This window comes from Oncorhynchus clarkii, chromosome 12 (assembly GCF_045791955.1).
Source record: "Oncorhynchus clarkii lewisi isolate Uvic-CL-2024 chromosome 12, UVic_Ocla_1.0, whole genome shotgun sequence".
Lineage (NCBI taxonomy): Eukaryota > Metazoa > Chordata > Actinopteri > Salmoniformes > Salmonidae > Oncorhynchus > Oncorhynchus clarkii.
Window position 1 is genome coordinate 83,056,270 of NC_092158.1, and position 144,179 is coordinate 83,200,448.

The 144,179-nt window shown below is 45.7% G+C and overlaps 1 protein-coding gene across 1 annotated transcript; it reads left to right on the forward strand.

Moving 5' to 3' along the window:
* The first annotated feature begins 5,891 nt into the window (after positions 1–5,891).
* Positions 5,892–86,432, forward strand: LOC139422319 (speckle-type POZ protein). The gene is made up of 11 exons (XM_071173513.1): positions 5,892–5,962; positions 25,274–25,431; positions 50,888–51,157; positions 51,570–51,691; positions 51,914–52,065; positions 58,716–58,843; positions 72,835–73,012; positions 76,732–76,787; positions 78,857–78,979; positions 81,325–81,467; positions 85,523–86,432. The coding sequence occupies exons 3-11, from the start codon at positions 51,080–51,082 to the stop codon at positions 85,665–85,667; spliced, it is 1,125 nt and encodes a 374-aa protein (XP_071029614.1). The 5' UTR covers positions 5,892–5,962; positions 25,274–25,431; positions 50,888–51,079; the 3' UTR covers positions 85,668–86,432.
* The last annotated feature ends 57,747 nt before the right edge of the window (positions 86,433–144,179 follow it).

Here is a 144,179-nt window from a genome sequence, read left to right on the forward strand (position 1 = left end):
GAGAGAGAGAGAGAGAGAGAGAGAGAGAGAGAGAGAGAGAGAGAGAGAGAGAGAGAGAGAGAGAGAGAGAGAGAGAGAGAGAGAGAGAGAGAGAGAGAGAGAGAGAGAGAGAGAGAGAGAGAGAGAGAGAGAGAGAGAGAGAGAGAGAGAGAGAGAGAGAGAGAGAGAGAGAGAGAGAGAGAGAGAGAGAGAGAGAGATCTAATCTGATACCATTCTAATTATTATTATGCAAAGCATGTGGAAAATGGACATATCATTGTAGGCCTATTACTTTCTAAATTAGTACAGGAGGCTAATATGCTTCAAGTCATTCCTCTGTGTCTGTTCACACATTTTGTGTAGGGATATATCAAATATATATATTTTATAATTAATTATGATATATTGTGATATAAGTTTGACTGAAGAATTTTAAACAGATTTTTGCCACTGTATTGCCTCTGTTCAAGTTATCCCTTTGAAATGTTTTAATCTGAGTCTGTCTTGATTGTGTAAACAACACAAACAGTAATTAAGCAGTAAAAGCCTGCCATAATGACCTGTAACAATTAATTATTCATATTATCTCGCTTTGGCTTTTAAAGTGCAGCCAAGCAATCAAATTCGTTTATTTTTCCTTTTTGCCATTGCCTTGTTTACTCTATAAGCACGTCCTTCAACGATCTCGTTTTCAGAACTGAGGAGCTAATCCGAAGAAAGGCAAGCTGTCGTTTATCGCTGCCTAACAGACAAATCCACTCTAAATGGCCGGAGATATTCACTCATTGGCTCAATAAATCCATTTGTGAATTTACCCAGGGACTCCGGCGCATTGTTGTGGTTGATGTTGTTGTTTACTCTCCTTTTTTACTGACTCCTCGGTCTAGACTCTTCAACTTCAAGGATAATTATGTAAATAAACAGCACATAAATGGAAAATGGGGAGATAAACACTTCAACAGACAAAAAGTCATCACTGTTGGACTGAGTGGTTGGTATCCACTTGCTTTTAATAAAACGTACAGAAGTGCACTGGGAATGTATTCAACCTTCCTCTCTGCTCAATGTTTCATAATTCTCTTAATTTCTTAGGGTCTTCCTTTTGCCTACCCCATCTATTATTTATTCTGACTCTCCTCACATGTCCTCAGGGCAGTCCACTAAATGACCTAAACTGCACCTCAGCCCCTCATCCTGTCATATCCAACCTTCCTCATTTCCTCCTGTACCTTCCCTCTCCCAACCCTAACCCTCCCGTTCCCCCTCCCTCTGTCCCTCCTCCCATGGTGTGGTTGGTGTAGTAATTGAGTGAGAGCGGTGAACCTGGAGTGCTACGTGTAATCCACACTCTATAAGCACTCTAATTAAAGTGCGAATTCAATACTCCCTCATCAACATTTTACTGGCTGCACATTTGCTCGCCTGACACCCCTCAGGTAATTACAGGGAGACTGGTAGTTCAATCATTCACCAGAAAAAAACATGAGCAAAAAACATGAGCAAAAAACATGAGCAAAAAACATGAGCAAAAAACATGTGCAAAAAAAAGACATTGTGCTGCCTTTTTATGGTGTGGGGATAGGAGTGCACAACTGAAGCACACTGACTGTACCACCACTTGAGCTGCCTCCCGGAAATCTTGCCTTCACTTTTTTCCACATTCAGGTAATCTAATTCCTTTCTTTCTAATGATAATGATTACATTATCAAAACCAATGAAGTGATAAGTGTGGCCACATGAGTGGATATTCTCCAGATGCTACACATAATGAAAGCTCATCCATGAGCACACACATGCACACACAACGATTTTTCCCCAGTATGTGCTTGTTTGTGTGTTTCACCATGTGTGTGTGTGTGTGTGTGTGTGTGTGTGTGTGTGTGTGTGTGTGTGTGTGTGTGTGTGTGTGTGTGTGTGTGTGTGTGTGTGAGAGTAGGAGTATGGTTTTGCAGCTTTAATTAAACTTCCACTATTTTCTCTCAGCTTGTCCCCAACGGGCCCCGTCTTCTTCCCCACCACATGCTTATTTATTTATAATTGCATTAAAGTCCTTCAGAGTGGAGCTACTGGAGAACATGGTGCCAACCCTGCAGACTGAGCAGACACTGTCACCGGGTAATACACTACTATGTGGTGACTGCATTCTATTGGCTTGGAATAACAAGGATTTTGCATAACTCATGAACATGTGTGTTATGTTTGGTAGTAAAAATCACAAATTAAATATGTAATTGTATTCCTGTCAGGCTGTTCCCCTTGCTATGAGTGGGAAAGTGCAAACACATCCACTGTTTTGGGAACATCACGAATGTTCAAGCCAACATCCAGATGCCGGTGCCAATGCATTTTTTTATTTTAGTAAGAGTTCAATAAACGCTTAAAGTTATCTTTTTTCTTCTTGACAAATATTTTACATTTCTTTACTATATTTCTATAAACGTCTTCTGCCTTCAAAACCATATGTTCCGGTAGACAACTGCTTGGAAGAAGATCACAGAAATAGAATCTAAGAACTTCAGTTCAAGATGAATAATCTATGAAAGATTAAAGTCCACAAAATAATATGCAATCTGTCTGTGAAAATCACATCTTTCATTTCAACGCTGTGACATTGTCACTTTCTGCTTCAACAGTTTTCACCAGGGCCACGTACAGGAGGACACAACGTTTTGGAACGTTCAGATAGAATAAACAAGCCTCTATGACATCTAGAATAAGGAATCACATCAGCTCTATTTGTGGTATTTCTAGCTACAACATTTTCGTAATGAACATGGCCCTGGAATGAGATCAAATGGCGGCGAGTAGTGCGGACAAAGTGGAGGAAATGGAGAAAAGGTTGGGGAAGCAACAGCTGTGCTGGAATGCGATCTTTATGGGTGACAGTTCTGATGATATGGAGTGGAAAGATGAGGGTCAAGGATCTGAATGGTCTGTAGTGGAAAGACATAGGAAGAAGAGAGATCATGATACTGAAAGCAGTGGAGTGTCTAGTATGGAAAGCATAAAGACACCATAAGGTAGGAAGTAAGAGTAAAAATGTCTCGGAGTGGAAAGTTGTGATGGTGTTTGATTGACCTTATTTACTCCCTATCTGATTAAGAGAGAGGCTAGAAAGGCTCAGAGATATAGAATCAGTCATGATGTATCATATGCAGATTGGTGGAACTACAGTGCGGACTCCTGTAGTAAGTGGACTTCCTTTCGGGGCTGGTGCTTCTGCTGGTCCTGGCATGGTTTCAAGACATGTTCAGAAATCTTGCGCTCTTGAATGTGCTTTGTCAAAGGACACTTTGATAATGAATAAAGTTGACTTCATAGCTTTCATTGGTAAGGTTATCAACACGGCTTTGGTTGTGGAAAGCAGAAATGCCAGGTTGAAGGTTATTGTGGAAATGGTAAAATAGTTATTGGAGGTAACAAATGTTACTGTGGAAAAGGTTGCTGACATGCTGAATAATCCTAAAGGTGGATTGTTTCAGAATGATATAGATTAAGTTGAATGGGATTGGGGGGCCTGGGAGGGATTTTGGGGGGAGCATGTGCTAGAAGTTAGTAGGGATTTATTTGATAATTTTATTTTATACCTAACAAAAATATAAACGCAACATGTAAAGTGTTGGTCCCATGTTTCATGAGCTAAAATAAAAGATCCCAGAAATCTTCCATATGCATAAAAAGCTTATTTCTCTCAAATGTGGTGCACATGTTTGTTGACATCCCTGTTAGTGAGCATTTCTTCTTTGCCAAGATAATCCATTGATTGGTGTGGCATATCAAGAAGCTGATTAAACAGCATGGTCATTACACAGGTGCACCTTGTGCTTGGGACAATTAAAGACCACTCTAAAATGTGCAGTTTTGTCACAAGACACAATGCCACAGATGTCTCAAATTTTGAGGGAGTGTGGAATTGGTATGCTAATTGTGGGAATGTCCACCAGAGCTGCTGCCAGAGAATTTAATGTTCATTTCTGTACCATAAGCTGCCTCCAAAGTCAATTTGACAGTATGTCCAACCGGCCTCACAACCGTAGACCACGTGTAAGTGTATTCACTAACATTTTCAATCTCTCCCTGACCGACTCTGTAATACCTACATGTTTCAAGCAGACCACCATAGTCCCTGTGCCCAAGAATGCGAAGGTAACCAGACAAAATGACTACCGCCCCATAGCACTCACATCGGTAGCCACGAAGTGCTTTGAAAAGCTGGTCATGGCTCACATCAACACCATCATCCCGGAAACCCTAGACCCACTCCAATTCGCATACAGCCCCAACAGATCCACAGAAGACGCAATCTCAATCGAACTCAACACTGCCCTTTCCCACCTGGACAAAAGGAACACCTATGTGAGAATGGTGTTCATTGACTACAGCTCATCGTTCAAGGTCATAATGCCCAAAAGCTCATCACTAAGCTAAGGACCCTGGGACTAAATACCTCCCTTTGCAACTGGATCCTGGACTTCCTGACTGGCCGCTTCCAGGTGGTAAATGGTAGGCAACAACACATCTGCCCCACTGATCCTCCATACGGGGGCCCCTCAGGGGTGCGTGCTTAGTCCACTCCTGTACTCCATGTTCACCCGTGACTGCGTGGCTAAGCACGACTCCAACACCATCATTAAGTTTGCTGATGACACAACAGTGGTGGGCCTGATCACCGACAACGATGAGACAGCCTATAGGGAGGAGGTCAGATACCTGGCAGTGTGGTGCCAGGACAACAACCTCTCCCTCAATGTGAGCAAGACAAAGGAGATGATCGTGGACTACAGGAAAAGGACGGCTGAACAGGCCCCCATTAACATTGATGGCGCTGTAGTGGAGCAGGTCGAGAATTTCAAGTTCCTTGGTGTCCACATCACCAACAAACTCTCATGGTCCAAACACACCCAGACATTCGTGAAGAGGGCACGACAACACCTTTTCTCCCCTCGGAGACTGAAAAGATTTGGCATTTGTCCCCAGATCCTCAAAAAGTTCTACAGCTGCACCATCGAGAGAATCCGGACCGGTTGTATCACCTCTTGATATGGCAACTGCTCGGAATCTGACCGTAAGGTGCTACAGAGGGCCGTGCATATGGCCCAATACATCACTGGGTCCAAGATTCCTGCCATCCAGGACCTATATACTTGGCGGTGTCAGAGGAAGGACCAAAAAATTGTCAGACTCCAGTCACCCAAGTCATAGACTGTTCTCTCTGCTATCGCATAACAAGCGGTACTGAAGCGCCAAGTCTAGGTCCAATAGGCTCCTTAACAGCTTCTACCTCAAGCCATAAGACTGCTGAACAATTAATAAAATGGCTCTCCGAACTATTTACACTGTTGCTACTTCACTGTTTATTATCTATGCATAGTCACTTTACCCCTACCTACATGTACAAATGACCTCGATTAACCTGTATCCCAGCATATTGACTCGGGACGGTACCCCCTGTATATAGCCTCGTTATTGTTATGTAATTTTATTGAAAAAGAAGGAGAAGAGGAAGAAGAAGACTTTATCATCAGGTTTTTTCACATACTGACTGTCCTATCACAGCATGGCAATTATATTTTTAATGTATACTTTATTGTAAACCAATTCAAAATATATAGAAATACAATGAGTTTACAACAGAGTATACAAGCATTGCAAACGACAGTGAGGGGAATACAGACAATACATTATAAAAATAACTTGTCTTGATTGGGTTTTTTTTGCTCTGAGAAGAATGAATTGTGTTTATTTAATGTTCAATTTAATTATCAAAAATAATAAACAGACGTTTTTGACTTTTATATTTACATGAATAAATCTATTAATAAGACATGTACATTCATGAATAAAGTATTTAGCTAAAATAACAAAGCATGGCAATGTTTTGGCATGGGCGTGCATGCTTTCGTCACAGGCATAACCCGGATGTAGAGTGCCAGTGCTGACAAAAAAAAATCCTATCCTGTCGTGGAACAGACTGAAAAAAGGTGAGTTTTAAAACAAAAGGAAACTTTGTTTGTACTCGCTTTCATTCTGAGACTAAACACCAGTGAACATGTGAGTTTGGTATCTAACAGGAATACGGAAGGCACGTAGCCAACTTGTATCTATCTATTTTACCTTCTCAACAATCTCGACTGTTGATGTTCGAGATAGCAAGCTACACTTAGCTAGCGAACGTTCGCTCGCTAGCTAGTTCACTAACCAGCAGACTGGTAGCTAGCTCGTCGGAAGCTAGCCCTGACAAATCGTCTACCAAACATTAGCTAATCGTGCTAAAATGTAACAAAACACTTGTTGTAGTTTCCTACTTAGCCAGCTTGCTAGCTAGTTGGTTAGCCAGCTGAGCTAGTTAGCTAGCCAATCTAAGCTGCCTCGCGCTTGTCTGACAGCTGGTTTTAGCTTGACCATTTGTGAAGGAAATATTCATTTTATGCAGTTGGTGTGCGGGAAAGAGGTGGGTTATTTCTAGAAATGAATACATGAGTAATTCTCACACGGGCCCTGTGCGTAAGTAAAAGCATTTTTTTTGCCACATTATGAACCCACAATTTCCTCTGAAGCCACCATCCCACAACTGCCTGTATCCTGCCAGATAGTGACCATCACTTGTCTCCCGTATTTGTTTGCATGAGTTGTGCAGCACAGTGTCCTTTGCCAGAAACGGAGCTCCATAGAGAATGTGAAGAGCCAGGCTGAGGGGTTGCTGCATTGCAGAATAAGGTCCTGCCTAAAGATGAGAAACTGTGAAATTGTCAGTATGGTTAACCACGCACAGACAGAGCGAATTACGGTGGCAGATGTTTTTTAAGTGGGCGTTTTGGGGCACAGCTGGTATTTCACCAAATAAAATGTTGACGCAAGATTAGTTTTAGTACATGAAGTGCTGTGGGAATTTTCAATCATTCTTGTGTGGTCCTTCTGCATTTTTCCAGATTGTAAACACACGCAGGTTGAAACTGAGGGAGCTTTGTTGGAGTTAAGTTGAGCATCTGAGTGGTTTATTGAGGTATGCTCTGAGACAGCATAGATAACAACTACTGGGACACCCACTACAGTCCCAGTCCTAAAAGCTGCCCTCAAGGAGCTGCACTAGAAGTAGTCATTCACCTGGTACACACCTGCTCCAACAGACACCTCAAAACTGATAGGCCTACACTATTTCAGTGTAAGTGAGAGTTTTGGCTCTATTGATGAGGAAAATGGGGCCTGTGAAAGTCTGAAGACAGACATGTGTTTAGTTGTGGCTTGAGTACAGAGACTTCATCTTGGCAGCTGTTTTAACTGGGAAAGTCATTTTGGTGTGAGTGGAGTACTTGTCTGACTGGAGTACTTACCTTGATTTGACATGCTGGCCTCATCAGTCAGTGTGGCTGTTCTGAGAGACAGCCATCTCATAACGGTAAGGAAAACCCTGTGGTTGTCAACAGGAATGTGCTTCTCTGTATGAAGACAAATTTTGTACGTCCTTCCAGACTGCGTTGACAGGAAAGGATCCTCAGAGCAGGCACAGGGTTCCATTGTTCCGTAGTTAAAGTCAGGCTGTAGTCAGTGATTAGGCCAAAATGGTAAAATACATTTCCGTTGCACAACACCTTCATGACCATGACTGGCGATGGAACACTTCAAAAGTTACTGGTACTGCAATGCCTACCTAGTCGTTTCACTGCACACAAACCCCTAGCCAGCCACCACTTCCCAGCCAACTCCATCCATTCTATGTTATATGTTAAATAGGACAGCACTCGATTTAGCGGAGATGCACTCTACACACCATCCATAGGACAGAACACTTTGTTTTATTTACGCAAGGTGCTTCTGTAACTGCTAGGAATAACAGCCAATCGAAGTGCATGGCGAAGGGCAAGCTAATGTAATCTGACAGCAATGGAGTGGTAGAGGCCGCTCAGGCATCGTAAAGCTGTCGCTGTTTAAGCTCCTAAATTTGTCGCTAATACTCACCAGCCTCCGCTTCCACATGGCCACAGAGCCATGAGGAGAAGAGCACCAGAGTGTGCATCCAGGCAGTTTAGTTGTGTGACTGTGTCTTTCCACCTGTGTTAAATATATATATATGTGTGTGTGTGTGGATAATGGTGGTAATAGGTCTGTGTGCAGCTCCAGTAAATGTGTGTGAGTCAGTGTGACACTACAGGTACAGCTTTAGAAGAAGCCCATTTCTCACAATGCTGATTACTTGTGAGGGAATGCAACAAGTATTGAATTACTTTGCTGAGAGGTTGGAAATTGAAATATGGATTGGGGTCGCAAATGCCTGCCTGTGCTATTGGCTGTTTCGGATGTGTGGGATGAAATGTATTTTTTGTGCGTGTGACTGATGCAGACAGTGGCGGTATCTAATTGTTTTCCACTGCTCATTCCTGCACTCCAATAACAGGGTGGGAGCAGGACTGACGCAGACGAAGTGGATGTTTTTTGTTACCTTAAAGAGACGCCAGGCCATTTTTCAGCCAGACTAAAACCAAGCCTGCTGCTCTTCCATTACATTATGGCATCCATTTTAAAGTGAAACACAAACCTAGGGCCGGTTTCCCAAAAGCATCATAAGGCTCAGTTCATCGTTAGAGCCTTCGTAGGAGCATTGTTAAATCCAACGTTGCACTTGAAAATGCTTGGAATTTAATGCTGGCCTCAGACTGCTTGTAGAACAGCTAAGTCCGCCGTTAGATGCCCCTCCACGTCATTTTAAACACAGAAGATCTCTGCTAAACAGAATCAAATGGTTTATCGGTCTCTCTGTGACTGCCGATAACTACAAATACAGAGTTGTCAATGTCTTTGCAATTAATTCCAAGCTATGTTTAAAAATATTATTCAAATGAAAACTGAGAACTGCATTCAAATATTAACAATAAGCTATAGGCCTATTTCAATCATATAGAAATATATTTCATGTTCTATTTGGCAAATTTCTCTAATTTGCCTCAATATATTTCATGATGTGTAGCCTAATATGCGCAATGATGTGCCAATTGGTGACTTAGTGCATTTTTATTGGGTAAGCATTAGAATAAGACGCCTCAATATTTGCAGCCTTAGGTGGTAACTTCATTCTAAGTTCTGATCCGTCGTCAGTATTGTGAAATCATTATAATGTTAAGGTAATGGAGAAAGCTAATCCGAGAGCAGCACTGCCTTTTCTTTCCGGCCTAACAGTATCGACACATGCTCCTACAATGCACTTAGCGACCATTCTCTCTGCGTGGTGTTTTGGGAAACGCGTATTACATCTTTGGCCGTTATTGGAAAGATGCATTGTTGAAACACTCGTAAGTGTAAATTCCATCGGTATCGGGAAACCGGGCACAGCTCATTCCATCTGCCATTTAGATGTATTTAAATGTGCTGCCTTGCTGTGCTGGTGGCGGTTTAGCTTAGTGAGCGTCTGGCTGGCTGGGTGTGGAGAGTGTGGGCTGGAGGCCTGCCTGGTCTGGGGGCTTGAGGCCTACTTCTCCCTGGCCGAGTAGCCTTGCCGCTGACCCCGAGAAGCTATCTGAATATCAATGACAATGCAGTGATTTAGAAGCGGCTGTGGCCCCAAAGTCAGATCTAATCGTGCTGGTATTTACTGCCATTTGAGCTTGGAAAGCAGCAGTAGAGCATCTTGCTGTTGTGATGCGAGGCCAATTGAATTCAAAGGTAATTTCCCTATGGCTGTTTGGTATTTGGGGAATGAATCACCCATCTAGGGGTAGTATCTCTGAGGGTTGGGTGAGACAGGGTTTAAGAGCTGTGCAAATTCAAGGTCAAAGGTGAAATGATACAAAGAGATGCCCAGACAGGGATGGAGGGAGAAAGATAAGTGAGACTTTACAGAGGGAGATACTAAACTATCGTCTAGGTAATTGGGAGTGAGAGCAACGGGTTTAATGCAGGTGGAGTGAGGAGTGTTATGTGCAAAGATGGAGGTACAAAGATGAACAAATCTAGATAAGATGGAACGAGAAAAGGAGTTATATAGTAGGTGAGGTGGAGGTATAGAGAGAGCGAGTGAGATGGGGGGAGAGAGGTGATGTTGGGGGTGGAAGAGGATTGCGGTAGTGAAATCGATAGTTCATACCATTCTGAAATTGAGTTTTTTTCTTTTCTTTTTTTTTGTTGTCAGAGAAACAGGTATGGAGGGTATAATATGAAATGGCTCTGGCTGAGGACCGTTACTTGAGCAGCAGTATCGATTCCTGGGCCGTGTTCCAATTATAGTTGGGTGTTTTTGTCCGAGACCCTCGCTACGCAGCCCTTAAAGAGCTGGGGACAAGGCCGGACAAAGTTTTTGGGTGACGACTGACTTTGTCTTATCGCTTCCCCAAAGCGGCCCACTTTTTCAGTCATCAGAGGTTAGCTGAGAAATATCGTGTGCTGTCTCACTGGGTCTCTGAGGACATCACTAGAGAATGGAGATTTCCCCCATGGCCGTCCCTCTTAAGAGATTCACTGGCATTACAGCATAAAGAGAAAATAATCTTGTTTGTGTGTAGGTTTGTCAGTGTGTGTCTGTGGCTAAGTGGATTTGAGTATGTCTCTGTTGTGGGAGTGGGTTTGCATAACCTAGGTGCAGGAAACATACATTCTTTGTACACTTGTGTGATTGAGTGTGTGTATTTGTGGGGGCAGGTTGGAAAAACAACACCAAGTAGCAGACTCTCTTCTCTTCTCTGGCTGAATGGCAGTAGAATGACAGCAGATTGCTCTGGCTTCCTCCACGCTGCACTTAGCTGTTCATTGTGTGTGGAGCCAGACATGAGCAGAGAAATTGCAGCTGTTTGTCGCCTTTGTTCCTGGAGGATTTCCAAGGTAAAATGGCATGTAATTCCCAGCCTGATGTCCTTGCCTTTGCTTCTGCTTTTATAGAGCCTTATCTGGGTTTGGAAGGGGGCTGCTGGATCGTGGAATAATGTAGGACAACTTTCTGGTACTCTTGAGGTTCAGTAAAGAGTTATTGTGTTGTCTGTCTCTACTAGTGGACTCTCCTCTTTCTCTAGCGTCTGTCCCATCTGTATTTTATTCCTTCTCTCCAAATAATGTCAGGCTCATGCAATATGTTGTTTCCCCACTTGTGTGTTAATGAAGTGGATGAATATTCATGAGGCAGAGCTGACATCGCTGAGGAGATCTTGTCAAGGGAATATGGAGTGGCAGGGCTAGACATAAACTTTTTGCTTGTCATGCCACGAACACCATTTGCACGTCATTGTATGATCAAGGACCCATGCATTACCATCTTTTTTTTACCATAGAGAATCAGACCACAATATTTGCTACACTCTTTGCATAGTCAAGCCTATCTCAAAATACAATGTTACAATTACAACAAAATACTTTTCCCTACAGGGCTCGATATTAAGGGAGTCCCGTTGTCCCTGTGATGATGATAAATGTCTGTTAAACAAACTGTTTTAATGTCTGATAAACAGACTGTTTTAAAGTTCATCTAACCACTGCACATATGTATATATATTTTTTAAACCAATGATGCAACAGATCAGACCGCTTTAGCTTAAAATGTTGATAGTTTTATTTCTTTATATTTTCAGCTCAACAATGCGATCATGGCTGTAGGCTATGCGCGAATGTTCCAAAATACAATTAGCAGGAAAACATCTCAGCAGCGCACTGCATGCACCAGTGGTTTCATGTAAAAATTAAGGGGAGATCTAAAGATGCATTAACTAGCATGGTTTACTAATATGAGGATTAGGATTATGCTGAAAACCAGTAGAACATGGGAATCATGCTGTTTTCAATGGTGTATTAAGTGTTAAAATAATTCCCTCAACATTTCTATGGTTGTATTTTGGCTATGCTAGGCTACTTTGAAACAAGGTTCATAAAATTACATTACATTTCCAGGTTTTAAACAATTATGTTTATGGCTAAATATGTCAGCATCGGTTTGGACATGAAGCTGTAGCCAACTTTTTTAACCTTTATTTATTTAAGAACAAATTCTTATTTTCAATGACGGTCTAGGGGCAGAACGACAGATTTTATTTTTTTACCAGCTCGGGATTCGAACTTGCAACCTCTCGGTTACTAGTCCAACGCTCAAACCACTAGGCTACCTTCCGCTCCACTATGTACCAATATACATATCACCTACATTTTGACATGTAGGAATTTTTTCTGTCTGTACATTAATTAAACTAAGGGTGTGAACATTTCAATGAAGTTGGGATCCTTAAAGTTAAGAGAAATCCCTAACCGAACCCCCACCCCACATATTAAAGTCACAGTGCAGTTATCATTATTTTTTAAATCCCTTTGTTATAGCCCAACTAGACTGGCTATAAAGGCCTACAGAAGGTAGTGTAATTTAAATCAACTCAGAGAGGAAGAAGTGAACTTTAGGCTACTTTGGTGAATTTGCGAGGCATGGAAGACAATTAAGACATTGCGAGATGCAGATTACCAAGACGAGTACGGTTCTGCCTGCCCCTCCTCTCTCTCCCTCATGCTGGCCTGCCTGCTCTTTCTCTTTGCTAATGACCCAAGTGTGTGTTCAGTCTGGTCTGTTGCATGTAGAATATCCTCGCTTAGGCTATTCATGGCACTGGTGTTGGCGGTATACAGTATCTTCGGGCCAGTCTTGCACTGGGTAGGCTTCTCTTAGTTGCTTAGTGGGTAGGGGTGTTTCATAAGAAATTACAGTAGGCTACTGGTGTAGCCTGTATTGATGACCATTTTCAGATATAATGATGTGTCCCCTTGAAAGCGCCTCGGTTACGACATGCTTGTTTGACTGTTAGGGTAGGCTAAATGCCGACAAGAAACCTTCTCTGGAGACATGAACGCCATTTTACTTGTCTGTAAATGAATGCCGAAGAGGGACTACCTTCCATCACTAGGCGACCAGAACTTTCAATCCTAGCATGCCTGCTGCTTGTGCTCTGACTAAAAAACAGTACTTTAAAGTATGTTAGTTATTGCGACTTACGAAGACATTTAGTAGAAAGAAAGCACTTCTAGCTACCCTACCATAAAAAAAACTGCATAAATGACACAGCAGCACATCAATCAGCAATGTTTGTTGTCAGGGAAACAATTGAAAGTTCTATGCTGGAGCAGAATTTAAATTGTCAAAATGATAAATTATGGACATGTTACTGTACTGCATTCTGTGTGTGTAAAGGGTCGCGGTAGATCATTTCATTGCCCGGCCCTAACGGTAATACATCTGTAATAGGACCATTTTAATTTGCATTATGAATAAATGTGGATAGTTTTTCTTTCTTATCGGTTTAAACGGACCCCCCCCCCCCCCCCCAAAACATGACAGTTTAAACGTTAAGAAAAAATGTCCATTTGGCACATCCCTAAATAAAACATTACTCTGTTGGCCTCTGATCCAATTCTGATCAGAGAAATTGTTTGATATTGTGATTTTTGTGTGCGGCATTTTGTCTTCAACTCAAATCTACATTCTTCTGCCCATTTCAGAATTAAAAGCTCAATGTATATGATGTATGCTGTGCTTACTTCTCTCACACATTGCCAATGTATTTCTCATCTTCTTTAATTATGTCTGCTTACTATTGCTTTTCAGTGTACAGATACTCTACCTCTTTTTACTTGGCAGCCTTTCATTTGGATTCCTGCTCTCTCATTCTTTTTCCCTCTTCATTTCTCTCACTCCTCCATTGCTCCCTCTCCTCCATTGCTCCATACCTTTGTCTCCATGGCAGGGGATGTCAGACCCCTGCAGTCCACCGCTAAAGCATCTCATGCGATCTGTAAAATCTTTGATCTCACGGCATCCATGCACTGAGCCACGACAGCAAAGTGTGTGGATGTTGCGGCACAATAATGAAACGTGTGTGTGTGTGTGTGTGTGTACTCAAAAACCTTTAATTTGGCAGTGTGAGGTTGTCAGCATTTGTGGGAGAAACTCTTAATAAGAGGGAAGAGCTTGTCCTCTCTCTGCTTGTCCTTCTCTCTGCTTGTTCCTGTTGGGCTTTTTCCTAGTGTGTCCTTTCCTTTCTTCTCTGTCGTTCGATAGAGCAGTAGTTTAATCAGTTGATATTTAACCCTGCAGCTCCAGACAGTTTGACAGATCTCCAGTCTCATTCTCCCAGACATGCTCCCTATGGTCAGGAAAGGGTGGAGTCTGGTCAATTCATCAACACTCTATTACAGGACCCCTCCATCTTCATAAATCCACTCACCAGCTATCTATAGGCTATGCACAACCCACTGCTATAGGCTTTATACAACCCACTGTCACTTTACCTGTCTCATCACTCACTAAAACTGCTGCTGGGATCACTAGCAAGAACATGTGTTGTTGCTCAAGTTGATGATATTGAAGGCCATGGAATGGGGTTACATTCCCCCCTAACTTTGGGGGTAGCACCCTGACTTTTGGGGTAGCAGCCTAACTTAAGCAGTTACAGTGTAATTACAGTGTAATTGATCCAAGCTTCTTGGGGGCAGCTATGGAGGTAGAAACCCCTTTGAATATGCCCCACTGTCATCTCCTTGGACACCTCAGGGTCCTGATGACAGGGAAGGACACTCATCTTGTCTGTCTTTCTGTCCCTCACTCCTCTGACGGTGTGTGCTGTGTCCTCGCCCCCCATGTCCGTTTGCTCTCCTCGCCCCTCGACTGATCAAAGCCCCTTTGAGGTTCCTGAGTGGTTCTGAGCTAATAGCCGGTAGTGATCTGATGTGTGTGTGCGCATGTGTGCGTCTTCTCAGTGATTAGACACCCAATGACAGGCTGAGCCAGCCCTGCCTACTGTTTTTATCCTTTAAATGGGCAATCTGCAGTTGCGGCATCCATTTTTTAAATCTATGAATGATAAGTACCCATTTGATTCTTGAATAATATAACTTAGAAATGCCCCATGAGCTTAGTTCTACTGTCATACCCCATCAAAACCCAAAATATAACCTTGTTTTACTCCACTGTTTGTAAACTAAGTGTAAACAAATACTATATAGCCTCAAAAAATAGTTCAAACTTACATTTTGTCAGTCCTTGCATTCATAGCTCTGCCTATGAATTTCATAGTGGTTACATTTCTCCTGCCCCATCCCTTAACTGCAGATTGCCCCTTTTAATGTTGCACCTTCCCCAGCAGCCGACTCAATTATCAGTGATTAAGTTAGTGTCAGTCTTTAGCGCTGAGCCGTACCTCTCCTCCCCGCCATGTGGCACAGAGGCCCCGAACAGAGCTACTGATCCCAAGTCAGTGCTGTGGATGGACGTACAGTATGTAGACAGCTCTAAGTATAACCCCTGTCCTCAACTCTGATCCCCAGACAACAAGGTGACAGCGTACTGAAAGTTGGCAACACCCCCAAAGTCTTAACCTCAGTGAGGAGGAAGAGGCGTTGCATTACATTATAGGATAAATGTATAAAGCCTTAACCTCAGTGAGGAGGAAGAGGCGTTGCATTACATTATAGGATAAATGTATAAAGTCTTAACCTCAGTGAGGAGGAAGAGGCATTGCATTACATTATAGGATAAAGGTATAAAGCATTAACCTCAGTGAGGAGGAAGAGGCATTGCATTACATTATAGGATAAATGTATAAATCTATCCTGGTGCTTAGGTTCTTATCCAAGCTGAGATGACCCTGTTTTCAGAAGGAGAAACAAGGACAGGGCCTTACATTGCAGAATGATATTAGTGATTCTTATTATTCCAGTTAGATTTTGAACTTGCAGGGGGTTACCGAAGATAGCATGGAGATATATAAGATCTGAGCCCTTGTCGTTCAGTCCTCACCCCCTCCTCTCCCCCCTCTCCACCAGCCTCTCTCTAGAGTAGAGGACTGGCCTTGGTGGTGGCACAGGCGTGGGTGTGTGGATTATTGTGAGGTGTCTCGTAAAAAAACAACAACTCTTGGCTGCAAGGTCACGTCTCTTCTCTGCCTCATCCCCCTAATCCTGGCCTGTAAATAAATATCTAACACCCCCCACACTAACACCATAATACCTCCCCTTAGCTACACACACCCCTCTCTGTTCTGCCCAGAAGTCTCCGGAAGGCACACCTCGCATGTCTTTCTTTGCCTGTAGCGTTTTGACAAGTGAATAAACATCAACTGCTTCATTGCACCCCTGCCTCCCAGCCTCTACCTAACGCATAATGCTCCCCTCTCTTCCACCTCTATCTTATCTGCCCCTCACTTGTCCTACACTCTCCCTCTAACTCTACCGTATCTCACAGGCTGTAAGTGGAAGCCGACCCTTGTAGGCTGGTTATGGATCCCCACAATCACTGGGCTATTACCTCTACCCTGTCATTACATATAGACTAAAGACTAGAAGTGGGTCTTATCTATCTATAGAAAACCTAGCTAAATGCTCTCTCCTTAGGCTCTGAGTCCTCTCAGGGGACAGACAGACAGACGGGTGTGGGTTGGACAGGTAGGAAGTTCTCAGTTTGGATTTAAATGTATACACCTCTGAATTAGGATGCAAATACCTTTTGCAGATTTGGTGGGCGTAGCTCTCTCCTGGTTTGGGGCTCCAACCACGATCTCCCTCCCTGTGCCTCCCTCCCTGTGTTGTCCAGTGAGCAGCAGCAGTGATCAGTAAGGAGAGCTGGTAATCTGCCGTAGCCTTAGCGCTCTCTGGCTCTGCTCTCCTTGAAGAAGATTGATGGCCCTCCTGGAAAGGCTGCTATTGTGGATGGGCAGAGAAAAAGAGGGGAGGGAGGACATGGATTAAGAATGGTAAATTTGAAGGAGAGTGATAGTGGGAAAAGGAGATAAAAAGAGATGGTGCTTGAGAGGTTAGGAGATGGAGTTGTTGAAATTATGTGAAGGGGTCAGGGGGGCTGTATTTATCTGAATGTGTGTTTGTGTAAACATGACCAGAGATTAGGCTTGGACTCATCAGTCCTCACCCATTATCTGACTCCCACACACGCAGTACTCGCGCGCACACACAATTGTCTGTCGGTTTAATCCATTTGAATTCAATACATTTTTGACGGCATCCCTTTTGATTTAAGCAAAACTTTCCATTGATGTTTGCTCATGGAAGAAAGGGCCAGAAAGTGACTTTTTGGACCTAATTGCCAAAACATTCAGTAGATAAAGGTGCTCAAAGTTTATCCACTGTATACCATACCATGAGACATCCATGTCTTCATCACTGGGAAAATATAAACTGTTGAGTTGAAATGATATCTAAAGCTCACAAGCAGGGTTGTCAAACTATTTGATAATTTCTTCCCAAAAAATTTTATAATAAAAAAACGTTTTTACTAATTAGCATAAATGAGGAAACTCAGATTTTTGTTGTTGATGGGTGTATATTGTAGCTTCGACCCAACTTCACATCTTCTGCGTGTTTTGTGTTGTGCCCGCTATCTGTTGAGACACAACATGCTCTTGAATGGTGGATGTCATTTCAAGCGTAGAACAATTATTCATAGAATGGACCTATCCCTCCTTCAGACGGCCACTGTAAGACCACTGTAGTTTAGCTGCTACACCATTGAAATGTAAATTCAATTAAAATTGTAACTTCTAATTACTACCACAGAGATGGCTGCCGGTCCACCCACCATCAGATGTCAACTTAAATGGTCATATTTATATTGTCTACATTTCTATGATTTCAATAGGTTTCCTATGGAGTATAAACAGTATAATTAAAACAAACAGATGTTCCCATTCAAGGCAACATTCTCCCTCACACCATCTTTGTGGTACAATTTGAAAGTGGAAATGTCAATTTTATTCCCATTTCAGTACATTTAGTTACCAAAACATGACACCGATGGTGAGCACAACACAAGGCTCTAAGCTACAACATATGTACATCGAATTAAACAGTAGTTTACGTGTTTTTAGAAAAATAACGTTTAAGGTAAAAAATGAAATAAAAATTACAAATTGAGGAGTTTTTGATATCAATCTCAACCGTTTCTCTTTTGCAGTGATGAAGACAAGGATTTCTGGTACCTTTTTAACTTCATGAATCTTTTGGCATTCGGGCCCAAAAATTAACTTTTTGAGCACTTCTACAATGGGCAAATATGTATGTAAAGTTTGCTTCAAATCAAAAGGGGTGCTTTCAAAAAGGGGCTAAAATTGATTTACCCTCTTAGTTCAAGTTTTCACGAATAAACAGATTTGTATTACAGTTCCTGTCAAGATGCGTATTTGCATACACAAATGAGCTATGCATAAGAACCATATGTAACCATAATGTGTGTCTAGGTCTGTGAGCACATACTGTTCATTCTATGTTTTCCATTCTAGTCATTTAGCAGAAGCTCTTATCCAGAGCGACTTACAATTAGTGCATTCATCTTAAGATGGTTAGGTGTGAGAATACATCATAATTGTATCGAGTACATTTCCCTCAACACATTTCTTCCAGATGTTTTTGAAAGATGGGCAGGGACTCCGCTGCCCTGACTTTAGGGGGAAGCTTGTTCCACCAAGTTGCAGGAGTTTGATGGCAGAAGCTGGTAGCCAACCCAAAAGAGTTGCAGTAGTCTAGACGTGCCTGGATTAGGACCTGCGCCGCTTCCTGTGTGCAGAAAGGTTGTACTCTGAAGAGAGTGAACCTGCAGGAGCGAGTCACTGCTTTGATGTTTGCAGAGAATGACAGCGTTGTCCAGGGTCACGTCAAGGTTCTTTGCACTCTGGGAGGGGGGCACCTTTTAGTTGTCAACTGTGATGGAGCAGTCTTGGAGCGGGCAGGCCTTCCCTGGGAGGAAGAGCAGCTGTGTTTTGTTGAGCTTGAGGTGGTGGGTCGACATCCAAGCTGAGATATGCCAGGCACGCAGAGATGCGTGTCTCCACCTGACTGTCAGAAGGGGGGGAAAGAGAAAAAGTGGAGTGTCATTTGCATAGCAATGATAGGAAGACCATGAAAGGATATGACAGAGCAGAATAACTTAGTGTAAAGAGGAGCAGGCCTAGAACTGAGCTCTGGGGGACACCAGTAGTGAGTGTACGTGGTGCAGACACCGAGTCAGCTTTGGCAGAGTGGAGAGCAGTCTCGGATGAGTGACACGACTCGAAGCCTAACTGGTTAGGATCAACAAGATTGTTCTGATAGTGATAACGAGAGAGTTACAGCACGCTCGTGTTTTGGATAGAAAAGAAGGGATACTGGTCTGTAGTTGTTGACGTCAGAGGAAGGAAGTGTTGGTTTCTTAAGGAGAGGCAAACTTGAAGTCAGAGGGGACGCAGCCAGTGGTCAGGGATGAGTTTGAGGCAAGTTAGGAATGGGAGAAGGTCTGTAGAGATGGTCTGGAGGAGGTGATGGGGTCAAGTGGACAGGTTGTTGGGTAGCCAGCCTTCATTAGTCGCAGGCTTTCATCTAGAGAGAGAGGGGAGTAAGAGGTCAAGTAGTTAGTTCTGTGGGAGTTGTGTCCCTCGAAACATGACCTGCCACACTGCTCTGCTTCGCTGCTTCTTAACACACTGCTCACTTAACCCAGAAGCTAGCTGCACCAATGTGTGCCTATGTGTTGGAGGAAAGACCGTCCAACTGACAACTGAGGTCAGCTTGCAGGTGCCCGGTCGGCCACAAGGAGTCGCTAGAGCATGACGAACCAAGGAAATCCCCCGGCCAAACCCTCCCCTAACCCGGACGACGCTGGGCCAATTATGCGCCCACCCCATGGGACTCCCGGTCACGGCCGGCTGTGACACAACCTGGGATAGAACTGGAGGCTGTAGTGGCACCTTAGACCAATGCGTCACTCAGGAGGCCATATTGTATTGTTTTGACAATATCGCAATGTTAATTTTGCGCTAATTGGCTGTACCTGCACCAAAACTCGAGTATTTTTCCTTCATATATTATTGTTCTCCAACTTCTTTTTAAATAGCTTGATTAAAATGCATTTTCTCATGGCTCTCTGTTGTGCCTCTGCAGCAGACCATATGGTGAGCAATATGCTTGGAACATCGAGTTGTAATACATACAGAATCGTAACACGTATTGTATTGGCACCTAAGTATTGTGATAATATCGTATTGTGAGATTCCTGGCAATTCCCAGCCCTAGTATTAAGTAGCCACCGGATTGGCTGATGGTGTACACCCCCAGGACAGGATGATAGTCTATCGTAGGCGACCTTTGAATTACCCTAGGCATGTTACTCCTTTATGGCCCTGTGTGTGTGTGAATAACCCAGATCCTCCACTGTGTGTGCGCAGCAGCAGCACAGGGTTGAATGGCCCAGTTGTGCTCATAATTATGACAGTTATTCACTCTTAGTGGCTCTTTTTAAACATAGTCAAGCGCTTGATGTGACCCCCCTAACCAGCTGCCGCTCTCAAAATGTTCCTTTTTTTTCAAGTCTTAGGGGGTTTCAGCAGCGGTGAACCTGTGAGGAACAGTCCTTTTTTTCTCTCTTTTTCCCCGTATCATGGCTGACGTCTTTTAATGTCTATCCCCATCTCTCCCCGTCCCTTTCCGCCCTCTGCTTAATTTGTCTTCAATCCTTTCTAGTTTTGTTTTTATCCTCTCCTTGTCTAGTCTGCTGCCCCCCTTCTCTCTTTTTCATCAGCCTGTAGTACATTAACCCATCTTTCATCCTGTCTCATCTCTCATTCTTCCTCACTTTGCTTTTTCTGATTTCCATTTGTTTTCTTCTTACACTTTTGTTTCCCCCCGCTACTCTCCTGTCCTCTTCCCCTCCCTCCCTCTCCCTCATTCCCCTCCTCACCATCCAATCCCTGCTCTCTCAAGCTGTGGAGATGTAGGTTTGCTCTGCCATTGAGTCTTGACAGGATGGATGGCAGCGGGTGTCTGTGTTGTCATCTCATCTCCCCTCCCCTCTCCAACCTGACTAAACGATCAGGCTCACTGGTGGACAGACAGACAGGCCGGGGCAGGGAGTGCAGAGGCAAGGAGGGTGGCAGGGCGAGGCCCCAGCGTTTACCCAACCTGATTACAGGATCACACACTGCAGGTCAACCCTCATTTCCTGGAGTTCCAACTCATTACCACACCGCTGACCAACGCCTATCAGTCAGGGAGGGAGGGAGGGAAGGGAAGAGAAGGAGGAAGGTGGAGACTGATGCATAGAGAATGAGTACAGGTCAGAGAAAGGAGAAGAGGGGGTGAAGGAGGGATGGCCAGAAGCGATTGAGATGAGAGAAAGCAGAGTAAATGGTCATAGGTCATAGACAGGGCGAGGAGGATAGCTGTTGCAGTGAGTCAAGGGGATTTTAGTCTCCGATTCAGACAGTAGAGGTAGTAGATCTAAGTAGCTGTTCCGCTGTTATTTAGGTCTGAAGGCTGGTTTAGCCAGATGACTTTCACTGTACAGACCAACCAGGAAGGCTCTGCCCACCACAGGACCACGGAGACACAGCCTCTTCACCTCACACAGTTGACTCATTATTTTGTACGTAGTCTGACACAATCACAGCATATTGTCAGACCTAAGTTTCTCTTAATCCCCATTTTGCCTGTTAAAATGGTGTTTGAACCAGGAGGCATTAGTGATTTTGGAGCCCAAAAATATCGACTGGACTCGTGCTTCTGTTGTCAGGTTTTGAATACACATCTGCTTGTCCAGTCAATAAGAACACTCACATATTCATTGCAGGTGAGCTATTGATCAAGCCTCTGTCCCCCTGAGACACACACCTCTGAGAGTAGCACTGCCTCTCACATTCCGTGCTTGCATTTTGCCCCTATATTTTGCATCTGATTGACATTTTTGACTGGCTTGTGTAAACCTGAGGGTGTTAAGATGATTCCATTCATTCCTTCAGTCCAGCTCTCTTCTCTCTGACTTTCTGACCCAGGGGCTATGGCAGGGTCTGGATTAAAGAGAGGGGGAAGAGTGTTCTTTATTCAGAGCATGTCACAGAGAGACATTGTTAGTCAGAATGGTATTGCACTTGGCTTCGCGTTGTGATTCAGGTTGGATTGGCTTTCTTCATGGTCTCAAGTTGGGTCTATTTGTTTTAGATTACTGCTCTGAAACAGTACTTTGCTTTACAAACCAGAAGAGCTTGAAGTGTCTCACATCTCAGCTATTGTCTTTGTACATGTCTGTAAATTATAAAATGAAGCCTAATACTACTATGTATTTTAAAGGGACCATACAACCTGATGAAGTTTCTCTTGTTCAGTTATGTGGGAGTCTCTGTCCCCCTGAAGTGCTAGTGTTTATTACTAAACATTAGGGATGCACCGATATGACATTGTTGGCCGATACTGATATCCAATATTTTCATTGTCAAAAAAAAATCTATACTGATAACACATTTTGGGGAATATTCAGAGGTGGCAACTTTCCATGGGAGTTGATATTAATGCCATTTAAATGTAGATGTTTTTTTGCATTGGATATGTTTACCATAAACATAAACCTTTTATCTTATCATAAGTAGACATAATTGCAAATTATTAAATCCTTCCAATAGAAATAAAAAAAACAATTTAGTTATAAATTGAACTTTAATTAAATGAGTTGACTCTTCACATGGGATAATTTCACTGAACAACAAAAGTGAATATTGAATGATCCCCAATGATCCATCACTTCTCCCAAAAACATTTTCAACATACATCTGTAAAATGATAGTCTAGAAACTAAAGCTTTGGTTGTCTTCCTCTTAGGCGTCCATGTCTTCTCCCTGGACCTTCTCAATGTCCACCTCTTGAACATCATAATCTGAGGCCTCATCTTCACTGTCACTTTCCAACCTCGTTGAGGATGGCTTATTGTCAGGCTCAAAAAGCCTCAAATTTGCCCAGATGGCCACCAATTTTTCACCCCTTGTATTGGTCAGCCTGTGTTCCCTGTGTTCCCAAACAAGGACCAGTTGCCCTCTGAGGCGGTTGATGTTGGTGGGATTTGGAGGACGATGGAGGCAACAGGGGTAAGAGCCTCAGATCCACTAAGTCCCTTCCACGAGGTGGCTGATGAGATATGTTGGCACGACTGCCATATTGCGTCTCCATCTCAAAGCCCTTGCTTGGAAGTGTACTTCGCCAGACTGTCTAGAACCTTGCCCCCACCCAGGCCAAGGTGGCGAGACACAATAGTGATGACACCATGGCCTTGTTGATCTCTGCACCAGACAGGATACTCTTGCCAGCATACTTGGGGTCCAACATGTACGCTGCGGTGTGTATGGGCTTCAGGCAGTCTTCACGCTTTTTGATGTATTTCAGAACTACAGTTTCCTCTGCTTGGAGCAACAGTGAAGTGGGAAGGGCAGTATGGATATCTTCTCTTACATCTGCAAGCAGAGTCTGAACATAAAACGGAATGGCACCGTCTCCCTCAACCCGTGCAATGGCTACTGCTATAGATTTCAGGAGTTTCAGGCTGCTTACCACTCTCTCCCAAAATACATCATCCAGGAGGATCCTCTTGATGGGGCTGTCCATATCAGAAGGCTGTGATATGGCCATTTCTTGGAGAGACTCCTTCCCCTCCAGGAGACTGTCAAACATGATGACAACACCACCCCAATGGGTGTTGCTGGGCGGCTTCAATGTGGTGCTCTTATTCTTCTCACTTTGCTTGGTGAGGTAGATTGCTGCTATAACTTGATGACCCTTCACATACCTAACCATTTCCTTGGCTCTCTTGTAGAGTGTATCCATTGTTTTCAGTGCCATGATGTCCTCGAGGAGCAGATTCAATGCATGAGCAGCAGAGCCAATGGGTGTGATGTGAGGCTAGGACTCTTCCAATTTAAACCAAGCTGCCTTCATGTTTGCAGCATTGTCTGTCACCAGCGCAAATACCTTCTGTGGTCCAAGGTCATTGATGACTGCCTTCAGCTCATCTGCAATGTAGAGACCGGTGAGTCATGTTGAAAAGGTTTTTGGGAGATGTGATTTCTCATTGGGGATCAACCAGGATTTCATCATGCATGTCAAGCAGTTAAGTTTCTGATCTGTCTGTCCGATGCCTCGCTTCCTCGGTGCACACAGTCACTGTGTCTGTTTCCATCTTGTCCATCTGTGTATGTAACATTTCACGTAAACCCTGTTCCTTGTCTGCATCGAAGTAGCGGTCCTTGTACCTATCATCGAGTTTGATGGCAACACAGTAGAGGCTCAGAGAATGCCACCGAATTGCTTGTTCACAGCCTCGAGGACTTTTGTAAGTTTTAACCCCCCGGTCTGTCGGCAGTTTTGTTGAGCAGGCGTTTCAATGCCATGACAGAGGGTATCACGTCTGCTGCAGACGCTGTTGATGAGCTTATTTCTCCAGTTAGTTGTTCGAATGGCGCTAGGAGTGTGTTCATGTTTCAAACATGTTCTCTAATGCTATTGAAATGGCTGCAGCGGTATGAGAACCAGCACATTCAGCATGCAATACGATTTTCCTCAGTACGGAATCCTTGTCGACCCACTGTGCTGTCAGACTCAGCATGCTAATGGGGCTGACATCACTGGTCCAAATGTCAGTCGGGAAGCTAATAGCAGTGAGATCATAGATGTACGTTTCAACAATACTGTGTAACTCTGGTAGGGCAACTTCTGAAAAATAGTGCCTACTTGGTAGTGTGTACCGGGGCTCAACCAGTCGGTGAAAGCCAACATCATCCACAACAGAGAAGGGTTGATTGTCAAGGGCAATTAATTCCTTTATCTTGGCGTTAATGGATTTTGCCTTTGAATTGTCTCGCTGAAATGTTCTTACTCTTTCAAATGACTGCTGGACTTGTTTGGTTGTTGGAAGTGTGCACTTAGTATTTTAATGCTTTTGTTCTGTGTAGCGCTGTATTTTTCGTGGCGTCATTACGTTATCTACCTACGTTATATAGGTATGCACGTCAGCTTTAACATCGGTTTTGCATATTGGCGCAAGACATCGTGCCGATGTTGGCATTTTTTTACTAATATAGGCCTTTTCCGAAATGCTCACCGATTTATTGTGCATCCCTACTAGACATAATGAAGTGTTTTAATAATTCTGTTTGGCATCGGTCCATGGGGGAGACAGAGCGACATAAGCCATGTAGACAGGGAAGGAGATGGACAGGCTTCTCCTCCACCATAGACTGGAACTGTTCAGCCAGGGAGAGAGGCCAGACAGACAGCACTGTTATTGGAGTCTCACTGAGGTGGCCTTCTGATTGAACTACTGGGGCCCTACCTTGTACTGTCTGGCTGCACTTTCCTTACTAAACCTACACTACACATTCCCAAAGTATTATTGTGTGCGTACACTGAGGTACCTGAGTCCGTTCAGATACAAACAAACCGCTGACTATGTGTCTTGCGTCAAGGTTTTTTGTAATGGTTGTTTTTCACAATGAACTCACACACTCACACTCCTCTCAATCTCTTGTTTGTGTTCTCCTTCTCTGCAGCCGGACAGGAGGCCCAGGCAAACAGAGGGACACAGCCAGAGACGCAGACAGACAGACTTACAGATAGAGGACTGCTCCCAGACTGACAGACAGAGGGCCCAGCTGGCCCAGCCATGGCATCAGCCAGCAGCACAGATGTTTGAGGGACTTTGATCTGGGTGAGTACCAACTGGGTTGGAGATAAAGGGGGGGAGGGTGTACCAACACAGGGAAGATGGGTGATTTTGGGTGGGGCAGTGACTGGTGGCTGGTTTGAAGAGACTGAGGGCAATGTTGAGAGAGAAAAAAATAACTAGGAGTGGGAGAATTTTGTTGACAGAGAGGAAGAAGGTTACGTATAGATGGGAGAAGGTGTGAGATTTAGGGTTTGAATAAATGAATGACGCAAAGAAATGAAAGAGGACAAAGATAGACAAACGAGAGGAAAGAGGACAAAGATAGACAAACGAGAGGAAAGAGGACAAAGATAGACAAACGAGAGGAAAGAGGACAAAGATAGACAAACGAGAGGAAAGAGGACAAAGATAGACAAACGAGAGGAAAGAGGACAAAGATAGACAAACGAGAGGAAAGAGGACAAAGATAGACAAACGAGAGGAAAGAGGACAAAGATAGACAAACGAGAGGAAAGAGGACAAAGATAGACAAACGAGAGGAAAGAGGACAAAGATAGACAAACGAGAGGAAAGAGGACAAAGATAGACAAACGAGAGGAAAGAGGACAAAGATAGACAAACGAGAGGAAAGAGGACAAAGATAGACAAACGAGAGGAAAGAGGACAAAGATAGACAAACGAGAGGAAAGAGGACAAAGATAGACAAACGAGAGGAAAGAGGACAAAGATAGACAAACGAGAGGAAAGAGGACAAAGATAGACAAACGAGAGGAAAGAGGACAAAGATAGACAAACGAGAGGAAAGAGGACAAAGATAGACAAACGAGAGGAAAGAGGACAAAGATAGACAAACGAGAGGAAAGAGGACAAAGATAGACAAACGAGAGGAAAGAGGACAAAGATAGACAAACGAGAGGAAAGAGGACAAAGATAGACAAACGAGAGGAAAGAGGACAAAGATAGACAAACGAGAGGAAAGAGGACAAAGATAGACAAACGAGAGGAAAGAGGACAAAGATAGACAAACGAGAGGAAAGAGGACAAAGATAGACAAACGAGAGGAAAGAGGACAAAGATAGACAAACGAGAGGAAAGAGGACAAAGATAGACAAACGAGAGGAAAGAGGACAAAGATAGACAAACGAGAGGAAAGAGGACAAAGATAGACAAACGAGAGGAAAGAGGACAAAGATAGACAAACGAGAGGAAAGAGGACAAAGATAGACAAACGAGAGGAAAGAGGACAAAGATAGACAAACGAGAGGAAAGAGGACAAAGATAGACAAACGAGAGGAAAGAGGACAAAGATAGACAAACGAGAGGAAAGAGGACAAAGATAGACAAACGAGAGGAAAGAGGACAAAGATAGACAAACGAGAGGAAAGAGGACAAAGATAGACAAACGAGAGGAAAGAGGACAAAGATAGACAAACGAGAGGAAAGAGGACAAAGATAGACAAACGAGAGGAAAGAGGACAAAGATAGACAAACGAGAGGAAAGAGGACAAAGATAGACAAACGAGAGGAAAGAGGACAAAGATAGACAAACGAGAGGAAAGAGGACAAAGATAGACAAACGAGAGGAAAGAGGACAAACGAGAGGAAAGAGGACAAAGATAGACAAACGAGAGGAAAGAGGACAAACGAGAGGAAAGAGGACAAAGATAGACAAACGAGAGGAAAGAGGGTGGATGCAAAGACAGCACAATTAGATGTAGGTGGCAGCATTGAATCATTCAATATATGATTCAGATGTCTGTCTTCAAAAAGCTAAAGTAACACTTCATTTCTAATAAAGGACTTTCAGGTGTGAAATGGGAATAATTATCAGTGTTGGTGTGAGAGATGAGGGTGGGGAGGATATTGTAACTGTAAATGACCGGTGACAGAACTGTAAACTGGAGAGAACGGAGGATTTTTATGAAATAAAGTGTTTGTAGTTCTAGTAAACCTAACAAATCGTTAGCGGAGAGAACCTAACAAATCGTTAACAAATCGTGAAATATGATCTGAAACAACCGTCTAGATGGAACAAAAGGTGAACAGAATCCGTTATGTAGAAATTGACCATCGCCCACACAGTGTTTCTCAGATTAAATTACAAGTATGTATGTTAAAATAGTTCTGTGTGCTTATTGTGTGTGAAGGCCCTCGTGCATGCTGGTGTATGTGCGAGGCTGACCCTGCAGTGAGAGCCCTTAGCAGTGATCAGAGACCAGTGTCTCTTTATGGAGAGTTCAGGGCTTTAGAGGACCTGTCACTGGGTTTCTCTCATCCCCCAGCCCCCTTCCACCTCGCCTCATCCACTCCTCGGTCAGTGGCTCCATCCCCTGTCCCCCTCCCTCACGGCTGCTCCAGGTAATTGACGCCACTTAAGATCATTGAGTGTGTTGTTACATTTTTGTATTTTCTTTGTATTTTTTATATTCAGTGGATTTGCTATGCTCTGCTCAATGCTTGCTGGTTTCACCACGCGCTCAGTGTCGCTCACCTGACCTGTCACTCACCCTTGGCTGGCCTGCCAGCCGGCTGCCAGGCTCAACGAGCTCTTAACGCTCTGTCTCTCCCGTTCAGCACAGCAGGAGTGGACCTGGAGGACCTGGCCTGGCAGTGGATCGGTCCACTCACAATTAGTTAAGACACTGCATTACAGACACTTTAATGAGAACAACTATTGTGATCTATGTGAGAGAAACAACTCATGCAAGACTAAAAATCTATGGTGGATGAAACCTCAAATCGCTTCATATAGACTTTATCCAAGCTGTTATTGATTGGTATACTTTATTTAAGCAATAAGGCCAGAGGGGGTGTGGTATATGACCAATATGCTTAACCACGACGCAAAGCGGAGTGCCTGGACACTGCCCTTAGCCGTGGTATATTGGCCATATACCACAAACCCCAGAGGTGTCTTATTGATATTATAAACTGGTTACCAACGTAATTAGAGCAGTAAAAACAAATGTTTTTATGAACTGGGTGGTTTGATTGGTTGAAAGCCATGTTATGTCAGACTGTATACCACGGGTATGACAAAACATTTAGTTTTACTGCTCTAATAATGTTGGTGAAGTGTTTATAATAGCAAAAAGGCTTCTCTGGGGTTTGGTAAATGGCCAATATACCACGGCTAAGGGCAGTGTCCAGGCACTCCAAGTTGCGTCGTTTTTAATCACAGCCCGTAGCCGTGCTATATTGGCCATATACCACACCGCATCGGGCCTTATTGCTTAATTATACCATGGCATTGTTAAATACTTGTTTCTGATTGGCTTGAAGGGCTTTCTAGAGTTCATTATTTCTCTAAAACGCATGGTATGTTTGCACGGTAGAATTCAATATAGGTAATTCTTACATGTTCTATGTTTGAGCTGCTTTTGAAAGCAAAGGTCAAATTGAAAACATTATTAGCATTGTTCTATTGGATTTTTCATAATAGCATGCTAGAACTGATGGTTTGGTTCGCTAAACAAGCAAGTATGTTTGTTTTGGTTACCAAGGCAACTACTGTAGCTATCTAGTAAACTTTCTAGCTACTTCAGTGGATGTTGAATGCATTTCTAGTCATGTTAAATTATAGCCATGGTATTAAAGGGATAATCAACTAGGGGCTCTATGCGTTCTCTGGAAAATAATGCAACTCTGTGGAAGGTCAGTTCCACTCTGCTAGTGTGTCGTGGAACACAATTTCCATGTCTGTATTTATTAAAAATGTTTAGCCCTATTTCTCCCCAATTTCTTGGTATTCAATTGGTAGTTAAAGTCTTGTCTCATCGCTGTAACTCCCGTACGGACTCGGGAGAGACGAAGGTCGAGAGCCGTGAGTCCTCTGAAACACGACCCAACCAAGCCGTACTGCTTCTTGACACAATGCCCACTTAATCCTGAAGTCAGCCGCACCAATGTGTCAGAGGAAACACCCGGCCCGCCACAGGAGTCGCTAATGAGCGATGGGACAAGGACATCCCTGCCGGCCAAACCCTCCCCTAACCCGGACGACGCTGGGCCAATTGTGCGCCTCCCCATGGGTCACCCGCTCGGCTGCGACAGAGCCTGGACTCGATCCCAGAATCTCTAGTGGCACAGTTAGCGCTGCGATGCAGTGCCTTAGACCAATGCGCCACTCGGGAGGCCTTTTTTCTGATTCTCGATAGAACGCGTAGTCCCTCATTAATTATCCCTTACATGATTTGATCCTTTGAGACCACGCAACAACCTATCAGTGCTGGGAAAGGAATCCTTAGGACTTGTCTGATATACATATCTAACCCAGTCATTACTCCAACCATATTGCAATTACTCACTAACACATATGCTAACAGACGTATGTGGCAGCTCAACGGCCATATGTGACAGTGCAGGTTTACATCTTAAAGGTCTTTTTACAGTAATTATTTTTGGACGTATTACCGCCCAGCGGCCAACTTCGATCAACTGTGCTCTACATTCACTGACTGGCATCGCCTGTCGCTTGGCAACCTGGAAAGGTGTTTGATTCCTCTCCCTTTCTTTCACTCTTCTGGTTTCTGTCTCACATTCGGCCTCCTGGTTCTAATTCCAGTTGCTGCGGCAACCCTGCAGCTGTTCTGCGGGTGGCTCCCCCAGTCTCAAGCGGGCTGCTTGTGTGGAGTTGCTTAATGATTAGGTTTTATTTCTATTTCTCCTCCTGAAGGGCCACAATCCAACTGTGATCAGCTCCTCTACCACCCTGTCTATCCCTCTTTCCTTCTTTCCTTTCCTCACTTCTGCCTATTTTCCCAGCCACACCTTCCCTTATGCATCTACAGGTACTTGCTCTGTGATTGCCGTTGTTTACGTCTACCGGTTTGTGAATTGCCCCCTTTGAGTGGGGACTTTCTCCATCACTCTCTCCGTCATTGTCTGGTGTTGTCACCATGAGTCTGCGGGAACTGAATCAGTCTCGGTGGTGAGTTTGACTGGCCGGTTGGAGATTGGAATGTGCCACACTCTAATGACCATTAGAGTGTGTTAATCTGTGAGAGGTGTGGCTGGGGGAAAGTTAACTCCGGCACAGACTGACAGGATGGACTGGAAGATTAAAGGGTCTGGCTGCTGAGAGTGATGACTGGAGGATTATGTTGAGGATAAGCTACAGTGAGGAGAATGGGTAATGTTAAACTAAACTGGTGTGCTCTGAGAAGCAGTGAGCAGAATGGATAATGTTAAACTAAACTGGTGTGCTCTGAGAAGCGGTGAGGACTTTTAAAATGTCACCCGGCACTGTGCGTGCGGGCGCGCATCTGTGCACGCCTAACACCAGAGCAGCCTTATCTGCCTGGCATTTCCAACCTCAGAGAATACTGCTGCAGCCGGCGCTATCTGATGACTCACCAAAAGGCCTCCCTGAGAGAACGTATTGAGAGGCAGCGAGCACAGGTACACTTAACCTGAACTTGAATTAGGAAAGGTCAGACGGGGGGGGGGGGGGGGGGGGTGAGGTACGAGGTGGGGACAGCCACTTACAGCACTGTTATTGTTTGGATCTTATCTTAATAGACTCTGGCTGGGTGGATGTGATGCCTGTTGCCTGCCAGGCAGCTTTGCACAGCGCTCGGTGGCCAGGTAATACACTGATCCTGGATCAGATCAGACTGGATGTTAAGTCGACAACATTCCTCACTGAGAGGGCCAAATGGTCTGGAATCAGGTTGCAAATATTTACAATTTTGTATATTTTTCAAGAGTCAAGACAGTGTTGGGTCTGAGTACTGACTAAACGCAGTGGCATTTAGAGGCCAGCCACCACCACACACGCACACCAAGGTGTCTAGAGTCGAGATGTACTCAATACTCAGCGTAATCTCAACACTTTATCACAACCGCAGGGCTTTAAAAATAGACAGTTTTGCCCCTTAACCTTTGTAACCTTCTGCCTGGTGTGTTTAACTTGTCTAAAGTATGGTGTCTTTAAAGCTATTTTTTTTTCTTTGTATTTTTTCTCTTCTAGTTGAGTATATTATTTATATTGCTTTGTGTTGTCTTGTCTGTGTGTGTGTGTGTGTAAAACTTAATAAACAGAGTAAAAAATAAATAAAATAAACGGTTTGGCCACAGCTACAGGTGGTGGCATCTGTTAGTCTTCATGCACTGCTTCTACACCTTCCACAGAGAGGAGATGCTCATTCTCAGCATCCACTGTATAACTAACTCACTGTTTAATTCATGTATGGATAATATACATGTAGAAAGGTGAGATGGAAGTACGTAAAGCATTTAAATTAGCGCTGCAGAAATGTAAACGAGGGAAGGAGTGTGTGCGTGCGTGCGGTATGAGGTGCAGTGTGTAAATGTGGTAATTGGGAAGCAGAGTGACATCGGGGCACCAGAAGAGTAGCCCCTGTCGCATGGCGAGCAGCAGACGGATAGAGCTGAACTTATTAGTGCTGCTGCCTTCCCCTCCTTTCCCCAAGCTGAAAAGAGCAACACGAGAAGACGGAAAGAGGGAGAACACAGCTTTTCCTTCTTTACCTCCATCTCCAACCCCTCCCTCTATTTTCTCTCACTCCTTCCTTTCTGCTTATCTACTGTGTTGAGTGTTCGTCCAAAAAAGGCTGTTGTCCATGTTACTTGTTGTATTGTCTTTGTCCATGTATTGCCATTCACTTGGACCCTCCATCATCTGACTAGCCCTTCTATCTCCATTACTAGACACAGCTCTGGTGATGGTGTACTACAGTGGGCTGACATGCCTATTCCACAGGGGGTTTGTGCTGTTGAATGGTCCTGCTTAGTCTCATTGTGGGGGGAGCACAGGTTCTCCTGGAAGGGGCAGGAAGGGAGGCTGTGTTCTCTCTGTTAGAAATGAGGGAGAATCTTCAGAGGTGGGGTGAGGACGAGGGCTGTACTCCGTTATCTCCCTATGGCAGGCGTTTGCCCTTGATTGCAGTGTCTCAGCACACCAGCATGACAACTTAAGAGAGGGGTTGATCTTAATTGGCTCTGCTGAAGTATGTGTTTTTGAAGCTGATGTGTTGGTGGCGATTGCAGCTATAGGTGTTCACATTCTTCCATGACTGTATATTGCTCCTAAAGTAGTTTAGTCTCTCTCTGTGAGATGCCTTGTGGAGAGGCAGGTGGGCAGTGGGTGGTCTGGGCCTTGGTGTCTGACCCTCACTGTCAGCCGTGTCTGTGTGTGTTAGGGAGTACATTTAGAAATGACAGGTTTCCATTTTTAATTAGAAGAAAAAAGCCTGTCCTCAGCTCAAAATGTTCGCCCCCTTGTCTTTCTGTTTCTCTATGCATCGGTGGACCTGAGTAGACCCACACACTCTCTGGTGTCTTTCTCGTGGCTCTTTTTCTCTCTCTCTCTCTCGCTCTCGCTCTCGCTCTCTCGCCGCGCCCTCTCTCTCTCTCGCCGCGCCCTCTCTCTCTCTCGCCGCGCCCTCTCTCTCTCTCGCCGCGCCCTCTCTCTCTCTCGCCGCGCCCTCTCTCTCTCTCGCCGCGCCCTCTCTCTCTCTCGCCGCGCCCTCTCTCTCTCTCTCGCCGCGCCCTCTCTCTCTCTCTCTCTCTCTCTCTCTCTCTCTCTCTCTCTCTCGCCGCGCCCTCTCTCTCTCTCTCTCCACCTCTCTCTCTCTCTCTCTCTCTCGCCGCGCCCTCTCTCTCTCTCGCCGCGCCCTCTCTCTCTCTCGCCGCGCCCTCTCTCTCTCTCGCCGCGCCCTCTCTCTCTCTCGCCGCGCCCTCTCTCTCTCTCGCCGCGCCCTCTCTCTCTCTCGCCGCGCCCTCTCTCTCTCTCGCCGCACCCCCTCTCTCTCTCGCCGCGCCCCCTCTCTCTCTCTCCGCGCCCCCTCTCTCTCTCTCTCCGCGCCCCCTCTCTCTCTCTCCGCGCCCCCTCTCTCTCTCTCCGCGCCCCCTCTCTCTCTCCGCGTCCTCTCTCTCTCTCCGCGTCCTCTCTTTCTATCCGCGCCCTCTCTCTTTTTCTCAGCGCCCTCTCTTTCTCTCCGCGCCCTCTCTCTCTTTCCCTCTCTCTCTCTCTCTCTCTCTCTCTCTCTCTCTCTCTCTCTCTCTCTCTCTTCTCTCTTCTCTCTCTCTCTCTCTCTCGCCGCGCCCTCTCTCTCTCGCCGCGCCCTCTCTCTCTCTCTCTCTCGCCGCGCCCTCTCTCTCTCTCTCTCTCTCTCTCGCCGCGCCCTCTCTCTCTCTCTCTCTCTCGCCGCGCCCTCTCTCTCTCTCTCTCTCTCTCTCTCGCCGCGCCCTCTCTCTCTCTCGCCGCGCCCTCTCTCTCTCTCTCTCTCTCGCCTCTCTCTCTCTCGCCTCTCTCTCTCTCTCTCGCCGCGCCCTCTCTCTCTCTCTCTCTCTCTCTCGCCGCGCCCTCTCTCTCTCTCGCCGCGCCCCCTCTCTCTCTCTCTCTCTCTCGCCGCGCCCCCTCTCTCTCTCTCTCTCTCTCGCCGCGCCCCCTCTCTCTCTCTCTCTCTCTCGCCGCGCCCCCTCTCTCTCTCTCTCTCTCTCGCCGCGCCCTCTCTCTCTCTCTCTCTCGCCGCGCCCTCTCTCTCTCTCTCCGCGCCCTCTCTCTCTCTCTCCGCGCCCTCTCTTTCTCTCCGCGTCCTCTCTTTCTATCCGCGCGTCCTCTCTTTCTATCCGCGCGTCCTCTCTTTCTATCCGCGCGTCCTCTCTTTCTATCCGCGCGTCCTCTCTTTCTCTCCGCGCCCTCTCTCTTTCTCTCCGCGCCCTCTCTCTTTCTCTCCGCGCCCTCTCTCTTTCTCTCCGCGCCCCCTCTCTTTCTTTCCGCGCCCTCTCTTTCTCTCCGCGCCCTCTCTTTCTCTCCGCGCCCTCTCTTTCTCTCCGCGCCCTCTCTTTCTCTCCGCGCCCTCTCTTTCTCTCCGCGCCCTCTCTTTCTCTCCGCGCCCTCTCTTTCTCTCCGCGCCCTCTCTCTTTCTCTCCGCGCCCTCTCTCTTTTTCTCCGCGCCCTCTCTCTTTTTCTCCGCGCCCTCTCTTTCTCTCCGCGCCCTCTCTCTCTTTCTCTCTCTCCCTCTCGCCGCGCCCTCTCTCTCTCTCTCTCCCTCTCGCCGCGCCCTCTCTCTCTCTCTCTCTCTCTCTCTCTCTCTCTCGCCGCGCCCTCTCTCTCTCGCCGCGCCCTCTCTCTCTCTCTCTCTCTCGCCGCTCTCTCTCGCCGCGCCCTCTCTCTCTCTCTCTCCCTCTCGCCGCGCCCTCTCTCTTTCTCTCCGCGCCCTCTCTCTTTCTCTCCGCGCCCTCTCTCTTTCTCTCCGCGCCCTCTCTCTTTCTCTCCGCGCCCTCTCTCTTTCTCTCCGCACCCTCTCTCTCTTTCTCTCTCTCGCCGCGCCCTCTTTCTCTTTCTTTCTCTCTCTCTCCGCGCCCTCTCTCTTTCTCTTTCTCTCTCCGCGCCCTCTCTCTTTCTCTTTCTCTCTCCGCGCCCTCTCTCTTTCTCTTTCTCTCTCGCCGCGCCCTCTCTTTTTCTCTCTCTCTCTCTCTCTCTCTCGCCGCACCCTCTCGCCTCTCTCTCTCTCTCGCCGCGCCCTCTCGCCTCTCTCTCTCTCTCTCGCCTCTCTCTCTCTCTCTCTCCCTCTCGCCGCGCCCTCTCTCTCTCCCTCTCGCCGCGCCCTCTCTCTCTCCCTCTCGCCGCGCCCTCTCTCTCTCCCTCTCGCCGCGCCCTCTCTCTCCCTCTCGCCGCGCCCTCTCTCTCTCCCTCTCGCCGCGCCCTCTCTCTCTCCCTCTCGCCGCGCCCTCTCTCTCTCCCTCTCGCCGCGCCCTCTCTCTCTCTCTCTCGCCGCACCCTCTCTCTCTCGCTGCGCTCTCTCTCCGCGCCCTCTCTCTCTCTCTCCGCGCCCCCTCTCTCTCTCTCCGCGCCCTCTCTCTCTCTCTCCGCGCCCTCTCTCTTTCTCTCCGCGCCCTCTCTCTCTCTCTCTCTCGCCGCTCTCTCTCGCTGCGCCCTCTCTCTCTCTCTCTCTCCCTCTCGCCGCGCCCTCTCTCTCTCTCTCCGCGCCCTCTCTCTTTCTCTCCGCGCCCTCTCTCTCTCTCTCGCCGCTCTCTCTCGCTGCGCCCTCTCTCTCTCTCTCTCTCCCTCTCGCCGCGCCCTCTCTCTTTCTCGCCGCGCCCTCTCTCTTTCTCTCCGCGCCCTCTCTCTTTCTCTCCGCGCCCTCTCTCTTTCTCTCCGCGCCCTCTCTCTTTCTCTCCGCGCCCTCTCTCTTTCTCTCCGCGCCCTCTCTCTTTCTCTCCGCGCCCTCTCTCTTTCTCTCCGCGCCCTCTCTCTTTCTCTCCGCGCCCTCTCTCTTTCTCTCCGCGCCCTCTCTCTCTCTCTCCGCGCCCTCTCTCTTTCTCTCCGCGCCCTCTCTCTCTCTCTTTCTCTCTCTCGCCGCGCCCTCTTTCTCTTTCTCTCTCTCGCCGCGCCCTCTCTCTTTCTCTCTCTCTTTCTCTTTCTCTCTCTCGCCGCGTCCTCGCTCTCTTTCTCTCTTTCTCTTTCTCTTTCTCTCTCTCGCCGCGCCCTCGCTCTCTTTCTCTCTTTCTCTTTCTCTTTCTCTCTCTCTCCGCCCTCTCTCTCTCTCCGCCCTCTCTCTCTCTCCGCCCTCTCTCTCTCGCCGCACCCTCTCTCTCTCTCGCGCCGCGCCCCCCCTCTCTCTCTCGCGCCGCGCCCCCTCTCTCTCTCGCGCCGCGCCCCCTCTCTCTCTCGCGCCGCGCCCCCTCTCTCTCTCTCGCGCCGCGCCCTCTCTCTCTCTCTCTCTCTCTCTGTCTGGAGTATGTCCGATAACCACATTGGTGCGACGTTCCTGTGCTAGAGCGTACTGAAATTGATTTAAACCCCATTAAAATGGAAAACAATGCATGGAGGATTGAAGGATACATGGCAGCTGGAGTTTGGGGTGGTTTTGGCCTCATGAATATCATGCATATCATGACTATGAAAAGCAAATATATTTTGTATTAACTGGACTGAGAGGCTGCTGAGATTAGTGAAGTACAGTGGGGCAAAAAAGTATTTAGTCAGCCACCAATTGTGAAAGTTCTCCCACTTAAAAAGATGGGAGGCCTGTAATTTTCATCATAGGTACACTTTAACTATGATAGACAAAATGAGAAAAAAAATCCAGAAAATCATATTGTAGGATTTTTAATGAATTTATTTGCAAATTCTGGTGGAAAATAAGTATTTGGTCACCTACAAACAAGCAAGATTTCTGGCTCTCACAGACCTGTAACTTCTTCTTTCTGAACAGTTGCAACCTTGGATCTGCAAGAACCCCGGCCCTGCTGATTATTCAGTACTACACAAATTGGTTTAACCTCTTGAAGCTAGGGGGCACTATTTTTATGTTTGGAAAAATAACTTTCCCAAAGTAACCGGCCTATTTCTCAGGACCAGATGTTAGAATATGCATGTAATTGCCAGATTAAGATAAACACTCAAGTTTCCAAAACTGTAAAAATATTGTGTGTGACTATAACAGAACTGATATTGCAGGCAAAAGCCTGAGAAGAATCCAATCAGGAAGTGACTCTTATTTTGAAACCTCTGTGTTCCTATGCATCCCTATTGACCATTGAAAGGGATATCAACCATATTCCTTTTTCTATGGCTTCCCTAAGGTGTTTACAGCCTTTAGATATAGTTTCAGGCCTTTATTTTGAAGAATGAGCGTTAACGACCACATTACGTAAGTGGTCAGGTGGGGGCTCTCAGAGGGATTTTTGCGCAAAAGAGAGAGGCGGCCATTGTTCCTCCCGGTCCTAGTGAAAAGCCAACTGTCCCGGTTGATATACACCGCTCCAAAAAATAAAGGGAACACTAAAATAACACATCCTAGATCTGAATTAAATATTTTTATTAAATACTTATTTCTTTACATATTTGAATGTGCTGAAAACAAAATCACACAATTATCAATGGAAATCAAATTTATCAACCCATGGAGGTCTGGATTTGGAGTCACACTCAAAATTAAAGTGGAAAACCACACTACAGGCTGATCCAACTTTGATGTAATGTCCTTAAAACAAGTCAAAATGAGGCTCAGTAGTGTGTGTGGCCTCCACGTGCCTGTATGACCTCGCTACAACGCCTGGGCATGCTCCTGATGAGGTAGTGGATAGTCTCCTGAGGGATCTCCTCCCAGACCTGGACTAAAGCATCTGCAAACTTCTGGACAGTCTGTGGTGCAAGACATGATGTCCCAGATGTGCTCAATTGGATTCTGGTCTGGGGAACGGGCGGGCCAGTCCATAGCATCAATGCCTTCCTCTTGCAGGAACTGCTGACACACTCCAGCCACATGAGGTCTAGCATTGTCTTGCATTAGGAGGAACCCAGGGGGCTGTGCGGCCCCCCAAAGAAATGCCACCCCACACCATGACTGACCCACCTCCAAACCGGTCATGCTGGAGGATGTTGCAGGCAGCAGAACCTTCTCCACGGCGTCTCCAGACTGTCACGTCTGTCACATATGCTCAGTGTGAACCTGCTTTCATCTGTGAAGAGCACAGGGCGCCAGTGTTGAATTTGCCAATCTTGGTGTTCTCTGGCAAATGCCAAACGTCCTGCACGGTGTTGAGCTGTAAGCACAACCCCCACCTGTGGATGTCGGGCCCTCATACCACCCTCATGGAGTCTGTTTCTGACCGTTTGAGCAGACACATGCACATTTGTGGCCTGCTGGAGGTCATTTTGCAGGGCTCTGGCAGTGCTCCGCCTTTGTGCAAGGAGGAGCAGGAGGAGGTAGCGGTCCTGCTGCTGGGTTGTTGCCCTCCTACGGCCTCCTCCACGTCTCCTGATGTACTGGCCTGTCTCCTGGTAGTGCCTCCATGCTCTGGACACTACGCTGACAGACACAGCAAACCTTCTTGCCACAGCTCGCATTGATGTTCCATCCTGGATGAGCTGCATTACCTGAGCCACTTGTGGGTTGTAGACTCCGTCTCATGCTACCACTAGAGTGAAAGCACCGCCAGCATTCAAAAGTGACCAAAACATCAGCCAGGAAGCATAGGAACTGAGAAGTGGTCTGTGGTCACCACCTGCAGAACCAGTCCTTTATTGGGGGTGTCTTGTAATATGATCACATGTTTTGGTTCTAGTCAAGATTCTAGCAGCTGTGTTTAGCACTAACTGAAGTTTTATTTAGTGCTTTATCCGGGTAGCTGGAAAGTAGAGCATTGCAGTAGTCTAACCTAGAAGTGACAAAAGCATGGATGGATACAAAATGCATACATTTTTCTGCATTTTTGGACAACGTTTCTGATTTTTGCAATGTTACGTAGATGGAAAAAATGCTGTTCTTGAAACAGTCTTGATATGTTTGTCAAAAGAGAGATCAGGGCCCAGAGTGATGCCGAGGTCCTTCAGTTTTATTTGAGACTATACAACCATCAAGATTAATTGTCAGATTCAACAGAATATATCTTTGTTTCTTGAGACCGAGAACTAGCATCTCTGTTTTGTCCGAGTTTAAAAGTAGAACATTTTCCGACATCCACTTAGCTTCGGCTGGACGAACCACGTCCAGATAAGGCGCCCGGGGAGAAAAGTTGAATGAAAAAGTTGAGCGAGGGGGAAAAAAATAAAATATAAAACAGTAATAAAAAAGTAAAAACTGTTTAGTTGGCAGGTAGCAAAGTAAGTTTAGCAACAAACCGCGCAGCAGCATGTAAACAAGTCTACAGGTTCCTAGTTGGCTGACAATATGACGGCTTGTTACAACATAACATTAGAGGGGAGAGGGAAAGACACTTATCGTATATTTGGAAACTATGCTCACAGTAACCTTTCACTTTGCACACAAACCACCGCCCATGTCTGAATGCTCTGATTGTCCACCAGAGGTCACAATGTTCTTCTTAGTTGTCCGGTCTCCAATGGGCTGTTTCTTAAGAGCAGCTACTTAGCTGTACTAGTGATTATCTGAGAGGATTTTCTAGTTTCTTCCTCTGGTGGATAGTCAAAGTTCCTAACTCACTTTACATGCGCAGCTTCAGATTGCCGGTGTCCTGTAAGTTCATTTTCCTCACCTCGTGTTGAGTTTCTAACCATTTCAACATGTGGACGACGCAAGGTGACTTTATTTCTTCACCTCGTGTCGGTTCAATATTTCAACCATTTCCCACATGTAGCTAACGCTCCATGCTTTTTTGGTCTATGTTAATTCTTAACTCGTCCTTTATATACTCTGGTAAAAAGGGGCGTTCCATTATCCTGACACAATCTATGAGCTCCCTCGGGGTGTGGCTAATCACATTCCTATCTTAACAAAAATAGTTTAATCATTATTCATTATGTTCACATCACTATGTCAGTAAACTTGACATAGTTGACAAAGTTGCAATATTTTCATTATAACATTTTTAATTACATAAAATATACATTAGTTTTCCACATCTACACTTTGACCATTTATCACATTTGTTCCACTGTTCACTGTTTTGACGTTAGCGGTTTTGGCTGGCAAAAGACTTTTGAACACAGACATTCCGATCCCAATACTAGAGACCCAGAGAGAGTTCTCTCCTGCTTGATTTACGACCGGGTGTGATGTGTCAAAAGTCTCCCCCCTCAGCCATTGCCAAGCTGATCTGACCCATTGTGATCCTCATGTGTAGTCATGACAGAACTGACGTTTGTGGAGCGAGACTAGATTAGACCTTGTGTTAGGCCTCTGTCAGTAAACAGCATTTATAGTAGACATTTTATGTAATATAGCCTTCTATACGAGACCATAAATCTAATATAGATCTAAATCTAATAAGTCTGTCTTAGCTCTCATATCTGTCAAGTTGTCAGGGGCAGCAAGAACTGTCACAACAATGTTGTATTTCGAGAACAGAAAATAGGCCGAATGCTGACCAAAGCTGCCAGGAATATGTTAAAAATAAAACATTTAGGCACATTGATTGTTTCCAGGCAACATAATTTGTGAGAGGAAAGGAATCAGAAGAGACAACTGGAGGGTATGGAGAAATGGAGCTTAAGACAGGCTTAGTTTTTGGTCCCTTTATGAGCAAGGACTGCTAATTACCAAGCTCTCTGGTCCTCAAATGTGTTTTGAAATACACTTGATGTGGGAAATGGAGGCGAAAGCGTGTTACCTGGTAAAGTCAAACTGAAGGACGTCTACTTCAAAAACATGATCTAATTCTCTTTTTGTTTGCTTTTTCTCTCATGCTCTCCTTTGAATTATAACACCCAAATTATAGAGCATTTTAGAGTATCTCTCTGGGTTGTTGCAGTTTTAAGTTAAAAGGAGATTTGGGTCCACATTGAGATTCTTTTTTTGCTTCAGATAACGAAAAAACGTAAGGGTCGAAGGAGGCGTGTTGGGGATCCCCACTGTCTGTCTGAAAGCACTCTTCTTACCTTACTGATTCCTTGGAGCTTATTATGGAAGTCAAGCGTCTCTTCACATTTACAGATAGTTACATCTATGTTTACAGCTCATGTCCTCTGCTAGGTGTAATGATTGCTTTCACAGATATGAACACGGGCCTCCAGACGATAGGAGTGGGGGTTGTAGAGACTTTGTTGAGGGAAGTGCACAGGTCAATGAGAGAATACAGTCAATCGGCTGTGGTGATTTCTCCTGATGGTATGAGCCTTATGGTCTTACTTTTTAATTGGGCTCATCCCATTTATGTAATCTGATTTTTTTTTGTGTGTTTGCTGCGTGAGGGAATACGTGTGTGAGGTTTTCTGTTTATCTGGATATTTTTTGTGTTGGCAGTTTCTTTGTTCACATTTTGCACCATGTTTCTCTCTTGGCCAATCTCTAACAATGGAGTACCAGATACCAAGAAGATCACTGTGAGGGAAAGGAAATGGGTCACCAGAGTTGTTTCCATAACCACCAATAGCAAGTAGCACCATCCATCTAAAATGTGGTTACTGCCGTGTTATGGCAATCAGCAGCCTTTCATGCTCCTCTGTTGGAGACTAATGGAACAATGGAGAAAAAATGAAAACATTTAAACGAGGCGAAGAGAGACTCCCTCTCACTTAATTTGCATTTTAATTATAAATCGCATAATTACAACGAGTAAGGTATCACACCAGTCTCTCTCTCTCCCTCCCTCTTCCTACCAGCTTCGCTTCATAGGTTCGAAGAACTCTAACTCCAAGTATTTATTTCGGGTAGATAAATAAATAGGAGGAGTGGGAAAACTGCGGCAAGGCAAAGGTTAAAGCAGCATTACTATTAGCTCTGAAGTGTGTTGGTTTATACACAATCCCTTCTGGCAACTTGATGTGCAGGAGATGGATATATAGCTACGGTCTACTGTTATGTCTGTTCAGAGTCCTTCTATGACCGCTGTCATCTTTAATCAGGAGAAGGTTGGTGTGTTAAGGGCTCCTAAAGCTCAACACTATTTGTCTTTGTCAGGAAAGCCTGTCATTTTGGAAGAAGTTACACTTACATGTGGTGTTTGACTGTGCCTATGTGAGCTTACAACTGTGTTTATTTGTCTGCACTTACAATTGCACACAGTTAGGTGTTCTGTTGTGAGTGTAGCTCTAGTTGATCCTACTGGAACTGTGAGCAAGGCTTCAGACCTGTTACTTAATGAGAGGGGACTAGGTCACATGGCAGCTGGCCAGCTTTGAGAGGAAGCAGGGAGGGGAGAGGGTTGGGATATAAGATATGATAGAGCCATAGAAGGGGAGAGAGTGAGATCGAGGTTTAATGCCATGTCAACCTTCTGGGGGCTATAGAAAGCCAGAGAAAGGGGGTTGAGTTGGAGGTATTCTGAGGGGAGAGAAAGGTGGAGATCTCTGGGTAGGGAGTCCGTGATATGGAGCCAGATAATGATATAGTATCAGTAGGGCTGTCTCCATGGTTCTCATAGGGCTTTTGTCTGAGTGGCTCTTAATCCATCGCTCCTGCCTGCGGCTCTGCAGCCCCGGCTCTGCTCTGACACACTCCTTGCCTCTGGTCTTTGTGTGTCTGGGGCATCAGGGCTGCTCTGTGCTGAGCTGGCTGGACAGACACAGCTCACCTTACATGCACCACAACCACCATGTGTTTTTGTCAGAGCTGTACATGTCTGTCATACAGGTGCTGTATGTTACTCTTCCAACTGTCAATCCTACCCGTAACTGCACTCCATATATGTTGTCTTCTCTTGCCCTTAAGGCCAGTATCTCTTCCTGTCTTTATTTACTGGAGCCATCATACTACATGATCTACTCTCCAATATCTGTATCTTAGCCTGTTACTCTTACCCTTTGATTCCTGTATCTTAGCCTGTTACTCTTACCTTTTGACTCCTGTATCTTAGCCTGTTAGTCTTACCTTTTGATTCCTGCATCTTAGCCTGTTACTCTTACCTTTTGATTCCTGTATCTTAGCCTGTTACTCTTACCCTTTGATTCCTGTATCTTAGCCTGTTACTCTTACCTTTTGATTCCTGTTTCTTACCTGTTACTCTACCTTTTTCCTGTATCTTAGCCTGTTACTCTTACCTTTTGATTCCTGTATCTTAGCCTGTTACTCTTACCTTTTGATTCCTGTATCTTAGCCTGTTACTCTTACCTTTTGATTCCTGTATCTGGAAATCAAGTTATCCCTTTAGTCCTCCCTGTATGTCACCTGTTCCTTTGACCCCCACTGATCTTGGAGCAGTTTTTATCCCTGACTCAGTGAGACCCCTAGATCAAATCAGAGCTAAGATCACACGTCAACTGCTCTCCACACAGCAGCCGGCTAGCCTGCAGGGATAATTATACTTACTCTAATAGCAGAGTGTTTCAGTGATCAGTTATGACTGGTCTGTCTGTCTGTCTAATTGGTGGGGAACCTTCAGTCAGTACCATGTGTGTTTTTCAAATGAGGGTCAGAGCCTTCAGCTGATCAATCTAGTCTGGTCTGGACACACTGCTTTAATACGCTCCCTTTCATCGCTCTACCACCCTAGCCGCTTTTAATTCAACCTGACCTTCTAATTAGCAGACTTCATTAACCCTCTGTCAGATGTCTCGCCAGAGCTGGAGGAAAGGAAGGTGTGGGGGAGGAGGGGGGTGATGTTAAAATAAGGTAACGAGAATCTACGTATTTTGATATGTGGATAAACTTCACCCCCCCCTCCCACTTCCTCTGGCTGCACATCCTCCACCTGGCCAGGTGGTGGCGGTGTCTGGCTGCTCGGTGCTAGCTAGCGTGTGTCTTCTCCTCTCAGCAGGAAGCGGGCCCGGAGGGAGAGGCTGCTGGGTGGTGCCGTGTATTTGATGTTTCTCTTTCATGTTGCAAGTGAAAGGGAATTTAAATGGAGAGCCGTTATGCGTCTGCCTTCTTTTCCAGAATGAAAGTTTTTTTTCTTCTGAGTAGAGCAGTAGCCAGCTGTAATGAATTCCAGAAGGGGTTCCATCTTCTCTTGTCATCCAGCAGGACCTCCTATTTCACAGCAGGCCCAACGTCTTTAAGTCCCTGCCATATTTTAACTATTCTATATGGATGTATTTAGACACTCACTAGTCCAGGGGTGGGCAATAACTTCGGCTTGAGGGCCAATTTGAAAATTCAGCGTTTTTTTCCGGACTAATTTGTTTGTCTTAAGCAGTTTGTGGACCAGAGAAAGGACAGTTATTTGAAAATGTAGAGGTCCATCATCACTTCTCCATACATTGTCTAGTTTTAGAATTTCAAGAGTGGCCTGGATTGTTTTTTAACCTTGACACCCATTTTATTTTTTTACTCAAACCACCCCGGGAACTGATTGAATGGGCTTGGAGGCCATATACGGCCTGTGGGCTGTATGTTGCCGACTCCTGGTAGTCACTACACAAATTGACAACACTTGCACTAGTGTAAAATTATGTCTATCTACAAATGTTCAATATATACCCAGGGCTTTGTTCTTGTGGTTTCTTTTTATTTATGTTTCTTAATCTAGAGGATGTAATAATGTGTGTTTATTAAGAAGTGGACTGTTGAATCTGCAAGCTCCCTCCAAGCTACTTTACAGCTGTATATTAACTCTAGGAGAGAGAGAATAGAGGGTTGTTCTGAATGCTGATAGATTGGAATCATGGCTGGTCTGCCACATATGAGTACACTAAACCCCCACTGGAACGTTCTAGTGAGAAGGAGAACCACGAGGTAGATTGGATGCCTCGACTGTCAGTTAGGCAACCTGAACTCACCTGGGATGACTGAGAAACATTCATATTGCCCCAGGCTTTCCCCAGTTCCAAGATGGCATAGCAGTCAGACTTCGTTGTCCTCGTCTTGTCGTGTCCCGTGTATTTTTCTTTTATATCTTTTTTCTTCGCATTTATATTTACAAAATATTTTTCTTAACCTCAACTTCAAAACACTCTCCTGCAATCTGCCTTACCCAGTGTGGTATGGATCTGCTGTTTTCTTTCTTTTGAACCGGAACCCTCAACAGAAGCTAGCCAGCTAACTAGGTCGTAGTCATTGGCTAACCTTTAGCCCGGACAACTCTTGCCTCTCCCTAATGTCAATATGCCTTGTCCATTGCTGTTTTGGTTAGTGAGTATTGCCTTATTTCACTGTAGACCCTCTAGCCCTGCTCAACACGCTTTAGCTAATAATTTAGTTCCACCTCCCACGCATGCAGTGACCTTGCCTGGTTTAAATTATGTTTCTAGAGAAAATATCTCTCATCGTCACTCAATGCATAGGTTTACCTCCACTGTATGATGTATTCACATCATCCTTTGTCTGTACATTATGCCTGAATCTATTATTCCGCGCCCAGAAACCTGCTCCTTTTACTCTCTGTTCCGAACGTACTAGACGACCAGTTCTTATAGCCTTTAGCCATACCCTTATCCTACTACTCCTCTGGTGATGTAGAGGTTAATCCAGGCCCTGCAGTGCCTTCCTCCACTCCCATTTCCCAGGCGCTCTCATTTGTTGACTTCTGTAACCATAAAAGCCTTGGTTTCATGCATAGAAGCTCCTTCCTACGTTTGTTTTATTCAATGCTATAGCACACTCTGCCAACCCCGATGTCCTAGCTTTGTCTGAATCCTGGCTTAAAAAAACACCCCAAAACCCTGAAATTTCCATCCCTAACTATACCATTTTCCAACAAGATAGAACTGCGAAATGGGGCGGAGTTGCAATCTACAGCAGAGAGAGCCTGCAGAGTTCTGTCTTAATATCCAGGTCTTTGCCCAAACAATTTGAGCTTCTACTTTTAAAAATCCACCTTTCCAGAAACAAGTCTCTCACTGTTGCTGCTTGCTATAGACCACCTTCTGCCCCCAGCTGTGCCCTGGACACCATATGTGAATTGATTGCCCCCCATCTATGTTCAGAGCTCGTGTTGTTAGGTGACCTAAACTGGAACATGCTTAACACCCCAGCCATCCTACAATCTAAGCTTGATGTCCTCAATCTCACACAAATTAGCAATGAACCTACCAGACACAACCCCAAATCCGTAAACATGGGCACCCTCATAGATCTCATCCTAACCAACCTGCCCTCCAAATACACCTCTGCTGTCTTCAACCAGGAGCTCAGCGATCACTGCCTCATTGCGTGCGTCCATAATGGGTCTGCGGTCAAACGACCACCCCTCATCACTGTCAAGCGCTCCCTAAAACACTTCAGCAAGCAGGCCTTTCCAATTGACATGGCCCGGGTATCCTGGAAGAATATTGACCTCATTCCGTCAGTAGAGGATGCCTGGTTATCCATTAAAAGTGCTTTCCTCACCATCTTAAATAAGCTTGCCCCGTTCAAAAAATGTAGAACCAGGAACAGATATTGCCCATGGTTCAAAAAAGTTGTGGGGCACTGTAAAGTCCTTGGAGAATAATAACACCTCCTCCCAGCTGCCTACTGCACTGAGGCTAGGAAACACTGTCACCACTGATAAATCCACAATAATTGAGAATTTCAATAAGCATTTTCTACAGCTGGCCATGCTTTCCACCTGGCTACCCCTACCCCTGTCAACAGCTCTGCACCCGCCACAGCAACTTGCCCAAGCCTCCCCCATTTCTCCTTCACCCAAATCCAGATAGCTGATGTTCTGAAAGAGCGGCAAAATCTGGACTCCTACAAATCATCCGGGCAAGACAATCTGGACCCTCTCTTTCTAAAATTATCTGCCACAATTTTTGCAACCCCTACTGTTCAACCTTGCTGTCGTATCGTCTGAAATCCCCAAAGATTGGAAAGATGCCGCGGATATCCCCCTCTTCAAAGGGGGAGACAATCTAGTCCCAATCTGTTACAGACATATCTATCCTACCCTGCCTTTCTAAAGTCTTTGAAAGCCAAGTTAACAAACAGATCACCGATCAGTTAGAATCCCATCGTACCTTTTCCGCTATGCAATGTGGTTTCCGAGCTGGTCATGGTTGCACCTCAGCCACGCTCAAGGTCCTAAACGATATCATAACCGCCATCGATAAGAGACAATACTGTGCAGCTGTGTTCATCGACCTATCCAAGGCTTTCAATCACCGTATTCTTATCGGCAGACTCCACAGCCTTGGTTTCTCAAATGACTGCTTCGCCTGGTTCACCAACTACTTCTCAGACGGAGTTCAGTGTGTCAAATCGGAGGGCCTGTTGTTCGGACCTCTGGCAGTCTCTTTTGGGGGTACCACAGGGACTCTTTTCTCTGTATACATCAATGATGTTGCTCTTGCTGCTGGTGATTCTCTGATCCACCTCAACACAGACAACACCATTCTGTATACTTGTGGCCCCTCTGGACACTGTTAACTAACCTCCAGACAAGCTTCAATGCCATACAACTCTCCTTCCATGGCCTCAAGCTGCTCTTAAATGCAAGTAAAACTAATTACTCTTCAACTGATCGCTGCCCACACCTGCCCGCCCGTCCAGCATCACTACTCTGGACGGTTCTGACTTAGAATATGTGGACAACAACAAATACCCAGGTGTCTGGTTAGACCGTAAACTCTCCTTCCAGACTCCCATTAAGCATCTCCAATCCAAAATCAAATCTTGAATCGGCTTCCTATTTCGCAACAAAACATCCTTCACTCATGCTGCTAAACTTACCCTTGTAAAACTGACTATCCTACCGATCCTTGACTTTGGCGATGTCATTCACAAAATAGCCTCCAACACTCTACTCAGCAAATTGGATGTAGTAGTGCCATCCGTTTCGTCACCAAAGCCCCATGTACCACCCACCACTGCGACCTGTATGCTCTCGTTGGCTGGCCCTCGCTTCATATTCGTCGCCAGACCCACTGGCTCCAGGTCATCTACAAGTCTTTGCTAGGTAAAGCCCCACCTTATCTCAGCTCACTGGTCACCATAGCAGCACCCACCCGTAGCACGCGCTCCAGCAGGTATATTTCACTGGTCACCCCCAAAGCCAATTCCTGCTTTGGTTGCCTTTCCTTCCAGTTCTCTGCTGCCAATGACTGGAACGAACTGCAAAAATCTCTGAAGCTGGAGGCTCATATCTCCCTCACTAACTTTAAGCACCAGCTGTCAGAGCAGCTCTAAAATCACAGCACCTGTAAATAGCCCATCCAACTTCCTCATGCCCATACTGTTATTTATTTTGCTCCTTTGCACCCCAGTATCTCTACTTGCACACTCATCTGCACATCTATCACTCCAGTGTTGAATTGCTATATTGTCATTATTTTGCTACTATGGTCTATTACCTCCCTTATCCTACCTCATTTGCACACACTGTATATACATTTTTCTATTGTATTATTAACTGTTTGTTTATTCCATGTCTAACTCTGTTTGTGTCGCATTGCTTTTCTTTATCTTGGCCAGGTCACAGTTGTAAATGTGAACTTTTTCTCAACTAGCCTGCCTGGTTAAATAATAATATATACAGTGGGGCAAAAAGGTATTTAGTCAGCCACCAATTGTGCAAGTTCTCCCACTTAAAAAGATGAGGCCTGTAGTTTTCATCATAGGTACACTTCAACTATGACAGACAAAATGAGGAAAGAAAATCCAGAAAATCACATTGTAGAATTTATTTGCAAATTATGGTGGAAAATAAGTATTTGGTCAATAACAAAAGTTTCTCAATACTTTGTTATATACCCTTTGTTGGCAATGACAGAGGTCAAACGTTTTCTGTAAGTCTTCACAAGGTTTTCACACACTGTTGCTGGTATTTTGGCCCATTTCTCCATACAGATCTCCTCTAGAGCAGTGATGTTTTGGGGCTGTTGCTGGGCAACACGGACACGGACCACAGTGGTGGGAGGGAGGTGAAGGCGGTGGTGGGAGGGAGGTGAAGGTGGTGGTGGGAGGGAGGTGAAGGCGGTGGTGGGAGGGAGGGAGATCTGGACTCGCACAGTGAGAGAGGCCTGTCTATGTGATTAATATAAATGTGCTCCAGGTCCTCATCCTGTCGGTCCCCACAGCAGCAGACTAGGATGGGATAGGGAAATGAGATGTGGGCGGTAGGCAATCACGCATATACACAACCCGAGAAACACTCACAACACAACACCGCTGCCATCCTTACCTCATACTTTGTCTAGTGATTGTTTTCAGGGGGAGCACACAATCCACACAACCCTCTTAACGCTCTCTGACGTACTGCTGTGGTGATATTTATTTCCCCTGCCGTGTGTATTCTCACCTGTTAGTCCTCCTGTCCATTGGTGCTGACTGTCACCAGCTGAATCACCATGATGAATGAACCATCTCAAGATTTTGAAGTGAGGGAGTACAAGGATTACCACACACACACACTACCACATACCCCACGCCCCACTATCTCTGAGTTGTTACTGTCATTTTTCTGCTTCTCAGCTCCTGATGATTGTCATGAAAAGACAAATCAATCCCCAGCTTTATTCTGGTTAAGTGTCATCTGGGTGTATTTAGAAAAGCTGTGAAGTTGTTCGCTATGATGCCAGTATTGTCATGTTTTCTTAGTGGTTCCCTTGTGATCGCTGTTGGCAGCACACACGTTGGGAGACAGTAGCCTATACAGAGACATGAGAACACACAGCTTAAAGAAACACACAGGGGCACATTTATTGCACCCATGCAATGCACACACTCCGCCACACAGCAGTTTGCATGTGTGCATGCATTTGTGCACTTAAGCTGCATATTTGTTACACCCATGAACACCCACAAGTTCACACAGACTATAATTAATTGTTAGGAAGTCTCAGGTAATTTAAATTGCAAATCAGTGCTGCCTTGTTCTTCATCTTTTGATTAATATTGTATTGTTTTACTGAGTGAAAATGCCACCAGTGTTTTTCATCAGATGCAAATAGAACAAAATAAGAAACCGAAAGATCAGATCCAACAGAAAGTTCTCTAAACATTCATGAAGTCCTGTCTGCGTCCGTGGAGTTCTGTGTGTCGTCTCCACTCTGTCATACAGAGGAGGTGGACCCCCCCATTGCCCTTCCCTCTCTCTCACGCTCTCACTCACCGATTCTGGGAAGTTCTCTAGGTCCTGAACTTCCCTTTCAATCAGCCACTAATTAAGAAGCAAAGCAAAGGGATTGTCTGGCTACGAGACAGGGGGACTGAGAAAAGAGAGCCAACGAGAGAAGAGGAGACTTTGCCCCGAGACCCTGTGATAGCTTCAATTTGACATGTGCAGGATGAGTGAGAAAATAGAGAAAGGAGAGGGAGGAAAGGAGCCAGGGTGAGGGAGGAAAGGAGCCAGGGTGAGGGAGGAAAGGAGCCAGGGTGAGGGAGGAAAGGAGCCAGGGTGAGGGAGGAAAGGAGCCAGGGGGGAGGGAGGAAAGGAGCCAGGGGGGAGGGAGGAAAGGAGCCAGGGGGGAGGGATGAAAGGAGCCAGGGGAGAGGGAGGAAAGGAGCCAGGGGAGAGGGAGGAAAGGAGCCAGGGGAGAGGGAGGAAAGGAGCCAGGGGAGAGGGAGGAAAGGAGCCAGGGGAGAGGGAGGAAAGGAGCCAGGGGAGAGGGAGGAAGGGAGAACAAAATATGATAATTTGTTGATTTTATTTAACCAGCAAGTCAATTAACACATTCTTGTTCTATTCCCAGGGGTCATCTGTGGTTCTGTAAAGGTGATATTGAAGAGAAGTCATTGGTTAAAGTCAGTTCTCTCTCATAGATCTATGGTTCAACTGAAGTCGATGCTTTTTTTCTATTGTGGCTGTATTCACACATGTACCTTGAAAAACAGAGTGAATAACTTGTGCACACAGATTGATAGAAGTTTGCACATTTTGGAATAGGCTATGACATTTCCAAGTCGATGTGCTCTTTGAAAGTTGTATGTGACCTTGTGTAGGCTACTTGAGTGAGTGTAGATTGGCAGGCAGGCGTGGGATGATGGTCTTAAGCCTTGCTCTTCACTCTGTCACAGATCGGCTGGCGCTCCGCTCCGCCGAAAGCAAAAGAAAGGCAGAACCGTGGCAGATAAACGAGGGCTTTTCTCACTGAAGCCGAGCGAGCAGCGTTCACAGCCTCTCTGCTTTGAATGCAGAGGCCCTTTGAAAACAAATGAATTCAGAGCTGTTTTGTCCTACTTACTGATATAGCTCAATTACAATTAGCCTTTTAGCACACACGCACTGACTATAACACCTATGATAATGCGACTCTCTCTGATTGTAGGGTGTTGCTGTGGGTTCCCTGGACATTCCCCAGGCGTTATCCTTGCCTGGACCCTGGTGCTGTGTGTGGTGGTCTGGTTGAATACTTAGCCCATTCAGTGGTGTTCTGTTGGGCTCAGCCACCCCTCCACTCTGTCCCCCTCCTGGCTGGTGCTCAGGCTCAGCTCAGGCCCCCCCTGCCTCAACGCTGGCGATGTCAAGAGTCCCGAGTCCCCCTCCCCCCGCGGACATGTCCAGCGGCCCTGTGGCTGAGAGCTGGTGTTACACTCAGGTAAGCGTGGGGATTGGTGTGTTGTGTGTGTGTACATGTATCTGTTTTTCTATGTACAGTACTTACACCTGTCAGCCTGTTTGTCTGTCTGTCTCTCAGTCAGTCAGTCAGTCAGGACTGCCAGTGCTGGTGTTTTTGATAACAGCCTGTTTAAAGAAGAGGGATGTTTTTCTATTGATGTGTTTTTCATCTCGCTGTCCTTGCAAAATCATTTTTTGTTGCAGCTTTTTAATATCCTTTCTTCTCCCCCTGTTTGTTGTCAATGTTTATTGAGATGAAAGGCAGGTTTGATGTGTGGTTTTGAAGTCCAGCCTGACCAACCAGCCACTTAGCTACCTGTATGGAATAGATAAATAAATTAGTCATCATGTCTGATTCCTGCCGTGTGTGTGTGTGTCCCTACCTCTGTTAGATCAAAGTGGTGAAGTTCTCTTACATGTGGACCATCAACAACTTCAGCTTCTGTCGTGAGGAGATGGGTGAGGTCATCAAGAGCTCCACCTTCTCTTCGGGAGCCAATGACAAGCTTAAATGGTGAGTGGAGGCGGGGCCAAGAAGTGGGTGCTATGGATAAACCATAAGGGACTACAGGACCGATAACTTGTCCATGATTGATCTGATTTAGACTCCTAAGTCTGTTGGACAGGGTTTGGTCTCAATTCTGTTGGACAGTTACTGAGCATAGTTGACTGACCTCGTCTCTGTTTGACTGAGTCTGATGATCACTGATGCTGATCCCTCCCTCTGTGTGTCCAGGTGTTTGCGTGTAAACCCTAAAGGCCTGGACGAGGAGAGTAAAGACTACCTGTCCCTCTACCTGCTCCTGGTCAGCTGTCCCAAGAGCGAGGTGCGTGCCAAGTTCAAGTTCTCCATCCTCAATGCCAAGGGAGAGGAGACGAAGGCTATGGGTAAGTCACACTTGATTTGAGTTGATTTGAATCCCCATTAGCTAATGCCATGACGACAGCCAGTCTTCCTGTGGTCCGACACATGACGAAAATGGCATTACAGACAAAAATACTTTCAAATGTTCATGCATTTAAATAACATTAACAAGTAGACACTACAGACATTTAAAATACCTGAAAGGTAACAGTCAATTCAGGTGTCAGTATCAAATCAAATCAAATCAAATTTTATTTGTCACATACACATGGTTAGCAGATGTTAATGCGAGTGTAGCGAAATGCTTGTGCTTCTAGTTCCGACAATGCAGTAATAACAAGTAATCTAACTAACAATTCCAAAACTACTGTCTTGTACACAGTGTAAGGGGATAAAGAATATGTACATAAGGATATATGAATGAGTGATGGTACAGAGCAGCATAGGCAAGATACAGTAGATGGTATCGAGTACAGTATGTACAAATGAGATGAGTATGTATGTAAACAAAGTGGCATAGTTTAAAGTGGCTAGTGATACATGTATTACATAAGGATACAGTCGATGATATAGAGTACAGTATATACGATCCAAGGTCTTTCCACCCCTGGTTGCGCAATCGATATGCTGATAAAATTTAGGGAGTCTTGTTTTCAGATTAGCCTTGTTAAAATCCCCAGCTACAATGAATGCAGCCTCCGGATAAATCGTTTCCAGTTTGCAGAGAGTTAAATAAAGTTCGTTCAGAGCCATCGATGTGTCTGCTTGGGGGGGATATATACGGCTGTGATTATAATCGAAGAGAATTCTCTTGGTAGATAATGCGGTCTACATTTGATTGTGAGGAATTCTAAATCAGGTGAACAGAAGGATTTGAGTTCCTGTATGTTTCTTTCATCACACCATGTCACGTTGGCCATGAGGCATACGCCCCCGCCCCTCTTCTTACCAGAAAGATGTTTGTCAGTCAGTTTCTGTCAGCGCGATGCGTGGAGAAACCCGTTGGCTGCACCGCTTCGGATAGAGTCTCTCCAGTGAGCCATGTTTCAGTGAAGCAAAGGACGTTACAGTCTCTGATGTCCCTCTGGAATGCTACCCTTGCTCGGATTTCATCAACCTTGTTGTCAAGAGACTGGACATTGGCAAGAAGAATGCTAGGGAGTGGTGCACGATGTGCCCGTCTCCGGAGTCTGACCAGAAGACCGCCTCGTTTCCCTCTTTTTCGGAGTCGTTTTTTTGGGTCGCTGCATAGGATCCACTCCGTTGTCCTGTTTGTAAGGCAGAACACAGGGTCCGCGTCGCGAAAAACATATATCTGTATCTGTCCAGTCATATGGTCAATCTTAGTAGATGTACTTTTTAATGTTTTTTAATGTTTTTAATGTTTTCTTGAATATGAATCATTTTTTTGCTTGGGAAATATCTATCCCCAACAACCCACCATCTCTATAGAGTCAGTGGTGCTCTGCTATTGTAATCCCATAGTGTACCTGGCTTGATATTATGTAGGTGTGTGAGAGGTAATGTGATAACAGAACTACTTATAACAATCCACTCTTGAACCTCTCAGCTCAAACCTGTAGCTTGCAGTAGAACATGGAAGACGTTGACTAATAGGAACAAGGTTAGGAGGTTTGAAAGATGTATTACCTTTGTCTCTGAGGTTTACTAAGTGAGTGTGTGCATAGGAGGGGGTGAGGGAGCCAAAGTGTCTAATTCAGTGTGCGGGCCGAGGTGTTGATAGCCATATGGGTGTGTATAATCACTGCGGGTGGGATTCGTTCCCCCCCATATTTAATTCAAAGTAGCTTGGAGCAATTTTTGTCTTCTGCCTGTTCTCTGGCTGATGAATTGGAAAGGATATGTGTTTCTTCCGATGCCTGCTCTTTTTAATTAGGTTATGTTATGGGGAGGAAAAGCAAACTTGTGTGGAATTGAATTAGAGTTGGCCAGATGTGACCGCTTCCTGGTTACCAGGCTCTCTACCTGGTTGGTTGTCTCTCCTCCGGCACACCGTCGAGCACAGGAAGTATGGGAGGAGGAGAGGGGCAGAGGAGGGATGTTTGTATCAGAGGTGTATGCAGAAAGACTGTACAACCCCCCGCAGTGCAGGTCATGTAGAAAGGGAAATGGTTTTCCTGCTGAGAAACATCTACCGCGTGAACTCAACCCCTCCCTCCCTCCCTCACACACTTTCCCTCTCTCCGTTCTACACTCTACATCTTCACTGTGGCAGTGCTTTTTCACTCCGCAACAACAACAACACATTCACAAACACTACTGTTATGAAACAGGCCTTGGGCCGCATACTGTAATTGTGCATCAAGCTCACTTGAGGCTCTTAAGGTACAGTTAATGCATAGTTGGCTGTGCCCATTTCGCTGCACCACTCTAAGAGGGACAGCAGTAGCCTGCAGAGTGGGTGGTAAACACCACCTAGAGCCGTTTCATTCCTTCACTCGGTCAGCTCACCTGAATCTGCCTCTCCACATGACCACTGAAAGAGATTAAAGATGGAGAATGTTGAGAGCAGTGGAGAAAAGGTCTTCTGTTGTTCTGTTGTTCTCTTCGTGTCTCTGGGGGGTTTGCTGTAAATTGTGTTCTTTGGCTGTTAGGACCCCCCCCAGATGCACCCCATCTTCCCCTCAGCTCTCTGCTCGCCTTGTCGCTGGAGAAAATTACCCGCAGCCACCGTATTCGTGACAAGGGACTTCAGCGAGCACTCCGTCTGAGAATATGGCAGTAAAGATAGCTCTATCTGTTCTGGATCATTTAGAATCCAATTAAATCCATGCCTCCTGAAGAGAACCCAGGCCAAATAAAAACAAAGTGCCTTAATTAAGAAGGCTGTGGCTCAGAGTGTGAGGATTGTTTATGTGGCATGTCACTGCTGGGGCTCTCCACACAGTCTCACAGGGCCACACACTCCACTGAAATGGATAGTAAGTCCAAGTACAGATTGGTGTGATGCATAGCTAAATAAACAGATATATATGTGATTAAAGATGATTGTGAGTAATGTAAAGATGCTGCATTTATCATTTGCTGCCTTAAACATGAACTGTTTCAAGTGGATCTGACCTTTAACCTCATACTGTTCAGCCACCCCCACCTGAATAGAGAGCCTCAATCAGTAATGTATGTTGGTCTCCGATGGTGTTACTGCCTGCTAATGGAGATAGATTTGGGCTCCACTGGCAGCCCCCCCACCTCTCCCTCTCCCCCGAACATCCTCTCCTCTCTTCTCCGCCACATCATTTCTCTCCCTGGCTTAGTCGCTAGCTAGCTGGCTCTCCTGTGGGATTGTGGATGAACGGTTTGTAACGTGTCTCTTGCCCCCCCCCTTCTCCCGTGCCAGATAAAGCAGCCTGCTGGCAGACACACTGCTGCACTGACGGCTCTGAGAACATAGAGAGAGAGGAAGTCTCCTGCTATATGGCGGTGGTGGCTAGGGTTTATTTAAATGGCTAAGTGCTAAGGAGAGGTTATGTCTCCAGTCTGTTTGGTCACAGGTTCAAGTTCAGGTTAATTTGCTATGTGTACACAGGTCTTCATACACTGTACATTTTAAAAGAACGATCTCATTTGCCAGTACAGTGTTTGTGGTGTTGTGGTTAGTGTCTTTAGTTCCATATGGTCTCCTGGCTGATTGAAACCTCTGTCTGAATACTTGTATGTGGTTGTCAGAGCTGGTTGCCTGCGGTAACTGATGGGGGCGGTCAGGCATTCAATGTGGTTGTGTTGTGGGAAGAGTCATTGGACAGTCTTTACATAATCACATATCGACACGGCTAGAAGGAACGTCATTACACATGTTTGTGCTGACACTTGCTTATAGAGCTCATTATTCAATAGAGATGAGATTTTCTTCGGAAATGGCGTGTGCGTTTGTTTTGTGTATTTGTGGTGCGTGTGAGCGAGCGAGCCTGTGTGCCTGCCTTCCTGGTTATATGTCAGCCTATGTAGGTGTGTGGAAAAGCTCCAGGCTCCTTTTGGGATTCTCTAAACCTCCTTCCAGAGAACAGATGATCACGGAGGGATGGAGGGATTAGAGTTGTGTTTTGAACTGATGTACATACTGTACATTACACTTTCTCTGTCATGCCCGCACACACACACACGCTTAGTGTGATCCACACTCTGTTGGCCCGGAGTGCGATGTTTTCCAGCCAGTCTTCTGGGTGACCTTCTCACTGTGTGTGCCAACCAGGCCCCTGAGCCACAGCCTGAATATGTATGCTATGCTCTCTAAAACAGCCTGGCTCTCCTCTCTCTCGCTCGCTCTGACTCTATCTTTCCCTTCTCCTCTCTAAAACTCTGTCCCTCTCGCCTTCCTATTTTTTTCCTTTATCTCTGTCTCACTCAATCTATCTACATATCTCACCTCACATGCCACCTCTCTGCCTGCACTGTTAGTGACAGGCTTCTATCACTGGTCTTCTCACTCCTCTTCTCCCTCTCATATTTGTTATTCCTGGTGTGTTCCTCCCCTCCCGACTCGGTGATCCAGCCTGCTGTGACCCTACCGTGACCACATGCGGTCTGACTTGAGGTTGATCCCATTCCAGTGTGAGGTTCTGGTCCTGCTCAGGAGACCCAGTGGATGTAGCAGGGTCGGCTTGGGAAAGCTCCAGTTAATACACAAACGCATACACAAACGCACAGGCGCACGTACACGTGCACACAGACATACACCTTAGTGTGGAGAGTGAGCAGGGACTGAGCAGTAGGACTCCTCTCACCCTTTCTCCTCCATTCTCTGTGCTCCCGTTCCGTCCCTCCCTCCTCCCAGCTAGCCCCCCCTCTCTCTTCTCCCACCATCCTCACACCTCAGTTAGGCTGAGACCTAGCCCCGTAGGAAGTTGTCACAGGCTGCTGGTCTTCTTCCATATACCCTGATAACACACAGGACAATCCCTCCACCACACAAGGAGAGGAGCTGCTGGCCAGGGGACCATGCCTGAGTCTCTCACATATCGGAAAGGAAATAGAGAAAAGGCAGACTGAAAGATTTCAGACAAACAGGCAGACAAGGATAAGACTAAGATGCAGTGATTTTGCTCTGTGTGTTTGTGTATCCAACCATACACTACTTGGCATGTCAAGTCCATAAAAGTTTGACGTGGCTTTCAACAACACAGGTTTAAGATGAGAGTGAGAGACTGACGCAAAGCCTTTAAATGAAAGTCTTCTGACATCAGTTCCTACTATGCAGAGAGGAAAAGAGGAGAGTGACGATGAATAAAGTAGGAAAAAAAGAGTAGAGAAAAGAGCTTTTGGAGTGTTTGGATTTCTGTCAGTCTGAGAGGGTGGCTGTCAGGGCCTGTTTGTAGCCCATCTCCAGGGGAGGGATTAGAGGGAGAGGACCCCCTGATTGAGCACTGGGGTGGAGAACTGGATATGCGTACTGTACCCACCACTGCATCATACCGCTGCTGGTGAATTTCACATAGAGCTTTCAGCAGAGCTGTTACCCCATCTGAATGACTCCCACTTGGATATGGCAGGAGATCTCTTAACTCTTAAGGCTTGGACACCAGTAGCGTTAGCTGGCCGATGGTACTCAGCACCCCTGCTGTAATTTGCTAACCGATTCTTCATGTAGAATCGCGTGAAAACGTCTGTAGCCAGACGTCCATCAGTGGGTGGTTCCTAAAACACACCACGCCGAAAGAGCGGCAGACGAACGGCAGATGGGCTGTCGGCCTGGTGTGTTTGGTTCTTTAGACCCCAGGGATCCTCGTCCTATATGACAGGAGGGGCCTGCCCTACAGGAGGGGCCTGCCCTACAGGAGGGGCCTGCCCTACAGGAGGGGCCTGCCCTACAGGAGGGGCCTGCCCTACAGGAGGGGCCTGCCCTACAGGAGGGGCCTGCCCTACAGGAGCTTCTTAGATGGGATCATGTCATTCTATACATGACCAGGGATCTTTATGTGAAGTTTCATTGGAGATCTTTGAGAGGGTCTTGGAGTAGTAAAATGTCTGGGCAGGGAATTAATTGTGATCTGACTTGGCAGACTCTTTGATCCAAAGCCATTTACAGTAAAGTGAGTGCATTTATATTTGTAGTATGTGATCCCTGAGGGACTTGAACCCATGACCTTGGCGTTGTTAGCATCAGTCTTACCAACTGGGCCATCAGAACCACTATGGTACAGCAGTGTCTCTGACTCTAGTTATTGTGTTATGTGCGTTGAGTATGTCCTCAGTGGTTGTGTCCCAAATAACACCCTATTCCCTGTGTAGTGCACTACTTTTGTTGTACACTATATAGGGAAAAGGGTGCCCTTCTGGACGCAACCAGTGTATGTACGTATTCCTGGAATATGAAGGACCCCACGAAGGTATTTCTCTTGTGTGTTTGTGGTGCACAGAACCCTCCCTGCCTCTTCTCAGGCAGACATAGTTGGCAGTCCATAAGCACTTTATAATGGGATGCTTTGATCCCTGCTTATCCCACCTGCTTATCGTGCCTGTGTGCCAGAGATGAGGGAGTGTATGAAAAATGTCTGTGGAGTGTGGCATCGTTTTCTTATGAGGTGTTAAAAGTCCCCTGCAGGTGACACTTCCTTCATTCAACCTCCTGTCTGGCTGTGCTCACTCTCACTTTCTCCTTTCTCATGGTCATGACAGACACACGTGCACTAACTGTCTGTGTTGTTCCCTTTTACAGAGAGCCAGAGGGCATACCGGTTTGTCCAGGGGAAGGACTGGGGCTTTAAGAAATTCATCAGGAGAGACTTCCTGCTGGACGAGGCCAATGGGCTGCTGCCTGACGACAAGCTCACTCTCTTCTGTGAGGTAGGACACAAGTTCACACAACATAGAGACACAGGTAACTGCCAAAATAAAATTGAAAGCAGGTGCAGGTGTTAATTAAGAAATGAACATCCCATCATGCTTAGGGTCATGTATAAAAAAAGCCCAGTTGTAGATTATTTTGTCTACCCTGGTTAGAATAATAGATGTCAGTGACTTTTAAAGAGCGTCTCAAAGGAGCATATGGGGTTAAAGGGTGTGTCAGTCACCAGATCTCAACCCAAATGAACACTTTATATTAGATTCTGGAGTGGCGCCTGAGACGGTGTTTCCACCACCGTCAACAGAACACCAAATTATGGAATTTCTCATGGAAGAATGGTGTCGGATCCCTCCAGTAGAGTTCCAGACACTTGTAGAATGAATGCTAAGGCACGTTGAAGCTGTTCTGGTTCGTGGGGCCCAACGCCCTATAATGTTGGCAGTTAGATGTATCTCTGTAGACGGGTTGGTTGGTTAGCAACTACATCGACTTGTGCTCAAATGTGGGGCAAAACAGACGAGGTTGGCTTATATTGTTGATAACATGTAAACAATATTTTGTCCCCAATGTTTATTGAAAACCTAATTAAAGTTGCACAATGAGAACTTGTCTCTCAAATAGTTTGTTGCGGTTGTTGGTTAACTTGCTAGATAGCACATGTTTTTCCATGTTAGCATAGATGTGAAATCAGTCAAAACACTTCAAAACAAGGCATGGTATCAAAAACAAGATCAAATGAGCTGAAACGAGACACTTACGATTCACAACATAGTTTCTTGTCGTTGTTGCTAGCAATCTGGCCATCCAAAACCATAACACACGGCCTTATGCTGCTTTGAAGTGTGCACACAGCTACCCCGTTTATAGGACACACACAGCTGACCCGTTTATAGGACACACACCGCTGACCCGTTTATAGGACACACACCGCTGACCCGTTTATAGGACACACACAGCTGACCCGTTTATAGGACACACACCGCTGACCTGTTTATAGGACACACACAGCTGACCCGTTTATAGGACACACACAGCTACACTGGGACTAGGGCCAGGAGTCTGTCTTAACCATGTGACCTGACCAGGAAAACCTCATGGGTTATCACTAGTTGCCACAAAGTCATAAACCCTGTCTATTCCTGCAATTACTCTTCGCCAACCCCAACCACACTGATAACCTTATGCCTAACTTTTTAAATTATGACCAAAAAGGTCTGTGTGGATTCTTATTCCGTCAGTTTGTCAGTAGGGCTCAGGTCAGATGCTGTGTAGTGTTGGGCTAGATTATATCCCCTGTTATTACTAGGCTGTAACAGAGGGGGCAGCAGAGGTCAACCATCTCTCTCTCTGTGTCGCCCAGCCCCCCCTGTTGGATCGGGGAACCGAGTAGAGGTTAACTTTCTGGATATGTTAATGTTCTCGTTGTCATGCATTCACCCATAAATGTTTAAAAAGCATGGTGGTGGCTGTTTAAAGCAAACCTAATTAACCCTGTGGGTATGGTGCTGAAATCCATGTCTTGAAGTTTCCCCCTGTTTGTTATGAGAGAGAGAGAGGAGCGATGTGCAAGTCTGTTTAAAGTGCTTCCAAACTGGGCCTATTGACAGACGAGTAAGAGGGGCATAGCAGCTACTACAGAGCTGTGGGGGAGGTGTGTGTGTGTGTGACTGCGTGTACTGTGTGTGTGTGACTGCGTGTACTGTGTGTACTGTGTGTGTATGCACATGTCCCTGTGTATGCGAGAGAGGGTTGGCATAGAGAGTACTTCCAACATAGCCCTCCCCAGTGGTGTTAGGCTGCTGGTTGGTTATAGTCCTGATTTTACTATATACCAGCATTTATGCACGGACCGGTTTAGGTTTTTTACTTTAACTTGTAAAACGGTATTTGAAGGTTTGGTTTGTAATATGCCATGTGTAATGTCCATTTCCTCGCAGACCTAGCCTTGCCCCGTCTCACTCAAGGAGCTCATTTGTTGTTGCTTAACCACAAGACACTTGTGTTCAGTCTGCATGATCAATGCAGCACATGCAACAATGTTGATGACAATGAAGTTTTCACTTAGCTTCTTAAAACTTCTTGCGACGAGCAAACCCGTATCCGGGAGTGTAATCATAGCCTCAAGCGCATTACCATAACGCAACGTTTCCTATTCATGAAAATCGCAAATGAAATGAAATAAATATATTCAAACACAAGCTTAGCCTTTTGTTAACAACACTGTCATCTCAGATTTTCAAAGTATGCGTTACAGCCAACACTAGACAAGCATTTGTGTAAGTTTATCATGGCATAATGCTATGCTAGGCTCTGCTGGCAGCAGGCAACATTTTCACGAAAATAAGAAAAGCAACCAAATTAAATCATTTACCTTTGAAGAACTTCAGATGCTTTCACTCAGGAGACTCCCAGTTAGATAGCAAATGTTCCTTTTTTCCAAAAATAATATTCTTGTAGGCGAAAAAGTTCCCGTTTGTTCATCATGCATGGCTGAGAAATCGACCGAAAAATACTTAAACTATAACGCCAAACTTTTTTCAAAATTTGCTCCATAATATCGGCAGAAACGCGGCAAACGTTGTTTAGGATCCATCCTAAAGGTGTTTTTAACATATGTATTCGATAATATATCCGTCGAGGCAATTGGTTTCTCATAAGAAACGATTGGAAAAATGGCTATCTCAGTATTTTACGCAAGATTTTCTCAGGGAGACACCATGTGACCACTCGCTATATATGGTCCCTTACAGCCATTCTCCAATGGAAATGCCTAAAAAGACGTCACAATGCTGTAGACACCTTGGGGAATGCTTGGAAAACGTAAGCTCATTCGTAGCTCATTCACAGCCATATGAGGAGTCATTGGCATGAGGCGGTTTCAAAAAATGCGGCACTTCCTGATTTGATTTTTATCTGGGTTTCGCCTGTAACATCAGTTCTGTGGCACTCACAGACAATATATTTGCAGTTTTGGAAACGTCAGAGTGTTTTCTTTCCAAAGCTGTCAATTATATGCATAGTCGAGCATCTTTTCATGACAAAATATCTTGTTTAAAACGGGAACGTTTTCATCCAAAAATTTAAATAGTGCCCCCTATATCCAAGAGGTTAATATAAATACACTGAGTTTGAGTTTCTTACAACCAGACCTCAACGAACACCATTGGGATGAATTGGAATGCCGACTGCGAGCCAGGCCTAATCGCCCAACATCGGTGCCCAATCTCACTAATGCTCTTGTGGCTGAACGGAAGAAAATCCCCGTAGCGATGTTCCAACATCTAGTGGAAAGCCTTCCCAGAAGAGTGGAGGCAGTTATAGTAGCAAAGGGGGAGACCAACTCCATATGTAATGCCCATGTATTTTGGCCATATCACCCAGCCCTAGTGTGAGTTACTGTAGTGAGTAGAGGTCGACCGATTAATTAGTGCCTATTTCAAGTTTTCATAACAATAGGTATTTTTGAATGCCTATTTTGCCTTTTTACATTTATTTATTTTTTTAAACCTTTATTTAACTAGGAAAGTCAGTTAAGAACACATTCTTATTTTCAATGAAGGCCTAGGAACGGTGGGCCTTGTTCAGGGGCAGAACGACAGATTTTCACCTTGTCTGCTCGGGGGACCCAATCTTGCAATCTTACAGTTAACTAGTCCACCGCTTGTAGTGGAAATTTCCTGTATTTACCAAATCATGAGAGCAAACCACACAAGTCAGAGTTATCATAAAGTCCATCTTTAATTATATGAGCTCCATCACAACCCTGTGACTCTCAGATCAATTCAGTGTCTATAAATGAATTCTCTGAGAGTCCTTACAAAACAGTTCTTAGTATCATTTATAGCCAAGACACACCCATCTCAACTCACATGACGAATAACAGATCTTAGGAACATTACAAAGGAAGACTTTACTTGAGAGAGGAGTATTCCATAGCCAGACAGCATTAGCTATAAATTATCGTTCAGTTTGCTCTCCTAAAACGAGGTTCTACTTCTCGTTCTTGGTATAACATAGTACATATACATCAATTGTCATTTTAGACACTCCCATTCTGGACAAGCTCACGGAGACACAGTGACTGGCACACAGGCATTGTGGAGCCAAGAGATAATTGGTTCCCCCTCAATCATCCCTTCATTTAGGATATACATCAATTGTCATTTTAGACACTCCCATTCTGGACAAGCTGACGGAGACACAGTGACTTGCACACAGACATTGTGGAGCCAAGAGATAATTGGTTCCCCCTCAATCATCCCTTCACATGGTTTAAAAGATATGTTTACATATGAAGACAAGCTTGACCTCTCCCCTCTCTGCGGCCCAAGTAACTGAACCCTGACAGAGAACAGATAACTGCAACCGGCCAACAGTATTATCCAAAAATAGACATTCTAATGACATATCTCACATAAGATGTTTTATTTTTTATTGCATGCTTATCTATGTTACGCAACTATTCTGATTAATCCCCAACACGCTCTAACCACCCGCCTCTCATTACACTCCACGAGTAGCCTGCCTGTTACGCGAATGCAGTAAGCCAAGGTAAGTTGCTAGCTAGCATTAAACTTACCTTATAAAAAACAATCAATCAATCATAATCACTAGTTATAACTACACATGGTTGATGATATTACTTGTTTATCTAGCGTGTCCTGCGTTGCATATAATCGATGCAACGCAGGGGGATGATTTAACAAAAGCGCATTTGCGAAAAAAGCACAATCGTTGGACGACTGTGCCTAACCATAAACACCAATGCCTTTCTTAAAATCAATACACAGAAGTATATATTTTTAAACCTGCGTATTTAGCTGAAAGAAATCCAGGTTAGCAAGCAATATTAACCAGGTAAAATTGTGTCATTTCTCTTGCGTTCATTGCACGCAGAGTCGAGGTATATGCAACAGTTTGTGCAGCCTGGCTCATTGCGAACTAATTTGCCAGAATTTTACGTAATTATGACATAACATTGACGGTTGTGCAATGTAACAAGAATATTTAGACTTAGGGATGCCACCCGTTAGATAAAATACCAAACGGTATGATAGTTTCCGGATTCGACCATATTAATGACCAAATGCTCATATTTCTGTGTTATTATGTTATAATTAAGTCTATGATTTGATAGAGCAGTTGGACTGAGCGATGGTAGGCAGCAGCAGGCTCGTAAGCATTCATTCAAACAGCACTTTCGTGCATTTTGCCAGCAGCTCTTCACAAGCACAGCGCTGTTTATGACTTCAAGCCTAATGACTGGTGTAACCGATGTGAAATGGCTAGCTAGTTAGCGGGGTGCGGGCTAATAGCGTTTCAAACATCACTCGCTCTGAGACTTGGAGTAGTTGTTCTCCTTGCTTTGCAAGGGCCGCGGCTTTTGTGGAGCGATGGGTAATGCTGCTTCGAGTGTAGCTGTTGTCGATGTGTTCCTGGTTCGAGCCCAGGTAGGGGCGAGGAGAGGGACGGAAGCTATACTGTTACACTGGCAATACTAAAGTGCCTATAAGAACATCCAATAGTCAAAGGTTAATGAAATACAAATGGTATAGAGAGAAATAGTCCTATAAATACTATATTAACTACAACCTAAAACCTCTTACCTTGGAATATTGAAGTCTCATGTTAAAAGGAACCACCAACTTTCATATGTTCTCATGTTCTGAGCAAGGAACTCAAATGTTAGCTTTTTTACATGGCACATATTGAACTTTCTTCTCCAACACTTTGTTTTTGCATTATTTAAACCAAATTGAACATGTTTCATTATTTATTTGAGGCTAAATTTAATTTTATTGATGTATTATATTAAGGTAAAATAAGTGTTCATTCAGTATTGTTGTAATTGTCATTATTACAAATACATTTTTTAAAAACCGGACGATTAATCGGTATTGGCTTTTTTTGGTCCTCCAATAATCGGTATCGGCGTTGAAAAATCATAATCGGTTGACCTCTAGCTACCACAAGGTCTTCCCGTGGGCAGGTAAGACTGTAAAGTACTTCAATATTCCTGGTCCTTGTTCCCCCTGGGATGCAGTCTTTACTACCATTGGAGACCTGTCTCCTCGTTCTCTCATTCTTTCTTTCTCTTTTTTTTTTATTTCTCTTTCATTTTTATCTTTCTCTCTCCTCTCTCTCTCTCCACTCTTTCTCTCTCCATTTGTGAGAATGCTGTTCATTGACTACTGCTCAGCGTTCAACACCATTGTCCCCTCCAAGCTCGTCACCAAGCTTAGGACCCTGGTACTGAACATCTCACTCTGAAGCTGGATCCTGGACTTCCTGACGGCCGACCCCAGGTGGTGAAGGGTAGGCAACATCACGTCCACCAAACTGACCCTCAACATGGGGCCCCCACAGGGGTGTTCTAATCTCTAAGGACTTAAAATGGTCCACGTGCACAGTCATGAAGAAGGCGTGACAGCGCCTCTTCCCCCTCAGGAAGTTGAAAAGGTTTGGCAATGGGCCCTCAAATTCTCAAAAACGTCTACAGCTGCGCTATTGGGAGCACCTTGACTGTCTGCATCACTGCTTGGTACGGCAACAACACCACCCTCGGTCGCATGGTGCTAGAGGATGGTGCGGACAGCCCCCTCGACTGGGGCCGAGTTCCCTGCCATCCAGGACCTCTATATAAGGCGGTGTGAAAGGAAGACCCGGACAATCATTAAAGACTCCAGCCCCCCAAGCCATAGATTGTTCTCTCAGCTCCACACAGCAAGTGGTACCGGTGCATCAAGTCTGACAACAACAGGGTCCTGAACAGCATCTATCCCCAAGCCATAACACTTCTAAATAGGTTCTAGGGAATATCTGAGTTGGCCCTCTATGGCACGCTCACAGGACTCTAAACACTCACGCACACTGACACTCGAATACACACACATTTATACTGAATCTACATACATGCACACACACTCACATACAATTATAAACAGAGTAGCAGCAGTGTAAATTATCATACACTGAGTATACAAAACATTAAGGACGCCTGTTCTTTCCATGAGATGCTGACAGTGCATGTCAGAGCAAAAACCAAGTCATGCGGTCGAAGGAATTGTCTGTAAAACTCAGAGACAGGATTGTATCGAGGCACAGATCTGGGAAAGGGAAACATTTCTGCAGCATTGAATGTCCCCAAGAACAGAGGCATCCATCTTTCTTAAATGGAAGAAGTTTAGAACCACCAAGACTCTTCCTGGAACTGGCCGCCCGGCTAAACTGAGCAATCAGGAGAAGGGCCTTGATTAGGGAGGTGACCAAGAACCCAATGGTCACTCTGACAGAGCTCCACAGATCCTCTGTGGAGATGGATGAACCTTCCAGAAGGACAACCATCTCTGCAGCTCTCCACCACTCAGGCCTTTATGGTAGAGGGGCTTGACAGAAGGCACTCCTCAGTAAAATGCACGACAGGCTGCTTGGAGTTTGCCAAACCCCCCCCCCCCCTCTCTCTCTCTCTCTCTCTCTCTCTCTCTCTCTCTCTCTCTCTCTCTCTCTCTCTCTCTCTCTCTCTCGCTCTCTCGCTCTCTCGCTCTCTCGCTCTCTCGCTCTCTCGCTCTCTCGCTCTCTCGCTCTCTCGCTCTCTCGCTCTCTCACGAATGAGGGAGAGGGGGATGACGGGCAGAATTGGATGGATAGAAGTTTAGGAGAAGTGTTTTTACTTTCTTCACTTCTCTAATGAGACACCCTGGTAAATGGCTGGTCTCTCTGTCTCTCGCATCTCTGACAGGGCTCATACTAACCTCACTCACCAAGGTCACAGTTTAAATACACTGTATGGATCTAGTTTTAAAGCAGTGTAATGTATGGAACTCTAGCGCCGGTCCTGGAGAACTAACCGTATGCAGGATTTTGTTCCAAAACCACCTGGGATGAAGCAAAACCTGCACACCAGTAGTTCTCAAGGGCCGTAGTTTTCCACCCCTTACATACGTTTGTTGGAGAACTTCCTCATAAAATGTACTGTATCTCTGCCTAAGGGGTTTTGCTTACTGTTAAGTGTGGCTAGCTCTATTCAGAAAGTTGAACAGAAGTGTCTTTCGGATACTAAGTCATCCTAAATTGGTAAGTCAGTGGTCCACCTTTAGGCAGACAGTGTCAGAGAGCCTCGGCTGGTGGGCATGATGGGCTTGTTTCACCCACTCTGTCACCTCAGGGAGTGAATGAACCACTGAAGGGTTTTCTCATTCTACCCCAGCATAACTCTTTCTTCATAACAGTGATGATACAATAGTGCTTCTAGTCTCATCCTAACCACCCTACAGCCTCTTTGTATCCACAGAGCTTTCTTTCTATCTTTCTCTCTCTCCTCCGTATCCTCTCTCTCCTCTTTTTATCTCCATCGTCTCCTCCCAGGGAGTGTGTAAATAAATGAGGTGGGTGCTGATGTTCAGCTGTTTCCTCCTCTTACTCCTGCTCTTTCTCTCTCACTCTCTCTCGTTCTCCTGGCTGTCTGTGGGTAAGCACTTTGCTGGGTGACAGCGCCCATCCTTCACAGGGCCCTGCCATATGCCACGCTGCTGTCAGAGGAGACTGCTGCAGATGCTCCAGCTGCTCTCTTCACCCCTATCTACCTCCCTACACACCTCCCTTTCTCACCTCACACACCTCCCCAAAACTGAGACAGGGAGATGTGTAGAGGCTCAGTGAGACTGAGACACAAAGTGAGAGACTTGGTTAGGGAGGATAGGCAGAGAAAGAATGGGAAGGATGGAAGATGGGTGTAAGAGGGTGGAAATAGTTTGAGAGAAGATGTAACAGGGTTTGGAGTAGGCTTGGGTGGTATCCAGATTTTCATGCTGTCATATCGCCCTTCTCATATACCAGGATTTACGGTATAACCGGCATAGCACACAAGGGGGTGCTAAAAACACAAGAAAAGCCCATTGGGCCTGTATTACCAGAATGCTAACAAAATTAGCACAAACTACTATAATAGTGAAATCACATAGCTAAATGCTAACGGGCAAAAACGGATAAACTATTTGCAAAGACTGGCAAACCCAGCTCGTAAAGTTATACAAGCATAGCGACTAGCTACCGGATATCATTTTCGATCTGTATGGACATTGACAAGCGAAAGTGAACAAGATAGATTGTGCAAATGAACAAAGTTGTGATGCTTGCTTTTCTGAAGGAAGAGAACCATGTGTACATGGAGAAGAGGGAACACTAGTAGGAAGCACAGGGGAAAAAATAACTCATCCAGAGATCTTTGACTTCTGGCAGAAAGCCATACTAAGATAACTGATGGAAACATTGAGTAGTGAATTGCACATAAGTGTAAGTACATCACCTCATTGCGCTGCACAACAGAGACTCACTGATAGATATAGAATGCTATGGATTCACCACATGGCTTTCTCCCGGTGTGCTGTTTATAAACAAACACGTGACTGGCTCAACTGTTCTGGGGAACTGCGATAAGCTTCATCATTTAAAATGTGACAGGTGAAATGAAGAAAGCTTTATCTCCTAACGTATTGCACATGTGGACTGCGGGTAACAACTTAAAAAGTGGCTACAAATATGAACATTTATTGAAAGAGTTTGAATAAATATTTTTGAATATTGGCAGAACCATCCCGTGGCTTTTTCCAAATACACCGCTATACGATATACCGCCCGAGCCTTGTTTGGAGTAGGGAGAGAGCGAGGGTAGAATGGTGTAGGCGACAGAGAGAATAAGTGAGGGAAATAAAGCAAGATGACACTTGAGAGAAAGAAATAGGGTTAGAGACCCAGTAACTGAGACGGACAGATGAATAGTGATAGATGGAGAGAAGGTGAGAGAGGAGAAAAGTGCCTTTGTTTAATGTTGATCCTCATGGGGCGGCAGGCAGCCTAGTGGTTAGAGCATTGGACCAGTAACCGAAAGGTTGCAAGATTGAATCCCCGAGCTGACAAGGTAAAAATCTGTCCTTCTGCCCCTGAACAAGGCAGTTAACCCACTGTTCCTAGGCCATCATTGAAAGTAAGAATTTGTTCTTAACTGACTTGCCCAGTTAAATGTAAAAAAGCAGTTAAATGTAAAAAGTTACAAGAAGCTTGATCTTTCAAGCTAATGTTAGCCGTTTAGCAAAACCTAGCTGGAGAGAATTTGTCCCATCTTAGATAATTAACTTAATAGTTATAAGATATATAGCTGGCAAACATTAGTAGTGAATATCATACAAGTGTAACTTGATCACCTCTCTTCAGTTGCGCTGCAAGGAGTGACTGGTCTCAAGAAGCTTCTTTATAAACAAACACACGTGACAGCTGTTTTGGAAAACAAGTACGGGTAAGCTTCATAATGAAAAATAATGTAACAGTCAAAATAATGAATGTAATCTGCTTTGTCTGTTACCTAGTGCACAAGTTGACTGCATGTATTTATATGAAATGTACAAATATTCAAATTTGCTTAAAACGGTATCGTACGAGGGTATTTAGAAACCCTAGTTTCGAGGCCTCCTCATTCAGGTTGAGAACAAGTTACACCTTGACGCAACAACACCAACAGATCTTTAAACCCAATCCCCAAAAACTTTAGTTCTTATAAAAAATGAAGCACCAAGTAACTGTCTTTCTCCCGTGCTCCTCCAGATCGTTTCCTTCAAGCGCTGTTAAATCGGGCCTCTGTCTCAAAGCTATCAGTTTAGTGTCTCTGTGATCTTCCAGCAGAGAAAACACAACTAGTTTCAAGGGACCTGAATGGCTGGCCTGCCTGTTTTCCTGCATCCGTGTGTCTGCGTCAGTCTGTCTGCATTTCTCTCTGCCACCCAGGCAGTTGTTTGTCTTTGTGGAAGAACAAGGCTGGCGAGACAACAGTAACACATGACTCCGAAACAATGGGAAACTGGCTGCTGTGGCTCCGGTCCTCTCTCTCTCTCTCTCGTGCGTGTCGTTCACCAGCTTGACTTCAAATCATGCATGAAATATGCCTCTGCCCCCATCTGTGTGTCGATCCACTCAAAAACGTCTGTGGCGGACGGGTGCAGGTGCAGGCTGGTCTGCTGAAATACCAACTGTAGATCTAGTCCAGTACCCTGGTGTGAATGGTGTCTCCACAGACTCAATGGAATGCTCATCAGTAGTGTTAACTGTCACTCACCGTCTAAAGTATGGGAATAATTTGTCTCATCCGCTATGAGGCTTTAATGGGTTGCCAGCAGGGTTTACTGGTATGTTTTGCCCCAGTTAAGCACCTAGATTTACGTAATTTGGTTTAATGTCTGCATGTGTGAGTGTGGGCTTTTAGATGTATGTGGCCTTATTTTGGGGTTTGCTGATACCTCTGAGGAAAGTATGTTTATAAAGACAGTGTGTTTGCATTCAATATAGTTTGTGTGTCTTGAGCAGCGCTGTTTACTCTGGTTGAATGGAGAGCAGCTGGAGAGAGAGCGGATGAAGGGCCAGTCATGCATTATAAAAAGCTGCTGATGAGTTCTGCGCTCGGGGGTTCAGACGACAAGTTTATAAGATCACACACCTATTAAGGCAGAGCTGAGGAAAGGTGTGTGTGCGTGTGACCCAGTCTGCTCTGGATTGATCAGAGAAAAGTCTCATATTGAACATAAGACACAGTGGAGGGAAAAGAAAGTGTTCCATAACTTAATGAACTTGATTTGCAAATTTTTTGGGGACCATTTCACTCATGGCGTACTGTAAATCTATTAACAGACACGTAGAGGAGTAAAAGAGACTGACGCAGAAATGAATGAATCTTCTGGGCTCTGAGATTCCATGGCAACTGTCTGGTCTGCAGAGATCAAGAGGGCTGCTGTGAGTCGATAGAGAAACCAGCAGGTCAGGGGTTAAGGCCATTAATGAACATCGCCACCATAATGATAGTAATATACGGCCTTGCTGACGAGGATGATGGTGATGATTGTTGAACATGCTGGTAATGAAGATGATGACAGGAGAACGTGACTGAGTGGTGAAGACAGAGTAGTTTAGTCAGTGTGTGTAAATAGGAGCTAGCTGCAGAGCTACAGCAAAGGTTAGTTGGTTAGTTGATGGAATAATGGGCCAGGTTAGCCAGTGTGATTAGCCTAGCGTGGCTAGCCTAGCGTGGCTTGCCGTGCTATACAGCGGCTGAGTGCACCGCCATGCTTATTTATACCTACAGACACACAAAACAGAAACACTCCCATCTGTATTTACCACTATATATAATGAGTTCGGCCCAATTGGCACTCTATTCCCTACAGTCAAAAGTTGAGCACTATATAGGGAATAGGGTGCTATTTGAGACGCATCTCAACAGACCCAGTGCTGTCTGTGTTGACTTACCTGTTCCCTCCCTCTTACTCAGTCTCCAGTTTACCTCTTTTAATATGCCTCCTATACTGTCTTCTTTCTCCTTCTCATCTCCATCTTCATCTCTCCTCCACACGTCTGTCTCTCCCAGTCCTTGTAGTTGCTAATCAGTGTCTTATGAGTGCCTTGTGAGTGTACTCTTGAGTGAATGTGTGTGTGTGTGGAGATGGATGTACATCATTCATACTAAAGTCCCCCTGGAGTGTGATTTATGGAGCCAGCTGTGGGTACCAGACTGTGCCACACACACAGTGATACACAATACTCATGGTCACATTGCTCTTCTCTCAACATCACCATTTCCTTTGTACTGTGTCCCTGTAATGTCATCACAGGAAATGAGCTTGTGTTTATGAGAGTCTATTTCCTCCTTGGGATCCTATACCCTCCTATTATTTCTCTCTGTCTGTCACCCTGTCCTGCCTTTTTCTCCCAGTCTTTTATTCTCCATGTCTAACCCTCCCGCCCTGTCTTTCTCTCCCCTCCAGGCTAACACTTACACCTCCATCAGGAGCAAACAAGGGTCCTTGACATTCAATTTCCTGCTTGCCACACACTTTTTCATTGTGTGTTTTTCTCCCCTTTCGTCTCTGCCTGAGTCAGATGGGCAGACAGAGGGACGGGTGGACTGAGGAACGGAGAGAGGAACAGACAGAGAGGGGGACAGGGAGGGTGTTTTTCATGGGGGGCAGCCTCCATCCCTCCCTGTCTGAACAGCCCAGTAGCAAGGTCACCTTACTGGGATGCATTTGGGAGTTTCAGGGGCCATGACACAGCTTTTTCTAGGAACATATTTTTTGGGGAACCGTTTCAGTATCTTAGGAATTCTGCTTTAAAATGTTTGGATTCTTCTTGGAAATTGTTGGGCGATGTTTGGTTCTGGTTCTTTACTTCTATGGTATTAAAGGTTGCTGATAACCTAGTGTGTGTGTGGACGTGTTCAACTATACTTGTGGGGACCAGAAGTCCCCACAAGAACAGTAAACGAACACAAACTGGGGACATTTTGTTAGTCCCCACAGTGTCAAATGCTATTTCTAGGGGGTTTAGGGTTTAGGTTAGAATTAGTGTTAAAGTTAGGAGGGAAAATAGGATATTGAATGGTACTACATTTTGTGTCCCAACAAGGTTAGTTGTACAAGACTGTGTGTGGGGCGCACGCTGTCCTGTAGTGAGATAAATTAGTATGTTCGATGTTGTCTTGAACAGGTGGCTAAGCCAGCATGGAGAATATATACACACACACACACACCCTAATGATTAATAGACTGAGTCAAGTCCCTGTCTAGTGTCTAGTTTGTGAGTGGATGTGGTAAATGAGCAGAGCACACGTTAATTGTTGGAGGTGTGTGTTTGCATGGCAGCTTTATTTAACGGTTGATGTATTGATTGGTGTGGCAGAGATCATCTGTTAATGGCTGGTCTTCCTGTATATGATTTGATGTGTGTGTTGTCTGATTTGTCCATTAGAATGTGTAAGGTGATAGACGGTCTAATACCGCTGATGTCTGTCTGTCTGTCTGTCTGGTTACTGTAATGTATAGTGTGAGTAGACTGACTGACTGATCTTCCCTCTCTTTTTCTTTCTTTCTGTTTTTTTTTCTCCTTTTTTCCTTTTTCTCATTCTTTTTCTCTCTCCTCTCCTGTCTCTCCGTCTAACTCTCCCTCCCTGTAGGTGAGTGTGGTGCAGGACTCTGTGAACATCTCAGGTCAGAACACTATGAACATGGTGAAGGTGCCAGACTGCAGGCTGGCCGATGAGCTGGGAGGGCTTTGGGAACACTCCCGCTTCACTGACTGCTCCCTGTGTGTGGCGGGACAGGAGTTCCAGGCACACAAAGCCATCCTGGCAGGTAAGACTACTTTTGTCTCGCACGCCACGCACGTGCATACTGACCACACAGAACACCGGACCCACTTCTTACAGATATTGACACATCAATGACAGAAACACAGACTATGGGCTCTATTGTATCAAACCTAACGCAATGTTAAGTCTTAGCGCTGTCGGTAGTAGTAGAAATATTTTAGCAATTTTCACAACCAGAATAATGGCCACAGTAGCTGGCGGTGGAGCGAAAGTTCTGGACTTATAAAACACATTGTAGGTGTGTCGAGGCTTGGCCCCACACTGACCAATCGGAACGTGCTCAATGGCTAAATGTGTAGTTGCTTAAAGTTGTTTATTTACTGTCTGTTATGTATAGCGTTGTCATCAACTCCAATTTGAATATTAGTCCGTTATAGCCTAGTTCGTTAAATATCCTTCCCCATATTTGCTAAATATTTTCAACATGTTTGCATTCCACATTGTTTTAATTGCATTGCTTTAATATGGAATTACACGATTAAACATAGGCTATAGCATTCACACCGATATAGGGGCTAGGCCTACTGTAAATTGCAGTGTGGTCATGCCAAACATAGTCAATAAGCAAGACTAAATTCACTTGGCTATCGATAAGGCCTAAAAAGAAAGTGTATAATTCTAATAACTAAACAGCAGGGCCTCCTGAGTGGCGCAGCGGTCTAAGGCACTGCATCGAAGTGTTGTGGCGTCATTACAGCCTGGTGTTTGATACCCCGGTCAACAGCACTGTACCCCCCACAGCAACTCGTCCAAGCCTTCCCCATTTCTCCTTCTCCCAAATCCAGTCAGCTGATGTTCTGAAAGAGCTGCAAAATCTGGACCCCTACAAATCAGCCGGGCTAGACAATCTGGACCCTTTCTTTCTAAAATTATCTGCCGAAATTGTTGTCACCCCTATTACTAGCCTGTTCAACCTCTCTTTCGTGTCGTCTGAGATTCCCAAAGATTGGAAAGCAGCTACGGTCATCCCCCTCTTCAAAGGGGGGGACACTCTTGACCCAAACTGCTACAGACCTATATCTATCCTACCCTGCCTTTCTAAGGTCTTTGAAAGCCAAGTCAACAAACAGATTACCGACCATTTCGAATCTCACCATACCTTCTCTGCTATGCAATCTGGTTTCAGAGCTGGTCATGGGTGCACCTCAGCCACGCTCAAGGTCCTAAACGATATCTTAACCGCCATCGATAAGAAACATTACTGTGCAGCCGTATTCATTGATCTGGCCAAGGCTTTCGACTCAATCTCCTCATCAGCGGACTCGACAGCCTTGGTTTCTCAAATGATTGCCTCGCCTGGTTCACCAACTACTTCTCTGATAGAGTTCAGTGTGTCAAATCGGAGGGTCTGCTGTCCGGACCTCTGGCAGTCTCTATGGGGGTGCCACAGGGTTCAATTCTTGGACCAACTCTCTTCTCTGTATACATCAATGATGTCGCTCTTGCTGCTGGTGAGTCTCTGATCCTCCAACCCTTGCGTCAGGGTTGGAAAATAGTGGAGTGCTGGCTTTTTGAAGTTGAAATTGCCAAAGAGCAGGCTGTTAATGGCAGCTGCAAATAGAGCCCCATGGCTGAGTATCTGACTGAAACTTTCAGGAACTCTCCCTGTGGAGAATGGGAATGGCTGTCAATTATCCAGTCATTTTGAGACATTTTAATTGTGTGCTACTGTGGCATTGGGGTCTTCACTCTCTCTCTCCACCCCCTCATCTGGCTTTCTGCACCTCCCTCTCTCTTTTTCTCCTTTTCCCTCGCTTCTTCCGCTACCTGGGTTAGGTGACACCCACTCCCCTCATTGTTCTCCCTCTCCACCACCGTTCCTGTGACAACTTTCTGGGCCGTTAATCGCTGTGGAAACGGACAGAGCAGGATCAAAAGGGCTGTGGAAGGGTGTGTGCTGGCTGAGCGGAACGCTTTAAATTGGCTTCTTATTGGTCATGTGATCTAAAACAGTGTGTGGTGCTTCTCTCTCTGTCTACTGCAGAACGAGCTTGGCACTGCATCTCTAATACCCTCACACAGCTATGGTACAACACTCACACAAAACAACTCTCAGCTATGGTGCAACACTCACAGCAAAACAACTCTCAGCTTTGGAACAACACTCACAGCAAAACAACTCTCAGCTTTGGAACAACACTCACAGCAAAACAACTCTCAGCTATGGAACAAAACAACTCTCAGCTATGGAACAACACTCACAACAAAACAACTCTCAGCTATGGAACAACACTCACAACAAAACAACTCTCAGCTATGGAACAACACTCACAACAAAACAACTCTCAGCTATGGAACAACACTCACAACAAAACAACTCTCAGCTATGGAACAACACTCACAACAAAACAACTCTCAGCTATGGTACAACACTCACACAAAACAACTCTCAGCTATGGTACAACACTCACACAAAACAACTCTCATCTATGGAACAGGACTCACACAAAACAACTCTCAGCTATGGAACAAAACAACTCTCAGCTATGGAACAACACTCACAACAAAACAACTCTCAGCTATGGAACAACACTCACAACAAAACAACTCTCAGCTATGGAACAAAACAACTCTCAGCTATGGAACAACACTCACAACAAAACAACTCTCAGCTATGGAACAACACTCACAACAAAACAACTCTCAGCTATGGAACAACACACAACAAAACAACTCTCAGCTATGGAACAAAACAACTCTCAGCTATGGAACAACACACAACAAAACAACTCTCAGCTATGGAACAACACACAACAAAACAACTCTCAGCTATGGAACAACACACAACAAAACAACTCTCAGCTATGGAACAACACTCACAACAAAACAACTCTCAGCTATGGAACAACACTCACAACGAAACAACTCTCAGCTATGGAACAACACTCACAACAAAACAACTCTCAGCTATGGAACAACACTTCAGGTGTCCTACTCCCAAGCACACTAGTCTCATACTGTCATATAGAGGAATCCCATTTCTTTATTAGAAAAACACATGTAGACTATGAAACAATTATGATTTAGAGGGGGAAACTGTCTCCCTGTGGAGAATGGGAATGGCTGTCAATTATTGAGTCATTTTGAGCCATTTTAATTGTGTGCTGCTGTGGAGTTGGGTTTCTCGATCTCTCTCTCTCTGACAAATCTCTGATGAATTGAACAACGCTATATGGTTCAGTACGTCACAAATTACAGCCTATTCCCTAGTGTGCTACCCTGGTCAAAAATAGTGCACTATATAGGAAATAGGGTGCCATTTGGGGCACATCCTGTATCTCCTGGTTCATGGCCCTGCTAGTCTTCAGTGAGAGCTGGTGCATTAGGCCTTGGGAGTAGCAGTAGCAGGACGGTGTGTACCGGAGGCTGTTCGTTCTTTCCACAGACCCTGTGGCAGACAGACAGACAGACAGACAGATTGGAGACACATTAGCCAACTAAACTATTCTCTCTCCTTCTCTCGCTCACTTGCTCTATCAATCTATCCATGTTCAAATTACCTCAACTAACCTGTACCCCTGCACATTGACTTGGTACCGGTACCCCCTGTATATAGCCTCGTTATGTAACTTTTTATTTGATTTGATATTTTCTTAACTCCATTTCTTGAACTGCATTGTTGGTTAAGGGCTTGTAAGTAAGCATTTGTATTCGGCGCATGTGACCATACATTTTGATGTGCTCTCTCTACCCCCCCTCCAGCCCGATCGCCAGTGTTCAGTGCCATGTTTGAACATGAGATGGAGGAGAGTAAAAAGGTGAGTGTTGTAGACAGTGTTGTGACCTGAACAGTCCTGTGTCTCAGTGGGGAGGTTCTTCACATATCTTTCTCTCTGTTGCATCATCACTAGTTCAGACAGGGATGTGTCTACACGGTTACTGTACCCTTCCAGAATGTTGCCTCGTCTGCATGGAGTTGGCAGGCTCACTGTAAGATCTGTAACTGTAGGATTTGTGGGAGTTTGACCAAAATAGATCCTTGTTAGGTGTGTGTGTGAGCCCCGTGCCATGGTGGGTCCTGCTCATCTGATAGGCAGGTGGTGAGATTGAACGTCGGTGATTTAGAGGTTGTGTTGGCAGAATATTGATGCGGGCCCTGCTCAAATTTGGAAATTATAAAGCACACAGCGAGGAAATGCATCTTAATTGCTATATAAGTGGTCTTATCAGGGGGAGGAATGTGTCCCCATATGATAGAGAAAACAGATTCACCAGTCTATAGAGGGAGAATGAATGCGTTTGTAAATAAACACAATAATAGCCCAGCCTTGTGCCTGTTTGTATGTATTGGTAGACTCGTGTGTGTGTGTGTGTGTGTGTGTGTGTGTTGGTAGACCATGAAAGATCACATGTGTACTCTCTGTACAGGATGAATGTTTGTGTTTGTTGGTGATAAACAAACACATGTATGTCTGTGCTAATGTGTAATGGGTTGATTTGTAGTGTGCTGTTTTGTTAGTGTCCAGAGTGGAACATTAATGTGCTCTGAGCTGTCTGTATACCCGGCCTGACCCTGCTGAAATACCTCAGGTCGCCGTGACGATGATAAAGCAGCAACATAATTGGTTTACTGCCTTGTTCTGCCTCTCGGAGCGGAGAAAAGGGTTCAGGTTACCGTGCCGACGAGCGATAAAGAGCATTGCCGTTGGCTGCAGGCACCGTTCGTTGGGAACGAATTCTCCGGATTAATTCCAGGAATCGACTGTGGGGGGGAATACATCTCAAATGTCGTTTTCAATTTTGGGGTTGAACGTGTTCAGACTGTTTCAGAGGTGTTCTGGTGCTCTGGTCTGCTCACAACTATTTGGTGTGTGTTTTATGGGTTTAGACATGGTGGGTGACATGAATGATAAAGTAGATAGTAAAATTAGCTTTACCTAAGCAAAAATATAAACGCAGCGATTTTACAGAGTTACAGTTCATAAGGAAATCTCTCAATTGAAATGAATGAATTAGGCCCAAATCTGTGGATTTCACATGATTGGGCAGGGGCGAAGCCATGGGTGGGCCTGGGAGGGCATAGGCCCACCCACTGCGGAGCCAGGCCCAGGCCCAGCAAATCAGAATTAGTTTTTCCCCACAAAAGGGCTTTATTACAGAATTACAGACAGACAAACACTCCTCAGCACCCCCTTCCTCTTCCCCCCTGACTGTCCCGCAGGTGTAGAATCCAGATGTGGAGTTCCTGGGACGGCGTGGTTACACATGGTCTGCTGTTGTGAGGCCTTTTGGATATATTGCCAAATTCTCTAAAATGGCGTTTAAGGCGGCTTATGGTAGAGAAATGAACATTCAAATCTCTGGCAACAGCTCTGGTGCACATTCTTGCAGTCGCCATGCTAATTGCACGCTCCCTCAAACCTTGAGACATCTGTAGCATTGTTTTGTGACAAAACTCACATTTTAGAGTGGCCTTTATTTTCCCCCAGCACAAGGTGCACCTGTGTAATGTTCATGCTATTCAATCTGCTTCTTGATATGCCGCACTTGTCAGGTGGATGGATTATCTTGGCCAAGGAAAAATGTTCACGAACAGAAATGTAAACTAATTTTGTGCACAAATTAAGTTTTTGTGTGTATGGAACATTTCTGGGATCTTATATTTCAGCTCATGAAACGTGGGACCAGCACTTTGCATGTTGCGTTGATATTTTTGTTCAGCGTAGATAGTTAACTTCACCTATCTGAAATGAGTTAAGCAGACTGCATCATGCGAAGACTGCTGGAACAGGATCACAGTCAATGGAGTGCTCATAATGGGTCTGATGTTGGGAAGTTGTGGTAATATAGGCTCTGAGCACTGCCCTGGGTCTCTTCTCTCCTCCAGAACCGTGTGGAGATCAACGATGTGGAGCCCGAGGTGTTCAAGGAGATGATGTGCTTCATCTACACGGGCAAAGCCCCCAACCTGGACAAGATGGCTGACGACCTGCTGGCTGCGGCTGACAAGGTTAGTGTGGGTGGAGGAGGAATGAGGAGGTGTGTATATCGTATCTGATATCATATTGTATGGATGAGTGAGTATATCATATGTTATGTTCACTGGCCTACAGTATTATGTTATGTTCATGTGTGTGAGGTGTATGAGATGCTATGTACCATATGTAGTGGTCCTGTGTGCAGAAGGATGCTAGGTCTTTGTGAGGTGTATGTGAATCTAAATAAATGAACTGAATGTGGCAGAATTCAACCTCCATAACTTCCTTGGTTTTCTGTCAACATATTTGAGTAATTGCTAGGACCCCAGATCTGTTGATGCGCGAACACACACACACACCCTACATTGTTTGTGTTAAGTGCTTCCCTTCGCTCCTCAAGGATTCCTTTTGTTACACTCCTTCATCTTAACTGCATTCATCCTCTCTCCTCCCATTCATTTCCTTCCCTCTCTTTTCTCATGCAGTGTGTGTGATTTATTTAATAACGGTGCATGTGGTTAACTCGGTAGGGAGCTGCTGGAATAACTGGAGGCCAAGGCCAGGTCTCACTAAGGTCCTCCTTTACCCCTCTAATGCTATCCCAGCAGCCTCTCTGGCTACACAATAGTACAGCTCTTATGTAACACACACACACGCACACACACAGACACACACACACACACACACACCTCTGAATCGCCAGCCTCAGTCCTCCTGGCTGCAGTCGGAAGATTAGCGATGTTGTGGGGCTTTGTACACTATATATACAAAAGTATGTGGACACCCCTTCAAGTTAGTGGCTTCGGCTATTTCAGCCACAGCCGTTTCTGACGGGTGTATAAAATCAAGCACACAGCCATGCAATCTCCATATACAAACATTGGCAGTAGAATGGCCTTACTGAAGATCTTAGTGGCTTTCAACAATGCACTGTCATAGGATGCCACCTTTCCAACAAATCAGCTTGTCAAATTTCTGCCCTGCTAGAGCTCCCCTGGTCAACCGTAACTGCTGTTATTATGAAGTGGAAACGTCTAGGAGCAACAACGGCTCAGCTGTGAAGTGGTAGGCCACACAAGCTCATAGAATGGGACGGAGTGCTGAAGCGCATAGTGCTTAAAAATCATCTGCTCTCGGTTGCAACACTCACTCCCGAGTTCCAAATTGCCTTTGGAAGCAACGTCAGCATAAGAACTGTTTGTCAGGAGCTTCATGAAATGGGTTTCCATGGCCGAGCAGCCTAGCGTCGTCTGGAGTGGTGTAAAGCTCGCTGCAATTGGACTCTGGACCAGTTGAAAGCGTTCTCTGGAGTGATGACTCACGCTTCACCATCTTGCAGTCCGACGGACGAATCTGGGTTTGGCGGATGCCAGGAGAACACTTTTTGCCCCAATGCATAGTGCCAACTGTAAAGTTTGGTGGAATAATGGTCTGGTGCTGTTTTTCATGGTTCGGGCTAGGCCACTTAGTTCCAGTAAAGGGAAATCTTAACGCTACAGCAGACAATGACATTCCAAATGATTCTGTGCATCCAATTTTGTGCCAACCGTTTTTGGAAGGCCCTTTCCTGTTTGAGCATGACAGTGTCCCTGTGCACAAAGCGAGTTTCATAAAGAAATATTTTGCCAATCAGTGTGGAAGAACTTGACAGGCCTGCACAGAGCCCTGACCTCAGCTCCATCGAACACCTTTGGGATGAATTGGAACGCCGACTGCGAGCCAAGGCTAATCGCCCAACATCAATGCCTGATCTCACTAATGCTCTTGTGGCTGAATGGAAGCACGTCCCTGCAGCAATAATCCAACATCTAGTGGAAAGCCTTCACAGAAGAGTGGTGGCTGTTATTGCAGCAAAGGGGGGACCATCTAAATATTAATGCCCATGGTTTTGGAATGAGATGTTTGACGTGCAGGTGTCCATACTTTTGGTCATGTTGTGTATATGTGCCCATTTGCACACAAGGACACACTCGCCTATCTGTCAGTGTGTGGACAGTGGCCAGGCCTTTTGTGAGTGACTTTCTGCCTCAGAGTTGTGTGTGTGTTTGTCTACACTGTGGGTGTACTGTACCGTGGTGTGTTGAGTTGGACACCCAAGGTTTAACAGGACGTCAGATAAATCACCTTTCAGTGTTCACACACCACCATGATCTCTGCTCTCTCCCTGGTTCCCGCGCTCCACCTCCACCACTCACTGTCAACACTCCTTTTCAAACCCTCTCCCTCTCTCTCAAAGTCAAACTAGCTTCATTGACGTGACAGGAGCAATTTGATGTTATGAAATCATTACACAGTCCAGCATTTCCTATTGTAAATGGTGATAGATAGCAAGTACAAATGTATTCGTTTTCTCCCCCCCCTCCCGTCTCTCTGTCAGTATGCTCTGGAGAGGCTGAAGGTGATGTGTGAGGATGCTCTGTGCACCAGTCTGTCTGTGGAGAACACTGCAGAGATCCTCATCCTGGCAGACCTGCACAGTGCAGACCAACTCAAAACACAGGCTGTGGACTTCATCAACTAGTGAGTGGCATACACACACTGCACCCCGCTCTCATTCTATACTCCTCACTCAAACACACACACTGCACCCCACTCTCATTCTATACTCATCACTCAAACACACACACACACTGCACCCCACTCTCATTCTATACTCCTCACTCACGCACACACTGCACCCCGCTCTCATTCTATACTCCTCACTCAAACACACACACACTGCACCCCACTCTCATTCTATACTCCTCACTCACACACACACACACTGCACCCCGCTCTCATTCTATACTCCTCACTCAAACACACACACTGCACCCCGCTCTCATTCTATACTCCTCACTCAAACACACACACACTGCACCCCACTCTCATTCTATATTCCTCACTCACACACACACACACTGCACCCCGCTCTCATTCTATATTCCTCACTCACACACACACACACTGCACCCCGCTCTCATTCTATACTCCTCACTCAAACACACACACTGCACCCCACTCTCATTCTATACTCCTCACTCAAACACACACACCAGCACTGTAGCTCTCACTCAAAACCCTCTCGCTAAATACCTAGCACATACTGTTACTGTAACCTTCACTCAGAACACTCTCTAAATACCTAACACATACCGTTACTGTAACCCTCACTCAGAACACTCTCTATATACCTAGCACATACCGTTACTGTAACCCTCACTCAGAACACTCTCTATATACCTAACACATACTGTTACTGTAACCCTCACTCAGAACACTCTCTAAATACCTAACACATACCGTTACTGTAACCCTCACTCAGAACACTCTCTATATACCTAACACATACTGTTACTGTAACCCTCACTCAGAACACTCTCTAAATACCTAACACATACCGTTACTGTAACCCTCACTCAGAACACTCTCTATATACCTAACACATACTGTTACTGTAACCCTCACTCAGAACACTCTCTAAATACCTAACACATACCGTTACTGTAACCCTCACTCAGAACACTCTCTATATACCTAACACCTACTGTTACTGTAACCCTCACTCAGAACACTCTCTAAATACCTAACACATACCGTTACTGTAACCCTCACTCAGAACACTCTCTATATACCTAACACCTACTGTTACTGTAACCCTCACTCAGAACACTCTCTAAATACCTAACATATACCGTTACTGTAACCCTCACTCAGAACACTCTCTATATACCTAACATATACCGTTACTGTAACCCTCACTCAGAACACTCTCTATATACCTAACACATACCGTTACTGTAACCCTCACTCAGAACACTCTCTATATACCTAACACCTACTGTTACTGTAACCCTCACTCAGAACACTCTCTATATACCTAACACATACCGTTACTGTAACCCTCACTCAGAACACTCTCTATATACCTAACACATACCGTTACTGTACCCTTCACTCAGAACACTCTCTAAATACCTAACACATACCGTTACTGTAACCCTCACGCAGAACACTGTCTATATACCTAACACATACCGTTACTGTAACCCTCACTCAGAACACCCTCTATATACCTAACACATACCGTTACTGTAACCCTCACTCAGAACACTCTCTAAATACCTAACACATACCGTTACTGTAACCCTCACTCAGAACACTCTCTATATACCTAACACATACCGTTACTGTAACCCTCACTCAGAACACTCTCTAAATACCTAACACATACCGTTACTGAAACCCTCACTCAGAACACTCTCTATATACCTAACACATACCGTTACTGTAACCCTCACTCAGAACACTCTCTATATACCTAACATACCGTTACTGTAACCCTCACTCAGAACACTCTCTATATACCTAGCACATACCGTTACTGTAACCCTCACTCAGAACACTCTCTATATACCTAGCACATACTGTTACTGTAACCCTCACTCAGAACACTCTCTATATACCTTGCACATACTGTTACTGTAACCCTCAGAACACTCTCTATATACCTAGCACATACTGTTACTGTAACCCTCACTCAGAACACTCTCTATATACCTAGCACATACCGTTACTGTAACCCTCACTCAGAACACTCTCTATATACCTAACACATACCGTTACTGTACCCCTCACTCAGAACACCCTCTATATACCTAACATATACCGTTACTGTAACCTTCACTCAGAACACTCTCACTGTTACTGAACCCCTCACTCAAAACACTCTTGCTAAATACCTAACACACACGACTGTACCCCTCACTCAAAACACTCTCACTGTTACTGAACCCCTCACTCAAAACACTCTTGCTAAATACCTAACATATACCGTTACTGCATCCCTCACTAAGAAAATTTTCGCTAAATACCTAACACAGAAATATCGTCATTCATTTTCACTGGGAGCTCATTTACTCTTTTTGAAAATGGTATTTTACCTCTTCTCAGACCAATTTTATGCCATATTAACAGGGGCAATTTAGCAGCAAACATGTTTTGACACACTTGAACTTGTATGGCAGGGATATAAAGGTATACTTTGGGATTTCAGAATGAGGCCCTTTCTCTACTTCCTCGGAGTCAGATGAATTTGTGGATACCAATGTTATAGCTCTGTGTCCAGTATGAAGGAAGTTAGAGGTAGCATGCTAGCGGATAGCCATAGACTTTGAGGCATTGCGCTAACGTTAGTTTGCATTGTCTTGCAAAACGAACCTCTATCTTCCTTCATACTGGACACAGAGACGTTAAAATGGTATCCACAATTGTATCTGTCTTTGGGGAAGTAGGTAAAGGGCTTCATTGCCAATGTCCCGAAGTATCCTTTTAACTAGAGCGATTCTCTATGACCGAGGCCATACACGGCATGAGGTTGCTCCTCAATGTGCTGGTTGTTTATGATTCGTCAAAATTAATGTGAACACGACATTACTCTTCCCTTAGTCAACACTGACGAAGGCCATCCATTAAACTTGCCATACCAATAAGGGCATTTTAATTATGTGAAGAGGGCCTTGGTCCTCTATTCTGTACTCTCTTCAGTCCCTACTCCTGCACATATCCACTCTTTTCTTTCTCCATCTTTGAGTCGTTTTTTTCCTTTCTCAGTCACCCTCTCCCCCGTTACCTTACGCTCTGACCCCCCTCTCTCCTACTCTGTCCTCTCTCTCTTTCTCTCCTACTCTTCTGTCCTTTCTCTCGCTCCTACTCCTCTGTCCTCTCTCTCTCTCTCCTGTGATTCCACTCCTAATCCTGGTCATTAATTGTGGTTATGGGCATTATGACACTTTAATTTGACTGTATTGTTGTTGTTGTGGAAATTGACCATGGGGGACTCTGGCTTGCAAAGCGCTATCAACCCTCCTCCCTCGGACAACATCGACAACAACTGAAATCAATAAAGAGGACGAATATAGAAAAGAAACTACACAGTGTAACCAATAAACCCCAGACCTCCGTCCCCCCGCCCTGCAGTCAACACCAGTTAGCTCCCACCTCTCTTCCTCTTCCACTCGCTCTCCTTCCATTTTCTCCCTCCCTCTCTCCTTCCTTCCCTCCCTCCGCTTCTCCTTCATCTCCCCCTACCTTCTCTCTCTCTCCTCTCCCCCCTCTCCTCCAGCCCCCTGGGCCCGGCCTGTTCTCCAGCTGTGGCTGCTCTCTGTGCCCTTTGCTGGTCTGCTAACCCCAGGCACAGCTCGTAGCCCATTGGCCATTAGAGGGAGCAGGGGGTACATGTCCCTACCAGGGAACTGGGTCAGAGGTGGGCTTGGATGTCTGGGAGGTATGCTGCTGGACACACATTCACTTTCATTAACATACACACACTAATACACAGAACAAATGTCATTAAAGGCCATGTATGTGTGTGCGTGATAGTGCAGTACTGCACTCTGAGGGTGTGAGGAGGCTGGGGATTCCCACAGGGCCCAGTGGTATGCAGTCTGTCAGGCCTGTTTGGAGGATGGAGGGAGGGAGGGATGGGATGGAGGGGCCAGGTGAGAACAGTGCTAATGTCTCTCCTCTGCCTCACTCTTTCCTCCTCTCCTTGTCCCTTCCTCTTTCTCCCCCACCTCTCTCTCTGTCTCCTCTAGCCATGCTGCTGAGGTGATGGAGACGTCTGGCTGGAAGTCCATGGTGGCATCCCACCCCCACCTGGTGGCTGAGGCCTATCGCTCCCTGGCCTCGGCCCAGTGCCCCTTCCTGGGACCCCCACGCAAACGCCTCAAACAGTCCTAGTGTCCCTGGATCCCTTACCCAGCTTTGCTCTGCCCTGGGACCACAGAGGGCCCTACTCTGCTCTCCTCCTCCTCCAGGCCCCCTCCAGAACCTAGAGACGCCCAGATTGATACCAGAGCTCCTCCCTCAGCTGAAAATACAGGGGGGATGGTATGGATTTGGTACAAAGACGATGAAAAAAAGGGATGATCCACCCTGATAACTGAATATAGACAGTGACTACCTTGTCTTACCCTGTACACCTGTAGAGAACAGAGTGTTTGGGTATATGAGGGAGGTAGAAGTTGTAAATGCATTTTTTTTAAGTCCTCCTTGTAGCATTGTGTAAAAGCCCAAGCTTTATGTATGAAATCAGAAAAACAAACAAAAAAGACAATAACCAGAAATGGACAAAGATAAGGTTTTGGGTGATGAAGTGCCACCATGTCCCAGTCATCTTCCCTGAGCAGAGAAACACCCTGTAGTTCATGTTTGACATCCATCTTGTACAGAATAACATTTTAAGCATTTTTCTCGCCGAAGGGTGAAAAGGTGATTTTTGCAAGAAACAAGATGGAGATGAACACGTTTTAATGTTCAAAATGTCCAACCTTTTTCTCTAAGAAAAACGACATACAAAAACATATTATATCAACTGTTTTTACTCTGACCCTTTTCAGGACTACTTTCCTCATTGGTGGAATTAGAACGCACTCCTGCGTCACTGTCAAAACGCTAACAAATGTTTTGTCTAAACACAAAATACAGCTATTTTGGATTGTAAAAGCCTTGTTGTCTTTCAGTATCTACTGAGTTGTCATTAGTGTGTGTGTGTGGTGACCATGTCTGCCAACGATTAACTGGATAAACACCCATTTGAAACGGCTGCACTCAGCCCTATTTACATCTCATCCACACATGATCAAAGTCTGTTAAATCCCCTACACACACCTCATCCTACTGTACTGTAAGTGCCAGGGTATGTCTGGTGTATAGCCTTTTCTGTTGGCACTGTCAGTTCTAGTTGTGTTTGACTTGATCTTAGTGTGCTTCCTGTCTGTGACTACAGATGTAATCTCCTCGGTCTGCTGGGCTAATGGTGTGTATTTGAACAGGATTTGTCTCTGTTGACCGAGGTTGTAGCCCAGCAGGACTCCTATCAGCACTCCCATCACCCTGAAGTCGCTAGAGAAGCTGTTTCCACACCAGTCTATCAGTCATCTGTCACGTGTCCCAGCCATCTCTGTCCACTAGCTAACACACCGTCCAGACTCTACAGTGCCCAAAAGGCACCCTATTCCATGTTTAGTACACTATTCGTGACCAGGGTGGTAATTTGGGACACAACCTACATCTCTTTCAGGATAGAATGGTGTGATCCCTGGTATTAGTAGTGTAGGGAGAAGGAGATGGACAGCTGAGTGGTCACAGGCAGGGCTAGTGGGAGGGAAGGGAAAGCTGTCACAGGCAGGGCTAGGCTAGTGGGAGGGGAGGGAAAGTGGTCACAGGCAGAGCTAGGCTAGTGGGAGGGAAAGGGAAAGTGGTCACAGGCAGAGCTAGTGGGAGGGGAGGGAAAGTGGTTTCAGGCAGTGCTAGGCTAGTGGGAGGAGAGGGAAAGTGGTTTCAGGCAGTGCTAGGCTAGTGGGAGGGAAGGGAAAGTGGTCACAGGCAGAGCTAGGCTAGTTGAAGGGGAGGGAAAGTGGTCACAGGCAGAGCTAGGCTAGTGGGAGGGGAGGGAAAGTGGTCACAGGCAGGGCAAGTGGGAGGAGAGGGAAAGTGGTCACAGGCAGAGCTACGCTAGTGGGAGGAGAGGGAAAGTGGTCACAGGCAGAGCTAGGCTAGTGGGAGGAGAGGGAAAGTGATCACATGCAGAGCTAGGCTAGTGGGAGGAGAGGGAAAGTGGTCACAGGCAGAGCTAGTGGGAGGGGAGGGAAAGTGGTTTCAGGCAGTGCTAGGCTAGTGGGAGGAGAGGGAAAGTGGTTTCAGGCAGTGCTAGGCTAGTGGGAGGGAAGGGAAAGTGGTCACAGGCAGAGCTAGGCTAGTTGAAGGGGAGGGAAAGTGGTCACAGGCAGAGCTAGGCTAGTGGGAGGGGAGGGAAAGTGGTCACAGGCAGGGCAAGTGGGAGGAGAGGGAAAGTGGTCACAGGCAGAGCTAGGCTAGTGGGAGGAGAGGGAAAGTGATCACATGCAGAGCTAGGCTAGTGGGAGGAGAGGGAAAGTGTTCATAGGCAGAGCTAGGCTAGTGGGAGGAGAGGGAAAGTGATCACAGGCAGAGCTAGGCTAGTGGGAGGAGAGGGAAAGTGATCACAGGAAGAGCTAGGCTACTGGGAGGGGAGGGAAAGTGGTCACAGGCAGAGCTAGGCTAGTGGGAGGGGCGGGAAAGTGGTCACAGGCAGAGCTAGGCTAGTTGGAGGGGAGGGAAAGTGATCACAGGCAGGATGGGCTAGTTGGAGGGGAGGGAAAATGGTCACAGGCAGGCTAGGCTAGTGGGAGGGGAGGGAAAGTGGTCACAGGCAGGGCAATTGGGAGGGGAGGGAAAGTGGTCACAGGCAGGGCTAGTGGGAGGGAAGGGAAAGTGTCCACATGCATGGCTAGTGGGAGGGAAGGGAAGTGGTCACAGGCAGGGCTAGGCTAGTGGGAGGGGAGGGAATGTGGTCACAGGCAGAGCTAGGCTAGTGGGAGGGAAAGTGGTCACAGGCAGAGCTGGGCTAGTGGGAGGGGAGGAAAAGGGGTCGCAGGCAGAGCTAGGCTAGTGGGAGGGAAAGTGGTCACAGGCAGAGCTGGGCTAGTGGGAGGGGAGGAAAAGGGGTCACAGGCAGAGCTAGGCTAGTGGGAGTGAAGGAAAAGGGGTCACAGGCAGAGCTAGTCGGAGGGAAGGAAAAGGGGTCACAGGCAGAGCTAGTGGGAGGGAAGGAAAAGGGGTCACGGGCAGAGCTAGGCTAGTGGGAGGGGAGGGAAAGTGGTCACAGGCAGAGCTAGTGGGAGGGGAGGGAAAGTGGTCACAGGCAGATCTAGGCTAGTGGGAGGGAAGGGAAAGGGGTCACAGGCAGAGCTAGGCTAGTGGGAGGGGAGGGAAAGTGGTCACAGGCAGAGCTAGGCTAGTGGGAGGGGAGGGAAAATGGTCACAGGCAGGGCTAGTGGGAGGGAAGGGAAAGTTGCCACAGGCAGGGCTAGTGGGAGGGAAGGGAAAGTGGTCACAGGCAGGGCTAGGCTAGTGGGAGGGGAGGGAAAGCTGTCACAGGCAGGGCTAGGCTAGTGGGAGGGGAGAGAAAGTGGTCACAGGCAGAGCTAGGCTAGTGGGAGGAGAGGGAAAGTGATCACATGCAGAGCTAGGCTAGTGGGAGGAGAGGGAAAGTGTTCATAGGCAGAGCTAGGCTAGTGGGAGGAGAGGGAAAGTGATCACAGGCAGAGCTAGGCTAGTGGGAGGAGAGGGAAAGTGATCACAGGCAGAGCTAGGCTACTGGGAGGGGAGGGAAAGTGGTCACAGGCAGAGCTAGGCTAGTGGGAGGGGCGGGAAAGTGGTCACAGGCAGAGCTAGGCTAGTTGGAGGGGAGGGAAAGTGATCACAGGCAGGATGGGCTAGTTGGAGGGGAGGGAAAATGGTCACAGGCAGGCTAGGCTAGTGGGAGGGGAGGGAAAGTGGTCACAGGCAGGGCTAGTGGGAGGGGAGGGAAAGTGGTCACAGGCAGGGCTAGTGGGAGGGAAGGGAAAGTGTCCACATGCATGGCTAGTGGGAGGGAAGGGAAGTGGTCACAGGCAGGGCTAGGCTAGTGGGAGGGGAGGGAATGTGGTCACAGGCAGAGCTAGGCTAGTGGGAGGGAAAGTGGTCACAGGCAGAGCTGGGCTAGTGGGAGGGGAGGAAAAGGGGTCGCAGGCAGAGCTAGGCTAGTGGGAGGGAAAGTGGTCACAGGCAGAGCTGGGCTAGTGGGAGGGGAGGAAAAGGGGTCACAGGCAGAGCTAGGCTAGTGGGAGTGAAGGAAAAGGGGTCACAGGCAGAGCTAGTCGGAGGGAAGGAAAAGGGGTCACAGGCAGAGCTAGTGGGAGGGAAGGAAAAGGGGTCACGGGCAGAGCTAGGCTAGTGGGAGGGGAGGGAAAGTGGTCACAGGCAGAGCTAGTGGGCGGGGAGGGAAAGTGGTCACAGGCAGATCTAGGCTAGTGGGAGGGAAGGGAAAGGGGTCACAGGCAGAGCTAGGCTAGTGGGAGGGGAGGGAAAGTGGTCACAGGCAGAGCTAGGCTAGTGGGAGGGGAGGGAAAATGGTCACAGGCAGGGCTAGTGGGAGGGAAGGGAAAGTTGCCACAGGCAGGGCTAGTGGGAGGGAAGGGAAAGTGGTCACAGGCAGGGCTAGGCTAGTGGGAGGGGAGGGAAAGCTGTCACAGGCAGGGCTAGGCTAGTGGGAGGGGAGAGAAAGTGGTCACAGGCAGGGCTAGGCTAGTTGGAGGGAAGGGGGAAATGTGGCCACAGGCAGGGCTAGTGGGAGGGAAGGAAAAGTGGTCACAGGCAGGGCTAGTGGGAGGGAAGGAAAAGTGGTCACAGGCAGGGCTAGTGGGAGGGAAGGAAAAGTGGTCACAGGCAGGGCTAGTGGGAGGGAAGGAAAAGTGGTCACAGGCAGGGCTAGTGGGAGGGGAGGGAAAGTGGTCACATGCAGGGCTAGTGGGAGGAGAGGGAAAGTGGTCACAGGCAGAGCTAGGCTAGTTGGAGGGGAGGGAAAGTGGTCACAGGCAGAGCTAGGCTAGTGGGAGGGACGGGAAAGTGGTTTCAGGCAGAGCCAGGCTAGTGGGAGGGAAGGGAAAGTGGTCACAGGCAGAGCTAGGCTAGTGGGAGGGATGGGAAAGTGGTTTCAGGCAGAGCTAGGCTAGTGGGAGGGAAGGGAAAGTGGTCACAGACAGAGCTAGGCTAGTGGGAGGGACGGGAAAGTGGTCACAGGCAACAGCTAGGCTAGTGGGAGGGGAGTGAAAGGGGTCACAGGCAGAGCTAGGCTAGTGGGAGGGGAGGGAAAGTAGTCACAGGCAGAGCTAGGCTAGTGGGAGGGGAGAGAAAGTGGTCACAGGCAGAGCTAGGCTAGTTGGAGGGGAGGGGAAAATGTGGCCACAGGCAGGGCTAGTGGGAGGGAAGGGAAAGTGGTCACAGGCAGAGCTAGGCTAGTGGGAGGGGAGGGGAAAATGTGGCCACAGGCAGGGCTAGTGGGAGGGAAGGGAAAGTGGTCACAGGCAGAGCTAGGCTAGTGGGAGGGGAGGGGGAAATGTGGCCACAGGCAGGGCTAGTGGGAGGGAAGGGAAAGTGGTCACAGGTAGGGCCCGTGGGGGAGGAAGGGAACGTGGTCACAGTCAGGGCTAGTCGGAGGGAAGGAGAAGGGGTCACAGGCAGAGCTAGGCTAGTGGGAGGGAAGGGAAAGGGGTCACAGGCAGAGCTAGGCTAGTTGGAGCAGAGGGAAAGGGGTCACAGGCAGAGCTAGGCTAGTTGGAGCGGAGGGAAAGGGGTCACAGGCAGAGCTAGGCTAGTTGGAGCGGAGGGAAAGTGGTCACAGGCAGAGCTAGGCTAGTGGGAGGGGAGGGAAAGTGGTCACAGGCAGAGCTAGGCTAGTTGGAGCGGAGGGAAAGTGGTCACAGGCAGAGCTAGGCTAGTGAGTATGCTTTCCAGACACTGCAACCATGGCATAGACTCTGCTGTTTAGATCAATGTGTGTGTGTGTGTGTGTACACATGTGCGTGTCATCGTGAACCACATTGAGTGTATTTCTATCCGTATGGTTTAGTCACACTTCCTTTTACTAAGCCTTGTCCTTGAATTGTTCTCAGTTGTCCTTTATTATACCAACAAGTCTGTCTTTGAGGAGAGAAAAGTCTGGGACTCCTCTGAGCTGGCTTCTTTACTTTACATACTCATGTCCTAGCTTCCCTTGAGTGTGTGTGTGTGTGGGCTCTGTAAGCGGTTTAGAGCCTTGGGAAGAGATGGCTGGATAGAGGGATAGATGAGGAGAGGCGTGTGCTATTGGCATGCATGCTGTGTAAGTCTGTCGCTCTCGCCTTCCTTCCCCTCCTCCCTCTCCCTCTTTCCCATGTCACCCCATCTCTCACTCTTTATGGGAGTGAGAGATGAGCCAGCAGGTCAGTGCTGTAAACTGGGTAACAAGCGCTGTGGCTGTGTCAGCCCGCCACAGCTAAAGAAGAGAAGCCGGCCTTAAGATTGATGTCCACTGCTCCACTCTGCCCTGCAGCAGGAAGAAGAGGGAGGGAGAGAGGGGAAAGGTGGAAAGGAAGGGGAGTAGGCATGACGGGCGGAGGGAGGCAAGACGTGCCAAGGGGGGAAGGAAGACGGGCCAAGGGGGGAAGGAAGACGGGCCAAGAGGGGAAGGAAGACGGGCCAAGGGGGGAAAGGGGGAGGCAAGACGGGGGAAAGGGGGAGGGAAGATGGGCCAAGGGAGGAAATGGGGGAGGGAAGACGGGGGAAAGGGGGAGGGAAGATGGGCCAAGGGAGGAAAGGGGGAGGCAAGACGGGGGAAAGGGGGAGGGAAGATGGGCCAAGGGAGGAAAGGGGGAGGCAAGACGGGGGAAAGGGGGAGGGAAGATGGGCCAAGGGAGGGAAGGGGGAGGCAAGACGGGGGAAAGGGGGGAAGGAAGACGGGCCAAGGGAGGAAAGGGGAAGGCAAGACGGGGGAAAGGGGGGAAGGAAGACGGGCCAAGGGAGGAAAGGGGAAGGCAAGACGGGGGAAAGGGGGGAGGGAAGATGTCGGGATGAAGGGGAGGAGGAAAGACGTGCGAAGGGGGGAGGGAAGACGGGCGGAGGCAGGAAAGGGGGAGGGAAGCAGTTGTGAAAGGGAAGGCTTAGAATTTACTTAGATCTTCCAGACAGCGTTGTAAACCCTGACAACTCAATGGCAAAGCCTGGAGATGGATTATAAAGGAGCCTGCACACAATGTGTTCACATGCATACATTCAGCATATCCACTAATATCCTAACACATGGCTGATATTTTCTATTGATACAATATACTGTTGTACAACACTGTCTGTACACTCACCAATCAATGTATACAAGGTCATATCATATTCCTGTGGTCTATTTCTGTACAGTATGTAACGGGCTTCACTGTACTGCTGAGCGTGTTGTTTCCTCTCCCACAACATGCTTGATCTCGTGCTCCCTGCCACGCCAACACGTCTACCTCGCCGCCATGCTTGACAACGTACTCACCACTGAAAAATATCTAATTCAATGGCACCATTGGCTCCTTTTCAAGCTGTGGGTGACTATCCTGTACGATCTGACTCTGTTACACACTACAACACGTATGATAAGTCTTCTACTCCATGACCCCTCCCTCTCCTGTGACAAGTGAAAAAGACTGAGGCCTTGGGGGAGAGATGGAAGAGGAGACGGATGGGGATAATAGCTAGATAGATGAAGGGAGATGATCAGGTGACAGATGGGACAAGACAGTGAGAGAAGGAAAACTAGACAGAAGAGGAATTGATCCTCTTGTTCAGATCTGTCTGGTTTATTGACAGATCTTGACAAAATAAATCACACAACTTTGTTTCAACAACAATCATGACTTTTTCCCGGTGTGTCTGTTTAGTTTTGTGTCAAAAGCAGGTGTTGGTCTGATTCCTCCGTAGTGTTCTGAGAGGATAGTCTGCAGCACACAGAGGGCAGACAGGCACGTTCTCCCCCAGATATGTGATATGAACCGACTGCTAACAACGGATGGAGAAATTAGAGCTGGGAACGAATTAGACCAGGGAGCTGAGAGCACACTAACACATAGACATGCACACACTCATATATAAACTGCTAATTACTTTGTGAGCTCCAATCTGTGGTGCGATGGAGCAGGAGCAATATTGTGCTATTGTGGGTGTTTGCCTGGCTCATAACAACAGACCAGTGAGGGGGAGACAAGCTCATATATTAAGATAACCCTGAAATGGAATTGTATTTCCCTGGCGGTTCAAACGACTTCTGTGGTTGTGAACTGATAGTGGATGAGATTTGGCTTTAATGAAGCAAGACTTATTGTGCACAATGCAGCAGAGGTAGGTAGGTGGGGGGGGGGTGTTTGTGACTAGATGCCCTGTTATCAGTATGTGTTTGTGTTGCCACAGAGGATACTTTGTTGCTATTATTCAAGCTAGGTTGAAGTGTGTGTCTGAGCGCGGAGAATCATTTGGCTTGAAATAATCAAATGAAAGAGTTTTATTCCGTGAGTGTCGGGCTCATCCCTGGCTTAATCTTTCTCAAGATCCCCAAAGACGCATTGGAGTGTGTGTTAATTTGTGTGTTTGCACGTGTATGCATTTGTGTGTGTGTGTGTGTGTGTACCCACTGTTGTGGCAGTTTCACATTCATCTATTTATTAAAATGTTCCCTCCTGGCCCGTCCCTAATGAGACCTGTGGAGCAGATGAGTGATGGAGCTGAACTCTGCCTGGGAGGACAACACACAACTCTAGGAGAGGGAGGGAGGAAGGAAGGAGAGGGGAAGTGGGAGAACACGGTAGGAAGGGGGAGAGCAGGAGTGAGGAAAGGGAGCTGGTGGAAGGAAGGAGAGAGAAATGGTGAGGAGAGAAAGAGGTAGAGGGAGGGTATGTGACTGATAGAGATGCACTGTTGGTTAAGACAAGGAGGAGATGGAAGGAGCTGAAAGACTAGAGGAGTAGATGACGAGATAGACGGAGAGAGGCGGTAGAGGATGAGCGCCCGGAGAGAGGCGGTAGAGGATGAGCCCCGGAGAGAGGCGGTAGAGGATGAGCCCCCGGAGAGAGGCGGTAGAGGATGAGCCCCCGGAGAGAGGCGGTAGAGGATGAGCGCCCGGAGAGAGGCGGTAGAGGATGAGCGCCCGGAGAGAGGCGGTAGAGGATGAGCGCCCGGAGAGAGGCGGTAGAGGATGAGCGCCCGGAGAGAGGCGGTAGAGGATGAGCGCCCGGAGAGAGGCGGTAGAGGATGAGCGCCCGGAGAGAGGCGGTAGAGGATGAGCGCCCGGAGAGAGGCGGTAGAGGATGAGCGCCCGGAGAGAGGCAGAAACAAAGATACTGCACAAGGACAGGCAGAGACTGGAGGGAAAAATACAGAGGGAGGACTTGAGGGTGGGGAGGGAGGGAGGAGAGAGCACGCTAATACAGAGGGGAAGAAACAGAGATGGCGTGAGCTGGAGGGAAGGAGACAGACATTGTGTCATAACAGTGAGATTTTGAAGGACAGCGAGGGAGTGGGGTTGTCTTGCGATGGGCCCGGTCCATTTGTTACCAGCATGTGGGTAAATGAAAGGCTTCTCTCAGCTTGATGCACTGCCCCAGCCATCCTAGCGCAGCACTGATTAAAATGCACCGTCTGCAGCGGCAGGGCTGGAGGAGCCAGAAGAGTGGGCAGCAGACCAGGGCTGGAGGAGCCAGAGGAGTGGGCAGCAGACCAGGGCTGAGGCTGCACTCCTGTCCCCCTGCTGCAGTGCCACAGCAAATGGGCCGAAAGGTCACGCCTCAGTGACCCCACAGCCATGCCTTATTTATCTAGCCTTTTACCTCAGCCAGAGGGGTTGGGAGAGATGAGGCCAGATCGAGGTTCTTTGGCTCATTTGTCCATTTTGAGGACAAGTGATTTACAGGTTATACAGAAGCTTGAACTTGCGACTCCTCGTGAGTCATTGGAATAGCTGAAATCCATCTTCTTGGAATATTCAGTTCAGCCACACATACTCACCCTGGCTAGCGCTAAGGCTCACCCTGGCTAGCGCTAAGGCTCACCCTGGCTAGCGCTAAGGCTCACCCTGGCTAGCGCTAAGGCTCACCCTGGCTAGCGCTAAGGCTCACCCTGGCTAGCGCTAAGGCTCACCCTGGCTAGCGCTAAGGCTCACCCTGGCTAGCGCTAAGGCTCACCCTGGCTAGCGCTAAGGCTCACACTTATACCATTGACGCAGGGTCTCAGAATGAAGTCTTAACACACACCTGCCCTCTCCCCCTCCCTTCCTTCCTCTTCCATTCACTCAGTGTAATGAGCCTGTACCTGAGAATAAGCTAGAAAGAAAGAGAAAGTGCACTAATTCGATCTCCTCCTCGTTTCATCTCTCGTCTCTTTGATAGTTACAAACACCAACTGTATAATCTCTGTAAACAGGGGGGGAAAAGGGAAATGAGGAAGAAGATTTAACCTGCTTCTGTCTGCCCACCTCCTCCGCCCAACCTTCACTCTTCATGTGATCTGTGGCTGCCTGCTGTGCTGTTCTCTGTGTGCTGATGACGGAGGCTAAAAGGAAGGAATTAGGTTAGAACTGTAAACCACTAGACTGCTAGTAAACCAACACTAGCTGGGACTCAGAAGACAGATCTATAGATCTGGCACAGTTCCTTATTCAGTTGAAGCACAAGGCATAGTGACGGGATTGGTCTGGTGACAACGGGCGCTTCCCAATTGTCACCTTTTCCTCGTAAAAGTGCACTTCTTTTGATCAGTGTCCATAGGGCTCTGGTGAAAGGTAGGGTGCCATTTGGGATACAACCTTACTGTTGAAGGGCAAGGCATTGGGTAGCGACAGGTAGTTAGTTACTGTACTGTCAGTCCAGCCATGCTGATCTATGGTCTTGTTATAGAGGCGGCTTATAAAGACTTGGCTGTTTGATCTGTGGATGCACCTGGCTGCACATGTTGGGTGGTGTGACAGGCTTTTGTTCATTTGAATTCCTCCGTATTTCTCGTTCCGCTCTCCCTTCTCTAACCCCCCTCCTTTTCTCCCTCTATTACACCCTTCTTGTGTTTCCTCTCCTGCTTTCCCTTGAACCCCAACTTGGTCTGTTTGCTCCCTCCCTCTCTTTTCTCTCCTATCTCTCCATCTTCTCTTCCCATTCTTGCATACACTGTCTATTTCCTTCCTTCCTCTCGCTCTCACCTCTCACCCCCCCCCCCCTCTCTATCCTTCCTCTCTCTCTGTGGTCTGTGGTGCAGGTCCAGAGAGGTATAATTGGGCTGTGCCCTGTTAGAGAGCTGCTGGGAGAGGAGCTTTAATCTTTAGTCTCGCTCAAAATGCAAAGTGAAGGCTTGAGGCTGCTTGCTACACCACGGCCGGGATTTTACTCTACTTCACACACACACACACACACACACACACACACACACACATATATACATATATATATATATATATCTCACACCAAGTCAGAAGTTTACATACACCTTAGCCAAATACATTTAAACTCCGTGTTTCACAATTCCTGACATTTAATCAGACTGAAAATTCCCTGTCTTAGGTCAGTTAGGATCACCGCTTTATTTTAAGAATGTGAAATGTCAGAATAATAGTGTAGAGTGATTTATTTCAGCTGTTATTTCTTTCAACACTTTCACAGTGGGTCAGAATAGGTTTGAGGTCAGGGCTTTCTGATGGTTGCTCCAATACCTTGACGTTGTTGTCCTTAACTTTAACTTTGCTTGCAAGTATGCTTGGGGTCATTGTCCATTTGGAAGACCTATTTGCAACCAAGCTTTAACTTCATGACTGATGTCTTGAGATGTTTCTTCAATATATCCACATAATTTTCCTCCATCATGATGCCATCTATTTTGTAAAGTGCACCAGTCCCTCCTGCAGCAAAGCACACCCACAACATGATGCTGCCACCCCCGTGCTTCACGGTTGGGATGGCGTTCTTCGGCTTGCAAGCATCTCCCTTTTTCCTCCAAATATAATGGTCATTGTGGCCAAACAGTTATATTTTTGTTTCATCAGACCAGAGGACATTACTCCAAAAAGTATGATCTTTGTCCCCATGTACAGTCGCAAACCGTAGTCTGGCTTTTTTTATGGCGTTTTGGAGCAGTGGCTTCTTCCTTGCTGAGCGGCCTTTCAGGTTATTTCGATATATAGCGCTAGTTTTACTGTGGATATAGATATTTTTGTACCTGTTTACTCCAGCATCTTCACAAGGTCTTTTGCTGTTGTTCTGGGATTGATTTTCACTTTTCGCACCAGAGTACGTTCACCTTCTAGGAGGCAGAATGTGTCTCCTTCCTGAGTGGTATGACGGCTGCGTGGTCCCATGGTGTTTATACTTGCGTACTGTTGTTTGTAGAGATGAACATGGCACCTTCAGGCATTTGGAAACTCTCCCAAGGATGAACCAGACTTGTTGAGGTCTACAATTTTTTTTCTGATTTCTTTAGATTTTCCCATGATTTCAAGCAAAGAGGCGCTGAGTTTGAAGGTAGGCCTTGAAATACATCTACAGGTACACCTCCAATTGACTCAAATGATGTCAATTAGCCTATCAGAAGCTTCTAAAGCCATGACATCGTTTTCAGGAATTGTCCAAGCTTTTTAAAGGCACAGTCAACTTAGTGTATGTAAACTTCTGACCCACTGGAATTGTATTACTGGAACTGTCTGTAAACAATTGTTGGACAAATTACTTGTCATGCACAAAGTAGATGTCATAACCGACTTGCCAAAACTATAGTTTGTTAACAAGAAATGAGTGGAGTGGTTGAAAAACAAGTTTTAATGACTCCAACCTAAGTGTATGTAAACTTCCGACTTCAACTGTATATACACACACACACAGTAAGCATTTCACTGTTAGTCTACACGTGTTGTTTACGAAGCATATGACACATGTTCACGCACACACATGCTGCAGTCTGTCCAGCAGTCCGTTTTCCATAAGTTGTTGGGACCTATGAATACTGAGAGATGTGTTGTGTTGACTGTTTATTTATTTATTTTTTATTTCACCTTAATTTAACCAGGTAGGCTAGTTGAGAACAAGTTCTCATTTGCAACTGCCACCTGGCCAAGATAAAGCATAGCAATTCGACACATACAACAACAGAGTTACACATGGAATAAACAAAACATAGTCAATAATATAGTAAAACAAAAGAAAACAAAAAGTATATATACAGTGAGTGCAAATGAGGTAAGATAAGGGAGTTAAGGCAATAAGTAGGCCATGGTGGCGAAGTAATTACAATATAGCAATTAAACACTGGAAGGGTAGATGTGCAGAAGATGAATGTATAGTAGAAATACTGGGGTGCAAAGGAGCAAGATAAATAAATACTGTATGGGGATGAGGTAGGTAGATAGATGGGCTGTTTACAGATGGGCTATGTACAGGTGCAGTGATCTGTGAGCTGCTCTGACAGCTGGTGCTTAAAGCTAGTGAGGGAGATATGAGTCTCCAGCTTCAGAGATTTTTGCAGTTCGTTCCAGTCCTTGGCAGCAGAGAACTGGAAGGAAAGACGGCCAAGGGAGGAATTGGCTTTGGGGGTGACCAGTGAGATATACCTGCTGGAGCGCATGCTACGAGTGGGTGCTGCTATGGTGACCAGTGAGCTGAGATAAGGTGAGCTTTACCTAGCAGAGACTTGTAGATAACCTGTAGCCAATGGGTTTGGCAACGAATATGAAGCGAGGGCCAACCAACGAGAGCGTACAGGTCACAATGGTGGGTAGTGAATGGGGCTTTGGTGACAAAACGGATGACACTGTGATAGACTGCATCCAATTTGTTGAGTAGAGTGTTGGAGGCTATTTTATAGAGGACATCACCGAAGTCGAGGATCGGTAGGATGGTCAGTTTTACGAGGTTATGTTTGGCAGCATGAGTGAAGGATGCTTTGTTGCGATATAGGAAGCCAGTTCTAGATTTAATTTTGGATTGGAGATGCTTAATGTGAGTCTGGAAGGAGAGTTTACAGTCTAACCAGACACCTAAGTATTTGTAGTTGTCCACGTATTCTAAGTCAGAGCCGTCCAGAGTAGTGATGCTGGACGGGCGAGCAGGTGCGGGCAGTGACCGGTTGAATAGCATGCATTTAGTTTTCCCTGCGTTTAAGAGCAGTTGGAGGCCACGGAAGGAGAGTTGTATGGCATTGAAGCTCGTCTGGAGGTTAGTTAACAGTGTCCAAAGAGGGGCCAGAAGTATACAGACTGGTGTCGTCTGCGTAGAGGTGTACCAGAGAATCACCAGCACCAAGAGCAGCATCATTGATGTATACAGAGAAGAGAGTCGGCCGGAGGATTGAACCCTGTGAGAATTGAACCCTGAACCCAGATGTCCGGACAACAGGGCCTCCGATTTGACACACTGGACTTTATCAAAGAAGTAGTTGGTGAACCAGGCGAGGCTGTCATTTGAGAAACCAAGGCTGTCGAGTCTGCCAATAAGAATGTGGTGTTTGACAGAGTCGAAAGCCTTGGCCAGGTCGATGAATACGGCTGCACAGTATTGTCTCTTATTGATGGTGGTTATGATATCGTTTAGAACCTTGAGCGTGGCTGAGGTGCACCCATGACCAGCTCTGAAACCAGATTGCATAGCGGAGAAGGTACGGTGGAAATCGGAATGGTCGATAATCGATGTAATCTATGGTCGGTAATGCTATGGAGGGTATAGAGATGTGTTGTGTTGACTGGTTAATGAGTGTGGAGGATATAGAGATGTGTTGTGTTGACTGGTTAATGAGTGTGGAGGGTATAGAGACTTGTTTTGTTGACTGGTTAATGCTGTGGAGGATATAGAGACGTGTTGTTGACTGGTTAATGCTGTGGAGGGTATAGAGACGTGTTGTGTTGACTGGTTAATGCTGTGGAGGGTATAGAGACGTGTTGTGTTGACTGGTTGACTGGTTAATGCTGTGGAGGATATAGAGATGTGTTGTGTTGACTGGTTAATGCTGTGGAGGATATAGAGACATGTTGTGTTGACTGGTTAATGCTGTGGAGGGTATAGAGACGTGTTGTGTTGACTGGTTAATGCTGTGGAGGATATAGAGACGTGTTGTGTTGACTGGTTAATGCTGTGGAGGATATAGAGATGTGTTGTGTTGACTGGTTAATGCTGTGGAGGGTATAGAGACGTGTTGTGTTGACTGGTTAATGCTGTGGAGGATATAGAGACGTTTTGTGTTGACTGGTTAATGCTGTGGAGGATATAGAGATGTGTTGTGTTGACTGGTTAATGCTGTGGAGGGTATAGAGATGTGTTGTGTTGACTGGTTAATGCTGTGGAGGATATAGAGACGTGTTGACTGGTTAATGCTGTGGAGGGTACAGAGACGTTTTGTGTTGACTGGTTAATGCTGTGGAGGATATAGAGATGTGTTGTGTTGACTGGTTAATGCTGTGGAGGGTATAGAGACGTGTTGTGTTGACTGGTTAATGCTGTGGAGGGTATAGAGACGTGTTGTGTTGACTGGTTAATGCTGTGGAGGATATAGAGACGTGTTGACTGGTTAATGCTGTGGAGGGTATAGAGACGTGTTGTGTTGTCTGGATAATGCTGTAGAGGGTATAGAGACGTGTTGTGTTGACTGGTTAATGCTGTAGAGGGTATAGAGACGTGTTGTGTTGACTGGTTAATGCTGTGGAGGGTATAGAGATGTGTTGTGTTGACTGGTTAATGCTGTGGAGGGTATAGAGACGTGTTGTGTTGACTGGTTAATGCTGTGGAGGGTATAGAGACGTGTTGTGTTGACTGGTTAATGCTGTGGAGGGTATAGAGACGTGTTGTGTTGACTGGTTAATGCTGTGGAGGATATAGAGACGTGTTGTGTTGACTGGTTAATGCTGTGGAGGATATAGAGACGTGTTGACTGGTTAATGCTGTGGAGGGTATAGAGACGTGTTGTGTTGTCTGGTTAATGCTGTAGAGGGTATAGAGACGTGTTGTGTTGACTGGTTAATGCTGTGGAGGATATAGAGATGTGTTGACTGGTTAATGCTGTGGAGGGTATAGAGACGTGTTGTGTTGACTGGTTAATGCTGTGGAGGGTATAGAGACGTGTTGTGTTGACTGGTTAATGCTGTGGAGGATATAGAGATGTGTTGACTGGTTAATGCTGTGGAGGATATAGAGACGTTTTGTGTTGACTGGTTAATGCTGTGGAGGGTATAGAGATGTGTTGTGTTGACTGGTTAATGCTGTGGAGGGTATAGAGACGTGTTGTGTTGACTGGTTAATGCTGTGGAGGATATAGAGACGTGTTGTGTTGACTGGTTAATGCTGTGGAGGGTATAGAGACGTGTTGTGTTGACTGGTTAATGCTGTGGAGGGTCTAGAGATGTGTTGTGTTGACTGGTTAATGCTGTGGAGGATATAGAGACGTGTGGTTGACTGGTTAATGCTGTGGAGGATATAGAGATGTGTTGTGTTGACTGGTTAATGCTGTGGAGGGTATAGAGACGTGTTGTGTTGACTGGTTAATGCTGTGGAGGATATAGAGACGTGTTGTGTTGACTGGTTAATGCTGTGGAGGGTATAGAGACGTGTTGTGTTGACTGGTTAATGCTGTGGAGGGTATAGAGACGTTTTGTGTTGACTGGTTAATGCTGTGGAGGATATAGAGATGTGTTGTGTTGACTGGTTAATTTTGTGGAGGGTATAGAGATGTGTTGTGTTGACTGGTTAATGCTGTGGAGGGTATAGAGACGTGTTGACTGGTTAATGCTGTGGAGGGTATAGAGATGTGTTGTGTTGACTGGTTAATGCTGTGGAGGGTATAGAGACGTGTTGTGTTGACTGGTTAATGCTGTGGAGGATATAGAGACGTGTTGTGTTGACTGGTTAATGCTGTGGAGGGTATAGAGACGTGTTGTATTGACTGGTTAATGCTGTGGAGGATATAGAGATGTGTTGTGTTGACTGATTAATGCTGTGGAGGGTATAGAGACGTGTTGACTGGTTAATGCTGTGGAGGATATAGAGATGTGTTGTGTTGACTGGTTAATGCTGTGGAGGATATAGAGACGTGTTGACTGGTTAATGCTGTGGAGGATATAGAGACGTGTTGTGTTGACTGGTTAATGCTGTGGAGGATATAGAGACGTGTTGTGTTGACTGGTTAATGCTGTGGAGGGTATAGAGACGTTTTGTGTTGACTGGTTAATGCTGTGGAGGGTATAGAGACGTGTTGTGTTGACTGGTTGACTGGTTAATGCTGTGGAGGATATAGAGATGTGTTGTGTTGACTGGTTAATGCTGTGGAGGATATAGAGACGTGTTGTGTTGACTGGTTAATGCTGTGGAGGGTATAGAGACGTGTTGTGTTGACTGGTTAATGCTGTGGAGGATATAGAGACGTGTTGTGTTGACTGGTTAATGCTGTGGAGGATATAGAGACGTGTTGTGTTGACTGGTTAATGCTGTGGAGGATATAGAGACGTGTTGTGTTGACTGGTTGACTGGTTAATGCTGTGGAGGGTATAGAGACTTGTTTTGTTGACTGGTTAATGCTGTGGAGGGTATAGAGACGTGTTGACTGGTTAATGCTGTGGAGGGTATAGAGACGTGTTGTGTTGACTGGTTAATGCTGTGGAGGATATAGAGACGTGTTGTGTTGACTGGTTGACTGGTTAATGCTGTGGAGGATATAGAGACGTTTTGTGTTGACTGGTTAATGCTGTGGAGGGTATAGAGACGTGTTGTGTTGACTGGTTAATGCTGTGGAGGGTATAGAGAGGTGTTGTGTTGACTGGCTAATGCTGTGGAGGGTATAGAGATGTGTTGACTGGTTAATGCTGTGGAGGGTATAGAGATGTGTTGACTGGTTAATGCTGTGGAGGGTATAGAGACGTGTTGACTGGTTAATGCTGTGGAGGGTATAGAGACGTGTTGTGTTGACTGGTTAATGCTGTGGAGGGTATAGAGATGTGTTGTGTTGACTGGTTAATGCTGTGGAGGGTATAGAGATGTGTTGTGTTGACTGGTTAATGCTGTGGAGGGTATAGAGACGTGTTGTGTTGACTGGTTAATGCTGTGGAGGATATAGAGACATGTTGTGTTGACTGGTTAATGCTGTGGAGGGTATAGAGACGTGTTGTGTTGACTGGTTAATGCTGTGGAGGATATAGAGACGTGTTGACTGGTTAATGCTCTGGAGGATATAGAGACGTGTTGTGTTGACTGGTTAATGCTGTGGAGGGTATAGAGATGTGTTGACTGGTTAATGCTGTGGAGGGTATAGAGACGTGTTGTGTTGACTGGTTAATGCTGTGGAGGGTATAGAGACGTGTTGTGTTGACTGGTTAATGCTGTGGAGGGTATAGAGATGTGTTGACTGGTTAATGCTGTGGAGGGTATAGAGACGTGTTGTGTTGACTGGTTAATGCTGTGGAGGGTATAGAGATGTGTTGACTGGTTAATGCTGTGGAGGGTATAGAGACGTGTTGACTGGTTAATGCTGTGGAGGGTATAGAGACGTGTTGACTGGTTAATGCTGTGGAGGGTATAGAGACGTGTTGTGTTGACTGGTTAATGCTGTGGAGGGTATAGAGACGTGTTGTGTTGACTGGTTAATGCTGTGGAGGGTATAGAGATGTGTTGACTGGTTAATGCTGTGGAGGGTATAGAGACGTGTTGTGTTGACTGGTTGACTGGTTAATGCTGTGGAGGATATAGAGACGTGTTGTGTTGACTGGTTAATGCTGTGGAGGGTATAGAGACGTGTTGTGTTGACTGGTTAATGCTGTGGAGGATATAGAGACGTGTTGTGTTGACTGGTTAATGCTGTGGAGGGTATAGAGACGTGTTGTGTTGACTGGTTGACTGGTTAATGCTGTGGAGGATATAGAGACGTGTTGTGTTGACTGGTTGACTGGTTAATGCTGTGGAGGATATAGAGACGTGTTGTGTTGACTGGTTAATGCTGTGGAGGGTATAGAGACGTGTTGTGTTGACTGGTTAATGCTGTGGAGGATATAGAGACGTGTTGACTGGTTAATGCTGTGGAGGGTATAGAGACGTGTTGTGTTGACTGGTTGACTGGTTAATGCTGTGGAGGGTATAGAGACGTGTTGTGTTGACTGGTTAATGCTGTGGAGGATATAGAGACGTGTTGTGTTGACTGGTTGACTGGTTAATGCTGTGGAGGATATAGAGACGTGTTGTGTTGACTGGTTAATGCTGTGGAGGGTATAGAGACGTGTTGTGTTGACTGGTTAATGCTGTGGAGGGTATAGAGACGTTTTGTGTTGACTGGTTGACTGGTTAATGCTGTGGAGGGTATAGAGACGTGTTGTGTTGACTGGTTGATGCTGTGGAGGATATAGAGATGTGTTGTGTTGACTGGTTAATGCTGTGGAGGGTATAGAGATGTGTTGACTGGTTAATGCTGTGGAGGATATAGAGATGTGTTGACTGGTTAATGCTGTGGAGGGTATAGAGACGTGTTGTCTGGTTAATGCTGTGGAGGGTATAGAGACGTGTTGTTGTCTGGTTAATGCTGTGGAGGGTATAGAGATGTGTTGACTGGTTAATGCTGTGGAGGGTATAGAGACGTGTTGTGTTGACTGGTTAATGCTGTGGAGGGTATAGAGACGTGTTGACTGGTTAATGCTGTGGAGGGTATAGAGACGTGTTGTGTTGACTGGTTAATGCTGTGGAGGGTATAGAGATGTGTTGACTGGTTAATGCTGTGGAGGGTATAGAGACGTGTTGTGTTGACTGGTTAATGCTGTGGAGGGTATAGAGATGTGTTGACTGGTTAATGCTGTGGAGGATATAGAGACGTGTTGTGTTGACTGGTTAATGCTGTGGAGGGTATAGAGATGTGTTGTGTTGACTGGTTAATGCTGTGGAGGGTATAGAGATGTGTTGACTGGTTAATGCTGTGGAGGGTATAGAGACGTGTTGTGTTGACTGGTTAATGCTGTGGAGGATATAGAGACGTGTTGTGTTGACTGGTTAATGCTGTGGAGGGTATAGAGATGTGTTGACTGGTTAATGCTGTGGAGGGTATAGAGACGTGTTGTGTTGACTGGTTAATGCTGTGGAGGATATAGAGACATGTTGTGTTGACTGGTTAATGCTGTGGAGGGTATAGAGACGTGTTGTGTTGACTGGTTAATGCTGTGGAGGGTATAGAGATGTGTTGACTGGTTAATGCTGTGGAGGGTATAGAGACGTGTTGTGTTGACTGGTTAATGCTGTGGAGGGTATAGAGATGTGTTGACTGGTTAATGCTGTGGAGGGTATAGAGACGTGTTGACTGGTTAATGCTGTGGAGGGTATAGAGACGTGTTGACTGGTTAATGCTGTGGAGGGTATAGAGACGTGTTGTGTTGACTGGTTAATGCTTTGGAGGGTATAGAGACGTGTTGTGTTGACTGGTTAATGCTGTGGAGGGTATAGAGATGTGTTGACTGGTTAATGCTGTGGAGGGTATAGAGACGTGTTGTGTTGACTGGTTAATGCTGTGGAGGGTATAGAGACGTGTTGTGTTGACTGGTTAATGAGTGGAGGGTATAGAGACGTGTTGACTGGTTAATGCTGTGGAGGGTATAGAGACGTGTTGTGTTGACTGGTTAATGCTGTGGAGGGTATAGAGACGTGTTGTGTTGACTGGTTGACTGGTTAATGCTGTGGAGGATATAGAGACGTGTTGTGTTGACTGGTTAATGCTGTGGAGGGTATAGAGACGTGTTGTGTTGACTGGTTAATGCTGTGGAGGATATAGAGACGTGTTGTGTTGACTGGTTAATGCTGTGGAGGGTATAGAGACGTGTTGTGTTGACTGGTTGACTGGTTAATGCTGTGGAGGATATAGAGACGTGTTGTGTTGACTGGTTGACTGGTTAATGCTGTGGAGGATATAGAGACGTGTTGTGTTGACTGGTTAATGCTGTGGAGGGTATAGAGACGTGTTGTGTTGACTGGTTAATGCTGTGGAGGATATAGAGACGTGTTGACTGGTTAATGCTGTGGAGGGTATAGAGACGTGTTGTGTTGACTGGTTGACTGGTTAATGCTGTGGAGGGTATAGAGACGTGTTGTGTTGACTGGTTGACTGGTTAATGCTGTGGAGGATATAGAGACGTGTTGTGTTGACTGGTTGACTGGTTAATGCTGTGGAGGATATAGAGACGTGTTGTGTTGACTGGTTAATGCTGTGGAGGGTATAGAGACGTGTTGTGTTGACTGGTTAATGCTGTGGAGGGTATAGAGACGTTTTGTGTTGACTGGTTGACTGGTTAATGCTGTGGAGGGTATAGAGACGTGTTGTGTTGACTGGTTGATGCTGTGGAGGATATAGAGATGTGTTGTGTTGACTGGTTAATGCTGTGGAGGGTATAGAGATGTGTTGACTGGTTAATGCTGTGGAGGATATAGAGATGTGTTGACTGGTTAATGCTGTGGAGGGTATAGAGACGTGTTGTCTGGTTAATGCTGTGGAGGGTATAGAGACGTGTTGTTGTCTGGTTAATGCTGTGGAGGGTATAGAGATGTGTTGACTGGTTAATGCTGTGGAGGGTATAGAGACGTGTTGTGTTGACTGGTTAATGCTGTGGAGGGTATAGAGACGTGTTGACTGGTTAATGCTGTGGAGGGTATAGAGACGTGTTGTGTTGACTGGTTAATGCTGTGGAGGGTATAGAGATGTGTTGACTGGTTAATGCTGTGGAGGATATAGAGACGTGTTGTGTTGACTGGTTAATGCTGTGGAGGGTATAGAGACGTGTTGTGTTGACTGGTTAATGCTGTGGAGGATATAGAGACGTGTTGTGTTGACTGGTTAATGCTGTGGAGGGTATAGAGACGTGTTGTGTTGACTGGTTGACTGGTTAATGCTGTGGAGGATATAGAGACGTGTTGTGTTGACTGGTTAATGCTGTGGAGGGTATAGAGACGTGTTGTGTTGACTGGTTAATGCTGTGGAGGGTATAGAGACGTTTTGTGTTGACTGGTTGACTGGTTAATGCTGTGGAGGGTATAGAGACGTGTTGTGTTGACTGGTTGATGCTGTGGAGGATATAGAGATGTGTTGTGTTGACTGGTTAATGCTGTGGAGGGTATAGAGATGTGTTGACTGGTTAATGCTGTGGAGGATATAGAGATGTGTTGACTGGTTAATGCTGTGGAGGGTATAGAGACGTGTTGTCTGGTTAATGCTGTGGAGGGTATAGAGACGTGTTGTTGTCTGGTTAATGCTGTGGAGGGTATAGAGATGTGTTGACTGGTTAATGCTGTGGAGGGTATAGAGACGTGTTGTGTTGACTGGTTAATGCTGTGGAGGGTATAGAGACGTGTTGACTGGTTAATGCTGTGGAGGGTATAGAGACGTGTTGTGTTGACTGGTTAATGCTGTGGAGGGTATAGAGATGTGTTGACTGGTTAATGCTGTGGAGGGTATAGAGACGTGTTGTGTTGACTGGTTAATGCTGTGGAGGGTATAGAGATGTGTTGACTGGTTAATGCTGTGGAGGATATAGAGACGTGTTGTGTTGACTGGTTAATGCTGTGGAGGGTATAGAGATGTGTTGTGTTGACTGGTTAATGCTGTGGAGGGTATAGAGATGTGTTGACTGGTTAATGCTGTGGAGGGTATAGAGACGTGTTGTGTTGACTGGTTAATGCTGTGGAGGATATAGAGACGTGTTGTGTTGACTGGTTAATGCTGTGGAGGGTATAGAGATGTGTTGACTGGTTAATGCTGTGGAGGGTATAGAGACGTGTTGTGTTGACTGGTTAATGCTGTGGAGGGTATAGAGATGTGTTGTGTTGACTGGTTAATGCTGTGGAGGGTATAGAGATGTGTTGACTGGTTAATGCTGTGGAGGGTATAGAGATGTGTTGACTGGTTAATGCTGTGGAGGATATAGAGACGTGTTGTCTGGTTAATGCTGTGGAGGGTATAGAGACGTGTTGACTGGTTAATGCTGTGGAGGGTATAGAGATGTGTTGTGTTGACTGGTTAATGCTGTGGAGGGTATAGAGACGTGTTGTGTTGACTGGTTAATGCTGTGGAGGATATAGAGACATGTTGTGTTGACTGGTTGACTGGTTAATGCTGTGGAGGATATAGAGATGTGTTGTGTTGACTGGTTAATGCTGTGGAGGGTATAGAGATGTGTTGTGTTGACTGGTTAATGAGTGCGGAGGTAATTGATTGGAGGCTGTAATTAGTAGATTGCTGTCATTGATTAATCACAGTCCAGTAGAGCCAACATTATCACCTGTTGTTCATGTTATTCTGAGCGTGTGTGATTGCTCTGGTGGGCAGACTAGCTCTATTCATCCCTCTCACACTATGTACCATCACTGGAGACTTCCTGTCTTCCTTTCAACAGGACAGGACACAGAACATTCTGTATTATCTTTCCTATGCTCATTCACTTCTCCTTTTAAATGTCCTCCATTTTACCCATCATTCCATCCTCATCTTTTCAGTTTTCTGTCATCCTCTCCTCTCTCACTTTTCTTCATTCCTTGCTTCCTTTTTCATCCTCTATTTCTCATTGTCTTCTTTCCCTCTCTCTTCACTGTTTGTTAGGTGTCAGGTTCTGCCGTTGTCATTTCGGATTAGTGCTGATGTAACGGATGTGAAACGGCTGGCTTAGTTAGCGGTGCGCGCTAAGTAGCGTTTCAATCGGTGACGTCACTTGCTCTGAGACCTTGAAGTAGTAGTTCCGCGGCTTTTGTGGAGTGATGGGTAACGATGCTTCGTGGGTGTCAGTTGTTGATGTGTGCAGAAGGTCCCTGGTTCGCGCCCGGGTATGGGCGAGGGGACGGTCTAAAAATTATACTGTTACACTGATTAGTCTAATTATTATGATTGCTTCGTTGCTTTTTGGACAAGGTATCAGATGGAACTCTTCTAAATGACTCATGTATTTTATCACTTGTTAAGTCACTTTGCTAATAGGATAATTATTCTGCTAATCAGCAAGTTTTCTTGAGATACTAAAAGTTTAAGGAGGTTCTGTCACATCTCCAGATTCTTGTCAGATAGCTGGTGCTCTTACAGTACAGTACATGCTGTCTGGTACAGAATAAAAGGGGATGTATTGCCCATATACGTGTGTGTGTGTGTGTGTGTGTGTGTATTACTGGCTCTAGTGGAAGTGTGTCGGGAAGGCTCCCTGATTGATAGTGTGGTTGTATAAGAGAGGCTGGATGGACTCCAGATAGGCAGTGTCATGGTAACAGACAGTAACCCACGGTAGCGTGTTCTTCTCAAGCTGAGGTGTGTGTGTTCATATCATGTGTGTGTGGGTGCGTATCGTGTGTGTGTATGCACATGTATGTGTGTGTATTTCTGCACAAAATCCCTCATTTCACTGTGAGACCAGCAGATTCCCAGGGTGATGTATGAGGTCACTCAACCATTCAGAGGCTCAGCCTTCTCCAGAGCTCAGCCTTCTCCACCTGAAAGGTCACACTGGAGAGTGTTTGTTGTGTCCGCTTGAGCTATTGCCCCATTATTACCCTTACTAGATATCTGTCTCTGTCACCTTCTATCTCTCTATCTCCCTCTGTTTCTCTGTCTACTTGTCTGTGTGGATAGATGCTTTCATCTAAGCAGCTTTTTAGAAATATGAATAAGACATGTTTACCAGCCTAAGCTATCACTCAGTAAAATGGTCAATAGCACCATCAGAGGGTCCTTGAACAGCCAATTAGAATTGCTCCAGACACATCTAAGTGTTCAACCAATCATATAGTCCTAGATTGGTTTATGAGAACATAATCTATTCTTCAAGGGACCCATTGCCTTCCTCCTGGACTTAAGCCCAAGTCATAATGCCTTCTCATCACTCTGTCTAAGGTGAGTGTGTGACTGCTTCACACCATCAGTGTGACAATCGCTCAGTCAGCCTTGTTAAAAATTCCATCAAAACTCAACGCTGAGTTCGTTGTGTTGCTTTTCTGTATTCTTTCCTTTATTTACATTCCATTAAAAATTTTCATTAAAATGCAAAGGATTTTCTCCCCCCCCCACTTAAAAAAAAAAATCTCCCGAATCCCTCAGCACTTGAGAATTATCTTGATTTGTAAGGCTTTGTTCTTTTCTCCTCTGCTTTCGCTCTCTCTCTGTCTGAGGACTCCCCAGTGTTTGGGGGGTTCTGTGTAGAGGGGTAGAGACAGGGGGTCTCTTTTTGCTGTACTGGGGGAATTACTCCCACTTTGACTATTTCTGTGAACTTTAGAGTTCAATGCCGAGGATTAGAGCGTGGAGTTGCATAGTAACCCACTCTAAAGCACTGATAACCAGCCTGAAGGACAGAATCCTGCCATCAACACTGGTTTACATCTGATAATTGTGTTTTCTTAGAGAAATGTAAATAAATCAATTAACCTATTCAACTCAAACAATATAACCATTTTCTAATGATTTACAAGGTATTCATTCGATTTAGTGCAGAAATAATGTATTAATGATGGGTAGGATAGCAGGATAGAACGTCTTGTGAACGTACAAACAATGCTTTTACATTGCAGATGGTTTGCATTCCCTTTTTCCCTCTTTCTCCCACTTTCTTCTTCCTCTTCATCATGTTGTTCTCTTCTCTCTCAGGTCACTTCTCTTCTGGTAGGACTCCTCTGCTCTTTTCCATTTGTGCTAACATGATTTACTGTATTCTCCTCTCTTGTTTGGTTGGGCTTGGTTACTGTGCCAAATTGATCTGGAATCCAATGTCCCCTGAAACTATTCCATCAAGGTGTGCCGGTAGGGATGTGTGTTTCTGTGTGTGCGGTACAGCACGCACAGTAAGTGTTTGGGTATGTGTGTACCTGCGCAGCCTGCCAAACACAGAGGGCATGTGTTGGTGCTTCAACAATCTGCATCATCACTAGATTTAAAATGAATAAATAAATGAAGGAATTCGCCTAACAAAGGTGCGAGTGCAGTGAGGTGAAAAATAATCCTCATTACGCTGTGGGTCTGGCTAATGAGTACTACCGTGATAGCTGCACAGTACACTACCCACTCTGTTTTATTAACTTAGTCATCAGATTTATCTGGTACCCAAACTAAACATTACTTATCCTCTCCTGTAACTCTACCCAGATCTCTAAGTATATTAGGTTTGATACATGGAAGAATTACACTTACACAAAATAGATATTAATTTGATGCCAGCTCTCTAAAACAATATTTTTTTCAAAGTAAAGCAAGTGAGGGCTATCACTTTTACTGCTCATGGAATCACGTTCTCTCAAGTTAAAGGTACAGTAGAGCTGTGTTGAGTCTGGGCGGGTTTTCAGGCAGACAGGTGTGTGCCTGGTGCTCTGGGCTGATATCATTCTTCTCTTAGACAGCACATATGAATGCTCTTGAAGTTTCCTGTCCTTTGTTCAATAACTCCTCTCCATCTAGCTTGGATATCTGATCGACAAACATCTGTTACCAGCCTTGAAAAAAGTTGGATGGTGTGACAAGTAATAGCACTTCTCTCTGTCTCTCTCTGTATGTGTCTGTATGTGTCTGGTTGTGCTGTGCTGTGTGACCCATCACGTTTTGTACTCTAGTATGTGCACAGGAAGTCTTAACAAACACATCTGGTTTGTGCAACAGTCCCCTACTGCACAGTATTAGGCTGACATGTTTATCAGATTATGACTGATTATGGTGAGGGCATATAGCCAAGTGGCTGAAGCAGGGGAATTGGCTGTGGAAAGATAGGGAGAACAGTTCTCCAGATGACGGAGGGAAGGCCAGAGGGGAAATGAGACCAATACAGATAAACTGTTGACATATGATGGGACTTTTGTCTCTCTGCAACTTTGCCTTTGTGAAAACAACCTCATTGCAGCAGTCTGGGAGTAAGTTACATAACTCCTTCAAAAGAAAGTATTGACTTGTGTTTGTATTGTTTTTAAGACATGACACAGCACTTGAACAGGGGCAGATGTCTGATGTTACTACTTTACAGGAGAGGCATTTTAAAGTCATTTTTTGGTTGTCAAAAATGACTTCTTGAATATGTGAACTTTCATGTCATGTCAATTTAAATGTAAATTTCTGCTGCGAACAAAATAATCTGAAACACAACCAAAACCAACTCAAATTGTGTCCAACAAAGCTTGATGTGCTAGGAATATGGGACCAAATACTACACTTTTGACTGCTTTAATACACATATAAGTGCATTTTTTGCAATTATTTTGGCCCCCTAAAATGGGTGGACTATGTACAAAAAGTGCTGTAATTTCTAAATGAATAACTCTTATTGTCCTTGGCTTATTCACAAGGAGCCTCTTAGAATCCCTCGCCCTGGACGCCTGCTCCTCTACTACTCTTCACTGCCTCAGCATATGACACCTTCTATACTACTCTGATCCTGGACAACTCAACCTGCCTTTCTCTAACTGCATTTCAACTCTAGGCCTACTGGTGCTTTTGTCACTACAACTGTTGAGTAGGTATAGCGAATGTGGCCCCTGGTATTCACACCTGTGCTCTAGCCAACAGCTCACAGATACAGTGTGGGTATGTATAGTCTTCACGGTGACATTATTATGGACAAAAGAGCAGGATTGTTTTTATTTGTCAAATGGCAGCCAAGCATAGATCATCATGTCACCAGAATAAGACCCTCGATATTTATTGAAAATAGCATCAAGCTCATTACTGTACACTTTCACCACCCTGGGAAGTTCATCTTAACTTATTTAATCTGTAACCTCATGTCGTGTCTTTGGCTATGCCAGATTAAGTGATATGACATGCTATTCTATAAAATAATTTCTCTATATTACCTGATTCATATTACCTGATTAAGCTAATCAGGTAAATAATTAACTACGAAGTCTGGGCACCACGAAATAATGTTTATAAAGCTGTTATCTTCCGAATAAACTCTTAAAGACCTAGTAATCTTTTACTTCAATAGCAGTCAATATTTAATCGTCACCTTGATTAGTCTCATCTGAAGTTGTAAGTTCTTGGTTTTCTTCATGAACCCTGGCTAACAAGTTGAATCAGCAATATTTGGTTGAATTATTTATTTACTAAATACCTAACTAATCACACAGAATTACATATACACAGAATGAATGATACACTAATGGACCTGGTGAACGGAGCCAATATAGTGGCTAGTTACACAAAGAAAAGGCGGGGGGGGGGGGGGTTTGAGTGAAAGAGCGGGAAGACTGAGTAACAAAGGGAGAAGCTATGCTATCGTAAATACAGTATCTTATGCATTCTAAATTACTGCCCATTTGAAAAAGGAGAATGCAATAAATATTTACTCTGACCTGCGCTTCGGTAGATTGGTCGTCGATGGAAGACCGGTTTGTCCAGCATGGATCTCTGGTGGTAGAATGGATACTTGGTAGTACCGTCGTCGTGTGGTAGACATATACTCTGTCCGTCCTCTCCTCGCCCACGTCTAAAGTTGCTGCGCTAATGTGACGGCTAGGAGGTATCACTTCTTTAGTGAATAAGAGTTAAAAGTTCATACCAAGTTGCCATACTTTAAGCTCATGCTGGTATAGTTGAAATTCATCCTTCTGGCGTGTAAGTCATCACCTTCACATTGAAATTCAATGCTAATTTCGTTAGATTCTTGCTGAAGTTGGCTTAGCTCTGTCGGTGGTCTTTGTCCCTTCAACGTGGAGGACCTAGAGTCCACACGTCCTTGGAACAGCTTATTATCTGAGCCCTTTTAACGTAGGACTGTCGCCCTAACATCCTCAGAACAGAAAGTTACATTTTCATCAAGGGCTTTATATAGGAGGGGAGAGAAGGGCGTGTTTCATAGTTTATAACCAATGTCTGTTCACATGGGCGGGGCCACTGAGTCGAGCATAGTTTACTCTATGACAAACGTTCTCTCATTAAGAGTCCAAATTACATTTAATCTTTTCACAAATAGTTTCATATTTAAACATTTAAATTGCACAACAATTCCATATGAATCTGATAACTATAATGTGTAGACTTTCCAAGATACGGTTTATGTCGTCCTATCATCAGTAATAATGTCTCGGACGCCAACTTATCTGGCATCATATTCATTTAGTACCAACGCATATTTTCAGCTGGTTGTATTACCAAAATATGGTTCCTTTCCCCCCACCTTTTGATTTTCCCAGACTCTATGTTTTAACAAAGGTATTTCAAGAGTCCTTCTGTAGAATCAAGAGAGAGTAAAGGGAGAAAGGTATTTATGGGGGGGGGGGGGGGGGGGGGGTCATAAACCTCACCCACAGGCCAATGTTATGACACTAATAAACTGCACACTATCAAATCAAATTTTATTTGTCACATGAGAATACATCAAGTGTAGACTTTACCGTAAAATACTTACTTATGAGCCCTTTCCCAACAGAGCAGTTCAAGTAAGAAAATTTGCAAATAGATAAAGGACACACACTTAGTGGGAGGACCACACAATATATCACTGCGTGACTCCAAGTTAACTAAGATATGATACTTTTACAAATATTGATTTAATAACTATTTTCCACCATTTCTCGCATTATACATTTTAGACACTAAAAGATCACAACTTGTCGAGCGTATTTTGTTTTGTCGACATTTGAAAAGTTTACCGATACATTTTCTGCTTCCGTCAGGCCTGTCATTAAATGTTTAATCCGATATGTACTTTACTCACATAAAAAGCCCTTTTGAGGATGCTGGAATTATATTTTGGACGAATGTGTGCATGCTTAAAGAAGAATTTTGAAGTAGCATAACCAGATTCAAACATTGGACTGGTTGTGTTTATGCCACATATAAAAGGTATACATTTGAATAAGTTAAATCACAAATATTTAGGCTATGAAGCGTTAGGTTCTAGGCCGCATGGATTGGAGATGAGGCAGAGCGCGTGTTAAGTTTCCTGAATAACTGGGCCTGCCAGGAGCATATGTGGCCACATTATTATAGGACAACTTGGGAGAATGATGATCTGTAACATACAGTGCATCTCAGTATCAAAAGTAAAAATACAGCCAGACTGGCCTGCTATACTGTGCCTTTTGAGATTTTATCAACTGTCTAGAGTAGACCCACAAGTGATCCAAATGGAATGAAACATTCAAATCACAGGGCTTTTGTGCCATTATTCAAATGTCATTTTCACTGCAGCCTAGAGTATAATTTTGGACTCACGTGAAAACAATTATACAATTATTCATTGTATTATGGCGCTGTAGGCTAGCCTAGATGATTGTATTGTCCCTTAACAAGATAAATAGGGGAGCATTTTGAGCTGTGCGTCTCGTGCCTTCACTATTTCCACTGGCCACACACTGGTTGAATCAACGTTGTTTCCATGTAATTTCAATGATACGTTGAACCAATGTGGAATTGAAGAATTTCATGCACCAGGCCTCAGCTATTCCTATTTGTTCTTGTGGATTCATATTGGAGCAGCTTTGAATGCTTTTATGTGTGGTATGATTGCTAGTTAGTCTACTTCAGATCTGGACAAACGATCCACCTACCACTGTTGTCACTAACAATGATGGATAGAGGGCAGGATAGACAGTTAGACTGGTAGACTATATTGACCTGTGGTATTGAAAAGGTTAGCGTGCAGAAAAGCGTAGTGCGTAAGGGATGTACCAAAACGCCTTGACATAGGGGAGTCGCATGAAAGCAGATGAGGATATTTGTTAGGATGGAAGAAATGATATAGTAAAACCTGCAACAGAGTGAACGTAAACCGGGGAAAAACACACTACCCTCAACTGTGCCCAATAGAAAACGAGACAATAGTCCCATTAGCCATGATTGGTTGAGATAATAGTGGGCCTGTCCAGGCCTAGAGATGAGTTCTGATTGGTCTGCTATGTTACAGGCTTCTGTCAATAACCGGAATGGGAGCTTCATTGCTGTGTTGCATTTTGTTGAAGGGTGTTTCTTCTCATAAACATTTGTATGCATATGTTTCCACTTACACATGATTTATATATTTAACATCCTGATGTTATGTTGCTCGTTTGTACGTTGCTTGTTTGCTTGTGTTTCCTGCTGCTATGTTACTTGTCTCTGTATTCTTCATGCTGTGCCATAGGTGTTCTTTCTTGGTCTCCTACCCTCTCTCCCTACCCTCTCTCTTTATGATAGTGCATCACGTGGTGATATGTAATATATGGCTGGGGCCCAGTGACCCTGAAGCCAAAGCGATATTGGCCCACTCTGGGTTCTTTAGTGATATGGATGGTGATAAAATAAAGATGAGACGGGACCCATACTATTTACAGAAGGACAACGTGATTATGTGAGCCCTGTTTGTTCTGCTATGGAGAGCTCATGTTGTGATGAAAAGCAAGAGGACGATATTAAAACTGAACCATTTTGTAAACGATTGAAAGATGGACAGACAGAATGAGAGAGAGTGAAGGACAGACAGAGGACCGGGAAAGATGGCAAAAGATTGAGGGAGGGAGAGAATGTTTTTGCTGGTTTGTTTGTTTGTTGTGTGGCTGGTCACTGGGGCGTTGCTGCTTGGCTGGTCACTGGGGCGTTGCTGCTTGGCTGGTCACTGGGGCGTTGCTGCTTGGCTGGTCACTGGGGCGTTGCTGCTTGGCTGGTCACTGGGGCGTTGCTGCGTGGCTGGTCACTAGGGCGTTGCTGCGTGGCTGGTCACTGGGGCGTTGCTGCTTGGCTGGTCACTGGGGCGTTGCTGCTTGGCTGGTCACTGGGGCGTTGCTGCTTGGCTGGTCACTGGGGCGTTGCTGCGTGGCTGGTCACTGGGGCGTTGCTGCGTGGCTGGTCACTGGGGCGTTGCTGCTTGGCTGGTCACTGGGGCGTTGCTGCGTGGCTGGTCACTGGGGCGTTGCTGCGTGGCTGGTCACTGGGGCGTTGCTGCGTGGCTGGTCACTGGGGCGTTGCTGCTTGGCTGGTCACTGGGGCGTTGCTGCTTGGCTGGTCACTGGGGCGTTGCTGCTTGGCTGGTCACTGGGGCGTTGCTGCGTGGCTGGTCACTGGGGCGTTGCTGCGTGGCTGGTCACTGCGGCGTTGCTGCTTGGCTGGTCACTGGGGCGTTGCTGCTTGGCTGGTCACTGGGGCGTTGGTGCTTGGCTGGTCACTGGGGCGTTGCTGCGTGGCTGGTCACTGGGGCGTTGCTGCTTGGCTGGTCACTGGGGCGTTGCTGCGTGGCTGGTCACTGGGGCGTTGCTGCGTGGCTGGTCACTGGGGCGTTGCTGCTTGGCTGGTCACTGGGGCGTTGCTGCTTGGCTGGTCACTGGGGCGTTGCTGCTTGGCTGGTCACTGGGGCGTTGCTGCTTGGCTGGTCACTGGGGCGTTGCTGCTTGGCTGGTCACTGGGGCGTTGCTGCTTGGCTGGTCACTGGGGCGTTGCTGCTTGGCTGGTCACTGGGGCGTTGCTGCTTGGCTGGTCACTGGGGCGTTGCTGCTTGGCTGGTCACTGGGGCGTTGCTGCTTGGCTGGTCACTGGGGCGTTGCTGCGTGGCTGGTCACTGGGGCGTTGCTGCGTGGCTGGTCACTGGGGCGTTGCTGCTTGGCTGGTCACTGGGGCGTTGCTGCTTGGCTGGTCACTGGGGCGTTGCTGCTTGGCTGGTCACTGGGGCGTTGCTGCTTGGCTGGTCACTGGGGCGTTGCTGGTCACTGGGGCGTTGCTGGTCACTGGGGCGTTGCTGCTTGGCTGGTCACTGGGGCGTTGCTGCTTGGCTGGTCACTGGGGCGTTGCTGCTTGGCTGGTCACTGGGGCGTTGCTGCTTGGCTGGTCACTGGGGCGTTGCTGCGTGGCTGGTCACTGGGGCGTTGATGCGTGGCTGGTCACTGGGGCGTTGATGCGTGGCTGTTCACTGGGGCGTTGATGCGTGGCTGGTCACTGGGGCGTTGATGCGTGACTGGTCACTGGGGCGTTGCTGCGTGACTGGTCACTGGGGCGTTGCTGCGTGACTGGTCACTGGGGCGTTGCTGCGTGACTGGTCACTGGGGCGTTGCTGCGTGACTGGTCACTGGGGCGTTGCTGCGTGACTGGTCACTGGGGCGTTGCTGCTTGGCTGGTCACTGGGGCGTTGCTGCTTGGCTGGTCACTGGGGCGTTGCTTGTCACTGGGGCGTTGCTGCTTGGCTGGTCACTGGGGCGTTGATGCGTGACTGGTCACTGGGGCGTTGCTGCGTGACTGGTCACTGGGGCGTTGCTGCGTGACTGGTCACTGGGGCGTTGCTGCGTGACTGGTCACTGGGGCGTTGCTGCGTGACTGGTCACTGGGGCGTTGCTGCGTGACTGGTCACTGGGGCGTTGCTGCTTGGCTGGTCACTGGGGCGTTGCTGCTTGGCTGGTCACTGGGGCGTTGCTTGTCACTGGGGCGTTGCTGCTTGGCTGGTCACTGGGGCGTTGCTGCTTGGCTGGTCACTGGGGCGTTGCTGCTTGGCTGGTCACTGGGGCGTTGCTGCTTGGCTGGTCACTGGGGCGTTGCTGCTTGGCTGGTCACTGGGGCGTTGCTGCTTGGCTGGTCACTGGGGCGTTGCTGCGTGGCTGGTCACTGGGGCGTTGATGCGTGGCTGGTCACTGGGGCGTTGATGCGTGGCTGGTCACTGGGGCGTTGATGCGTGGCTGGTCACTGGGGCATTGATGCGTGGCTGGTCACTGGGGCATTGATGCGTGACTGGTCACTGGGGCGTTGCTGCGTGGCTGGTCACTGGGGCGTTGCTATTTCAAACCTGAGGTGGCTACATTGCTTTTGTCCCTTTGAGTCTGGCACTAAAGCTGAACTGCTCTGCTGGGTACCAAGCAGCTTTAACTTCATTTGTATAATCAATATCCCCAAGGTACTGTAAGTTTGTGTGGGAGGCAAAGACAAATGTGTAAACATGAACAAAATAGATTGTCTGGTGTAATAACTATGTAATAACACCATAATAGTTGTATTAAAGCTGTGATCATAACAGTTATGCTAATGCAATGACTGAGGGGCAATATCATGGACAGTTTGGATGAGATGTGTTGATGGAGGGAATGTGAGTCTCCAGCCTCCCAGTGGCCTAAAATGTCATTCAACTTCTGAAGATGGTGTTTCTCTTCTACTACATCTCAATTTCCAGGTGGGTGAATCTGATTTACGACAGTTTCATAGACTTTCACATTGAGCTCCATGTGAGAAGACGGTGTGAATGCACTGTGTCCAGTGACGTGAAGGTTTTTGACCTGAGAAAGCCCTGAATTGAAGCTTGTGCTGCAGGCTTTGTCAAATCAGAAGTGGAAGTGGAAAAGTGGGAGGTCAGTAAAGGTATGGTGCTGATGGTTTGGGGGTGTGAGCAGCGGGCTCCTCTGGCTTGAAGGTCGCCAGGCTCGGCCAACTCTAAAAGCTGCTCGACCATTTCTTCCCTGCTAATAGAATTTGTGCACCATCTGTTTTCTCGCGGCGTGCCAGCCCAGAACCCCTGCTAATTATGATATAATATCCTGTTCTACGGCAGTCCAACGTCTTTCATATTCCCAGAGCAAACACACCGGGGGCGGCCGTAGCAAACACACCGGGGGGCGGCCGCAGCAGCACAGAGACAGAAACCGCCACGCTACCAGCTAATAAAATAACGTATCCATGCTGAAAGAATATATCCTACCACAAGTAGAGCTAGGAAATATGTTTAGAGCCTTAACGATGTTGCCAGGCGACTGTTGCCTGGGCTCTGGGGTCCCTGATGGCAGACGGAGGGACAAGGCTGGTGGCAGAACAGAGGCTTTGTACACAGTGTTTAAGGGAGATTTTTGCTGCTCGGCTGTCACCACCGTGACTATGATAGGTCTGTTCACAATGTCACGCTCTAACAGGGAGCAGGAAGGACAACACTTCCCTTGTTCACTCTCTTACTCGCTCAGGGGTTTTTCTTTTGAAAATAGCCCACCATAAACTATAACATTATTGTTATCTCCACTTCAATTTGAGCAATTTTCTCTGGCCATTGTGTGTCTTGCTGAATTTGTTATAATGCAAGACCATGATCTCAATATGAAATGTGTGCTTCAGCTCAGTTCAGTGATGCCATCCCTGTTTGTGCTGGGTTGTAATCTGGCTACTTGACTCTCCCAGGTCGCCCTGGCTCTGTCTTGTTGATGTTTTCCCTGCATGCCCTTGTTTTCACAGATTAACCTTGCTCCAGACAAAGTGAGACGGCGACTCAACCGAGCACGCAGCGTGTGCCTCATTAAATTAAAACACTGTCAGAGGGGAATTGAAGTAATGCTGTTACACCATTGTCTGGCCCTATTTGTCACCGCAACGAGGCCTCTGCTAGATTATTTTCTCGTCATCTCTCCATGTGTAGAGGTGTTATGGTGCATGACTACAATAAACATGACAACGAAAGGGACTACTGGTGCTGCTGTGTGGAATTGGGAGTTCTGAATATAGGAATAAAAAAGAAATGTCTGAAAAATGGTTCATTTCACCACATGCTCCCTTCGCTAAGACTTTACTTATTATAACCATAAGTCCCACCTAGTTATCTTAAGAGGGATGCACTTACTGTAAGTCGCTCTGCTAAATGTCTAAAATGGAAATGTAATGCAAATAGAAATGCTTGCTATGGTTACGGTGTTTGTGTTTGGAGTTGCTACATTTGCATTACACCGATTGACTTGACTTTTCCCACATTTTGTTACAGCCTTATTCTAAAATTGAGTTTTTTTAAAATCTTCATCAATCTACACGCAATACCCCATAATGACAAAGTGAGACATTTTTGTAAATGTATTAAAAACAAATACCTTATTTACATAAGTATTCAGACCCTTTGTTTTGAGACTCGAAATTGAGCTCAAGTGCATCCTGTTTCTACTGATCATCTTCGATAAGTTTCTACAACTTGATTGGAGTCTGCCTGTGGTAAATCCAATTGATTGGACACGATTTGGAAAGGCACACAGCTGTCTATATAAGGTCCCTCAGTTGACAGTGGATGTCAGAGCAAAAATCAAGCCATGAGGTCGAAGGAATTATCCATAGAGCTCAGAGAGAAGATTATGTGGAGGCACAGATCTGGGGAAGGGTACCGAAAAATGTCTGCAGCATTGAAGGTCCCCAAGACCACAGTGGCCTCCATCATTCTTAAATGGAAGAAGTTTGGAACCACCAAGACTGTTCCTAGAGTTGGCCGCCTAGCCAAACAGCAATCGGGAGAGAAAGGTCTTGGTCAGAGGTAACCAAGAACCCAATGGTCAAATTGACAGAGCTCCAGAGTTCCTCTGTGGAGATGGGAGAACCTCTCAGAAGGACAACCATCTCTGCAGCACTCCACCAATCAGGCCTTTATGGTAGAGTGGCCAGACTGAAGCCACTCCTCAGTAAAAGGCATGTGACAGCCCGCTTGGAGGGAAAGATGAATGGAGCAAAGTACAGAGAGATCCTTGATGAAAACCTGCTCCAGAGCACTCAGGACCTCAGGCTGGGGTGAAGGTTCATCTTCCAACAGGATAACGACCCTAAGCAGACAGACAAGTCAGGACAAGTCGAGTGGTCCAGCAAGAGCCCGGACTTGAACCTGATTGAACATATCTGGAGAGACCTGGAAATAGCTGTGCAGCAACACTCCCTATCCAACCTGACAGGGCTTGAGAGGATCTGCAGAGAAGAATGGGAGAAACTCGCCAAATAAATGTATACCAAGCTTGTAGCGTCATACCTAAGACGACTCAAGGCTGTAATCGCTGCCAAAGGTGCTTCAACAAAGTATTGAGTAAAGAGTCTGAACACTTATTTAAATGTGATATTTCTGTTTTTTATTTTTAATACATTTACTAACATTTCTAAAAACCTGTTTCTGCTTTGTGAGTATGGGGTATTCTGTGTCGATTGAGCGGAAAAAAACTATTTTAATTATTTTTAGAATAAGGCTGTAACGTAACAAAATTTGGGAAAAGTCAAGGGGTCTGAATACTTTCTGAATGCACTGTAGGATAGTATTGAAAGATGCTATGAGGACTGAGGGATTTGAGAGATATGGAAGTGAGAAAATGAAAATATCCCTTTGGAATTGGAAGCGTACATACCAAATTACCTGCTGCTATGTCTCTGACCATTTGTGATGATTGGGATTTCCCCCCTGAGGTAAAGGGCCCTCTGACCAGATTTGGGGCATTTGCCGTCCGTCAGATGCCTGTCTGTAATTTGTGATTACAGTACAAGCAGAAGGGGTGGCAGAGATTAATTCAACACGCAAATCTGATTGCCTGCATTTGCATATTAATGAGAAAAATGTTGGAGTGTTTTTTGGCAGGTGGCAAGGCAGAAGATGGTTAAAAGCTGGGAAAATTTGAAATTTACTGCTTTCGTCTGGCAAGTTGAGGTCAGTGTCTGGTTGTGCATGGATTTGCATATATTAGCATACCAAATGTAGGAAGGATATGAGAAGATTCCAGTGGTCTTCTCTCTCTTTTGTGTGGTAAGTTTTTAAAATGAAAGAGGCGTTGACCAACCACTTGTAAGGGTCATTTTGAGAGAAACTTTTAGTCTGCTTGATGACTAAAAGTGTCATGGAATTGTCCTTATAGCAAACTGCAGGGAGGGAGGTCAGAGACCTGGCAGTGTGGTGCCAGGACAACAACCTCTCCCTCAATGTGAGTAAGAGAAAGGAGCTGATGGTGGACTACAGGAAAAGGAGGGCCGAACAGGCCCCTTTAACGTCGAAGGGGCTGTAGTGGAGCGAGTCAAGAGTTTCAAGTTCCTTGGTGTCCACATCACCAACGAACTATCGTGTTCCAAACATACCAAGACAGTCGTGAAGAGGGCACGACAAAACCTGTTCCCCTCAGGAGACTGAAAAGATTTGGCATGGGTCCCCAGATCCTCAAAAGGTTCTACAGCTGCACCATCGAGAGCATCCTGACCGGTTGCATCACCGCCTAGTATGTCAACTGCTCGGCATCTGACCGTAAGGCGCTACAGAGGGTAGTGCGAACTGCCCAGTACATCACTGGGTCCAAGCTTCCTGCCATCCAGGACCTATATTCTAGGCAGTAGACTTTTCTCTGATACCGCACGGCATGCGGTACCGGAACGCCAAGTCTAGGACCAAAAGGCTCCTCAACAGCTTCTACCCCCAAACCATAAGACTGCTGAACAATTCTTAAAATCGCCACCGGACAATTTACATTTACCCCCCCTTCCCTTTTGTACACTGCTGCTACTCGCTGTTTGTTTGTTACATATGCATAGTCACTTCGCCCCCACCTACATATACATATTACCTCAACTAGCCTGTACCCCTGCACACTGACTCCGTACCGGTGCCACCTGTATATAGCCTCGTTGTAATTCTTATTGTGTTACTTTTATTATTACTTTTTATTTTATGGTAAATATTTATTTCTTATTGAATTGTACTGTTGGTTAAGGGATTGTAAGTTAGCATTTCATGGTAAAGTCTACACTTGTATTCCGCGCATGTGACAATTAAAGTTTGATTTGATTTGCATTCATTGTGGGAAAATTCCTTAGCAAAATGACAACCAAAATATGTCTGTCCCAGACTTCTTGATATTGTTATGAAAATGACATTTCATCATCTGTCTCTCTGAACAGAGATCTGGATTTCAACCAGGAAATTACATAATTATGTCATCAACATGATACCTGCTGGGTCTCAACGGTTCAATGAGCCTTTTGATATGCAAACTTGTTTTCATGGTTGTTGTAGTGTATAGCTCAGTCTCCTTGTTGATCTGATGTGATTGTGGTAGTAGTGTAAAGAGACTGTGAGCAAAACACTACTACACAACCACACCAGACTATACACTACTACCACCACAACCACACCAGGCTATACACTACTACCACAACCACACCAGACTATACACTACAACCACAACCACACCAGGCTATACACTACAACCACAACCACACCAGACTATACACTACTACCACAACCACACCAGACTATACACTACTACCACAACCACACCAGGCTATACGTCTCCTTGGTGGTCTGATGTGATTGTGGTAGTAGTGTAAAGAGACTGTGAGCAAAACACTACTACACAACCACACCAGACTATACACTACTACCACCACAACCACACCAGGCTATACACTACTACCACAACCACACCAGACTATACACTACAACCACACCAGGCTATATACTACTACCACAACCACACCAGGCTATATACTACTACCAACACACCAGGCTATACACTACTACCACAACCACACCAGACTATACACTACAACCACAACCACACCAGGGTATACACGACTACCACAACCACACCAGACTATACACTACTACCACAACCACACCAGACTATACACTACTACCACCACAACCACACCAGACTATACACTACCACCACAACCACACCAGGCTATACACTACAACCACAACAACGCCAGACTATACACTACTACCACAACCACACCAGGCTATACACTACTACCACAACCACACCAGACTATACACTACTACCACAACCACACCAGACTATACACTACTCCCACAACCACACCAGACTATACACTACCACCACAACCACACCAGACTATACACTACTACCACAACCACACCAGACTATACACTACTACCACAAGCACACCAGACTATACACTACCACCACAACCACACCAGGCTATACACTACTCCCACAAGCACACCAGACTATACACTACAACCACAACCACACCAGACTATACACTACTACCACAACCACACCAGACTATGCACTACTACCACAACCACACCAGACTATACACTACCACCACAACCACACCAGACTATACACTACCACCACAACCACACCAGACTATACACTACCACCACAACCACACCAGACTATACACTACTACCACAAGCACACCAGACTATACACTACCACCACAACCACACCAGACTATACACTACCACCACAACCACACCAGGCTATACACTACTCCCACAAGCACACCAGACTATACACTACCACCACAAGCACACCAGACTATACACTACTACCACAACCACACCAGGCTATACACTACCACCACAAGCACACCAGACTATACACTACCACCACAACCACACCAGACTATACACTACCACCACAACCACACCAGACTATACACTACTACCACCACAACCACACCAGACTATACACTACTACCACCACAACCACACCAGACTATACACTACTACCACCACAACAACACCAGACTATACACTACTCCCACAACCACACCAGGCTATACACTCCTACCACCACAACCACACCAGACGTAACACAACTACCACAACCACAGCAGACTACACGACTATACACTACTAGCCTGGTGTGGTTGTGGTGGTTGTGTATAGCATGGTGTGGCTGTGGTAGTAGTGTATAGCCTGGTGTGGTTGTGTTGGTACTAGTGTATAGCCTGGTGTGGTTGTGTTGGTAGTAGTGTATAGCCTGGTGTGGTAGTCGTGTATAGCCTGTTGTGGTTGTGTTGGTAGTAGTGTATATCCTGGAGTGGTTGTGGTTGTAGTGTATAGTATGGTTGTGGTAGTAGTGTATAGCCTGGTGTGGTTGTGGTGGTAGTGTATAGCCTGGTGTGGTTGTGGTGGTAGTGTATAGTGTGGTTGTGGTGGTAGTAGTGTATAGCCTGGTGTGGTTGTGGGGGGAGTGGTGTATTTTCTGGTGTGGTTGTGGTGGTAGTAGTGTATAGCCTGGTGTGGTTGTGGTAGTAGTGTATAGCCTGGTGTGGTTGTGATGGTAGAAGTGTATAGCCCGGTGTGGTTGTGGTGGTAGTAGTGTATAGCCCTGTGTGGTTGTGGTGGTAGTGTGTAGTCTGGTGTTGTTGTGATAGTAGTGTATAGCTGACGGTTTAGGCTGTGGTTTATGAGCCTCGCTGCCAGCCCATTAAACTTGCGGCTCTTTTGTAAAGGTTGTCTGGCTCTTAAATGGTGTCATCTTTATTGATGTTTCTCCTCCCCCCCTCTCGTGTACAGAAATATGCTGGATGGCCCTGGTTTAAATTCAATTCCCTAACACAAGCCTGAAAGGATTGTCGTGGAAATTTCCTCTATTTACCAAATCATGGGAGCAAACCACACACACAAGTCAGAGTTAGTTATAAAAGTCCATCTTTAATTATATGAGCTCTATCACAACCCTGTGACTCTCAGATTGATTCAGTGTCTCCCAGTGAATCCTCTGAGAGCCCCCTTACAATGCAACTGAGTTCCTTTAATAGCAAAGACACACATAGTCAGACAGCATAGACATAACTCATCGTTCAGCTTTGTCTCCTTTCCCAAACCATAAACCAATCCTCCATTACAACAGGCATATATCAAATTGTCATTTAGATACAACCCACTCTAAATACAAACTCCTGGACAAACTCACGGAGAGGAGGGTGAGGCTATAGGTTAAGATAGAAACAACATAAGAGGGAGCATAGAATGATTCCAGACACTGCAACCTTCCTTTCCCCACTATGGGAAAGGTAGAGAGTGAAAGATATGTTTACACATGATGACACTTTGACCTCTCCCCTCTCAGCGGCCCAGGCAACTTAGTTTTGACATAGAACAGACGCAACCTCACCACAGAATTACACAAAAATACCATTCTGATGAGAATTAACTTACACATATTTGATGAATATAAAACATCTTACATATGTTACCAACAAATTCTGAATCTTCCCTAACAGGATACAGCAAATGAATGTCTTCCTTTCACAGACACACACACACACCTCGCTCCACACACCACGTCCCGTTTAACCCTGACGATATAGCGGCTGTAAATGTGGCTGCCTGTTTGAACGGGTCCACAAATCACGGCAAGGGAGATGAGATGACCGTGTACCGTCGTCCCCAACGCAAGCGTCAGGAAGGGGCGCGGCAGAGGACAGGCTCTGACAATCTCCCGACAAGGAGTGAAAAAAAAAAATGAGTGAAGCATTTGCTGTAACTATCTTTTCTGCATCATTGTACTGTTCTACAGGCTCGCTTTCCACCCAGTCACTTTGCTGCTGTTTATCAATAACCCTGGTATGTTCTTGTTGCTCAGACACTAAAACGCTTCTGTAACAGCCACTTACGGCGTCTAGCTTCAACATCTCTCTGTATTACTTGATGTGTACAGTAGATGCTCTGTTGATAGGGTAGCTCGTTTGGCTTTCATGGAGACTGGAGCTGTGTCTCTGAGCTAAGGTCCCAATCTAAATATGATGCACAGAGGACTAACAGACAGGCAGAGCCTAACTATTGATCTTCTGAGACTTTCATGCTCTCTTAACTACTGTACCCTCGAATGCTTCTGTCTTTACGTGACACAGTCAGTCTCAGCCTGTGGTTGCTTTTATGGTCTGGCTGGTTATCTGTTCTTCAGTATCACAAGGGGGATCTGAGGAGTGTGTGCAGTGGATGAGTGGAGCCGGGGGACGGAAAGAAAGGCGGACCTGATTAGCACTGTGTGATCTCTCACCATGCTGTCTGAGGCGAGCCCCCCCCCCCCCCCCCTTACCCCGTGCTGCTAATGACTGCTAATTGTGGCACGGCAGGGGGAGAGATGCTATGAGCTGAATATTGTACCCTCACTGCCTGGTCTGGTGCTGCTGGGGATCCTGGAATAACAACCTTCCATTCAATCAAGTCGATCGATCATGAAGTCCATTAATCAATAAGGGTATTGACTCCTCTATCCATTTTGGTTTATAGTCACTGGATCAAACCGCTCCCTCTCTGTATCCAGACTGCTGAATTACACCCTTGTTTTTTGGGGCTCAAAGATTGGCGTTGAAGAAGTATCCCTGGGAGATGCTCCTCTCAGTTCAGCTGAAATTAGGACATGTTTTATGGTAGAAGGCTGATCTAAACAGTGCAGGGAAGGCCGATTTCCAAAGGGAGGCCTGTGTTCTCCTTTTTATTTCGGGAGGAGTTTTGATCTGAGGGAAGCGAGCTGCTGGTGTCTGGCACTTACCGAATTCACTCTTATTTATCCTTTGACAGATGAGTTTCTCCATTTGTAAATCTACTCTTAATCTCTCTCCATCCCTCTGCCCCTCCGTTGCCGAAGCTTGCTTTCAACTTTCAATCTCTCCCTCACCTCTTCTTCATAACCTCTTGTTCCTCCCTCTCTCCTTTTCTTCCTTCTCCTCTTCTTCCTCCCCCTCTCCTCTTCTTCCTCCCTCTCTCTCCTCTCCTTGTTAGACAAGTAGGAGAATGTTGTCTGACCAGTTGAACTAGACTGAGGAGAGCTTATCCATGATAGACAAGCAGGGATAAATCCTTAATGTCCTATAGCTGCTCATTGTATGAACCCGAGCTGCCAACGGTTAAGCCACAGAATGAGAGAACAGGAGCCTAAACTAATGCATCGCAACGCCACAGTTCTTCCCTGTAATAAGTTTCCTTTGCCTGGGCTCCGCTCCGTGTTTCATTTGGAATGGGATTTGTCAGAGGAGAGAAAGTAATGTTCATCTGAAGTGCCTGACCTGTTTCTTTGTCCTGAGCTAACTCTCCCATATCGCTCCATCTCTCATTTCAGCAAGGAAATTTCCCTCTTGTTTCAAACCCAATTTTCCTAAAACTCCAGACGTCAGCAGGTAGCAGCAGGCCGCCTCTGCCTCTCCGCCCAGCCTAACACACTTTGTGTCCAATTAAACTCTCTCTCACCCTCCATCTTTCACTCTCTCTTGCTCCTTCCCTGCCTCCTTACTTCTCTCTGTCCGTCAGTCTATCACTCACTCTACCTTGTTAAACACAACCACACCAGTCCAATTAAAGGTTTATATGCATAACAGAAATAAAGAGCCTGGATTTACACTTTGTTTCCTCTTACTTATTCATGACCTTTCCCTCAAACTCCTCCCTCTCTCAAACTCCCTGTCTTTGATTACTTCCTCCCATCCCTCCTTTCTTTCGTCCGCCTGTCTGTTCCTCTATCTTTCTTTCTCCCCCCCTCAATCCCTCCCTCTTTCTCCACTCTCTCACTGTTTGGCCCTCACCCCCCTCCATTGCTCCACCTCTCCGTCCCTGTAGCAGATGGTGGCTGTCAGAGGTGGACAGGTAACAGACGACCCAGTATCCCTCCCAGGCATACAGGCTCTGCCCTGGCCAGTCCCCTCCAACCTGCCCACCACCCCCTTCCACCTTTCTCCTCCCAACACCACCCCCTTCCACCTCAAACTCCCTGCAGCCTTCCTCCTCCCACCACCAGCCCCCTCCAACCTTCCTCCTCCCACCACCAGCCCCCTCCAACCTTCCTCCTCCCACCACCAGCCCCCTCCACCCTTCCTCCAACCCCCTGCAACCCACCTCGTTCCCCTCGTCTCCAGTTCCTCCTCAGTCTCCTCCCCTCCCTCTCCTCTGGGTTGATATCTGACGGGCCGTCTCTTCCCCCCAGTGGCGCGGGCCTTCTGTACAGAGCAGATGGTGAGAGGGGACCGGGAGGAGACGTCCTCTAACCTGGGAGTCTGGCCAGCCCCGGCCCACGGCGAACGCCTGATGCCAGCCTAATGGACCTGGACAGGGCTTGGAGTGTGTGTGCGGGTGTGTGTGTGTTTGTAATTTTAGGTTGTGTTGCTTGGTTATTTATGTCTCTGTGTTTGTTTCTCTGCAGCTTCAAACTTCAAGATTTTTCTATAATATAATTATTGTGTGTGTATGGTGTGTGTGCACGTGTGTGACTGATTCTTCTCATTTCTAATTGTGTAAATTCAGCTAAAAACCTCACTAATTGTGAGGTCAAAGGTTGGGGGTCAGCAGACCAGGGTCAAATGGTCATACTGTGGATGGAAACAGGTGCTGCTGATGTGTGAATGTGAGGTTTGTAAGGATCAGCAGTTCATATTCAGGCTCAACACTGAAACCTTCCATGAACAGGCTTATCACATCACAGGCTTAGAGTAGTCCAGGCTCACTGTTGAATAAGCATAACTCAGACTCACAGAGGCATGGGCTTGAAACTGTCCAAGCAGCACACACTCACAGCAAGCTCTCCAGAGGCTGAGGATTAGAACCCTTTACTAGCTGTGTGTGCAAGTAGGGGTGTGTGTGTGTTCACTCCATCTAACATGTACTGTATGTACTGTATATTGAGAAAGCCATAGAGTTCAGAAGAAGAGCGTTTTGTATGTGACAGATAATGAATCCCTCTATTAGATGTACATTAGAGAGGGGCTGATAACAGACCGATTAGATTAGCCTCTGTGTGTGTGTTCACCTGCACCGTAGAGAGAGACATTCTGTATGACTACAGTACAAGCAGAGAAACACTTTCCAGTCTGTTGCTGAAGTGTATTCATGTCTATTTCCCAAAATGAGTTTTAAATGCATTAATAGCAGAAAGAGCAACTCAATGTGCTCAACCTAGTTTCCCTCATTTGCCTAGCGAGTCCAAACGGATTGTTTTTCCATGACACAGTTCTTCTCCAATCCCTTCCTGTTATTAAATATTAAAATCACTGCAATGACTCTGTTTAGCAAACTCTCAGGGGATCAGGCAGCCAACACCATTACAGCACTGAGGATTGCAATGCTTTGTTTTATTTTATTTGTATTTTTTAACACTGTCGACATGCTAATGGAACGGAGTCTAAATGTTGACCGTCGGTATCCATATCGTGCTGGTTAGATGTTACATGATGATTACCAACAGATATGTACATGTATACACGCAGGCACACATACAAATACTTTCATGCACACGTGCAAGCATGCATGCGCACTTTACACACATACAGGCATGCAGATTCCAAAAGACTTCACACTCCCACACTTGTCCTCTGATACTTTCTTCTCAGGTCTGCACCTGGCTATCCCAAACAAATGAGTCAGAAGAACAATTTGTCTCTTTAAAAAAATATTTTAATATTCCCTCGTTTTATATTATTGTCACCCACAATGAAATCGGGGAGGGGACAGATGTCTGACAGCACTGGCCTGATTTTGACGAAGACATGAGTGAATGATGCGTCTTGTATTTGATTCGGCATTTACACAATTACACGGATTGGCCAGGTGGTGGCGCTATAACAAGAATGAAAATGCTAACTTTGAAAGGTCACTCAGCTCACCCCGTTTGACCTAAAGTCATGAGATTCGGTACATATGTCCCTCTCCTCACAAGAAACAAATTTGACTTTGGACCCATAACAACTATGATGGATATTCCACCTTTTCCAACTTTGTGAAAAACACTTAAAACGCAACTCTTCTGGCACCGATTGACCTATCTGCACGAAACTTGATATCTCTCTCAACCAATATTTATCAGATAGTACCTAAAACAACATGGCTGCTGTTGACCAATAAACATTCACGTGGGCGTGGTCTGGCACATAAAAGCATATAAATATGTCAAGGATATTCGTATTGTAACTTAATTTGGTACACATGTTGCAAACACTGTCAAGACTCAACATATGCAGGAACATTCATATCGACCACACAGTGGTGCTATAAAGAGCAGGAAGTATTCATGTCCCTTGACTTATTCCACATTTTGTTGTGTTACAACCTGCATTTAAAATTGATGAAACATGTTTTTAGAAATGTTGGCAAATTTATTGAAAATTAAATACAGAAATATCTAATTTACATAAGTATTCACACCCCTGAGTCAATACTTTGTTGAAGCACCTTTTGCAGCAATTACAGCTGTGAGTCTTTCTGGGTAAATCTCTAAGAGCTTTCCACACCTGGATTGTGCAACATTCGTTATTTTCAAAATTATTCCAGCTCTGTCAAGTTTGTTGTTGATCATTGCTTGTAACCATTTTCAGGTCTTGCAATAGATATTCAAGTAGATTTAAGTCAAAACTGTAACTCAACCACTCGGGAACATTCACTGTCTTCTTGGTAAGCAACTCCAGTCCAGTGTAGATTTGGTCTTGTGTTTTAGGTTATTGTCCTCCTGAAAGGTGAATTCATCTCCCAGTGTCTGGTGGAAAGCAGACTGAACCAGGTTTTCCTCTAGAATTTTGCCTGTGCTTAGCCACATTCCATTTTTTTTTATCCTGAAAAACTCCCCAGTCCTTAATGATTACAAGCATACACATAACATGATGCAGCCACCACTATTCTTTAAAATATGGTGAGTGGTACTTAGTAACATGTTGTGTTGGATTTGCCACAAACATAACACTTTGTATTCAGGACAAAAAGTGAATTGCTTTACCACATTTTTTTATGTTATTACTTTAGTGCCTTGTTGCAAACAGGATGCATGTTTTGGAATATTTTTTATTCTGTACAGTCTAACTTCTTTTCACTCTGTCAATTAGGCTAATATTGTGGAGTAACGACAATGTGGTTGATCCATCCTCAGTTTTCTCTTATCACAGCCTGGGTGTCCTGAGTGGTGCAGCGGTCTAAGGCACCACATCTCATTGCTAGAGGAGTCACTACAGACCCTGGTTCGATTCCAGGCTGTATCACAATCGGCCGTGATTGGGTGTCCTATAGGGCCGCGTACAATTGGCCCAGCGTCGTCCGGGTTTGGCCAGGGTAGGCCATCATTGTAAATAAGAATTTGTTCTGAACTGACTTGCCTAGTTAAATAAAGGTTAAATGAAAATAAATAAACAGCCATTAAACTCTAATTGTTTTATAGTCACCATTGGCCTCATGGTGAAATCCCTGAGTGGTTTCCTTCCTCTCCGGCAACTGAGTCAGGAGGGACGCCTGTATCTTTGTAGTGACTGGGTGTATTGATACACCATCCGAAGTGTAATTAATAACTTTACCATGCTCAAAGGGATATTCAATGTCTGCTTTTTTATGTTCACCCATCTACCAGTCGGTGCTCTTCTTTGCGAGGCATTGGAAAACCTCCGTGGTCTTTGTGGTTGAATCTGTGTTTGAAATGTACAGTACTGCTCAACTGAGGGACCTTACAGATAATTGTTTGTGCGGTACAGAGATGAGGTAGTCATTAAAAAATCATGTTAAAGGGATACTTCGGGAATTTGGAAATGGGTTCATCTGACTCTGGGGAAGTAAATAAAGGGCCTCATTGTCAAAATCTCAAAGTATCCCTTTAAAATCAATTATTGCACACAGTGAGTCCATACAACTTATTATGTGACTTGTTAAGCATGTTTTAACAAAACCTGGGTGAATGATGCTTCTTGCGATAGAGATCCATTAGTTACAAAATCACACTGATTGGCCCAAGGGAGGTACTGCATCATTCGTGGGGGAAGATATGTTTACTGTTGCCTTGTTTATAATTTCTGTTTGTTTCGAGGAGGCTCCAATTCTGGTTCTTGGCAGGTTGTCTCTCATCTCATTGACTGTTTCTTGCAGTTTTCTAATAAGCGCTGTTGTAATTCTGTGTGTTATTAATGCTGGAGTGCACTGCACCCTGGGAGCCCTGGCTAGGCTGAGGCGAGGGCCTGCATCTGACACCCCGCGCCACCCGCCTTAGACCAACCACCCTCCAGAGAGGGAGAGGCTCGCCCAGGAGGTGACGCTAATGGGAGATTTTAACCACGTCTCTCCCCCTTCCTCTCTTTTTTTCTCCCTCTTTCCCTCCCTCGTTCTCTCTCTCCCTCCTGCTGGTCTGTGGATATGAGCCCAGAGCAAACACAGGCAGCTCTCATTAAGGGACAAATGCTGGTATTAAATTTGCTGTTATTAGAGAGGCCTCCTTTAATTTCACTGGCAGAGCAAACCACACACACCCACGAAGACTGCATTACATGTAGATGCTCTGTGTGTGTGTGTGTGTGTGTTTGCGCGTACTTGCGTTGGTGGGTGTGTACCTTAGAGGGGTGATGGAAGATGGGGGTGGTAATGGCAGCATCCATTATGAAGTGGGTTCTACTGCGTCAAGGTGTCAGCCCCTCTGAAAGTGATAGCCTGTAATAAGGCTGGGCAGAGGTTGTGTTTTCATGTGGGGTTCTCCAGCTGTGTATTTGGCTCTGCCTCACTGGGCCTCAGACAGATAGGGGGTCATTTTTCACATTACTGCTCACACCCCCCCTGCCTGACACGACCAAGACGGACAAGATCCATACTCGTGCACCATGACAAAGACTCTGTCCCACAAAATCAATGGCAATTATTTGATCCGAGTCTATTTCCACTATACAGAATGTGCAGAATGTGTAAGACAGTGTGTGTGTGTCAGTCTCTCAACAAGTGAGTTGACATAGAAATTCTTGCATATGGTACATTTGTCAAGCAGCGACTAGCGATCCCTCAAGGACATTTAATCACCTTCATCTGGATCCAGCTCCAGCCGCCTGTGCTGTGCCTCTGTCATTGGGCATTCAGAACACGCCACGCTGAGTGACAGGGAGGAGGTAAAGTGACTGTGACAGGGGAACTGGCATCACGCTCTGTGACAGACAACCTCCCCATGATATCACCATGACAGGTGCATAAGAAGATGACTGAATGGGGAGACTGTGAGACAATACTAGAATATAATTGTTTTTTCTCTTGAGCCAAAGGGGTCTGTTAGGGGGTCTACTAGAAGATTCTGTTTTCTACCGTGACCATTTGGTGTACTGTTGGAACAAACAGAGGCAACGCCGAGAACAAACCACAGGTGTCCGGTTCGCCTGTGATGACAAAGTGCCGGCACCACTTTCACACAAACAAACATGATGCAGGAACCATGACATACCATAGTGGGACTTTATAGGACTATGGTTTCTTCTTGTTTGGTGTGTTTGCGATTCACCAAGGCAGGCAGCCATTCATCCCGGCCCTTCTGTCTGTCTGTCTGTGGGAGCTGTAAAGCACCACGGTGTGTTCAGCTGTGACTGAGACTCATTAAAGGGGGAGAGCGTCCGTCATGGAGGCGCGGCTGTCTGAGTGTCGGCCGGCTGTCCTGCGGGGGACTTACAGGGGGACTGGGGGGCTCAGAGCTTCTCATCCACACAGAGAGGCCTAACAAACACCCCCCTCCCCCTTAACTGAACCCAACCTGACACTCCTCCATCACTCAGCTGGGGCTGGTCTCCTGTGATTCACTATGCCCCCCTGCCGCTATGCATCACACACCAGCCCCACTCTCCAACCTGCCTCCCCTGCCTCTTAGCAGACAAACCTTTTATCAAGCACCTCCAGGGCATAGCTTAGTGATGGATGCTTATCAAGGAGGACATTGTTGTGGACCTGTTGTGTGGATCTCTGCAGTGTCCTCTGTCATGTTGTAATTGTCCTTCAATTCCCATACTGCCTCTTTAGAAATGGTCAGCCATCTACTGCATGTTTACTGCTGTGGCATTGTGACTTGATGTTTGAGTGGACTTATGTGCACCTCTCAATCTCTCCCTGTCCATCCATATTGATGTCTATTGATCTCTTTATATGCATATTTCCATCCATCCATTGGTGTAGTGTGGTGTGAGAAATGCCTGGTTGATGTGTTATTTCCCTAGAAGAGCCAGAGCTGTATTGTGTTCTGTGCTCTCAGCAGCAGACAGCAGTGCTGGAAGGCCAACAGGACCACACTGCTGCTGGGCTCTCTGCCGGTCTGTGTCAGATCTCCACTGATGTGTTCAGCCATTCAGACACACTGGCTCAATATCTGCCTCCCTCCTCATCCCCGCCCTCTATTATTTCTCTCTCGTTCTCTCTCTTTCTTCCTCTCTCTTTCCTTCTCTCTCACTCCACCTCTCTATCTCATCTCTTGTCCTCCCCTCTCTCCTATCCTCTCCTATCCTGTCTTTCCCTATGGGGGAGATTACCCCTACTCCATGAGCCATTCCAGATATTTAATTTCCAAATCCCTGTAGGTAACCACCCCCTCCTGTCACTCTCTCTCCATCCCTCTCTTTCGCTCTTCATTGTGTTAAGAGACAAACACAACGGAGGAAACCAAACACAATGGGGGCTGTTGATATATTAGAGGAGGTGGCATCTGTGAGGCTGGGGTCACCGTGGTGCTCAAATGAGAAAGGACATCGCTCATTTCCAACCTCAAATTGCCTTGCTCTCATCTCTGACCTTCTCTAAACAGCCTCACTCAAGCAATCCCCCAGCTTTTCCTTGAGACACGCCAAGTACCAAGCTAGATCGCATGCACACGTGCACACATTCACTCACACCCACACATGTGCATTAAACACACACACACCCTTACCATACACATTTGACATAATATGTACCCTTCCTACAGAGGAAGAAATTATACCAAAAAAATATACATAATAATAATTATAATTCCCCTTTAATTGCACATCTAGCGAGAGAGGAATCTGTTGGTCTAGCGATGTTTCTGCTGTTAGGACAACTGCTGCACCATGTCAAGGCACAGTTTGTAAAACAATGGCCACTCAATTTATACAAATAATCAATTATCAAATAATATATACTGACCAAAAATATAAACGCAACATGTAAAGTGTTGGTTTCATGAGATGAAATAAAAGATCCCAGAAATGTTCCATACCCACAAAAAGCTAATTTCTCTCAAATTGTGTGCACAAATTTGTTTACATCCCTGTTCCAGTTCCCGACAAAATATCCAGCAACTTCGCACAGCCATTGAGGAGGAGTGGGACAACATTCCACATGTCACAATCAACAGCCTGATCAACTCTATGCGAAAGAGATGTGTCGCGCTGCATGAGGCAAATGGTGGTCACACCAGATACTGACTGGTTTTCTGATCCACATCCCTACCTTTTTTTTGATGATATCTAACCATCAAATGCATATCTGTATTCCCAGTCATGGAAAATTCATAGATTAGGGCCTAATGAATTTATTTCCATTGACTGATTTCCTTAGATGTGTATTTATTATGGATCCCCATTAGCCAAGGCAGCAGCAACTCTTCCTGGGGTCCGGCAGAATTAATTCTATTTAAGACGTTTTTGGGGGTATCTGTACTTCATGAGCAGACGAGCCATAGTGTAGATTAGCCCCGCTACCTTCTGTCAGTGATGCAGCCCTGTTCAGATAACATCATCACGTTTTAATGCAGACATAAACACAGCACTGTGTTCTAATTGGCCAGAGATATGACAACATTAAAGGTTGTCAGCACAGAGAACAGCGTTTTAATTCTGGGTTAATGATGATGTTTATTTCCCCCGGTACTCAATCCTAAGAGCTATGGCTTTATGCAGTAGTAGTGGCTAGCTGTGGTCTCTATGGAGAGAATGCTGAGTTCTGTCTCAAGGTAGTTTAGCTAAGAATCTCTCCTTCCCTCTGTAAGTTCTTTATCAGGAAGTAGCAGCACATTAACCTCAGAGCGGATTATGGCGTGTAACAGAGCCGGGCTGCCGGGACGCAGTGTGACTGGGCTCCTCTGGGTTCAGATTAGAGCCGACCTCTGACCTCTGTAAATCACTGAACTGTGCTTCCTCAACCTCCTCTCTCTCTCCACTCCCCGGTCGTCTGAAGCTGCTATGTGGTTCTGGAGTAAATCCTTACAGCAGGGCCAGGGTAGTACTGCTGCTCTGATAGAAATCACTCAGATTTATCTGGCCTCACAGACAACACCCCTTTCCCTAATCACAGTAGAAGTGACCTGAATACCTATGGAGAAAAGACACTGTGAGCAGAGATGAAAGGAAAAAATAGCTTTCTGTTAAGGCCACAATTTACTGTACAGGAATGAAAGGCAGTCTATTTCTGACACTGAGGAACAACTTAAATGTCACATTATAAATTGGCAATAACTGTAATATTGTGCTGACATAAAGGCTAAAGGGTATAGACTGACGAGTTTCTGCAGATATTTCTGTAATGAATTTCTGTTGTGAGCGATATAAATATATTAAGAAAGAAAGGTCAAAAGAAAGAAAGAAGGAGCAAAAAAACTGAAAGAAAAGGTGAATGAGGGAGGGAGGGGGGTGTTAGCATATTCTACCTTAATGACTGTGATCTTCTTCTAACTGCCGTGTGTTAATGTTGGTGATGACGAGACAGGGGTTAGCATGGAGAGGAGTGAGGTGATAGATTTATATCCTGCCCTGACAGACCAGGGAGAGATCCATTTCCTCTTTACGACTGTTTAAAAGACGCTCGCGCCATGAGAGACCGACTGATAGAGAGACCGACTGAGAGGGAGACCGACTGAGAGAGAGACCGACTGAGAGGGAGACCGACTGAGATGGATTACTGCCAGGCTATGCCACAGAGTTGGTACTCGACTATTCCTCTGTGTGTGTGTGTGTGTGTGTGTGTGTGTGTGTTTGGAGGAACTGTGATTGATTGCATTTCAGAGTGATTGTGCCGTTTGAGAGAGAAAGAGAATGTGTGTGAGAGAGAGAGAGAGAACCTGTGGGCTGTTTGCGTGGTATGGCTTTTGGGACTCTGGTTTGATTAAGTGAGAGTGCTCTGTCACTGTGACCAATGAGAGAGATCATTTTATACCCTTTTATGCAATATTATACTGAAGAAGGAAATGATGACATTTTTAGATCTCTTAAATGTCCCTTGTCTTGTTGAATCTGGAGGAACTAGACAATACTGGGACATTGCTCCAGGCCGAATCAGAATTCTGCTTTAATCTTAGAACTACCCATCCCGGATCCGGTATATTTGTCATCATCAGTAACGCTAAATATCATAGTGCAACTGTCAAAAAATATTACAAGAAAATATTAATATTCATGAAATCACAAGTGAAATATATTGAAACACAGCTTAGCCTTTTGTTAATCACCCTGTCGTCTCAGATTTTGAAATGATGCTTTACAGCGAAAGCAAGACAAGCGTTTGTGTAAGTTCATCGATAGCCTAGCATAGCATTATGTACACTTAGCATCAGGAAGCTTGGTCACGAAAATCTGAAAAGCAATCAAATTAACCGTTTACCTTTGATCTTCGGATGTTTTCACTCACGAGACTCCCAGTTAGACAGCAAATGTTCCTTTTGTTCCATAAAGATATTTTTTATATCCAAATACCTCTGTTAGTTTGGTGCGTTATGCCCAGGAATCCACCGGAAATAGCAGTCACGACAACGCAGACAAAAAAAATCCAAATTATATCCATAATGTCGACAGAAACATGGCAAACATTTTTTATAATCAATCCTCAAGGTGTTTTTCAAATATCTATTCGATAATATATCAACCGGGACAGTTGGCTTTTCACTAGGACTGGGAGGAACAATGGCCGCCTCTATCTTTTGCGCAAAAATCACTGAGAGCCCCCACCTGACCACTTACGTAATGTGATCGTTCACGCTCATTCTTCAAAATAAAGGCCTGAAACTATGTCTAAAGGCTGTAGACACCTTAGGGAAGCCATAGAAAAAGGAATCTGGTTGATATCCTTTTCAATGGTCAATAGGGATGCATAGGAACACAGAGCTTTCAAAATAAGAGCCACTTCCTGATTGGATTTTTCTCAGGCTTTCGCCTGCAATATCAGTTCTGTTATACTCACAGACAATATTTTTACAGTTTTGGAAACTTTAGAGTGTTTTCTATCCTAAGCTGTCAATTATATGCATATTCTAGCATCTGGTCCTGAGAAATAGGTCGTTTACTTTGGGAACATTATTTTTCCAAAAATAAAAATAGTGCCCCCTAGCTTCAAGAAGTTAAAGCAATTGGAGATAATTTCTTCATTTTTTAAATTCTCTATTTTCTTCAAATTAAGAAATATATAATTTCATTATCACCATAATATCTCCTTTACATTTACAGTTTTTTTTATCATCAAAATAGGGTTCCGAAATCTGCCTGCTGTTCCAAGTCATGTACACACACACACACACACACACACACATACACACTTACTGATTATATTATTATTCTGCTAGAGCCTATAGGTGAAGACCAAGGTGGTAATACAGTCACTCCACAGTCACTCCACAGTAAAGACGTACAGTAATAGGACCACTGATTGGTCTTTCCTGTCTCATCTACCTTTCCTCCAATGAACATGTGAGTGTCAGTATAGCTGGCAGTGAAGAGGCTCTCCATCATGACACTGCAGTGATCCCCTGGGGTGATGACGCTGCTCAAATGTCAAGCTAAATGAGCAGGCCAATGTGCCTCTGCATGTTGTTCTATCTGCCCCTGTTAATTACTGTAATGTTGTCACCCCTTGCTCTCTCTGCCAATAGCCCTGTTGTCCTCCAGTCCTCACCCCACCCACCACACCCTGTGGCTCTCTCAGACCACCAGGGGTCAGTTGCTCATTTATAGGTTTAATTAAAGCCTTGTTAATTATTTAGCCACCTCCGGGGCAGAGTCCATCTCTACCCCCTGAGCTTGATCAGTATCGGACTGCATGTTTAAGAGAAGGCCCTGAGCTAAACGGCTCTCTCTTTCTCTCTCTCGCTCTCTTGCTCTCTCTCTCTATCGCTCTCTCTCTCTCTCTCTCTTTCCTTATCGCTGTCTCTCTAACTCTCTGTCTCTCTCAATTCAATTTCAGGGCTTTTTTTGGCATGGTAAACATGTTTACATTGCCAAAGCAAGTGAAGTAGATAATAAACAAAAGTGAAATAAACAATTCACATTTTTTTACAGGACATTACACTAACAACAGTTTCAAAAGAATAAAAACATTTCAAATATCATATTATGTGCAAATAGTTAAAGTAGAAAAGGAAAAATAAATAAACATAAATATGGGTTGTATTTACAGTGGTGTTCGGTCTTCACTAGTTGCCCTTTTCTTGTGGAAACAGGTCACAAATCTTGCTGCTGTTCTGGCACACTGTGGTATTTCACCCAAAATATATGGGAGTTAATCAAAATTGGGTTCATTTTCAAATTTCAAATTCTTTGTGGATCTGTGTAATCTGAGGAAAATATATGTCTCTAATATGGTCATACATTTGGCAGGAGGTTAGGAAGTGCAGCTCAGTTTCCACCTCATTTTGTGGGCAGTGAGCACATAGCCTGTCTTCTCTTGAGAGCCAGGTCTGCCTATGATGGCATTTCTCAATATTAAGGCTATGCTCTCTGAGTCTGTACATAGCCAAAGCTTTCCTTAATTTTGGGTCAGTCACAGTGGTCAGGTGTTCTGCCACTGTGTACTCTCTGTTTAGGGCCAAATAGCATTCTGTTTGCTCTGTTTTTTTGTTAATTCTTTCCAATGTGTCAAGTAATTATCTTTTTGTTTTCTCATGATTTGGTTGGGTCTAATTGTGCTGCTGTCCTGGGGCTCTGTAGGGTGTGTTTGTGTTTGTGAACAGAGCCCCAGGACCAGCTTGCTTAGGGGACTCTTCTCCAGGTTCATCTCTCTGTTTTACATTGTACAAAGAGGATATTTTTGCAGAATTCTGCATGCGGAGTCTCAATTTGGTGTTTGTCCGATTTAGTGAATTCTTGGTTGGTGAGCGGACCCCAGACCTTACAACCATAAAGGGCAATGGGTTCTATAACTAATTGGTATGTTGAATTTTATGTTCCCTTTGATGGCATAGAAGGCACTTCTTGCCTTGCCTCTCAGAAGTTACCTGTGGTGCTGATGTTTAGGCCAAGGTATGTATAGTTTTTTGTGTGCTTTAGGGCAACGGTGTCTAGATGGAATTTGTATTTCGGGTCCTGGCAACTGGATCTTTTTTTGCCACACCATTATTTTTGTCTTACTGAGATTTACTGAGGGCCCAGGTCTGCCAGAATCTGTGCAGAAGATCTAGGTGCTGCTGTTGGCCCTTCTTGTTTGGGAACAGAAGCACCAGATCTTCAGTAGACATTTGACTTCAGATTCCAGTAGTGTGAGTCTGGGTGCTTCAGACTGTTCTAGTGTCCTCGCCAATTCGTTGATATATATGTTGAAGAGGGTGGGGCTTAAGCTGCATCCCTGTCTCACCTCCAGGCCGTGTGGAAAGAAATGTGTGTTGTACATTTGTTGTTTGTTTACATGGATTTTATAATGTCGTATGTTTTTCCCCTAACACCACTTCCCATCAATTTGTATAGCAGGCCTTCAGAAGCTTTTTAGAAATCAACAAAGCATGAGAAGACTTTGCCTTTGAAGCTGTGAAATTAAATTAAATTCTCCTGCTATTGTTAGGCCTAAGAGTTTTCACACCTCTTACTTCACACTTCAGTGCTAATTGAAGTTGCAACCAGGTCAGTTCTGTTCTAGCAGCTTTTTGTAACAGATTGTCTTTTACTTTTTGACTTCAGAAGAAGGTTCAGTCTGAACATTACTTACTCAGTTATGTGTTGGGTGGTATTTCCAGGTTCCACTGTGTTTTCTGCAGGTTTTAGTTTGTTAGTTTTTTTCTTCGTAGTAATGGTCGATTCAGGTCATTTTGTCCAAATTGAAGGCTTTAGGTATGGGATTTGGATTGAAGGTTTTGATGTTGAGGTTAATATCCTTTATACGTCCCTCCGAAAAAATGCAAGTTCATCGAAATGTAGCCAACTCTAATTCTATCTTTTTGCAGAAGAATTCAGGATCCCAAGAGCTCACTTCCTCTATCTCTCTCTCTTCCCCAGCTGTCCAGGCTGTGAATCAATTGTCTCTCTGTGTCTCTCTATCTCTCTCTCTTCCCCAGCTTTCCAGGCTGTGAATCAATTCTCTCTCTCGCTCTCTCTCTCGCTCTCTCTCGCGATCTCAATATTCAATTCAATTCAATTCAAGGGGCTTTATTGGCATGGGAAACATGTGTTAACATTGCCAGAACAAGTGACAGAAAACATGGCTTTGTGGTTGTCTGGCATTTGTCTTTCTCTCTCTCTCTCTATGAACCACACTAACATGATCTCTGTCTACTCAGCTCTTTCGGTGTTCTGGTTTGGTTCTACTTCCTATATGGTTGTGGTGATTGTTTTATCTGATCCATCTTTGCCGTCATCTTTGTCTTATGTTATGTGTAATTATGTGTCGTCTGTCAGTGAAGTTCAATCTCTGATGGATGTAGCTTTCATACCTGGCCGTTTCCACAGTCATCTCATTTAGTGAAGTCAGTATGCAATGTGACCGTGGTGCATCCCAGTATCTTCTCAGAGACATGGAAGAGAATAGCAGTGATAGGTCTACATGACTTAGAGATAGCAGGGTAGCAAAGTGTTAGCAAAGAACTGCAGCCTCCAGTATTGCAGCCCTGGCCTGGCCTGCTAACCCCCTGACGACATCTCTTCTCTCCTCCCCATGAGGGGGAAATTAAACTAACGCCTATAAATGGCCCACCGATGTGATGCTGGGATGACCAGGTCGATTAAATCAATTCCAGGCCCATCAATTAGACTGGTGATTTGTGTTGGACAGAAATCACTTTGTGTTGGACAGAAATCACCCTGGAACAGCCACTTGAACAGTCCCCCTCTTCTATCCCATAAACCCCGGAGGGCTCAGAGACTCATTGATTGGTTGAGCTGCCCAACCCTCAGACTGATTGATAACCGCCTTGCTCTCTCTCAGCGCTGTGGGGGGGCAGGGGGGAGCTGGAGGGGGAAGTCAGGGGAGATCTCGGGGTGCACTAAGAGTGATTAGCCCGTTCCCATGGGAACTGCTTTCTAGGTGCCTGATACAGACTCCTCATAGGGAAAGATACTGTAGTCCACCTCTGTATTGGTTTCACACGTTGGTACTGGGGCTTTTAACTTCCCGCTAAAAGTCACTAGTAAAGAACTTCTGGAAACTGTCTTAGTTGGCAATATTGGACAGAAAACATGGCTTTGTGGCTGTCTGGCATTTTGTTTTCTGCCTTTCTGTGAGAACTCATTTGGTATGTTGCCAAAGTAATGAATTTCTCTTGATTGAAAAATTATTTTGGAGAGAGTGTGCTGAAAGCCATTAAAGTGTAATCAAACTTTTCATGATGTTAGATGCGCGTGGGTATTTCTTCATTGGGAAAAACTCTTTGATTTGTGTTTTTGAAGTGGCCTACACCACAGCTCTACTCCAAGATATTTAGTCCTGAAGCGTTTGAGTGATCACCCTCTGCTAAAGAGTTGTGATCCATGAATCTCCTTCCAATATTGGCTGCTAATTGTCTAAACCATGAATTGCTAAAATATTGGCAGCGTATCGTTGAAACAATGAAAACG

Excerpts from the sequence above, each read along its gene's own strand:
- LOC139422319 (XM_071173513.1), top strand. The coding sequence starts at position 51,080 with ATGTCAAGAGTCCCGAGTCCCCCTCCCCCCGCGGACATGTCCAGCGGC. Across the intron at positions 73,013-76,731 it reads ACACAAAGCCATCCTGGCAG|CCCGATCGCCAGTGTTCAGT; the intron begins GTAAGACTACTT and ends CCCCCCCTCCAG. Across the intron at positions 81,468-85,522 it reads GCTGTGGACTTCATCAACTA|CCATGCTGCTGAGGTGATGG; the intron begins GTGAGTGGCATA and ends TGTCTCCTCTAG.